This window comes from Pygocentrus nattereri, chromosome 5 (genome assembly GCF_015220715.1).
Source record: "Pygocentrus nattereri isolate fPygNat1 chromosome 5, fPygNat1.pri, whole genome shotgun sequence".
Taxonomy (NCBI): Eukaryota; Metazoa; Chordata; class Actinopteri; order Characiformes; family Serrasalmidae; genus Pygocentrus; species Pygocentrus nattereri.
This window is the reverse complement of record NC_051215.1, coordinates 23,065,355-23,209,533: the sequence shown is the minus strand read 5'-3', so window position 1 is coordinate 23,209,533 and position 144,179 is coordinate 23,065,355. Positions and strand designations below refer to the sequence as shown.

Genomic DNA, 144,179 nt, shown 5'->3' with positions numbered 1-144,179 from the left:
CATGCTGGGGACTGTAGTGCAACTCAGGGTGAAACTGGCTAATAAGAATAGAGAATTAAAATCATTTCGTGGGCCGAATTGGACCATGTACAGGCCTGACTTGGCCCGTGGGTTGTGTGCTTGACACATGGGGCACAACTCATCTTACAAGCTGTGTTTTTATTTTTTCCCCACTTAACCCTTGTTAAGACGTTGATGACGTATTATGTAATAAAAACTGCACTCTTTCAAATTGTAATTCAATACAAAAAAAAAAACAATGAACTTTTCAGCTCTAACTGAAGATCAATCACCATTCAATACTTAATTGATATTAATATTAATTAATAAGGAACCTTATTAATGTTTTTAACCTTATTCTTGTTTTCAGTTTATATAAAGTTTCAGACTTTATAAAGCTTGTTTATTGGGGGGGTTGTGTCACTACAGCGACAATACAGTGTGTGCAGAATTATTAGGCAAGTTGTATTTGAGAGGATTCTGTTTATTATTGAACAACAACCATGTTCTCAATCAACCCAAAAGACTCATAAATATCAAAGCTTAATATTACTGGAAGTTGGAGTGGGGTTCTTTTAGATTTGGCTATCTTAGGAGGATATCTGTTTGTGCAGGTAACTATTACTGTGCAGAATTATTAGGAAACTTAATAAAAACCAAATATATACCCATCTCACTTGTTTATTTTCACCAGATAAACCAATATAACAACACAAAATTTAGAAATAAACATTTCTGACATTCAAAAACAAAACCAAAAACAAATCAGTGACCAATATAGCCACCTTTCTTTACGATGACACTCAAAAGCCTTCCATCCATAGATTCTGTCAAGTGCTTGATCTGTTTACGATCAACATTGTGCGCAGCAGCCACCACAGCCTCCCAGACACTGTTCAGAGAGGTGTACTGTTTTCCCTCCCTGTAAATCTCACATTTTATGAGGGACCACAGGTTCTCTATGGGGTACAGATCAGGTGAACAAGGAGGGCCATGTCATTATTTTGTCTTCTTTTAGACCTTTACTGGCCAGCCACGCTGTGGAGGATTTGGATCCATGTGATGGAGCATTGTCCTGCATGACAATCGTGTTTTTCTTGAACGATACCGACTTCTTCCTGTACCACTGCTTGAAACTGGCAGTAGGTCTGGGAGTTGAGCTTCACTCCATCCTCAACCCGAAAAGGTCCCACAAGTTCATCTTTGAACGGAGTGGAGCTCTCTGCCCTTTACTGATCCAGCCTCGGGCCCATCCATAAAACCTTAGAAAAATCAGTCTTAAGATATTTCTTGACCCAGTCTTGACGTTTTATCTTATGTTTCTTGTTTAAAGGTGGTCGTTTTTCAGCCTTCCTTACCTTGGCCATGTCCCTGAGTATCGCGCACCTTGTGCTTTTTGATACTCCAGTAACGTTGCAGCTCTGAAATATGGCAAAACTGTGGCAAATGGCATCTTGGCAGCTTCACGCTTGATTTTCCTCAATTCAATTCAATTCAATATTTTGCGCCTTTTTTTGTCCAACACGCTTCTTGCGACCCTGTTGGCTATTTGCCATGAAACGCTTGATTGTTCGGTGATCACGCTTCAAAAGTTTGCCAATTTCAAGATTGCTGCATCCCTCTGCAAGACTTTTCAGAGTCCGTCAAATCTCTCTTCTGACCCATTTTGCCAAAGGAAAGGAAGTTGCCTAATAATTAAGCACACCTTATATTTTGTGTTGATGTCATTAGACCACACCCCTTCTCATTACAGAGATGCACATCACCTGATTTACTTAATTGGTAGTTGGCTTTCAAGCCTATACAGCTTGGAGTAGGACAACTTGTATAAAAAGGATGTGATCAAAATACTCATTTGCCTAATAATTCTGCACACAGTGTAATTAGCATTAAACGATTGGTCAAGTGTACATAACTCCATTACTACAAAAATGAAAGATATGCTCAAGAATTTTGGAATTAAAAAGGCGATGAAATGCAGCCAAAACTGAAGGGTAAGCACACAACACGTACCTTGTCAAAGGGTTTCCACTAAAATCTGCTACTTGTAGAGCTTTACAAAAGGAAATGCTTTCTGGAATCTCTATAATGTCTGTAAAAAAAACAGAGGAAAACAAGCAATCACTGAGACAGAAAGCTGCACAGTCACAGCAGCAGGTTAACACGTTCTTTTAAAATATCTCACGTTATTGTATTATCAGGAATGCAGAGCATCTGACTATGAAGGAGGTGCAATGATTCAGAAGGAGGTCAAAGTTCAATTTCAATTCACTGTAAATGTTTAACAAAAGGACTTAGCAAGTCAGCCTCAGTGTAAACAGTCACGAGACATGAAACAGCCTCAGGAGGGAAACCGCTGTTTAAGACCATTTGAGCCTCCGCAAATTATGACGGCCCATGGCAGACGTGCAGGCCTGCTTGTGAAATTGCCATTTGAAGTTCGAAAATAGCGGCAGAAAGAAGATAATTATCATCCTGGCCATGTTCGTGCAGGGGATGCTCTGTGATCCCAGCTGGGAAATATTTTTGAGTGAAGTTGAGGCCACGACTAAGCTCGGAGTGCTCAAAAAACCCAGAGAAGATGCAAAAATATGCTGGGCGTGTGCAGCACAGTGTGTGGGAAGGGCCACAGGCTACAGCTCAGACGTACCAGACCTACTCTTCCAAATACTTTATATATATATATAATATATATATACACAATTGCTGAGCAATTACACCAAAGTAGAGTGTGTGGTTGTGTGTGTACGTACATACATACATGCTCTATTTTACATACACACACACATATATAAATATATACACATACACACAGATGCACTCAATATATAGCTTAACCAATCAGTGACAAGTTCTGCACTATCTGAACCACATTAGACCAACAAGACCTTACAGCCAGCTTAAAGAGGAACAGAAAACCATCATTACCATTGCGTGAGACGTCGAGCTCCACAAGCTGCATGAAGTTGGCTATCTCTGGGGGAAGCCTCTGGATCTCATTGTCACTCAGTCCAAGCTTTCTTAACTTCACCAGTTGGAAAAATTGCTGAAAAGAACAGGGGAACATTTGTGACAGACTGTCCATCTTCACTTTTGGGCATAGCAAACCTTTCTAGTTTTTTAAGTCATAAAAAGTCACCAGCCACACAGATACACGTATACGGTGTAGCAGCATGCATTTCAGCATCTACAACTGTGCAATGGTATCAGCGCTTTCATTTTGCAAACAATAATCGAAATAAACCGATTTCATAGGCTCGACTAAGACTAAATGAGCAATTGAACAGTACATTTACATTTATTTATCAATCCAATAGATTTTTTATTCAAAACAACTAAACAGTAAACATAAAATAGAGTATAGTGTAGCCTCATCACTACACCTAGTGGTAGCGGTAGCCTCATTGTGGTCTTTGTGAGCTTAAGGTATTTCCTCAATTAACTGATAAAAGAGACAACAGTCAAATGCATCACACACAGAGAACATATGAGATTCTGAGCTTTCTGAGTGAGGTTTCTTTTTTGTTCCGTTCTGATTCTCTCTCACTCCTGGAGGCCCACAGCGCTGCTCAATTTTCACTGCTCTAGCACATCTGCCTCAACTCGTCAGCAGGTTCTCTGACCTGCATAAGCTGAATCAGGCAGTGTCGAAGGTAAAGCGTGCAGTGCTGCAGAGGACATGGAGCTGTCGCTATCATGTACATTAATAACGGAGTTGAAAAAAATAAAATAATTCAAGTTCCCAGAAATAAAAATAAAAAAACTCAACTTTTAAACTTTTAAACTGGACAATAGCACACATAACTTTAACATTTTCATCGTGCAAACAGTGAGCTTCTCACTGCCAAGTCATCAGGAAGGTAAACTGAGTTATTGTGGTGAAGAACAGTATTCACAGTCAGGAGAAAAGGATGCTTTCTAGGTAAATTTTACTGCCCCAATGAACAAACAATATAAATAAGACTACCCTTTGTTTACTTAATTCCCAGTTAGTGCAGCCATTAAGCACGTTATTGTTTTCTCTGCATATATTGGTGTTGTTGGAAGAAAACTGTGCATCTCCAAAACGATTTACAGGAGGAGTAAAAACATGCACACTTTCAATGTAAGTCAATGGAACCAGACTTTTCCCCAATTCTGGGTCAATTCTTTTAGTCCATTTCCACACAATCTAAAGGGCAACAGGCGTTTTCCAATAGGTCGAAAACCAAAAAACATCAAAAATGAAGACACAAGGTTTTCTTCTGACAACAGCAACACACTTATCACAGCACTGCTGGGTCTGATACACTCGTAACAGCACAACACACACTAACACACCACCACATCAGTGTTACTGCAGTGCTGAGAGTGTTTCACCACCCAAACAGTACCTGCTCTGTGACGGTGTATGGACTACAATCTGAAACTGTAGAACTACAAAGTGCAGCTATAGAGTAAGTGGAGCTGATAAAATGGACAATGAGCATAGAAACAAGGAGGTGGTCAGAATGTTATGGTGATTAAGGATAATAAAGGTTATGGATCATGCTGTGTGATGTTGGAGGTGGTCATACTGCTATGTCTGGTCGGTGTGTCTCACATAAAATCTCCTCAGAAAGATCTCCTGAAACATGAAGAACTTGTACTTAATGGCTGTTTGGATTAGAAAAACAAATGACTGACTTTTTCACAGGACTATACTTTAAGGTGTTTTTTTTTTTAGCTACACTGCAGTCACTTTACCAAGAGAGATGTGCACATTATACCTTTCCATAACTTTTTTCTTAATTTTAGAACAATTCAAATAAAAAGCCTGGAGTAAGAAAGGGCATCTTAAAAAAATATAACCGCAAATGAGCATGATATATGGTCTAACTAGAAGCACTGAAGATGTATCCTTGAGGAAACCACCACAGTGACAGCGTTTGCATCCTGAAAAGTACATTTTTCTGAAAGTTGCACCTGACACAGCAGAACCCAGAGGACAAACTGTCTTGGCAGTTTGTCTACTGAGGTTAAAACAATACAAAATTCCTGCAGACTGACAATCAATTCCCTTTCCAAAAACAGTTAGGCAATTACGAATGTCCAGTGGCCTGGCAAAAACAGCTAAGCATATCCCCTACCTCTGATGTAATCAACCATTCATCTCTCTCGGCCTGCCCTACTTGTATGATTCCTCTCAGCACTGACCAGCACAGGATCACAGACTGAATGACTGAACTATCGCCTTCAATCCAACACACAACCAGCCAGGAGAGAGAGACATATGACATCTACATCTACGGCATTTGGCTGACGCTCTTATCCAGAGTGACTTACAATTTGATCATTTTACACAGGTAGGCCAAGGTGGTGTTAGGAGTCTTGCCCAAGGACCCTTATTGGTATAGTGTAGGGTGCTTGCCCTGGTCGGGGATTGAACCCCCGTCTACAGTGTAGAAGGCAAAGGTGTTAACCACTACACTAGCCAACCACCACAACGATCTAACTTTACTTACGACTTAACTTAACTTACTAACATTACTGACAGAAATCAAATATTCATGCTTCATTTACATTTTACATCCAATCTACAGTGAGTCAATGGCTTAACCCAAAGAAGACAGCAGTTCACCTAGTGTTGTACCTGTGGGGGCAGACATAAAATTGCCAAAAATAAAAGCATTTTTGCTTAATTAGGACTGAAACTTAGAAAAAAAGTAAAGTCAGGAAGTAGTAAAAGCATAAAAGTGTCATAAAATCCTAAAACAATCAAAAACTTTAGTTCATAATAATTGCTAAATGGGTCGTTCTACAGAAAGGTCCACTTTTCTGTCTCTCCATAGGAGTCACTGGTGTTACACATAAGAAAGGTAACACCAGTGACTTTTTAAAATAAAAAATGCATTTTGCAAAACAGCTGCTACAGAGCATCAAACTACGTTATCAATCATGAAATACCCACTAAAATATGGAATTGAATCCATTTGTGTTCTATTTTTTCACAGTTACCTCAGAACAAAGTCGGACACACCAGTGATGTCAGCTAAAAGCTTCATATGAAACCATGAGCTGAATGAGAAAATCTCTGATAACTGAAAGACACAGTGGACTCACCATGTGCTTTTCTTCATAGATCCTCAGAAAACAGGTCAAAGGAAGTAGAGTGATGTCATCAATGTGACTTTTATTTCAAAGTAAGAGATTTTTTGTTATGCAGTAACACCAGTGACACGACTCCTGGGGAACTTACATTATATATTTTATAATATTTACTTGGCATTTGTTTTCTTTATATCATTTAATTTATATATTCCATAGTCCTGTATAGATTGCTGTACATAAAATTGTAGAAAAACATGTTTTCCTCAGAATATGGCCTCACCCTTCACACTTGACTGGGAGGACGAGCACTTCTGTGGTGTTTGGAATTCTAACCTAAGAGCACGGTATTCTGTACACTTGCAGCTTTTCCGGTTTGTGTAATAAAAACAACTTTCTTGACATTTGTCAATGATACATCTGAGACATTGTCACATATCCTTTTTTCCATCAAATCGGTTGGCAAGACCATCAGGGCTGGGTGTGGACATCAAATCTGTGCAAATAGTGACCAGACCCCCGGCACGACCCTAACATGGCAGGTGGGGAAGCCCAGGGATGTGAATGTGAATAGGCGGGGAAAACGTTCACGTTCAGTTAAAATGCATTTTCGCATGTATAAACATCATATTTAACCCTTAAATGAATACTTAACAGTGGATTATAACCATGAAACACAGTATGTTTAATACTGAGCCGTTAATCCAAGTTACACTGTCAGTTAAGTTAGCTAGGTAACCTTAACAGAACCCTTCAGCTTTTTTGCATGGTAGCCTCATTCATTGCACATATTGTTTATATTAATTCACTTTTACAATCAGTATAATCAGTTAATGTATATTTGTATGCAATTAGATTTCATAAAACTTCAAATAAAATGCAGGGAAAACACCTTACGGAAAACTGCTCCTTCTGTGGGAGCTGGTGTACAGAATACTGATGGTACAAACCGGTGATGCAGATGACTTATTTTTATACTTATAATGGAATATAAATAAATTGTAACCCTAACATGTTTTTTTTATATAAAAAAAATATATATATATCTGTAAATAATATATATCTGTAAACGCTAGGGACACAAAAATGACATTTCTGTAGAATGATCCAGATGTTAAACGGTGCTGCTAACTAACTAACTAACGTGGTTTGGACAGTGTAGTGGGTAACCTCTGCCATCTATGCTGTAGACAGGGGTTCAATCCCCGGCTTGTACAAGCACCCTACGCAATGCCAATAAGTCCTTGGGCAAGACTCCTAACACTGCCTTCGCCTACCTGTGTCAAATGATCAGATTGTAAGTCACTCTGGATAAGAGCATCAACCAAATGCCATAAATCTAAATGTAATTAACTCCTCTCTCCTAGTTAGCATTAGCTTAACAGAACACATTGGATTCTGGTTAACTAAAGTGCTGACACGGGTTTAGGTAATAGTGGTTCAAATCTGAGGGAGTGAAGTCAAGCAGCTGGCGCTAAAGAGACATGAAGCAGGATTTAAACCTGTTACGTGGTGTAACATGATCTGTAGCTTTAACATTAGCTTAGCAAGCAGGCTACAGACACAAACAGTGCCACAAGTACAGGTTGTTGCTGAAACAAGTGTAGGTGATAGAAACCAATGTCTGAGAGAGCGAGTTGGAGTGACATAACCTGTTCTGTGACGTTTGGTACTGTAGGGTTTTGGCTAAGCTAACAAGAGCTTATCAAGTGCGTTCTATAGTCTGTGTCACTCGGTGTGTCACTGCCACTGAGCTGCTGTCATGCTCGGTTTTTCTAAAATTTTCTTTCTATCTGCAGGTCAGTGAGTTTCCACACCATTAATCAGAGAGTCTTCCAAAATCTAGAATAGAAATCAGATGCACAAAACTTTAGTTCATAACAATTGCTAAATGTTAAATGGTACTGCTAGGAGAGTGGTGCTAGCTTGCATCAGCTTAGCTAGCAAGACAGCTCCGCTCACCAAAGAACACATTTGATTCTTTTACATTTACGGCATTTGGCAGACACTCTTATCCAGAGAGACTTACAATTTCATCATTTTTACACAGGTAGGTGAAGGTGGTGTTAGGAGTCTTGCCCAAGGACTCTTATTGGTATAGTGTACGGTGCTTGCCCAGGCAAGGCATTGAACCCCAGTCTATAGCGTAGAAGGCAGAGGTGTTACCCACTACACCAACCACATTTCTGATTCTGGGCAATTAAAGCACCGCCGTGAGTTTAGATAACAATGATCCAAATCTGAGGGAGTGAAGCCGATCCGCTGACAGATCTGATTAAACATGGAACAGAAATCGAACACGTCAAATTTCTGAAACACAATCACAATTTTAAGTGCCTCTATCATTTTTTAAATACCTCGATTAACCATATTACCTTTGCCAGAGGAAAGAAATATTCAAAATGAGATCTCCTCTTGATTTCAGGTACTTCCCTTAGACACAGTTAAGTCCAGTTTGAAATAAGAGTTAATCCACTTTTTAATCCATTTTCTCCCATTTCTGAAATTTGGCTCCTGTATAATAACCCTCAGATTTTCTCACTGTGATCAAAATGTTGTCACGTATGTGGCCAGGGCTGAACATTTTGGGAAAAATATCTAATTACGATTCTTCTGATCAATTTTGCAATTTAAATTGTGGAATTACTTTCAAGGAAGGTCTGCTACTTTGGGCAAGAAGATCAGAACATCTACTTTGCCAAGTACATGCAAATAATAATTAGTATAAAATCTAACTCATTTTGTAAAAATAGTTTTTAATGTGAAAACAAACAAAAAAAATGCTCTCCACTTGTCATGGACTTCACACAGAGTTTATTTATTGAACCAGCACGTTCAAATGTTAAATCAGTTATTTTCAAGAGCTGTAACGTTAACTTATATATTTATTACCAGTTAATTTTAGCTGCTGCTTCCTACTGTAGCTCAACATTATGCACAGCCTTAAGCAAAGGCTTTGGCACTTTTTTCACTACAATTAAGCTAACAAATTTATCATTAGTCAATTTATTCACCTGAATAATCGGCCATTAAAATATTCACTTTTTGCTGTTCTACCTAAAATACTGAGTTTTCTGAGGTTGGACGAGTTGGAACAGCTGAAAAAATGAACCAGCAGTACCACATTGAAAAAACTCAAAAATGACAAAAACATGCATTTCACTTAACATATTTCACAAACTCTCTCTACACTCTCAGAAATAAAGGTCTTAATTTCATGCAGTTACTGAATAATTTGCTTACGATTTGGTCATGAAAATTCAGATGGAAAAAAAACACAAAATATACTCCCAGAGAATAAGAGGTTAAGGTTCACAACTGACCTTAGAACCACTGCTGTACCTTTGAGGGAACATTTATATTGTTTGTACCTCGCTGAACGAAAAACGTACCTGAACAGAACCTTTATTTCTAACAGAGTAATTAAACATGCCGTTTAACATGCAGAGCAGTGATCTTTATGTACTGACAATAAGGAAAAAAGCCTGCTGTGATGTGTCATACTGCTCAGCCAGCCTTTAATATGAATGGAAATGAATAGTAGCCTTGAGGGAAAGATGTGCTGGTTTATCATCAAGCCGTTCTGGTATAGACTTGTTTATAAAAGCATGAAACACAGCCTTCATTTCACTTAACTGGCAAACAGGTCTCCAGGGGGCACTTTTAACCGTAACCAAATGCATGGGTTAGAGCCCTTGTGTCATTTATATTCAGAAGTAATAAATGTTAATGAGCCACTTTATAATCAAGCTCACAAACAAATTACCTTCGAACATGGATGTCCAGAGACCCTCTTCAATATCAAGCCACAAAACTGCTCAACTTGTTCAGAATTTGCCTTTTGTTCTCAATTAGTCTTTCGTACTAGACGAACAAGCCTGAATCAAAATGTCGACGCAGCTGAAGTGAGTCATTCACTGTAATTTAGTGCGCCCTACTGTTTCCTGACATCTCTTGGGGAAAACTGCTGCAAGGAGCGGTTTGAGGGGATCAAACTCACACCTCCAGCAAACTGAATCCCATCCAACATTAAATCTCATTAAACTCTTATTCTCATGAGTATATTTTGGTTTATCTAAATTTTCATAACCAAACCGTAAGGCAAATTATTCAGTAACTGCATGAAATAAATGCACTTTTTTTTTTTTAATTCCCCTCAAACTAACAGAACGGGTGTTTTATGATCTACACTATATGCTTACAATTTACTGCTGAAAGCCAAAAATCTTAAGATGCAAAGCGTCAACAAAGCGTCAACAAAGCGTCAACAAAGCGTCAACAAAGCGTCAACAAAGCGTCAACAAAGCGCCAAAATCTAGGACTTCACAAATGATTTGAACGGTAATGTGAAAATGAGAAATAGTGATTGAAAATTATCTTTGCTTTGCTCTTATCTGATGGTCGGCAGTGACATGTTCAGATAAACACTGAAAATGTGAACACAAAAAACTATTTCACAGATTCAGTCAAGAACATCAGACATGGAATTTATAATCTCTGTTAATACAAAATATTAGGAGGGACAAACCCCAAGAACTTCTCCACTACAAGTTTCATGGCATGTAAAACAGGGCTTGCTGGATACGCAGAATACAGAACGATAAAAGAAACAGAAAGGAAAGTCTGCAGTCTCAGTTAATATAAAAATGACATAAGAATAACTGAGAAATTTAGATATCACAGCCAAAGCGTAAAGTACAATAAAATATGGAATTAATTGCAATTAATTTTTAGTTTCAGTTTTCAGCTCAATGTGGCCCAAATTTTGATTTCAGTGCATCAATCGGTGCAACAACCAGAGCAATAACTTTGACAAAAATCACAGTAACCACAGCAGCAACAACCAGAACTACAACCACAACAGCAACAACCAGAACTACAGCCACCACAGCAACAACCAGAACTACAACAAAAATCACAGTAACCACAGCAACAACCAGACCTACAACAACCACCACAGCAACAAGCAGAACTAGTCACCACAGCAACAACCAGAACTACAACAACCAGAACTACAACCACCACAGGAACAACCAGAACTACAAAAAAAAAAAAAAAAAATCACAGTAACCACAGCAACAACCAGAACTACAACAACCACAGCAACAACCAGAACTACAACAAAAATCACAGTAACCACAGCAAACAACCACAGCAACAACCAGAACTACAACCACCACAGGAACAACCAGAACTACAACAAAAAAAAAAAATCACAGTAACCACAGCAACAACCAGAACTACAGCCACCACAGCAACAACCAGATTTACAACAAAAATCACAGTAACCACAACAACCAGACCTACAGCCACCACTGCAACAACCAGACCTACAGCCACCACAGCAAAAACCAGAACTACAACAAAAATCAAAATAACCACAGCAACAAGCGGAACTACAACAACCAGAACTACAACAATGAGCTACAGCAAAAATCACAGGAACAATGACAACAAAAAATCACAACAATGACAATAAAAATCACAGCAATAACCACAGCCACAGCAATAACAACCAAAACAGCAGTAACAACAACTAGACCAAAAAACAAAACAATAACCACAGCAACAACTACAACAACCACAACTACAACAATAACCACAGCAATAGCTACAATAACCACAACAATAACAACAACCACAACTCCAACAACCACAACAATAACCACAGTAACAACTACAGACAATTTTCAGAAGGTTCCTAGCCCTGAAACAGACGCAGAAGCGAACACAATTACTGGCGCGTTGAGAGAGTTGAAGCTTCATCTTTGTCAAATTAAAAGAACCTGATAAAAGTTCAGATCAGCAAAGTCTGTGGTTGTGGTTTGCTATCATCTTCAATTTGGCCTCTAAACTGTGATTAATCCAGTAATAAATAACAGAACTGTGAATCTCACACTAACGTTACTGTCCAAGAGACTGAAACTACAAAACTATTAAATTTGTTTTTAATTCTCGATTAACTTGTTTAAATCAAGTGAGTCATCGCTGTAATTTAGTTTGCCTTCCTGTTTCCTGAAGGCCTCCTGGGGAAAATGGCTGCAAGGAGCTGTTCAAGGGAACATGTGCAGCTCACAGCTCCAGCAGTGACCTGAACCCTGTCAAACATTAAAGCCCATATGATCTGGAAGATTCAAGACAGCAGTTACTCCTTTAGTCCACTGACTACATGACAGTAACATCCAAACAACTCTACAGCTGCACAGATTACACTGTTAGACTGTTCTGTACTCACTGTACTTTGTTGTATTCCAATTACTGTTCTAAGTTTTCTTCTTACCATTACTCTATGGTCAGAAATTTACAATATTTGGTACAGGTGTGTAGAGGCTATGCCTGAATAGATGGCATGTGCTTTTTAAACAGATTCAACAAAACAACAGAACAAACTTCATACACCTTGTGAAACTACAGCAACAGCCTAATAACTTAGCAACTAACTACTATACCAATAGCAACATTAAAGCAGAACCTTAGCAACCACATGTGAAACCACAACAAAGGCAGAGCAACACTTTAGTAACTACCTGGCAAACCACAGCAACAGAAAAGTAACACCTTAGCAACCACCTGGGATGCCATAGCAACAGCCTAACAACTACTTAGCAACTAACTAGCATACCATAGCAACATTCCAGCTAAACCTAAGCAATCACAACAGCGGTCTAGCAACACCTTAGCAACTACCTGAGAAACCACAGAAACGGCCGTGTAACTCCTTAGAAACCACCTGGGATGCCATGGTAAAAGCTTAACAATTTAGCAACTAACTAGTATACCATAGCAACATTCCAGCTAAATCTTAGCAACCATATGTGAAACCACAACAATGGCCTAGCAACACCTAAGCAACCACATGGAAAGCCACAGCAATGGCCAAGTAACACCTCAGCAACCACCTGGGATGCCACTGCAACAGCCTAACAACTACTTAGCAACTAACTAGTATACCATAGTGACATTCCTGCTAAACTTTAGCAACTACCTGGGAAACCACAACAATGTAAGAGTAACACCTTATCAACCACCTGGGATGCCAGACCAACAGCCTAACAACACCTTAACAACCACCTGGGATGCCATAGCAACAGCCTAACAACAACTTAGCAACTCAAATATACATCACTGCGCTGCTGCAAGCGTGGCTAGCGCAGCCCAGTATGGAAGCCAGAAGTCCGATGACTTCAGAAGTCATGCTTTGCCACCATCATCACAGGCAGCAATGCTCAGCAACTCTTCTGCTTAAGAGATTAATGCTAATTTATGTTAACCGAAAGCATTTCAGTTTCAGAGAAAAACATTAAAATCTGTAAAAACATCAGATTTAAACAAACTGAGTGCAGTTTTTTGTAATCTTTCTTATCACCTTTTAGCTGTAAAAAATACCTAAAACTGAAACTAAAGCAATCCACATGGTCCTTTAAGATGACTATGGCCCAAATATACTGTGACGTATTAAATATGTGCATATCGTAGATAACAAGGTTAAGGGAAAATTTTATTCATTTTTCAAAATCTCTGCATAATTAAATGGTGAGGACGTAAACAGAGTCATTCAGTGTGGTTTGGTGCGAAACGCTCTGTTCTAGAGAAACTTATCGATTCAAGAATTGCTCACAGTGGTGGTGATGGGAATCAGATGTCCACCTCCCTTTCAGAAATTTCCAACATGAAATGGTTATGAATTCACTGCCTGACGCCATTCAGGCCCTGTACAAACACAGCAGGAGCTTGGTTCGTATAGCCGGCAGTAAGTCAGATTGGTTTCCAGTTGGGTTAGACTCCACCAGGGCTGTCTGTTGTCACCGATCCTGTTCATAACTTTTATGGACAGAATTTCTCGCAACAGCCAAGTGGCGAAGGGTGTCCGGTATGGTGGCCTCAGGATTTCACATCTGCTTTTTGCAGATGATGTGGTCCTGTTAGCGTCGTCAGGCCAGGACCTCCAGCTTTCTCTGGACCAGTTTGCAGCCAAGTGTGAAGCAGCTGGGATGAAAATCAGTACCTCTAAAACTGAGACCATGGTCCTCAATCAGAAAAGGGTGGAATGCTCTGTCCAGGTCAGGAGTGAATTCTTGCCCCAAGTGGAGGAGTTTAAATATCTCAGGATTTTGTTCACGAGTGAAGGAAGGATGGAGCGAGAGGTTGACAGGCAGATTGGTGCAGCATCTGCAGTAATGCGGACCCTACACCGGTCCATCATGGTGAAGAGAGAGCTCAGCCAGAAAGTGAAGCTGTCAATTTACCGGTCAATCTACGTTCTGACTCTCACCTATGGTCACAAGCTTTGGGTAGTGACCGAAAGAACAAGATCGCGGATACAAGCGGCCAAAATTAGCTTTCTCTGCATGGGTGCCAGGCTCTCCCATAGAGATAGGGTGAGAAGCTTGGCAATTCGGGAGAGGCTCGGAGTAGAGCCGCTACCCCTCCATGTTGAGAGAAGCCAGCTGAGGTGGTTCAGGCATCTGGTAAGGATGCCCTCTGGACGCCTCCCTACGGAGGTGTTCCAGACATGTCCGACAGGGAGGAGACCCCGGGGAAGACCCAGGACATGTTGGAGGGATTATATCTCTCGACTGTCTTGGGAACGCCTTGGTATCCCTCCGGAAGAGCTGAAGGAGGTGGCAGGGGAGAGGGAGGCCTGGGCCTCTCTGCATAGGCTGCTGCCCCTGTGACCCAGATCCGGATAACTGGATGGATGCCTGATGCCCAAGGCACTGTTTTACGACAGTTTTGTGAAAAAGTTTGTGATTCAAAATGTATTGTAACCCACACATAGTGGAGGGATACAAATATGGCGCTGTAAGACAAAATAGTCCCCAGAGAAAACGTATTATTTCAGACTTATCACTATTTTCCATTATCAACATTCCATATAAACTCAGAAGACACGTGGAGGTTCACTGGTGGTTCTGGATGGTAAATAAAATGTCTGTATTTGTGTAGTCATGGCGACCCCTGGTTTCTATCACCACCACTGTAAAGAGTCTCTACAATCAACTATTTCACACCAAATCGATCTGAATGAGGTGTAAACAGAGTCCAACACTGAATTCTGCAGGAATTTTGAAAATTTGGTTCCACTTCAACAGACAAAGAGAACTGGGCCTAAACACAAAGCCTGAGGTCAAAAATATTTCTGTAAAGCTGCTTCAAAAGCAGGTATCTAGCATGTATCAAGCATGTATCACAGATCTGTGCACAAAAATTCACACTAGAGCCATGACACAGCATTTACAGCTGTATGCAAAAGTTTGGGCACCCTAGTCAAATTATGTGTCAATATATGTTGATTTTTAGGTGAAAATAATAAACACATTCTCTACAGAGGACACACTTCTGTGCATTAAAATGCACAGCTCCTGTTTATTTGCTAAATGTAACATATTGGGGGAAACAAATGAAACATAAAATGAGGCCTGTGCAAAAATTATGGCATGCTATATTTTATATTTCCACTAATATGTTCAAGCTGCACTATATACTACACTATATACTGTTAGCACTGAAAGAATATCACTACTGAGCCAAGAGAATAAAAACAGGCTCAAATATAGTTTGTGGTGTGAGTCGCCTGTAAAGCCTGATATAGTCACTTAAAGTCAGAGGCATCAGATCAGGAGTTTAATATGACAGAAAATTAAATCGTCCAACTAGTTGTCTAGCTGTGTTTGTACTGTGTTTGTTTTATTTTTGATTAGTGTGTATTCCTAAAAATGTATATCACCACTCTATTGTTATATTGCCTGCCTGCCTCTTTTCCCCACCCTTCTTGTAAAAAGTAATGCAAAATGTAATAAAAAGTTGATCACAAAAGACCAAGCAACAAAACGCATTCAAACATTTGTATACGGCTGGGCTGAAAGAGCAACATCTAGTTTCCAGAGTGTCTGTCTGCCTGTCTGTCTATCTATCTATGTCTATCTATCTGTCTATCTGTCTATCTATCTGCCTGCCTGTCTGCCTATCAATCAATCTATCAATCAATCTGTTTGCCTGCTTGTCTGCCTACCTGCCTGCCTGCCTGCCTATCAATCAATCTGTCTGCCTGTCTGTCTGCCTGTCTGTCTACCTATCAATCAATCTGTCTGCCTGTCTGCCTATCAATCTGTCTGTCAATCTATCTGTCTGTCTGCCTGCCTACCTGCCTGCCTAACTGTCTGCCTGTCTATTTATCTGTCTGTCTATTTATCTGTCTGTCTCTCTGCCTGCCTGTCTATCTGTCCGTCTGTCCATCTGTCCATCTATCAATCTGTCTGTCTGCCTGTCTGTCTACCTATCAATCAATCTGTCTGCCTGCCTATCAATCTGTCTGTCAATCTATCTATCTGTCTGTCTGCCTGCCTACCTGCCTGCCTAGCTGTCTGCCTGTCTATTTATCTGTCTGTCTCTCTGCCTGCCTGTCTATCTGTCCGTCTGTCCATCTATCAATCTGTCTGCCTGCCTGCCTATCAATCTGTCTATCTATTTATCAATCTATCAACCTGTCTGTCTATCTATCTATCTATCTATCCATCTACCTGCCTGCTTGTCTATCTATCTGACTGTCTGCCTATCAATCTGTCTATCTATTTATCAATCTATCAACCTGTCTGTCTATTTAAATATCTATCTATCTGTCTATCTGCCTGCCTGCTTGCCTGCCTGCCTGTCTATCTATCTGCCTGTCTGCCTAGCAATCTGTCTGCCTGTCTGACTGTCTGCCTGCCTGCCTACCTATCTGTCTGTCTTTCAATCCATCTAGCTAGCCATCTAGCTATCTGTCTTTCAATCTATGTATCTAGCTATCTATCTATCCATCTATCTATCTATCCGTCGTTCAATCTATCTATCCGTCTTTCAATCTATCTATCTATTTATCAATCTATCAACCTGTCTGTCTATTTAAATATCTATCTGTCTAACTGCCTGCCTGCTTGCCTGCCTGTCTATCTATCGGACTGTCTGCCTATCAATCGGTCTCTCTGTTTGTCTGTCAATCAATCTGTCTATCAATCTGCTTGCCTGCCTGCCTGTCTGTCTGCCTGTCTATCTGCCTGTCTGCCTAGCAATCTGTCTGCCTGCCTGACTGTCTGTCTGCCTGTCTATCTGCCTGTCTGCCTAGCAATCTGTCTGCCTGCCTGACTGTCTGCCTATCTATCTATCTATCTATCTATCTATCTATCTATCTGTCTCTCTGTTTGTCTGTCAATCAATCTGTCTATCAATCTGCTTGCCTGCCTGCCTGTCTGTCTGCCTGTCTATCTGCCTGTCTGCCTAGCAATCTGTCTGCCTGCCTGACTGTCTGCCTGCCTATCCATCTATCTATCTATCCGTCTATCTTTCAATCAATCTATCCGTCTATCTTTCAATCAATCTATCCGTCTATCTTTCAATCAATCTATCCGTCTATCTTTCAATCTATCCGTCTATCTTTCAATCTATCAAGCAACTTCCAATTTCCAGACATGAAGGCTCCTCGCTCCAGCGCCTAATAAAGCCTTTATAGTTGCAGCTTCTAGCTGAGAGCATTCTCAACTGCTCATATTGTGAAATCCTGCTCTGTCAGATGTACAGACCCTGCGCCTCTGCACTAAAACAGAATAAATAACTGCTTTACTTTTCATATTACATATCAAACCTGCTCCAAAACATCCGCACAGCTTAAGCCTACATGTAGCTAAATCTTACATGGCACCGCAGCCATCTGCACTTAAACAACAGCGTGAAGAGTGTTGGGCAAAAAATGCTACCCCTCCTGTTCTTCATGTTCTCCAAGCAAACTGCTAACCCTCTCCAGACAACAGAGATACAAACAGCAACATGTGGGCTGCATGACATTGACTGCAGGGTCTTGTCCCCACAGTCTTAAAACCTGTATGCAAATTCATGAATCCGGGTTGTTCGTAGAATACACTGGGAAGTAGAAAATGGTAAAAGCATGCAACTGGAATGATCTCAGGAGCCCGTGCTAGAAAACACATAACCTGTTCGCTCTGTTACTTCCTCCCGTTTCGGTGCCAGGCCTCTATCACCCCTCCTCCACCCTGACAAGCATACATTAACCTTTTAACCTCCTCTGTCAATATTTGGAGCTTGATTGGGATCCGCTCGGTTTGAAATAGGCCAACAGCACAGCAAACAGAACTGTCCGCAGCTGACCTGATAGCCAGTCAGCAGTTCTATGGGAGCAAAACAAGCTCCCCTTCAGACCTAGAGAAGTTACAGCATACTTAGAAAAGAAATATTGCCAATGAGATCTCCACTTAATCTCATGCACTTCTCCTAGATGTGCTTCAGTCCAGTTTGAAATCAGAGTAAGACCGTGGAACCACCGGTGATTCCAAAACACACTTCATCATATTCTTTACTTCATAACTTTATTTCATAAGCCTTTGACTTTGTGTTTATGCTCATGTAACACATTCTCTGTTAATCGGAGGGAAACTTCTACAGAAAACTAATTACATGTATTTCATGTAGTTACTGAATAATTTGCCTCTGTTTGAACATTAAATATCTTGTCTTTGTAGTGTATTCAATTGAGTATAGGTTGAAAAGGATTTGCAAATCATCGTATCCTGTTTTTATTTATGTTTTACACACCGTCCCAACTTCACTGGAACTGGGGTTGTACATTATCTTTTAAATGTGATCTGTATGCGACATTAATCTGAACAGATCAGCTCCTAAACCGACCCGAATGCAGAAAAGAACAGAGCGTCACGCTGCTTCATGCACCTCATGCAGAGGTAAACAATCACAACCGCCAATGAACACCAGTCACTCCCAGAGGATCAACTTCATCTTCACCAGCATCACAGGAGCGATTAGCTGGGCTCATCTCTCACAGCGTATTCGAGATTGCTGTAAGAAGTGCACGTTATTGGGACACTTTTTTTTCTTTGATGCTGCAGCCTCAGGCACCTCCAGCCACGTTCGGTGGTATCATTCAAAACCTCTTCAAACATGGAGGGTTTTGGAGGAGTTTCTTCTAATTTTGTGGTACAGACACATTTGCCTAAATGTTTACGAGCCTCAGCAGTGCAAAATTCTGATGAATGTCTAGTTGAACTGACATAAAAGTCGCATGAATTCTGACATGACTGCTCAGACGGAGTCGCATTGCCACAGATCGGATACGGATCGGATTTCAGTTCCACATATGAAAGCGTCTCAAATCGGAATTGAAAATGTCCGATTCAGTGTGTTTATCTGTTCACACTGTCCTAGATGTGACAACAATATGCTCAGTAAAGCATGTTGTGACATAATGTGACACTTTAACTTCCATCTATTTTGTATTTCTATTTTTTTTTCTACATAGTTTATATAAGTTTATGTGCAATTGCATGTCTTGCTATTGTGCAATTTTCCTTCAGGATCAATAAAGTTTGTTCTATCTATCTATATCTCCATCCATCCATCCATCCAATTTATCATGTTAACAATATTGTCATATAGACCAGTTCTAGTCATTACACTACAATGTTTTAATGCAAAAAGCCTATAAATCACTTCATATGCCTGATTACCCGCATAATGCTAATTTCCACTGGCACTCTATTGGAATTTGAGGTGCTGTTAGTGTGAAGCTGGCGGACTTATAATCTCATTTTATGCCAATTCTAGCTTAAACACAGGTGTGCGAATCTTGTAGCAGACATTCTCTATTCTATATGTGCATAATGTGAATCTTCTGAATTTGAAGCTTTTTTCTCAGCGTTTTTTAAGCCTTTTAGCTAACAGGTTAGAGGAAACACAGTGATGGGGGCCCCCTTCACTACATTACAGCACAGCGTTGGGCAGTAAATGGTTAAAAGCAGGAACTGTTCGAGCCCTGACACAGAGCTCGATACGTGGCCAGATGACTTTCGTTTTCATGTTTCCACATGTAGATAATAAGCCACAGGAGCTGCCTGAGTTCAGTCATCTGAGCCCAGAGTCTTAAAGGACAAACAACAATCATTAGCAGCAGTGTATAAATACAAAAACCACGCAGCCTACTTGGGCAGCTTTCTAAACTGGGCTACTCGTCGGCGTCCCACTGCATACAGGCGCTAAGGCGGGTGATGCATTCCAGGCTGAAGCTGTCTTGAGGCTAAAATGTGCACCAAGGACAAAATAACTAGCGCTGTTGCTACTTGCTCCAACACAGAGAGCAGCTGTATTCCACTGACAAGCTGCCCGGGGGAGGTGTGGGTGTGTGGGTTCCCACTCGATGCCTATATATCTTTAAAATGATCTATATACTTATGTGCAAAGATTTTGGCCCCTGTGGTCAAACAATAGGTTCTGTGGATTTTCTAACTGAAAACAAGTTCCTCTACATCCTCTACAGAGAACTCACTTCTGCACACAATTACTGTTTATTTCATGAATTGAACATGAGTGTGTTGCATAGTCTGAGTAGATCAGACGCAGCAGTGCTGCTGGAGTTTTTAAAAACCTCAGTGTCATTGCTGGACTGAGAACAGTCCCCCAAACAAAAATATCCTCCCACTGCAGAACTACAAATTGCACCTATATAGTAAGTAAAACAATTTGATGTGGCATGTAGATACTGATGGTGTTATAAAGCATCATTCACTCCCCAGTCCATACAGTCCATACATTGAACATAGCCTGCAAAACCAGCCTGTTTTGAGTTCCATGCTTTTGAGATGTCACAAACACCATCTCCAATCCACATATGTAGCCTACAGCAGCTTGGCTCCACCCACTCACCCTGAAGTTATAAGGAGTGTTTCAGCCCAGACTGCTTTTTTTTTTAATGAGGCACATTACAGGGCAGCCAATCAGAACGGAGCTCATTTACATGCATACAGTAACAAAAACAGCCTGTTTAATTCTAAGGGGTGAAAAGTGGTTGAGACAATAAATTATGACTCTTATAACCATACATAACAGTATATGAACTTTATAAGTGTACGCCAGGGAAAATGAATGAAGAAAGTGGTGGCAAATGAACCCCTTAAACGTCACAGTGAGAACTGCTGCGCTGACACATTCACACCTTCACTGACATCAGTAAGCTCTGAACGAAGCTTCTGAACCCTGAAGATCAGTGCAGCTATTGATTAAAGGTGACGAAATAAGGGAGATCCCTTCCTCTTGTCGAAAGCTGGGGTGAGTGAACGTCTGATCAGATCCTCCACTGCCATTCTGATCAGAGGCCTCCAACCTTCCACTGATCTGGAAGACTCCTCCTATTTGTTATCGGCTCACTGAGCCAGGCTTGGGATTGGATTATTTACATGCCAGGGAACACTGCAAGCAGCGCCCGTGGTCAATTTAACTGCACTGCACGCCAGAGTTAGCATCTCCACCGCAACTCACAGACAAAGCTTTATGGGCAAAGCTATTTGCAAAAAAAGCCCTATGGTGTATTTTGTCACGTCAAATGAGAATTCTCAAATATCTGAAGCTCAGTGTCCTTAACTTAAAGGGCACTTCCACCAAGCTTTTTAATTTTCTGCATAATTCAGTGGTTGAGATGTAAATAAAGTCATTCAGAGTGATTTCGTGTGAAATGCTGCATTGTAGAGATACCAGCTCGAATACTATCACAATGTTCATCACCACTGTGAACAACTCTGACTTGGTGAGTTTCTCCAGAATTAATAATTTCACACTAAACCACTCTTAACCATTTAATTACGCAGAAATGCTGAAAAGTTCCCTACACACCCAGCAACAATTTAAGATGAGAAACGGGGAAAACTCAATTCTATGTAGCACAAATATTTCTAAAAATATTTTGAAAAATTCGAAATATCACTGCCGTCAAACCAAAACCAAAATCTCCATTTTTGCCTTTTTTTTTTTGTTTTTGCAATAATGTGATAATGTCTGTTGCCCTTTAAATTGGGAATAAATGATTCATTTTATGATGAATGGACCAAATTAACTGACCCAAAATGACATAAAAAGTCAGGTTCCACTGACATATAGTCAGACAAAAAAACAAAGTATGTTGTTTTTTTTTCCTTCTCCTAGATAGTTATCATTTTGGAGATACGAGGTTTTCTCCTGAGAACAGTGATTTACTATATATGAGCGCTATAAATGAATCTACATTACATCTCAAGCTAAACAGAATATGCCAGGGATGGACAATGATATCAGAATCATATAGGTATTGGCAGATATTTGTTCAAAACTACCAGCACTGGACAGATGTTTTGATTATTTCAGACTGAAACTCGATGACATATTTATTTGTGTTACTGCACCAATTCATTCCTGACAGTTATATACAGCTGTATGCAAAAGCTTTAACTCCCCGGTCAAATAACACGTTCTGTTGATTTCCTAAGTGAAAATAAGTTTGCACATCTTCTACAGAGAGCACACTTAAATCTGACATTTTACTGCTCATTTTAGGGCACAGTTTTTATGCATTTTCTGAGTTAAACATATTGGAAAACCTAAGTCATCAAATATATGTGCCAATCGTTTTGCAGTGGCCACATTTTGTGTTTTATTTTTACTCCAATGTGTTAAATTCAGTAAATAAAGAGTAACTGTGGTGTTAAATATGCATCCATCTGTAGAGGATGTGTTAACGTATATGAACTTAAGTTGCTTAATGTAAACAGGGGCGGCCAAACTTTTGCATACGACTGCATGTACATGAAAAACACTGGATGACAGGATCAACCCCAGAATTCTCAGATCAGTGCTTCAATCTGAAACACAGGCCTAAACGAACCTGACAAAAGCTGTGTACTCTCAGCCTTTGATGCGACAGTTCATTATATTGACCCAAATCCTATCAGTGCCCCACAGTCAGAGATAATGCCTCCTAGGCATCAGTAGAAACTAAAAATAAAAGATTAACCAAAACACTTCAGTTTCACCCCAGAAAAACACCCAAACACGCCAGTTCCTCAGAGCTCTGCACAGTCAGTATCGTCCTCAGTGCATACAGTCCACCCTGATAAAAACGGTTAGCATCAAAACAGCCTGTGTGTCTGTAGACTTATTAGGCCACAGCAGCCTCACCTAGAAAATCTCCCACGAGGTTTCAAACCATGTCAGGGTTAATATCCTTCACTCTCGGTGATGCAGATTGAACACAAAGCAACAACGTTCCCTTTAAAGGGCCCATATCCCACATTTTCCTTGCATTTCTTTTTCTCTGAAATCCACTTATGTCCGTGTACTGTTATGTACCAAATACAGCCACAATTCATTTTCAATCATGTGACTTCAGCCCTTAGAATTAAACAGCCTGTTTCTGTTGCTGCACCTTCAAGATTGATATGCAAATGAGCTCCAACCTGTATTGTGTCTCAACAGATCTATGACAACATTTTAGGGCCGCTGTTAATAAAAATAAAATAGTAGACTTCAAAAATAAAATCATAATATTTGGGAAAAAGCAGCTGTAATATTTGAGGGACAGAGTGGGCTAACTGCAGGGGGGCTGCAATAACGTGTTGGGGTCTCGGTTGCTGTACTGGCGCCGAAGCTTCACTCACTCCTGTCTGTCTGTGGATCATTTTGATCTTCATTCTCACTGTCTGTGAAACTTCATGCCCTCTTTGAATGGGGGGAGATGTAGCCCCAGATAGCCGTGTAGACGACCCTGCATGCAATTCTCCTCCAACAACACAGACAGACGGTTTCCTCTGAGTCCATCTGGCACTTTATTCTAGATAAACACAGTTTCCTGCTCAGCCGTTTCTACTAACTAATAACAGGCTTGTGCTGATGTGCAGGCGAGACAGGGAGACTGAGTGTTTCTTTATGGGTGAACTTTTTTTCTCTAAATATTAAGACTTTATTCTCAAAGTAAAACTTTTTTCTACAATTTATTTATTTATTGATTTTTTTTTTTTAACAGAGGGCCTAAAACACCGTCAAACAGATCAAGCTGAAACATCATGGGGAATGGATGGGGCTAAACTGCTGGAGGTGAATATATGTAAATGCTCTGGTTTTTGTGACATCACAAAAACAGTAAATGGGCTGGTAGCTTAGGCTACGTTCACATTACCAGGCTGAAGTGGCACAAATCAGATTTTTTGCCCTAACGTGACTCAGATCTGATGTTTTCAGGGCTGTGTGGACACAAATCTGATCTTTTCAAATCCGATCTAAGCCACTTTCATATGTAGTCCTAGATCTGATACGTATCCGGCTCGTGGCCAAGTGACCTTAATGTGACGTTCAGATCGGAATTCGTGTGCTTTTTTTCCCCCACTGCACCTTCGGCATCATTCAGCGTTACCACGGCAACAGCGCCGAACACACGTTAAAGCCTGCAAACCGTGGAAAAGCAGCTCATCTCACCTTTTTCTCCTTCGTCTGGCTCTAATAACGAAGCTGAGAGCTGATCAGGGTTAATGATCTTCTCAGCGAAGCTCGTTCTGCTCGTTAGTTTGCGCTGATGATGCAGTGATTCAGCCGTGTGACGTTACTGAGTAGGATGTGATCATGAGGGTCAGTTCAAGATGCCCGTTTGAATCACTTACCTAAACGAGTGTGAACCATCGTGCCAGAGAGATCGGATCCGAGCAAAAAATCTGATTTGAGCAATGAGGCTTATAATGTGAATGTAGCTTTGGTTTCCATATATGGGCTTTATGGAGTGAACAGTATGTAGACCTGTCATAATGATTACATTATCACCTGATTGCAATTATTTGAGATGATCGCAATGATCATTTTCCACAATAGACTGGACAATAATATTAAGCCACTACAGACGAAATGTGAATTAGGTGCATCATTAGATTGAAAACAAAGTTTTAACATCTAACTTGGTGCTCTGACATGTTTAGAGGGCAGCAGTGAGTTTGTTAACTACATAGCTATCTACTATTTTCATGCTAGGAGGGAAAAAAAAAAGATGTTTTTGCTTTATTTTCACAACAAAAGAAACCATAAGCTTTGCTTGGGCAAGACACACTTGTGTGAAAGTTTGAGTTCAAAGGGACCCAACAGCGCAGCGTCCCAATTCGGCAGTATTATCAGTGTTACCTACCCAGAAAACAGAGCTAGGAAAACTGGCTAATAAGCCAATTTGGACACCGTTGGCTTGTACCTTAGTAGATGCATATATTCAACAAGAAAAAAAACAGTTAAAATTTCAGTTTTCATTGAAACTGACCCTCTAAACTCAAATTCAACTGTTAGTGACTGAAGCCTAACGAGCAAGGCTTAAGTTGAAGGGGGTGCCATCACCTTCAGATTAAATTGGTTATGTAATAACACCTAGGATGTCTATTAAGTCATTATTTTGCATGCAAGAATAAAAGAATGATAAAGAATCCACATTTGATGATTTTCTAAAAATATCTATACCAGGGGTGCCCAAACGTTTTGCCAAAATGTGATGTTTGTGGTGGGCCGAGGGGCCAAAAGACAAAACAATAGATCAATAAAGAATCAAGCCATTATAAAAATGTACTTTTTAATATTAGGCCATATTTTGTTGCTAAAATACTCCACAAATATACTTTCAGAAGGAAAATAAGAAGAACGTTTGTTCTCTCACTGGTAGAGGGGGTGCGGTTAAGGTAACTTTCTGGTGGGCTATCAAATCTCACCAAGGTCTGTGGGCCTCACTTTGGGCGGCCATGCAAATAACGTTAATAAGACAAGTAAATAATAAACACACACACACACACACACACACACACACACACACTGTCTAAGCTGCTTATCCTCCTGGGTTCCAGCACTCATTGGGAATAAAGCAGGAAACACCCTGGACAGGTCACTTTTTCACAGCCCTAGTGATCTAAGAGACCCTACGTGACTCCTTATACCACTTAAAAAGCCCTGCATAGTATTTTACAAAGCAGGATTTCAGAGATGGCCAGATCACATGAGCCCAAAGTTGAAGATTATTCCAATAGGATCGTCCCTCAGCACAATTGCTACTGGCCATACACCACTCAGGCATAACACTATGACCAGCTCCTTGTTTCTACACTCACTGTCCATTTTATCAGCTCCACTTACTCTATAGCTGCACTTTGTAGTTCTACAGTTACAGACTGTAGTCCATTTGTTTCTCTGATACTTTGTTACCCCCTTTTACCCTGTTCTTCAGTGGTCAGGACCCCCATGGACCCTCACAGAGCAGGTACTATATGGTTCGTGGATCACTCTCAGCACTGCAGTAACACTGACGTGGTGGTCGTGTGATGGTGTGTGTTGCGCTGGTCTGAGTGGATCAGACCCAGCAGTGCTGCTGGAGTTTTTAAACACCTCAGTGTCGCTGCTGGACTGAGAATAGTCCACCAACCAAAAATATCCAGTCAACAGCGTCCTGTGGGCAGCCTATATAGTAAGCGGAGCTGAGAAAATGGACAATGAGCGTAGAAACAAGGAGGTGGTCATAATACTGTGTTTGAATGTACATATATACTTTCTAAGTCATTTGGGCCATTTCTTTTGGCCCATTCATCATGAAATTCACAGAGAATGTAAAGGGCAACAGGCATTGTATGTATACAAACATATCACGTTTGTCGGAACAAAACCTCATATCTCCAAAATGGTAAATTTACAGGAGGAGGGGAAAAAAACAAGTGTACTTCTAATGTAAGTCAAAGGAACCAGAGTTTTTCTGTCATTTTAGGCCGTTTCTTTTGGTCAATTTATCATGAAATCTACAAACAATGTAAAGAACAACAGGCGTTTCCAAATTATGCCAAAAACTGAAAACCGACAAAAATGGAGATACAAGGTTTTGCTCCGACAGCAGCAATATCTATACCAGCCTTAAAAGCATGGTAATAAAACCAGCCTGCTTACTTCTAAGAGATAAAAAGAGGTCAAATGGTAATTACAAATTATCTTATGGATTATGACCCACACAAATGTTACATCTGGTGGAAAAAAATATATACAAGACAAAAATGCAGGGTATGGGCCCTTCAGGTTTTCTGGCTGAACTGAGAATTCCCCCCTGGCCTGGAGAATAATAACTCCAGGTGTCATATAAAAAGCAGCAAAGCGCGAGAGTCTCCTGATCTGCTCTTGCGTAACACATTCACAGACCGTACCTGCCCGAAATCCCTGCAGGTGAGCTGTGGCACTTTCTGGTGCTACACAACAGCCCCTGAATGGGCCATTCACTGCCAGCAGTAGTTGTTTTGGAGTGAACAATGCGTCCATTGGCAGCTGAACGGGCTGGCATTCTCTGACCACCACCACCACCCCCCCCACCCCTCATCTAGAGCTGGGTAATATGACGGTTGTTGTTCTTTGTTTATCGTTACCATGATAAATTATGTCACAATACACTTCTCTTAGCACATTGTGGATGCTGTCAGTATTTAAAGAGCACTGACCAACCAGATGTTTCATTAGAGTGAACATAACTGCGCCTGTTTACCTGGACTAAGGACAGTTTGTGAAACACTGAATAAAAATCACTGCAGAGGTAGGTTTATTATTAATATATTAGTTCTATATGTGGCACTACACATTCTGTTTTGTCAGCTCCAGCTTATTAAAACCTCAGAAAAACTCAATACTGTGACGCATAATGTGTATCGAGAAAACATGGAAGCCCGTTTCCCCCACAGGAAAAATACATAGCCAACGTTTTGCGTAATTATGACTTGGTATCTCATAATAATGACTTACTGTCCCATACACTGTTAGAAATAAAGGTACAGTGGAGGTAAATTTTCCATTCATCGAGGTCCAAGCAGTGTAAATGTTCCCTCAAAGGCACAGCACACATTTCAAGTCTGATTGTGAACTTTAAATCAGTTTTTCCAGGTGAAAAGTTTGTATTTGTACCTTTTCATAACCGAATGTTTTAAAACAGAACAGTAGAATAAAAGCCTGGAGGCGAGACGGGGTGTGTGGAGTCAGTACAGCTTAAAACATATCACTTCAGTGGATTATGGGTCAGTTATGTTCCCTGACTAAAGAGACTGAGATGAAGCCTTGAGGATCCCACCCCAGTGACAAGAGAGGGACTGTCCTAGTGACGGTTTAGTACCTAGAGTGTAATCATGAGAAAAGTATCTCAGAATTCTGAGAAAGTCAGAATTATGAGATATGAAGTTATAATTATGAGATAGTGTCTCACAATAATGAGGTTCAAACAGTAAGTCATTATCATGAGATTCTAAGTCATAATTATGACATACAATCTCATGATAGCGACTTACTAGGTCATGCTTAGTATCTCATTACAATGACTATCACAGGTGTCACTTAGTATCACATAATAATGACGTCAAATCAGAAGTCAAAGCTTCTCGGTATTATTACTCAGGAAAAGTCTGTATATTTTTGTCCAGTGACGCAAACGGGCTTCGTATGAGAAAGTATTGAAGTATCGTGATATCCTATTCCTGCCATATCGCCCACCCCTACCCCTCACCTCACCTCACCTCCCCCTCCCGCCTGCTTACCTTGGGCAGGTCTCGGAGCTGGTTGGCGTCGAGCAGCAGCTCCTCCAGGCTGCGGCTGTAGCGGTAGATCTCGTCGGGCACGTAAAGCAGCGAGCAGTGGCGCTTATCGATCGTTTCGACGTGACGGTTGCACCGCCACAGCGGAATGCAGTGAAACATCCCACCGGCGGAGAAAGCGCCGCACGGGGAGAGCAGGACACACACACACACACACACACACACACCAAACTCGGAGAGGAGAGGAGAGAAGCTCCACTGGCCGCTCAGCGCGGAGTAACTGACACAGTAACCAGTAAACACGCAGCAGCAGCAGCAACAGTGTTCCTCTGTTATCCGCGGTTACTCTCCGCTCTTTCTCTCCGGGCCGCTCGCTCTCCCAGCGCGGACAGACATGGGCTTCAGTCCCACTCCTTCCTCTTCTCCTCCTCCGTTACACTTTTTCAAATCTCTCCCCCCTTCCTCCTCTCCTCCTGCTCATTCCCGCCACGTCTTCACTGGAATGTCGAGAAATGTGCCATACCTTCTTCCCCCGGGACGCTTACATGTCTATTCGGGTGGGACTGTCCTTCGCCTCTGCAGTTTCTAGCTTTGTTTAGCTTTTTTGCGCGACTTTATTTCCTCTTAGTCCAGTTTTCTGACCCGGAACACTCACTCACTCACTCCCTCATTCCAAAGCCGACGTCACCGCTCCTCCCTCTCCCGTCTCTCCGCCCCTTTCCCAGGAATAGGGTTAAAAGGGCAAGTCCACCGGTCTTTTGAAAATTTCTGCTATTAAAATGAAGTGATTTTTAAAGTTTTTTTTTCATTATTATTATTATTATTATTAGGGGTGGGTAATATGACAATATATATCATTATCAGGATAAATTGTGTCACAATGCAATATGCTTTACTGAGTCTAGTTTGGATATTGTCAGCACTCGTAGGCAAAGTGCAAAATACAGGGATCGTGAGGGGTCTCGGACCTCCAGATTAAAACTTATAATGACGTTATGGCATCATTGTTTAGCCTATTTCGCCCACAATCAGCTTCTGTCTTTGGTAATAACTAGCTAACTTGTGTGTCTGGTGGTAGTAACTGGTGAGCCTTTGGGTGGCACTGTGGCAAATTGGTTTACGTAGGCCTAATCGCATTCCTTCTTTTTACCCCTACCCCTTGTTTTCGATACAATACAATAACCCAATGGTTATTGTACACTTTTAACGGAGAAAATTCTCACATTTGTGAGAATTTGGGACATCCTAGCCTTAAAAGTGAATGTGCAAACAGAGGGCTAAGGGTTCAGCGGTAGGACCATCTACAACACATTCTCCATCCATCTGAAGAACTCATTTACTTACACCAATCAGGCATAACACTATGACTATCTCATTGTTTCTACGCTCATTGTCCCATTTTATCAGCTCCACTTACTCTATAGCTGCACTTTGTAGTTCTACAGTTACAGACTGTAGTCCATCTGTTTCTCTAATACTTTGTTACCCCCTTTTACCCTGTTCTTCAGTGGTCAGGACCCCCATGATAAATAGACAAAAAGAAACTGCCCAAAATGACTTGGTAAAAAGTCTGGTTCTGTTGACTTTTATTAAAAGTAAAGTAGTTTTTTTTCCTTCTCCTGTAAAGTTACCGTTACAGAAAGAGGTTTTCTTCTACCAACAGTGATATATTTATTAAATATAATATATTTAAATATAATTCAGTAGAATGTTCCATATAAGAGTAACTCTGCTTGCTGGCTTGGTTAGGGAGGTATTTCATAAAAACTTTCTCAGTTTATCAGGATAACTTAAGCCAGACGTGAAACCCATCCAGTAAAAACATCCTTTACCCATCATAGTACTGAACTTCACTGGCTTTGTTTCCTGGCTGACCAAAAATCTGGTTTTGTCCAACTGTCCTTTGGAGAGGTTCACTAAATATCATGACTGACCTGCTTTAAAGGGCCAAATCATGGAAACCAGATTTTTCTTAGTTTTTTTAGTATGTAAACCCAGTTTTATTAAGTCACATTCACTCTCCAGTCCATTTATGTGAACTACAGAAGCTACAGAAACAGCCTGGTTTGATTTAGATTTTTGTTGTGGAAAACCAACACATTTTCACAGCTCCACCTTTTCAGCCTACAGCAGTTTTAGCCCCAGCAGAGAACTTGTACAGAGGAGAATTACACTCTGTACAGTCTCTGTACAGGCAGTCTCCCAGGTTTCTCAAACACTAGATGGCGCTCCAGAATGAGTCCAAAATGAGTGGGTTGATATGGAGGATTTGAGGAAAAGCATAATTTGTAAATACTTAACCATTTTTAATGTAAAAGAATCCTGAATATAAAACATTTTAACACTGCTGTTACATGTTTAAAAGCTTTTAAACTTGAGTTATTGGAGTTTAAAACAACACCTCATGTACATTCATGACGTCTGTGAGCACAAACAGCCAATAAGCTGTTCTGCTAACCAACAAATCAGCTCTCAGCAGCAGTCATATTAGCGCCCTGCTGTGCAAAACTGTTTGCTGTTTACTGTTTGAATAAAGGAAACATACTGGTGAGATTTCTTTTCTTTTTTAGTGAAATACATCTTTCTACTGTCTAAAATTAAATGAAAGCTCTGGCCGAGTGATTAGAAACTATTTTAACATTTCGTTTTTAGCCATTGAGCTCCATTCACTCCTATTCATTGAGGACTTGCTCAACCTTCACGGTCATGTTTTTGATATAACGGTGGAAATAGGAAGAGGCCAGGCTCCCCGTATACCGGTTCTGACTCCGTCCATTCTCACAGAAGTTTTAAGCTGTGTTTCGTTCCGGATTGCTTTTTGAAGAACGTGAACTACAGGACAGCCAATCAGAACAGAGCTCATTTACATATATACACACAGTAACAGTAAACAGCCTGTTTATTTCAAAGGGATAAAGAAAAGGTTAAAAAATATGAATGAATGGTTTTGATACTAAAAGTGCACAAATCTAAAAGGCATAAAAAATTAAACGTGACACAAATGCAGGAAATGGGCCTTTGAGAAGTTCCTCCGAGTTTCCACACAACGATTACGAAAGAATATTTGGATAACTACTTCCTGAGAGTCTGAGATGGGCCTGTTGGATCTGTGTAAACAGATGATAATTGTGTTTTGTCAAGGGGGTCTCAGAACAACGCAGAGCACAAACACAAGCAGGGCTGCAGGGGCGGGGGGGGGGGGGGGGGGGGTATAGGGGGGTTGGTTTCGCTTGTTTTGGTTTGTTGGGGCAATTTAAGTTTTCAGGAATTTGCTAGTGGTAGAATGTGGCTGAAGCTCTTCAGCTGATCCATCCAAACTGTGAAAACAAGACTGACCAGAGCTGAATTTCACAGATCACGATTCTGGTCGGCCACAAACAGGACGTCCTGAGGGCGGCTGAGAGTTTCACGAGGACTGATCACCAGGCACTGATGACCTCACTGTGACCTGAACCGCTCCAGGCCTAATCATGTGAAAATCCATCCAGAATGTTCTGTAGATGGCTCTATAAAAATCCTTTTAGAAAGGGTTCTACTATAAAGCACCAAAAAAGATTCCCACTATCATTCCAACCTTTACATCGTAAATCACATTACCCTCTACAGCACATTCTCCATCAATCTGAGGAACCCTTTCGTGACGCCAAGAACCCTTTAATCATGCAAAGGGTTCTTTGAGTGTTCATAGTTCTATATAGAACCACTTTCTTTACTAATGAACCCTTAAAAGAACCATTTTTAGGTGTGTACTATTGTCATATCTTCATCAGTATAATAAACGCTTGAAGAATCATCTTTTTTAATCACGTGAAAACCCATTTTGGGCGTTATGGTTATGGTTCTGATCATTTAACTGCTAAAGTGTGAAGATCTTTAAACTAAGAGTGGCAAAAATCTAACATCACAATACCTGAAGACATTTTCTCAATACATTATACTGACCATGATATTAAGATTTGACAAGCTGGAACAGACCAGAAAGGAACCAGCAGTGCTAGATTTAAAATACCATCAAAAATATGAATATAACAATTTTTATTTAATAATTCACTCACTGTGCTGCACTATATTTAATCAAACAGGCCTAATTCCAATGAAACATGCACATGGTCCGTGCTCTTTAAGCACCGACATCCTCAGAAAAGCATGTTGTGACACAGTTTATCAGAATCAAATCAAGGTTTTAGTTAATTAACAAAGTTAATTAAAATAAGGAGTCAATTGAACAGCATAAGAATCTGTGTCTTAAACTTCGTCAACATATTAATTGAAGCTTACTTAACTCAAAATGATAAGGCAGCCTGGCGACAAAATTCTTTTTACAACATACAGTGGTGGACAGTAACTGAGTAACTGTAATTAGTTTCTGTACTTAAATAGTTTTTTCGTGTATCTGTACTGAAGTTTTTCCATTTTGGGCGACTTTTTAACTTTCACTCCACTACATTTCAAAGTCAAATCTCTTACTTTTTCCTCCACTACATTTTGAGAAATCTGTTGTTCTTTTTTCATTTAAATTTATTTACATTTACGGCATATGGCTGACACTCTTATCCAGAGCGACTTACAATTTGATTATTTTTACACAGGTAGGCGGAGGTAGTGTTAGGAGTCTTGCCCAAGGACTCTTATTGTTATAGTGTAAAGTGTTTTGCCAAGGAGGAGACTGAACCCCAGTCTACAGCGTAGAAGGCAGAGATGTTACCCACTACACTATCCCAACCACTTTTGGGTTCTGTGTGTATAAAAATGTAACATGTCAAAACAAAAGAAGCACAAAGCAATCAGGACACAGCGGTCACTTTGTTTAGAGCTTGTTTTGACCTGTTGGTCATACCGACCCAGTGCAGCACACGGTTCAATGTCAGCGCAGCAGCTTTTTGGGAGAGTCTATTCAACATAAATGATGAACTAACCTAACTTTGTGTAAATAGAGCACAATATAGAAATATGTCCACATATGCAGTCGTGACTGATGCGGCTTTTTTCTGAATTTATACAAACACTTTCATTTTATAGTAAATTAGTTTGGGCTGGTTTATGTTTATGAACAGAGACCTACAGATCAATATAGTAAAGGAGCTCATTTGTGATCCTGAGTTTAAAGCCAGTTTTTATTCAACTTAAACTTGGAACTAAGTTGTAAATAAATCTTAAACTGAAACTTTGCTTGTGTGTAAAAAGTGATTTCAGAGCCACTCGGTTCTCCCTGATGGAAACTGTTTGCCTTCAGGGTTTTGTGCTTATGATCATTTTAATAGACGTCAGTGTCTATTCTGTGTGCATTCTGGGCGGCCTGATGGCCGCATAGGAAGACCAGCCAACAGCAATTTGCAGCAGTCAAGCCTTGAGATGACAAGAGAGAGACTGACCGGGCACCTGGGTGGCCTCTTGAGTGGTAGTTACTGGTAGATGTTGCCAGTTAGGCCTTGAATACAATGTCTTTCTGCTGTTTGATGTGTTAGGTGCTATGATAAACTGCTATTATATGTGCCATTTGCTTTAAATTTTGCAGTTTGGGCTCTAATTAAATACATTACATGCAGATGATTTGAAAAAACCGGAGCATCCTGTAAACATTTACCCTGAAACAGAATCCAAGATTTCATGGAATAAGCAATGCAGCAGGTGCATTTACTAGAATCACCACTAGGTGGAGATAAATCATTACACAAAAAGCTCCACAGGCCAAAGTTTGCTTTCAAACAATTTAATGAAAAACAAAATCAGGTTTTTTTTTTCTTTATTGAATTTCATTTATTCATCCAGTGCATTTCATCACCATACAATCTAGTAATGTGATTCAAAAGTGTAGTCTTGTATTATTTCCATACAATAAATTTAAGAGTTGGTCAAAAATGGATCCTCAATGTTGCCAAATATGGAAAAAAAAATGAAGGTACCTCAAATAGTTTGAGTGTGTAAGGACATTTGTAAATGTATACACTGTCATCTTCAACATTCATCTGCGCCCAAGCTGCTTCTTAAAGGCTTTCAAAGACTTTGCCATCATTGGTGCCACTCCTAAAAAAGAAAGACAGACACTGAGAGGGCCCCCATAAAAAGAGAAAAGACTGAGTTTTGGGATTTCAGTGTTATTTCTTTGAATAAAATTGACATTTTCTGACAAAACTGTCAGAAACTGTCAGAATGTCCTCACAGGAGATGACGTCCTCTCTACATTTCCATCGTGTTTAGACAGACAGACAAAGACAAAGATAGATAGATAGATTGATAAGAAAAAGGTAGACAGACAGACAGACAGACAGACAGACAGACGGACAGACGGACGGATTGACAGACGGACAGACAGACAGACAGAAGAATAGGCAGATAGATGGATGAATAGGCAGAAAGACAGGCAGAGATAAATAGATAGACAAACAGATGGATGGATGGACAGACTGATGGAACGATAGACAGACTGACAGGCACATAGACAAACGGACAGACAGACAGAGATAAATAGATGGACAGACAGACAGACGGATAGATGGACAGATTGATGGACTGATAGACTGACTGATGGGCGTACAGACGAACAGACATACAGACAGATGGATGAATAGGCAGGCAGGCAGGCAGACAGAGATAAATAGACAGACAGACGGATAGACGGACAGACGGATAGACAGACAGACTGATGGACCGATAGATGGACTGACAGACAGACCGACCAACAGACCGACCTATACTGTCATTGTTCAAAAACAATGAAAAACCCTTTAACGGCTCAAGAACTCACAGAAAAACAAATTAAAAAAAGAAAACGATAAATAAGCTCAAAACACAAACACAATGTCTGTATATACACACATACCAGTGCAAAATGACATAAGAGTATATGGTAAAATGCACAGATATATAGTGCAAGAAAACCTTTGTATGGCAAACACCACAATTACACTGACTGAACCATGTTGGCACCAGTTTACTGCCTTTTCTAGAGAATCTTGAACCTCACAGCTCAGTCCATTTGAACTGCTCATTAACATTAGGTGCTCAGAATAATGTTTACGTTCTTCTTTGAAGCAGATCTGCAGGCTGCCTTTTAAAGAGATTTATCTTGTTAAAATGTTTAAAAACATATTTAGCAGACACAAAACGTGCGAGTTGCGCTGTGCACTGTTCACGGCCCTGTTCTGTAAAGAAGACAACCCGCTCTCTATGGGCTGCTCAGCTTAGCAGGAAGAAATGGTTTCAATCCTTTCATCTTTTAATTTGTTTTTGTAGGGAGGGCAGCAAATGTAAGGAAAGTAATTCAGTGCTGTTACGGAAGCAGAAGATTAGCATTAATGCTCAGGAATTAAGCCAGGTTTCCTGTGTATAATCCATACTTTTACACCGTGGTGGAGTTGAGTGGATGGTGGGGTCAACCAGCTACTGGGAAAAAAAAAAAAAAAAAAAAACAACCTCTCAACTGGTTAGTTCTCTAATCAGCACTTAATTCACCCCAAACAAAAAACTCCATTATGTCCACCGAACAGGCGTAACATTACAACCACCTCCTTGTTTCTACACTCATTGTCCATTTTATCAGCTCCACTTACTCTATAGGTAACAGGAGATCTTAAGTGAGATCACATTAATCCAAGGGGGACGGAAAGAGGGGATGGCTGGTTCACCTGGAAGGGGTTGCCGTTTTATTTTGACCACCCCCCCTTCAAACTGAGCCCTGCTTATACACTCTTTTACAGCTCCATTTCCAAAAAAAGTTAGGACACTATGCAAGATGTACATAAAAAGAAGGCAATGATGTGCAAATCGTTTAAACCCTACATTTCACTGAAAATGGTGCAAAATCAACATCTAATGCTGAAACAGATTTTTTTTTAATTTGACACCAATAATACATTCCAAAAATGTTGGGACAGGGGCGACAAAAGGCTGGTAAAGTTATGTAAAAAAGTATATATTTATAATAGTAATTTAAAATAATTATTTAAAAACGTGACCAAGTACAAATGAGCATCTCACCACTCCGTTAAAGACTGCACAAGCAAATAGCGCAACAATTCAAGAATAACGTTTCCCAACACAAAATAGCAAAAAAACTTTAGCTTTTCATCGTCTACAGTACATAATAACTTTAAAAGATTCAGAGAATCTGGAGAAATCTCTGTATGCAAGGGACAAGATTAAAACAGTATTAGCTGGCCGTGATCTTTGGGTCTTCAGGCGGCACTGCATTAAAAACAGACGTGATTCTGTAGTGGAAATCACTACATGGGCTCAGAAACACTTCTGAAAACCACCGTCTGTGAAAACAGTTCATCACTGCATCCACAAAACTCAAACACACAAGAAGAAACCAAATATAAACAGGATCCAGAAATGCTGCCACCTTCTCTGGGCCTGAGCTCATTTAAAATGGATTGAGGGGAAGTGGAAAAGAGTCCTGTGGCTCGACGAATCAACATTTGAAATTCTTTTTGAAGATCATGGACACTGTGTCCTCCAGGCTAAAGACCACTCAGCTTGTTATCAGTGCACAGTTCAAAAGCCAGTATTCATGATGGTTTAGGGGGCATTAGTGCACATGGCATGGGTGACAATGGTGCACATCTGTGAAGGCACCATTAATGCCGAATGATATATACAGGTTTCAGCAACATATGCTGCCGTCCAGACGTCTTTTTCGGGGAAGGCCTTGATTATTTCAGAAAGACAATCAAACCACATTCTGCATGTATTACAACAGCTTTGCTCCGTATTAAAAGAGTCCAGGTGCTAAACTGACCTGCCTGCAGTCCAGACCTGTCACCACTGAAAACATTTGACGCATTACGGAATGAAAAATATATCAAAGGAAACCCTGAAATGATGAGCAGTTCAAATCCTGCATCAACAAGAACGTGAAAACATTTCACTTTTAAAATGACAGCAGAGTCTCCTTCGTTCCCAAATACTTAGAGTGCTGTTAAAAGAAGAGGTGATGAAACACAGCGGTAAACAGGCCCCCGTCCCAACTTTTTTGGAACGTGTTGGCATCAAATTCAAAATGGGCAAATGTTTTTCAAAACACAACAAAATTTCTCAGTTTCAACATATGATATGTTGTCCTTGTACTATTTTCCTTTAAAGATATGGTTTACATGATTTGCATATAATTGTATTCTATTTCTATTTACATTCTGCACAGCATCCCAACTTTTTGAGAAATGGGGTTGTACTTTATCGAACCCTCCTTACTAAAACATATATTATTCCACAATAACCAGTAGAGTGAGTAGAAACAGCAGAATAGGATGTGCTCCACTCACTTCTGATCCTTCGTGGGTCTGGACACTGGCTGGGTCCTGAGCTGGTGGGCTCACTGAAGCAGGGTCTTCCTCTACTATCAAGACTCTTCCCACTGAAGAAAAGAGCATGGAGACAGGAACTAATAATAATAATAATAATAATAACAATAATAATAATAAAAATAATAATGTTACATTTATATGGCGCCTTTCATAAACCCAAGGTCGCTTCACATAGCATGGGGTAAAAAAAAAAAAAAACTACAATGACATCACTTTCCCCACTTTATCACCAATATAATGAACTAATGCAGTTTACACAAAGTCACTTGGACAAGGTGTCTCAAACTACCAGAGCTTCAGGTGTTTAAAATTAAACAATAACCTCAACCTGCAACTCTCTTTTCCATTTTTCTGGCCAAATGTTTATATCCGTCAGGCAGAGCTGCACACTCTCAAAGGGGAACCAAAACTTGATGCGGCATAAATGCTGCACACTGACTGCACGTGACCGTAATTTATCTACAGCTAAGGTGGCTATTATTCTAATTCAGCCCAGTAGTTAGTTAAATCTGCCTCTGTGGATTAATTCAAGACAGCAGCAGATACAGAATTTCAAGATTAAAATACAAATAAAATTATTTAACATATTACTCAGCATGCTTTACTTTGCTGGCAATGCAGCCATATTAATATTATTCTGTTACATTTAAATTAACTTGATTTAATAGAACACATATTTAAACACTCTGTACCTACAGTAGTAGTGTTGTCGTTAGAAAAATACTAGTAAGCATTGACCAAGATATGCTTAAATGAGTGTAGCTATAATTAACATCTGGAAAAAAATTAGACTTTTTTCCCCTCCATTTTTTCAACTGGCCCCCTTTGGACTAGACCACCAATTTGATTTTGAAAGTTAATTTGAAACTGAGACTCCTGACTTATGAAGCTCAGTTAATTAATGAATCAGTTAAGCTTAACCCAAGAGGATCTACCCTGGTTTTAGGTTAGTTACACACTAGTGAACGAATACATATACACACACACACACACACACACACACACACACACACACACGGGGGCGGTGAGCACACTTGCCTGGAGGGGTGGGCAGCCCTATCTGCAGTGCCCAGGCAGCAGTTGGGGGTCAGATGCGTTGCTCAAAGGCACCTCAGTCACATACTGTTGACACCTAACCCCCAACTGCTCCCCAGGCGCTGGCCGACAGCCTGAGTTTTGGTCTCATAATGAAAGCTGGTGCATCCTTAATTTGCATCTACAGTAAACTCTATAAATACAGAGGATTCTTTGGAGGGAGGAGCAATGCCACTGAAGAACCTCTTTTGGTGAGTGAGGATTCCTTTATATATTAAAAAAAAAACATTTTCAGGCACCTTTTCTATAAACCTATATAGAATATATTAAACTATATTAGTATATGAACAGTTTTTAGACTCTACCCAAAGGCTGTCAGGCTTCAGAACAAGCTGTGGGTCCTTTTGGGTCAATTTGTTAACATTATTTATTATATCACTGCTACAGACAATAACACCAAGTCACTTTAAAATAGCCTCAGATTATCCCTGGTATATTAACATATTTGTACATAGCAGATGCTACAAATGTAGCAGATTTTACACTGGTAGATTTAAAGGTGCTGTGCAGGGACATTTTTATTCATCAAGGTACAAATAGCGTAAATGTTCCTTCAAAGCTACAGCAGTGGTTTTAAGGTCTGATGGAAAAACTGATTTAAGCTTTACAAAGTGAAAAGTTTGTATTTGAACAGTAAAATAAAAGCCTGGAGGTGAGACAGGGTGTGTGGAGTCAGGACAGCTTAGAACACATCATTTCAGTGGATTATGGTTGTTATTTTCCCTGACTAAAGGTACTGAGATGGACCCTTGCGGGTTCCACCCCAGTGACAAGATGGGAGACTACCCCAGTGACAGTTTAGTACCTTTATTTTTGAGAGTGTATGTAGGTCCCTCCAGTCTCTATATTGTGTGTATAATCTGTCTATCTATGCCTCTTTTTGTATTGGCATTGCTCTGTCTGCACCATTTTTAGTAGGTCTATAACGCTGGCCTGCTGAGTGTTTACCTGAGCCTGACCACAAGCATTTCAATGCACAATTGTCCCGATATGTTGTGCAAATGACAAACTTGAAATTGAAAGTGGAACTATAGAAAACTAGTATAGACTACATACTATTTTCACATTGAACGCATTTAAGCCGTTTAAGTCCTACCATCACTTTTTCTTTCTTTATTTCCAAATGGCACGTGACTGCACTGTGAAATACCCTCAAAAAAACTGGTTTGATTATTAACAAGCACATTGCAGAACTTTGCCCACTCTTCTGACACCTGATTACGTCACACAAGGCAGGTCATCAGGGGCACCAACTGAAGCTTTTGTTCATCTCCGAATGGCAGCATTAAACAGTTTTATTGTGAGCCACGCAAGGCTGACCTTAAGACTCAGACCACTAAACTGAGAGCAGTCTGTGCTCATAGCCGGACAGATCTGGTCAGAACTGACCTGGGTTTGTCTGCGGTGTGCGCGAGCACGGCGCCGGCAGTACCATGGAGTTCCTGCTGGATGCGTACGTTTCTAGGCGGCTTGGCAGCAGAATGAATAAATGCCATCTTCACCTGTCTTCCTGAGGAGGAGCCAAAAAGAACAGCACAGCTGGGAATGTTATAAGGAGACATTTCACATGGTCAGACTAACATAATTCAGTGAGGTAAACCACATTTAAAGGAAAGGCTCTTCTGTTATAACATATAAACAACCTTAAAGGGCCCATTTCATGGAAAAGTTCATTTTCCTCCTCACGTTTCTTAAAAAGCAGAGTTTGATGCTCTATGTCAACTTAAAAGTTTCAAAACATTCCGTCTTCTCACCTGTCCGTACCAGGGATGAATGATTTGGGGAAACTATACCAATCAGGCATAACATTAAGACCACCTCCTTGTTTCTACACTGATTGTCCATTTTATCAGCTCCACTTACTCTATAGGTGCACTTTGTAGTTCTACAGTTACAGACTGTAGTCCATCTGTTTCACAGATACTTTGTTACCCTGTACTTCAGTGGTCAGGACCCCCATGGACCCTCACAGAGCACATACTATTTGGGTGGTGGTGGTGGTGTGTTAGTGTGTGTTGTGCTGGTCTGAGTGGATCAGACACAGCAGTGCAGCTGGAGTTTTTAAACACTGTGTCCACTCACTGTCCACTCTATTAAACACTCCTACCTTGGCAGTCCACCTTGTAGATGTAAAGTCAGAGACGATAGCTCATCTGCTGCTGCACAGTTTGTGTTGGTCATCCTCTAGTCCTTCATCAGTGGTCACAGGACGCTGCCCACAGGACACTGTTGGCTGGATATATTTGGTTGGTGGACTATTCTCAGTCCACAAGTCACATTGAGGTGGACATCATGTCCAGAGGTTCAGATCAGTGAGCAGCAGTTTGGTTTCATGCCCAGAAAGAGTACCACAGATGCAATTTTTGCATTTGCATTGTGTCTTTGTGGATCTAGAGAAGGCATATGATAGGGTGCCAAGAGAGGAACTGTGGTACTGTATGAGGAAGTCAGGTGTAGCTGAAAAGTACGTTAGGGTGGTGCAGGACATGTATGAGGATTGTGAGACAGTGGTGAGGTGTGCAGTTGGAGTGACAAATGGTTTCAAGGTGAAGGTAGGGTTACATCAGGGATCAGCTTTGAGCCCCTTCTTGTTTGCAATGGTGATGGAAAGGTTGACAGATGAGGTCAGGCAGGAGGCTCCATGGACCATGATGTTTGCAGATGACATTCTGTGGTGAGAGTAGAGGGCAGGTGGAAGAGAATCTGGAGAGGTGGGGGTTTGCACTGGAGAGGAGAGGAATGAAGGTCAGTAGAGACAAGAAGGAATACATGTGTGTGAATGAGAGGGAGGCAGGTGGAAATGTGAAGATGCAAGGAGTAGAGGTCATAAAGGTGGATGACTTCAAATATCTTGGGTCAACCATCCAGAGCAATGGACAGTGTAGAAAAAAAGGTGAAGAAGAGGGTGCAGGCAGGATGGAGTGGGTGGAGACGGGTGTATGGGCTGATGTGTGACAGAAGGATAGCAGCAAGAGTGAAAGGGAAGCTTTTACAAGACAGTAGTGCGTCCTGCTATGATGTACGGTTTGGAGACTATGGCTCTGTCTAAAAGACAGGAGGTTGAGCTGGAGGTGGCGGAGATGAAGATGCTGAGATTTTTGTTGGGAGTGACAAGGATGAACGAGATTAGAAATGAGCAGATCAGAGGGAGAGTGAAGGTGGAGCAGTTTGGAGATAAAGCCAGAGAGGCCATGTTGAGATGGTTTGGACATGTGTTGAGGAGGAATAGTGGATATATTGGGCAAAGAATGTTGGAGATGGAGCTGCCAGGTAGAAGGAGAAGAGGTAGACCTCAGAGAAGGTTTATGGATGTAGTGAAGGTGGACATGGAGATGGTTGGTGTAAAAGTAGAGGAGGCAGTAGATAGGGCAAGATGGAGGCAGATGATCCGCTGTGGCGACCCCTAAAGGGAGCAGGCGAAAGAAGAAGAAGAAGTCATGCTGGAAGACCCAGCCACGTTCCATCTTCAATGCTCTCACTGATGGAAGGAGGTTTTGGCTTAAAATCTCACAATACATGGCCCCGTTCATTCTTCCCTTAACACGGATCAGTCGTCCTGTCCCCTTTGCAGAAAAACAGCCCCAAAGCATGATGTTTCCACCTCCATGCTTCACAGTAGGTATGGTGCTCTTGGGATACAACTCAGCATTCTTCTTCCTCCAAAAACGACGAGTTGAGATTTTACCAAAAAGTTCATCTGACTTTCATCTGACCACATGATATTTTCCCAATCCTCTTCTGGATCATCCATATGCTCTCTGGCAAACTTCAGACGGGCCTGGACATGTACTGGCTTAAGCAGGGGGACACGCCTGGCACTGCAGGATTTGAGTCCCTCTCAGTTTTATCAATTCATTGATTTCTTTACAGTGATGATAGGAACCAGGGGTCACAACGTATACGGTGGAATTATAGCCATTTTATTTACCATCCAAAAGGACCAGTGAACCTCCATGTGTCTCAGCGGCTCAGACAGGCCGCATATTCATAGCCTCTTAATGTAAGGTAGATTTAAAGGTTTCTCTGTAATGGAGCGTTTCATTCCAAACCACTCAATAACTGTTTGCGTCTTTACCATTTAATTATGCAGAAAATGTTGAAAAAAATCAGTGGAATAGACCTCCAGACCATGACCTCCGGCATGTACAAGTGAAGAACTAGATTATGTGATGCAGGGTAGTCCAAGACTGGGCATGTAAAGCACAACCCTTTGACAGTTACCTTTGGGCTTCCCAGAGTGAGCCAAAACGATGCTTTTGGTGAGCCGCTGGAGTTTGCGCTCTCGTTCCTCAAACAGCCTAAGGTACAGCTCTCTCCAGGACTCATACTCCTCCAACTGGGCATTCCTGAAATCCCTGTGGCAGTGCCTTTCCCACAAGTGATCTGCCACACCTATGTACACCTGTGAGGCAAAGGTATAAAGGGACAGAAAGTACAAGTCACTGTGGGGCCGATGTGTAGAGTGGTTGAGACTGCAAGGACACGAGTTCACAACTGTTTTACAAGGTCGTCAACAGCCATTCAATATCCATGCACGTCTCCTCTGCTCTAAACACGGTTTAATTTCTGTTGAAAGGGCTAATTAGACTAATTTAAGCCAATTACAAAAAAATACCCTTCGATCTTCGAAAACATCCTCATTCTCATACCTGTTATTTTGTCTATGATCTTTCAACTGTACTCATATTTAGTCTTGAAGAAAGCTCTGCTCAAATTCGCCAAAAGCTCACAGCAAATCACACAGCCAGTTATTTTACCATGTATCTTACAATTATAATCCATATTTCAGTGGTATCAAACTATTGGGCCAAGGCAGTTTCATGCAGTCAGTGACATTTACAAATTTCTTTGATACACATTCACACTTCATACATACATTTGCTTCACTCACCAGACGCTGTGTCTAATTACCCAGAAATAACTCAGATTGAGGACAATGATGTTAAAAGCAGTGCTGCATGGAAGAGGAACAATTCAATCCAACATCTGATGCAGCAGGAACGCTGCAGAGTCTGTGTGAGTAATGTAGCTTTGACTGTCTTGGCTTTTGCCATCATTTAGACTGACAGTTAAATCTGCCTTCATGAATTCAATCAACACACACAAGCAGATACAGCGTTCCGGAATTAAGAAATGAAAGGAATTATAAAACAAATCCACTGAGAACACAGATTTAACTGAAACACTTCACTCACAATAATTCCACCCATGTTCATCAGGAGCACAAGGCTACCACAAGAGATTCCCATATAATTTGGCTGTTAACATATGCCTGCGGAGCTGCATTCGGCTTTAGATTTGTAGGTATAACTAAAATAATCCTCCTTTACAGTAAAATAAAGCTCTACTGATTGTTCAACACAGTTTAACAGTAAATGGTCTTAAACGCTGGAGTTAATATAGAACTGCTGATTCACCCTTTAATCCTGAAGATCAGCGCAGACTGCTGGTCACGATAACAACACAGACAACAGTCTCGGCGAGCTAGTAGCTAGCAAAATAACAGATTTAAGACAGACATCATTGATTTGGAGATAAATGGGCTTATTTGCATTTATAATCACTCCAGCTGGTTTCTTGATACGTTTAATCTGCCACGAAAAACAGTCACAAAGCTAAAGTCAGTTTCTTGTTTGCCAGCTCACCTTAAATGGTGTAGCAGCTACATTCTGGCACCTCAGGCACCATTTAAAGTGGAACAGGAAAATCCGAACAAGAAGCTGGAGAATGAGAAGCGACTTCAGCCTCGTAAAAAGTTGAATGTTTTCAAGAAACTATTCTACTTTTGAGGAAAAGTTTCCTGCCAGAGATGTGAGAAAAGCGGTTATAGCTGACCTGCACCTTAAAGTAGAGCAAAGCAAGTCTATGTTTGTGTTTATATTATGGTTTTTTTAGGCTATACTAGCAGATCAGCACATACTAAGACATATTTACAGCCAAAATGGTAAAATGGACATAAAATGTTGTGGCTACTAAGGACAAAATGGCTCTTCTTCAAAGTTGGGTTGCCAACCACTGGTCTAGGATAAGGCAGGGCAATAACATATGATCTGAATGTGAAGTGTGGCGTCATCAACCCGGAAAGACCAAGACAGAAAGACATGGCCAAGCCTGGGTAAGTAACAATTAGTAATACTAGTAATAGCAATGGTTGACATACTAAAAGAAGCAGTAGTAGTTGTGGTGTATGGTGCCAGAATAGTTGCTGATAAAGGTCGACTAATATTCAGTTAAGTAAGTTTGTTTTAGGCAGCTAAAATTTAAAAAAAAAAAAAGAAAAGAAAAACACAGGACACTCTGCCAACACTTCACTCAGGTCTAGCAGGAATGGCAATAACGTCAGAGTAAAAGCCCCATATAACGTACCTAATTTTACTTGATTTAACTGAGCACTAAAACATTTATTTGAACACCATCTATTCATACTAATAGTACTTTGTGGTTTTGCAGTGAGATAATAAATCACTAATCACAACTAAGATGTGCCTAAATGAGTGTACATACTGTATCATGGAGTTAAATTTCATACAAAAAAGGGAACACATTCAATGAAACCCTCAGAGCTATACTGTAGTGGCTAAAAATGGAGGCCAACAGGGTCCGTGCTTATACCAGAGACCAGACCATTTAAACAAAGCTCACACAGTAAAGACCACACGAATCAATGGGCGCTGAGGCTGCCAACTGCCAAACCTTGTTTTCATACAGTGCCAGTCATATTAGCTTTACTTTATCCCTTTAACTGCTCCATAAGCTCAGTCTAACTGCACTACTGTTTATATTTGCACTATTTATACCCAAATACCTTAATCTGTATGTGCCTTATGTCACTTTAGTGTTCATTTCAGGGCCTTTTATATTCATATCATTTTTTTATTCTTCTATTTTTCTACAATTAGTGTTTATTTTTACGATTAGGGTTTAGTGTTATTCAGTGTCCATTTAAATTCACACTTTTCCTGTTTACCATCTATTTAATGTTGTCGCTACACCACGGGGGTCTAAGAGTAGCACAATTTCAATGCTCTGTATGTCCTGTACATATTGTAGTATTGACAATAAAGCTGACTTGACTTGATTAGTATTATTTGATGCCACTGTTCTTTACAGGGTTGCACTCCTCGATCCGCAGAAGCTGCTCGGGTGTACAGCGCTCCAGCACTGGCTCCAAAATTTCAAACGGCACTCCTCCGATCTCATAGAGCGCTACAGAGTGAAGAGGAGAAAACCTTTGAGATGAATCGCCACTTAAGCCCATTTGATCACAAGACAGACGGTGTGAAACACTCACAGTCAATGTTGTTTTGCAGCGTACGGATGCACTGCTGGTATAAGGTCATCATGGTGGGAAGATACACAACTTTACTCCCAGAGTACACCTGCATCTTCCTGTTCAGCCGCTGGCCAGTAAACACTGGAGCTTCCTCACAAACATCTGCAGGCTTTTCTTCCACTGGAAAAACACATTTTAATTAAATACATTGTTCGCTTTTTAGCGAGGACAGCAAAACATAAAATGTTTAATACATTAAGATTAAGGCCCAATCCCATTTCTTCTTTTTACCCCTACCTCTTGTTTTTGAGTGTCACCCTAACCCATTGGAACTGACTTACAAGGGGTAGTGGTTGAAATCTTCCCTCTGAAATGGGACCCTCAAATAAAAAGAGCATCACTTCATTAAAAGCTACTAGCACTGCTCTGTAGGCAATCCAGCCTGTCTGCAGTGACAGCAGAGGAGGGTAAAGTTCAGCTCCTCACTGCTGGGCTTTAGTTACATTTAGGGCATCATATGCCTTCAAAAAGGGGGGCAATTATTTATTATCACCCACCACTAATTCTTTGGTGATATGAATCTGAACTCAAAATTTTCCCATCCCTCCGTAAATGGAGCAGCAGTTACATTCCGGCGCTTCAGGCGTCAGAACTGCTGGACTATCTAAGGTGGAACGGGAAAGTTAGCTAGCAAGCTACCAAGACATTAGCATACTACTAGCCATTTTTTAATGCTTCTTATGAAGAAAATTACCAGAATACACTGAAACGACATCAAACTAAGATAATACAGCAGTTGTCTTTTTTTTTTTTTTTTTACAGAAAACAAATCTCACATTTGTGGGTTTCTTTGGTCTCTTGTTCAATATCTTGCCGGTTTTTCTTTCTCCCCTCATAACTCCGTTTGGAGTCTCTGAAAAACCTCCGTTTGGAGGGTCATGTAGCCCCAAGACTTCACCCCACCCCCCTATCTCAACAACAATTGGGACACCCTACCTCTAGACGTGAACATGCAAAACATGGGGCTAAGGGCTCAGTGGTAGGGGCGAGGGGTGAAATGGGACTGGGCCTAATTCTGGACAAGATTATGCCACTAACAGAAAATCCACCAGTTGCAGCTCATTAGGTTCAATTTTTCACTCGACTTCCAAGATACATTTGCTATACGTGAGCAAGGTTTAACAATTACTGACAGTAATTGATCAGCGGTCAGCCATCCTTTAGCCCCCTACACTCTTTATAAAAATAAAATTAAAAAAATGGTTATTCAGTGGTTCTTTAGTAAAGATAATCCATTTCATGCAGAAATAGCTCTTTGCATGGTGAAATGGTATTTCAGATTGTTCTATATAGCACCAAAACCTACTTATAGGCGGTACGTAGGACTATACACACACACACACACACGCACACACATTCTGCATCAACCTGAAGAACTTTCACCATGCAAAGAACCATTTAAACATTAAATGGTTCAACATTGAACTCATGGTTCCATTCCTTTTACTAAAGAACCATCTTTTATTAAGAGAGAGCATTTTATTCCACTTGTTGTGGGAACTAATGCTTGATAAAATGCATGCGTCAATGGAATAAGATACTTTCACTAGACTTACAACACTAAAGCATTGTCTAAAACCTTACAACAAACTCAAAATCTGAATTAATGAATGTTGAACTAATTTAACTATACTGTACTTGATTACTTCCTTTATTCAATTTGCATTTAAAACAACCATTAAGTAGCTGTTATTCATTTTTCAGGAGGTATTTCTGAGCAGATAAGGCAAGATAATCCACTTTCACGAAGAAGGAGAAAGTTAAAGAATTTTAAGTTAATGAAAGTTAAACGAGGGAAAACACAAGAGTTTCCAAAGCTAAAGTTCAGAAAATGATTAGAAGCTACAGAGAAAATGTGTCCCCTAACAACCACCTGGAAGACCTGGTAGACACCAAAACTGCCCCCATCAGATAAACAGCACTTAAAGCTTTCATCTCTGAGAGAGAGGAGAAAATCAAGCTGCTTCAGATCTGAAAACATCCACAGGTGTTTCTGTCCATCCTTCCACTGTGAGAAGACCACTCAGTGCTGTGGGTCTGAAAGGATGTGTAGCTGACCAAGAAGAACCTCGCTGAGAAAAGGAGACGGACACATCAAACAAAGAAGCTGAACGATGGACTGACCACCCCAGAGTCCAGACCTCAGCACCACTGAATGGGTTTACTTCAGAAAATCATTAACCAGCTTCTAAGGCTGAACTGTGGAGGTGTGTCTGCAGATTCTTTGAGGAACTGAAAGTGAGTCTCCTGAAAAGAATGGAAGCTGGAATAAAGGTGAAGAGTGAACTCACTGAACACTAAAAAATATATATATATATATATATATATATATTTAATTTCTGATGCTTCTGTGTAATTTCTATTACACTTTTTCTTACTTTACTTGCTTTTACACAGCAAAAATGATATAAAAGCAAGAGAAAACATCTCAAATATAGCAACAAATGTCTCATTATGAGACTGTTTGGAGAATATAAGATTTTTTTGTACACTTTTAGTGGTTTTAAGCAATTTTATTTATCCAGTGGAAGTATCTTATTCCATTGGCAGATCATTGTACATGTATAGAGAAATAATGAAGATAACAGAGATTAATAAATGTGCTTATTTTAAGAAATAATGCTTAAAACAAGTGACATTATCTGCTAATGGTAAGTAAGACACCATACTACAAATAAAAATATATATATAAAATAAAAAAATAAATAGGTTAAATAAACTTACAGTATTCATACAACAACCTCATAATGAGACATTTTATACTGATATGATTTTTTTTCTCCAGCGTTCCTGGTGCTGAAAACATTTTGACTGTAAATTAAATGCATGAAGCATTATAAGTATTTCCAATCAATAGAAGTCAAGACTCACCTTTATTCTTTGCAAAATACTGATACTGAGAAAGATCCTCACACTCTGTGGAAATTGCAGGCAGTGGAACCTTGAGCAAGTCCAACACAGATCCCTTTGAAGCCTAAACACAATGAAATGCATCCGATCAGAAACTGAAATGGTCTACGAACGAGGCCAATCTCTCAAATAGCTACCGTTGGATCTGATTCCTCCTTTACAGCCTTGCTTGACTTGATGCTGGAGACACACACTCTGGTGTCCTCTTTCAGGTCCGTCTTCCAACGTTTCTGGGGCTTATCGTCACAGGACCTCCTCTTCCGTTTGGGAGCTTCCAGGTCGTAGCTCAGGTAGGCCTCAAAAGACATGGAGGGCATTTCGAAGTCATCGCTCTGAAGGTCCTTCTCAATGTCAGCTGCCCTTGGCTTACATTTCTTCTCTTCACTGTCCTCCTTTTTAATGAGGTCTCTCTTCTTTCTGGCATCTCCTTTCGAGGAGCTTGTCTTGGTGGGAGTCTTGGGTCTATGCTTGTTTGTTATGTCAGAAACTTTTTCCTCTAGTTTTTTTTGCTCATCTTTTTGCTCTGCATGGCAGTCGCCACTTGGTTTCTCTTTGGGCCGGGAGGACTTTTTTGGGGTTTGCGATGTGTGCTCGGAGTCAGAATCTTTCTTTTCACCATCTTTGCCAGCTTTTGATTTATCCACAGCTCGTTTCAATGTACCTTTACCATCATAGTTCTTCGATGGTTTGCATTTAGAGCCAGAGTTTTCATGTTTGGGCTTTCTTTCACAGCTGCTCGTATTCTCTGAAGCTTGTTCGCCTTCTTGAACTTCAGCCTTGGATGGCGCTTTCAGAGGAGGAGGATGAGGCTGCGTAACGCTAGAGTTAAAAAAAACAAAAAACAGAGAGACAAAATTCGCCATACCGAATATTAAATATGATGCAAATACTACTTATAACAAACAATGATGATAAAGAAGGCTAGACAGATACTAGCAATGACCTGGAATACCACAGCAGCACTTTATCAACCACTTGAGATCACAGCAATATTCTAGTAACACCTTAGCAACCACCTGGGATTCCATAGCAATCGCCTAGCAACACCTAAGTAACCACTTAGGATTCCATTCTAACAGCTTAGCAACACCTCAGCAACCACCTAGGATACCATTGCAACAACCTAACAACCACCACAGCAACAGCCTACTAACACCTTAGTGGATGGAATGGAATAAATTAACAGAATAGCAACGCCTGAGCAATTATCAGGGATACCACAGCAGTGGCCTAGCAACACCTTAGCAACCACCTAGGATACCATACCAACAGCCTACCAACACTTTAGCAATCAAATGGGATACCATAGAAATGGCATAGCAAAACCTAAGGAACTACCTGGGATACCATAGCAAAACCTAAGCAACCACTTGGGATACCATAGCAACAGCCTAGCAACAACTTGGTAATCAAATTGGATAGCATAAAAACAGCCTAGCAACACCTTAGCAACAACCTAGGATACGATAGCAACAACCCATAAACACCTTAGTAACCAAACTGGATAACATAACGTCATAGCAACACATGAGCAATTATCTGGGATACCATGGCAATGGCCTAGCACCACCTTAGCAATCAATTGGGATAGCATAGCAACAGCACAGCAATACCTAAGCAACCACCTGGGATACCAGAGCAACAGCCTAGCAACACCTTAGCAACAACCTAGGATACCATAGCAACAGCCCAGAAACACCTTGGCAACCACCTAGGAAAGAGCAGCAATGGCCTACCAACACATTAGCCACCACCTGGGATAGGACAGCAAAAACTTAGCAACAAGTTAACAGCCACAAAGCAACGCCACAGGAACTACCTGGAACTACTGTAATAGATTTACTATATGAACCCGACTGTTTTTTGTTAACTTAAATCAATAGTGTCTGCAACCTCTTTAGTTTTTTTTTTAAGCATTATTGAATGGCTTTACCAAGACAACTAAACTTATTCATGAACATCTCCTTTCTAGTCAAATTTTTATATTTCCTTGTAGTGAAATAGTCAAATAGAAATTTCACAAAAAACCTGGTATCTCCATTTTTGACGTTTTTGACAAAATTTTAAAAATGCCTGTTACCCTTTACATTTTGTGTAAATTTCATGTTGAATTGACTAAAAGAAATGACCCAAAATGATTTTTTTTTCTGATTCTGGTTCCATTGACCTACATTAAAAATAAAGTGGGTTTTTTCCTTCTCCTGTAACGTTACCATTTTGGAGATACAAGGTTTTCTTCTGACAATAGCGATTTAAAACATCACTGCAAGATTTGGTGCTTTAGTACCTTGTAGAATCTCTCGGGACCAGCTTTTTCCATCGATTAACTAATGTTTTGGCCACTTCCCCCGCGTCACTGTGCTTGCGAAAAGAGTTCACCACTTTACCAATTCCAGTCTCCTACATAAATAACAACAGAAAATTTTAATTTATGAAGAACAGAGTTTGATTTATAAAGAAAAGAGTTTTTCAAAAAAGATAATCTCTTACAGCAAGAATATCAAGTGTTATGTCCAGTTGTTGAAGCTTCTTCAAGGTTTTCAGCAGCTGCAGCAAAAAAAAAAAAAAAATCATTATGTACAGATATGGGAGCTGTGGGCAGACAGCAATATCAGCATGTTTAATGCAGTGGTGGACAATAGCCAAGTAAAATGTAATTGGCTTCAGTACTTAAGTAGTTTTTTCGTGTATCTGTACTGAAGTTTTTCCATTTTGGGCGACTTTTTACTTTCACTCCTCTACATTTCAAAATCAAATCTCTTGTATTTTCCTCCACTACATTTTGAGAAATCTGTCGTTCCTTTTGGTTTCTGTGTGTAGAAAAACGTAACATGACAAACCAAAAGAAGCGCAAAGCAAGAACACCAATCAGGGCACAGCGGTCACTTTGTTTTGAGCTTGTTTTGACCTGTTGGTCATACCGACCCAGTGCAGCACACGGTTCAACATCAGCGCAGCAGCGTAAAGTTTTGGGAGAGTTTATTCAACATAAATGATGAACTAACCTAACTTTGTGTAAATAGAGCACAATATAGAAATATGTCCACATATGCAGTCGTGACTGACGCGGCTTTTTTCTCAATTTATACAAACACTTTCATTTTATAGTAAATTAGTTTGGGCTGGTTTATGTTTATGAACAGAGACCTACAGATCAACATAGTAAAGGAGCTCATTTGTGATCCTGAGTTTAAAGCCAGTTTTTATTAAACTTAAACTTGGAACTAAGTTGTAAATAAATCTTAAACTGAAACTTTGCAAAAAGTTATACTTTAGTACTTTTACTCAAGTGGAGGTCTAAAGGGAGGAACTTCTACTTATACTGGAGTAATATTTTACCTTGGGTGTCTCTACTTTAACTCAAGTACCTGGTTTGCGTACTTCATCCACCACTGGTTTAATGTATACAATGTAGAAATTTGGACTAAATCCACCTAATGCGTATTTTTAAAATATAACAATTACGTTAGATACAGTAAAATGAATAGAAATCTGTCAAATGGGTCCAATGCTGATTTCTGTGATCAATAATCAGCCAGATATACACTTATAAATGCTATAATCACACATCCCTGATACAAAGACATAACGTCATTGTCATATTTATTCAGTAAATCGCTGAATAAAACATGTATATTCAGTGTTTTGGTACACATCAAATCAGTGCACACCATTTAAGGACAAAACACAGCCAGCCCACTAGAAAGCCTGATTTGCTGAGCAAACAAGAACGCCAGTCTCTATGTATGGAAAAAACCTCATATGCAGCGACTCCATTGGCAAAGCGCTATAAATGGGTAGTGCAACACCCACACAGGTTGTAAAAGACCAGCCAGCACACCCGCATGAAAAAAGCCACACGTACTAAAGAACTTCAGCACATATGAAATGCTTCCAGTACAGATTTAAAGGGGGACACAATCACTCAGTCCATTATGGTCATTCATCAGAGCACATAGACCATCTAATCACGTCACGCCTGCCTGATTCTTTCCCCTCAGACTGACAGACGGGCAACAGGAGAGACAACTGCAGCAGTATTTTTAGCCTAGAACCACTCAAACCCCAACCCCCTCTATCATGTCCCCACTCAGCAGTAGCAAAAGGCAGGCCACCTGCATGACAGCAGGCTACAGATCCAAAAGCAGGCCCTGCAAGAACATCAGCGAAAAGAAGCCACTGAATAATCCACAGCAAAGCCGAGAAAGCGTCAGAATTATAATCCAGCTTAAGCAGACCTGAGAAAAAGTAAGATGGTCTTAAATTAAATTGAGCCAATACATCTAATATTTCAAACTTGTAATATTATAAGATTATGTAACTTATTTCAAGACATTTTTTTTACTTGCTTTAAGAAAGCTGGCAGATAACTTTGCCTATTTCAAGCACATTTCTCAAAACAAGCTAAATTAATTACACCCATATAATTAGATAACTTTCCTCAATAAAATCACTTAAACCAAGTAATATATCTTGAAATATGTTAAATAATCTTCTATAAAGATTACAACACTCAAGTCCTATGGCATGAGATTGAGATAACTGCACTGGAAAAGAATGGTACATCAGGTAAATGGTCTTTAATTGAGTCAAAGTATCAGATACTTCAAACTTTGAGATGCACTGGGAAAAAAAACAAAACAAAAAAATTTATCTTGTCAAGTAAAATGGAGCCAACATATCCAATATTGCAAACTTCGAAGTGGCCGTTATAATAAGATTTTATAACTTCTAGAGATTTTTTACTTGCTTTAAAAATGCTAGCAGCTACTTTTGCTTATTTCAAACACATTTCTTAAAGCAAGCCAAATTATCTACCCTTATAATGAGATACCTTCCGCTATAAAATAGGTTAACTAATCTTAACGTAAGCTTACAGTTATCCCACCATAGGTAGTATTAAATATATCTCTGCACATATTAAAGGGTCCAAAGGTAATTTCACTTGACAAGACACCATTTTTTGCTGTGTGGCTCTGTGCTGTATTTACATTACTCCTAATAAACACATCAGAATGAAACAAACGCTGACTCCTGTTTTTAGAACGATTACCTTGTAAGGAGTCTGTTATAGTGACATAAGCTAGTTAGGAAGCAAATTAGACACTGGATAATATAACCAACTATACATCACTTAAATTGTGGTTATCCTGTCTCAAGCAAGTGGGAAACAAACTAGAACTAGAACCTTAAAGGTTAATTATCCAATTATTTCTCCATAACTCAATCACTGAGAGGTAAACTGTTGCATTCAGAGACACTGATCAGCCATAACACTATGACCGTCTCCTTGTTTCTACGCTCAGTGTCCATTTTATCAGCTCCACTTACTCTATAGGTGCACTTTGTAGTTCTACAGTTACAGACTGTAGTCCATCTGTTTCTCTGATACTTTATTAGCCCCCTTTTACCCTGTTCTTCAGTAGTCAGGACCCCCCCCCCCCCCCCCCCCTCTCCTGCTGGAGTTTATTTGGGTGGTGGATCATTCTCAGCACTGCAGTAACACTGACGTGGTGGTGGTGTGTTAGAGTGTGTTGTGCTGGTCTGAGTGGATCAGACACAGCACTGCAGCTGGAGTTTTTAAACACCGTGTCCACTCAATGTCCACTCTATTAGACACTCCTACCTTCTCAGCCCACCTTGTAGATGTAAAGTCAGAGACGATAGCTCATCTGATGAGGCAATTTCTGTTGGTCATCCTGTAGTCCTTCATTAGTGGTCACAGGACGCTGCTGGCTGGACTATTCTCAGTCCAGCAGCGACACTGGGGTGTTTAAAAACTCCAGCAGCACTGCTGTGCTTGATCCACTCAGACCAGCACAACACACACTAACATACCACCACCATGTCAGTGTTACTGCAGTGCTGAGAATGATCCACCACCCAAACAGTACCTGCTCTGTGAGGGTCCATGGGGGTCCTGACCACTGAAGAACAGGGCAAAAGGGGGCTAACAGTTAAAACAGGGCTTAACAAGTATCAGAGAAACAGATGGACTACAGTCTGTAACTGTAGAACTACAAAGTGCAGCTATAGAGTAAGTGGAGCTGATAAAGTGGACACTGAGCGCAGAAACAAGGAGGTGGTCAGAAAGTTATGGCTGATCAGTTTATGGTTCACTGTAGAGAATTCTTTAAAGTGGTGGTGGCGATAAAAACCAGGAATTGCAATATTTAAAACACAAAACAGTCACGTTTTTTCAAGTTACAAGTTTTTACATGTTGATGATGATGATGATAATAATAATAATAATAATAATAATAATAATAAATTTGAAAAATACCAATTGAGGACTTTTTTGCCTTACAATGCCTTGTATCTTTCCACTGTGAAGTGTAAACCATTTACGACCAAAATCAATGTCGCTGACATCAGACATCGTGATTTTATGTAATAGATTTCTGTGAAGGAGCTTTTGGAGGCATTAAAACACTTGATATATCTAGTTCCTGTCACCACCACTGTACAATTCTGACTCAGAAGGTTTCTCTGGAACAAAGCATTTCAGACCAGACCACTCTGAATGACTACGTTTATATCTTATTCATTTCATTGCTGAGACTGATGTTTGTAATTCGTGGGGTTCCCCTTTAAATCCCACAGCACTCGTTTTAAACGACTTCTGCAACCCAGCCGACAGACACGGGGCCTTTGGTCGTGCTGGCTTATTGCTTTAAACAAAGACACACTGCCAACAGCCCCAAAAATCTATGTAGAGCAATCTGATGAGCACCCTGCGGCCTTAAAATGCCATTTTTGTGGTGTATAATGAGAGAAAAACAATACCGTGTGCCCTTCGGTGCTTTCTTTAAGCTGAAGTTTCAGCTGTAATACTTTGTCCACGTCTGTCGGGGCCATGACGGACGCGCTGCCTTTAACACAAGAAAACCTCTCCAAACCCAGCCGTCATCTTTATATGGGGCGGAGACGTGGACCAACAAATAAATGGTCAAAAAGGCCAAGAAATCACAAATAAACGTGTATTTTAATCCTGTTGCAGCAGACTATCCTGAGTTATGACTCGGGTTAACTTAAATTAGTTAAGCAAGATGCCGATGGATTTGAAGGCCTCAGTATCCTAAAATGTCAGCAGCCAGTTTTATTTATCTACGAATTTACTCATTTTTGCTTTGCTCAGTTTCATGCAGAATTGGCCGCTCATCGTGATGTTTGTGTGTGAATTGATTAGTTCAGCACTTTCACTGTTTTGTCGGTGCTCCTCTCGTCACTTGGCTAACTAGCTAGTTAGCTTAGCATAGCTCACGTAGCATAACCATTGTATTCCCGACCAAAGGTTCCAGAAAATGAGAAGAACTGTTGAAGGTGGAACAGCGAAGGAGTAGGTCTGGGGGTTGTTGAGGTTTTGATTGTTGTATTTTGAAGGATTGTTTCGGTCGAAGTGGTTATTTGGGTTGAACGAAACCAGTTAACGCGCGTCAATAGCGTCCTCTGCTAACAGCTAAAGTGTAGGGCTGCACCCGGGTTGAAACAAACGCGCGTAGTCTTAATTTCCTGGTCTTTCTATTGATTTGAAGTGGTTTTTGTTGTTAATATGTGTTTTGACTGAATTGTTTGATTTAAAGTGTTTGTTTTGGGTTGAATAAAATAATTTAACTAGCTACATCGCCACCTACCACGGTAAAACATCTTCACACTCCACCTTAAACGGTGCAGAAGTTACATTCTGACGCCTCACCCATTAAGGTGGAACGGGAAACCTCGCACAACAAGCTGACCTCAGCTCCAGTTCATGTGCTAATAGATGATGGATTTGCTCATATTATGCTTCAGTTGAGTGCTTTAGAGAACTTATTCGTGCTTGTGGAGTTTCTGGACTTGACCGAGTCCTTATTTCAGTTATGTAACTACTGTTATTTTTACTCTAGTTGAGCTTTAGCTGCCATAGCTACACCCAGAGTGAGCTGTAAGCTCATTACAAGATCATTTAGCGTATTTCTACGCATGTTTTACTTACTTCATTGCCATGTTTCTTAAAATAAGCAAAACTATCTTCCAATACAGTAAGATACTTTTTTATGTGATAAAACAACTGAAAACAGGTAGAAAGCGCTATAATATAAGCTAAACTTATAATAAGCTTATTCCCCAGCAATATTGTTCTGACAAATGGTCATATGAGCAAAGTTAAGAAAGGTATAAGTAAAATTATTTATATATATATATATATATAATATATATATATATATATATACACACACATACATACACACACATATATATATATATATATATATATATATATATATATATTGTGTGTGTGTGTGTGTGTGTACAACCCCAATTCCAATGAAGTTGGGACGTTGTGTAAAACAAAACAAAACAAAAAACAGAATATGATGATTTGCAAATCCTTTTCAAACTATATTCAGTTGAATACACTACAAAGACAAGATATTTAATGTTCAAACGGATAAACTTTATTGCTTTTTGCAAATAATCGTTCATTTTGAATTTGATGCCTGCAACACGTTCCAAAGAAGTTGGGACAGAGGCAACAAAAGACTGGGAAAGTTGAGGAATGCTCAAAAAACACCTGTTTGGAACATTCCACAGGTGAACAGGTTAAGTGTGAACAGAGTGTCATGATTGGGTATAAAGGGAGCATCCCTGAAACTCATTCATAAGCAAGGATGAGGCGAGGTTCACCACTTTGTGAACAACTGCGTGAGCAAATAGACCAACAGTTTAAAAACGTTTCTCAACTTGCAATTGCAAGGAATTCAGGGATTTCATCATCTACAGTCCATAATATCATCAAAAGATTCAGAGAATCTGGAGGAATCTCTGCAAGTAAGCAGCAAAGCAGAAAACCAACATTGAATGCCCGTGACCTTCGATCCCTCAGGCGGCACTGCATTAAAAACCGACATCATTCTGTAATGGATATTACCACATGGGCTCAGGAACACTTCAGAAAACCACTGTCAGTGAACACAGTTCGTTGCTCCATCTACAAGTGCAAGTTAAAACTCTGCCATGCAAAGTGAAAGCCATATATCAACAACACCAAGAAACGCCGCCAGCTTCTCTGGGCCCGAGCTCATCTGAGATGGACTGACGCAAAGTGGAAAAGTGTCCTGTGGTCTGACGAGTCCACATTTCAAATTGTTTTTGGAAATCATGGCCGTCGTGTCCTCTGGGCAAAAGAGGAAAAGGACTGTCCGGGTTGTTATCAGCACAAAGTTCAAAAGCCAGCATCTCTGATGGTGTGGGGGTGTGTTAGCCAAATGCCATAAATGTAAATGATGAAGCACAAAATATGACAACGGAGACCCCGGACTGTTGAGCAGCTGAAGTTGTATATCAAGTGAGAATGAGAAAGAATTCCACCTACAAAGCTTCAACAATTAGTGTCCTCAGTTCCCAAACGCTTATTGAGTGTTGTTAAAAGGAAAGATGATGTAACACAGTGGTAAACATGCCCCTGTCCCAACTTCTTTGGAACGTGTTGCAGGCATCAAATTCAAAATGAGTGAATATTTGCAAAAAACAATAAAGTTTATCAGTTTGAACATTAAATATCTTGTCTTTGTAGTGTGTTCAATTGAATATTGGTTGAAAAGGATTTGCAAATCATCGTATTCTGTTTTTATTTATGGTTTACACAACATCCCAACTTCATTGGAATTGGGGTTGTGTGTGTATGTGTATAAACCTTTTTCTCAAGTAAGTCATTAAGACAAATGGCACATTTAAGAAGATTTTCTCTAAGACACTGTTGTGAGTCCGGCCCACAGAGTGAATGAAAGGAGCAGGTCTCCCATGCTGTGTTTATTGGCTCTTAGAATAGGGGGGGTCTTGCTTCATGTCGTAATTGCGCAATGGTCTCTCTTCCCACAGGGGCAGAGGAGGAGTTAGCTGGCTGGCAGTCTTTACTGACCACTGGAACAGCGTCTCCCTCTCTCCCTCTCTCCAGCACACCAACTTGGAGGTGCAAGTCCTTCCCTTACCAGCACCCACTTCATCTCAGCACAGGTAGGCCAGATTTACACTACTACAAACTGCTGGACCTATGAGAAGGAGCTATGTCTACACTAATTAAACTTGTTCATTTATTTCAAACATTCCTGGGAAAGAACAGATGGGTACCTATTGGGAAAACAGATAGGCACTGGATTAGTAAGCATGTAGGCTGTACATTTCAACTAAAGGCAGACGTTCCAGTAATGATTTAATGGTCATTTAATGTTTATTTCTTAAACTAAGTCATCTGAAGCTAGCTGATAACGTGACTTTTTAGTGAACGCCTCTCCTGGATGTAGTTCAAACACAGGTTATAGGCTAATTAATCAATAAATGATTAAAATGATAATCATTTCTGTTATTACAATTACACATAATGGTAAACATTACTAATGAACACAAAATATAGCGAGTATCCATGTGGCTGTAGGCCATGACACAAACTCTATAAAAGGAACTTAAGGCCAGAGCTATCCGGCGTTGCTATTCCTGGGTATGGTTGTGATAAATCGTGACAGATGGAGAGAAAGGAATGTGACACTCTGCCATGTGATAACGGCTCTTAAGAGTAAATTCTGCTATTTGCAGAATAAACAGCATTGGTGCACTTATAAGATAGACCACCCATTTGCATGTTGAATTATGTTGTTTTCAGTTAGTTTCTTAAAGGGTCCATATCATGTGAAAACAAATTGTCCTAATTGTCCTCACTTTGAAAAGATAAGCATGCGTTATAAATGCAGTACAGCATCCAGACCAAATGGTGCATAGGTGGAAAAACAAAAGAGCTGCAAAACAGACTGTTTTGAATTCACTATTTTTGTGATGTCACAATGCATTTACATATCAGTCTATTCAGCCTACAGCAGATCTGTCGCTCCTATTCACGCTGAAGTAATGAAGAACATACTGCGTTTTGAATGAGGCACAAGAGCTAATTTATATATCAGGCTTAAAGGCACGGTAACAAAATTGGCCCATTTAATTAAAGGGGATTCAGAAAGGTGGGAAAATGGTCATGTAAAAGTGAGTATTTTTTGGCATATGATAGCACATACATATCACAAGTGTACTTTAGACGAAAGAGGAAAATGTGGAGGAGAGTGTAGGATGTGGGCCCTTTAATGCTGCTTCTTGGGACACATTGCACTGCACACTGTCCAGTCTTTCCACCGGATCCAGCTCATCATCCGATTATGAAGCGCCTCATGAGCTGGTTGAGCTGTGATGGCGCATGGAATAGCTCGTACTGTTGCTGTGGGTTAGCACATGGTTAGAAAGAAAGGGTACTGTCCAGGTAAATTGTAGTATAAACAATGTAAATGTACTTTCAAAGGAACAACATAGTCCATAAGGTACAACTGTGTATTTAAATGAGCTTTAAAGGTTGTATTTCTTTTTAATAGAAAAACATAATAAAAGCATTGAGTCAAGACAGGGTCTTTAAAATATATAACTATATTATGGTACGCACTAATATGTATGCACTATAACATATGTTCCTTAACTGGAGACACTGAGCCTTGAAGCAACCACCACAGTGGTTTGTGTTGCACTAAATTGTACTAAATAGTACTAATCATGTGTCTTTGTAATCAAACGTGCAGTTTGTCAGTATGCTAGATATTCATCAATCATCAAATCTCCCAGCCTTGCCTGAGATAGTATTTTTTTTTACTGATTGCAGAAGCTGAATTGAACAGCACTGATTTAAAGGGCCCATGTCTTACTTTTTTTTTGGGGTTATTTTTCTCCGCTGGGGTCCACACAGCTCTAGCTTCCCCCACGACCCAGAAAGAGAAGCGGCTTAGAAGATTTATGTAGTTTTATGTGTCAAAAACCACTGTAATTCATTTTTACATTATCATTTCATACCGTAGAACTAAACAGGCCGTTTATGTTCCTTTAAGGTGGATATATGTAGATGAGCTCTGTTCTGACTGGCTGTCATGTATTGTGCTTCATTAGAGCGCTTGAAAAAGCACTCTATTGTTATCTCAAATACTTCTTATACTTCTTCTTCCACACTTAATATCACATATTCTTCCACACAAAATATCTCATCATTTTATCAATTAGCTTTAGAGTTATGAGCTTTTGTTTGGCACTAGGCACAGAAAACTGCCCCATTCACTCCCATGTAAATTTCTCAAAATCAGAATCTGCTTATTTCAAGATTTTCTCTGTGCTTAACTTGTCATAACTCAGACATTTTCTTCTCAGTACATCCTGCTCAATACACACTGTTCAGAGGGTGCAAATCAGACTCAAACAAGGCTTCTCCACTAAGAGCTGCATAATAACAGAGTGACAGTTCATTTGAATGACCCCCCCCTCCCCCCTCAAACACACACACACACACACACACAGACAGACACTTTCAGCTCTTTTCAAGCACCTTTGCAGTTCCTTGAATGAATTCAAAGTTAGCAGCTAAATTTCTGTTAATGGATTGTGAGTCTGTGGAGGGACGGCACATTTTTGAAAGTTGTACCATGATTACATACCTCATCAAACGTTTTTATTTTAAAAATGTTAATGAGGTTTTTTTTCATTTTCATTTTTCCATGATCCCTTTAAGCCATAGAATACAGAGAGATGTAGTTTGAAAGTCAATCTGATCTTTAACCCCAATTTAGCGCGAAAAACCCAGATCTTGAGACGCTGAAGGACTCAAGTCTCTGTCCTGAGAAGGTTCTTTGTGATGTCATAGCCTTTTTTCTGTAACATGACCTCCTTATATTTATTCACTCAGGTCTTGGCTGTGACCAGCTTCAACAGTCATGGCACCCAAGAAGAACAAGGCCGCTAAGAAGAGCAAAGCAGACATCAATGAGATGACGATCATGGTGGAAGACAGCCCAATCAACAAAATCAACGGGCTGAACACCCTTCTGGAAGGAGGCAATGGTTTTAGCTGCATCTCGACAGAGGTCACCGACCCTGTCTATGCTCCTAACCTCCTGGAAGGCCTCAGCAACATGAGACAAGAGAGTTTCCTGTGTGATCTGACGGTAGCAACCAAGTCCAAGTCCTTCGATGTGCACAAAGTTGTGATGGCCTCCTGCAGCGAGTACATCCACAACATCCTCAAGAAGGACCCAGCCATCCAGAAGATCGACCTCAGCGACCTGTCCCCGGTCGGTCTGGCCACAGCCATCACGTATGCCTACTCCGGAAAGCTGACCCTGTCACTGTACACCATCGGCAGCACAATTTCTGCAGCTATGCTCTTGCAGATCAACACGCTGGTGAAGATGTGCAGCGACTTTCTGCTGCAGGAGATTAGCGTGGAAAACTGCATGTACGTGGTCAACATTGCCGATACGTACAACCTGAAAGAAACGAAGGAAGCGGCTCAGAAGTTCATGCGCGAGAACTTCATTGAATTCTCAGAAATGGAGCAGTTCCTCAAGCTCACCTATGAGCAGATCAGCGATTTCCTGACAGACGACTCCCTGCAGCTGCCCTCTGAGCTCACAGCCTTCCAGATCGCCATCAAGTGGTTGGACTTTGATGAGAAGAGACTGAAATATGCCCCTGACTTGCTGACACACATTCGCTTTGGAACCATCTCACCCCAGGACCTGGTCAGCCATGTGCAGACCGTCCCCAGGATGATGCAAGACCCTGAGTGTCACCGCCTGTTGGTGGATGCCATGAATTACCACCTGCTGCCTTACCAGCAGAACATCCTGCAGTCCCGAAGAACCAAGGTCCGCGGTGGCCGAAGAGTGCTGCTTACCGTGGGTGGACGACCTGCCTTGACTGAAAAGTCCCTCAGCAGGGACGTTCTCTATAGAGATGAGGACAGCATTTGGAACAGATTGACCGAGATGCCTGCGAAGAGCTTCAACCAGTGTGTGGCTGTGCTAGATGGCTTCCTCTATGTGGCTGGTGGTGAAGACCAGAATGATGCCAGGAACCAAGCAAAACATGCTGTCAGCAATTTCTGCAGGTAAGTGTCCTTCTCTGAGTTTCAGCTACCAAATGGCACAGCCTTCTAAGTGCTTTGCATGGTTCATCATGAAAAAGTTTCTGAAAAGTTTCTTCACTTTATTAAATAAGAGTTCAATCAAGCAAGTTTATTTCTATAACGCTTTTTACAACAGGTGTTGTCGCAAAGCAGCTTTACAGAAGAATCAGCAGTACAGAATGCACAATTGTTCTGTAATTGCATGATCACAGTTATTTGAGCTGATCAGTTATTTTCTACAGTTGTTAGCTTTGACAATCATATGATTACACCAACCACAACTGGGTGAACTGGGTGCTTATTTGTCAGTCGGGTTGAAGCAAATGCATATGAGTAAAAGAAAGCAGAAAGCACATTTAGGGACGCATCTGGAGAACAACAAAATTGGAAACTCCTTGCTGCTTATTGGTGCTAAAACACCTTTAGAGGGCAGCAGTGAGTAATTTTTGTTTATGTGAACTTGAGCTGTTGAGAGCTGGGACGCAAAAGCCGATCTGGTTTGCACGTTAGAAATTTTCTACAAAGATGAACGACGGTTAAATTGTTATATTTATTTATTTGGCACTCAACAAAGTTTAGAATGAATTGTTCTGTGATGTATGAAAATGAGTCAGTGTTTTTAAGGCCTCTTCTCATCAAGTCTAAAGCAGTTTCTGTCTAAACCCACAGGATTTATTAAGTACTGCAACTAAACAGTGTGTATACTGGGTACATCCCATTATATGGAAAGAAAACAACACAGGGAGTCCCACCACCTCTTACTAGAGCTAGCTGAAGGGGGTGGGTGGGGGTGGGGGTTTAAGTCTCTGCTTCTGTTTGTTGCTCTTGAAGCAAATGAACTCCGGTTAAGCCACTATAATGTACTCACCATCATTCATAATCATTTAGCTCTTGTCTGCCACATATTAAAAACAGGTCTTTAACCTGTTTTTTCAGTCAGTGTTTGTTTGTCATAATAGCTTTGATGCTGTCCTACAGGTTGTGCCACCATCCTGACGCACGTTGTTTGGGCTGCAGCTATGACAACAGAGCCTAATTTTAACACGTCAAAATAGAGCAGGCTGTGATTAAAATGTATGCAGTGTTGCAGTCCGTCAGTTTCTGAGTCAGTTTAAAAGACGGCATTAGTATACATGTGGTCGATTTCAAAACTTAACGCACATTTTTTTTCGTCCATAAAAATGACTTTAGCCTTTAGTTCTGTAGTCAAAAATCAAAAGTGTATTTCTATCTCACATTTGAACAAGGAACTGAACAGTCCTGTGACCAAGCAGCGTCACACATGGCTGCAGCAGGCGCGGAATATGGCTCATGTTTCACGTCACTAATAAAAGTCGGCTAAGTTAGAAAAAAAATATCGCAGATTGCACATTTGGGCTGAAAATCGGCCGATACCAATACATAACCAATGGATCGTTCCATGTTTAATTTTCAGATGTCTTCCAATTCAGCCTACGGCAGTTTAGCCTTGGATTCTGTCTTCAGCTGTTTTTCTCCATTTTAGTGGACGATGTGCCAGCATGTTAGTTTGTCAGAGAAGTGTATATTAACTATTCTAGGACCTTGCTAACGTCAGCCTATTTAGCAATAAAAATTACAATATAAAAGCAATAGAAATTATGCAGTCTCTGCCTTCTCAGGTATTAACAACACATCCTTGAATTTCTGCATAAACCCACATGAGCAATTATGAGTGGGAAATAAACCATGTACACTATGGGCTGTTTTTTAAAATGACTTTGAAATAAACTTCGTTTTTTCTGTGCAGGTATGACCCCCGATTCAACGCATGGATCCACCTCACCAGCATGATTCAGAAGCGTACACATTTCAGCCTGAACACCTTCAACGGTCTCCTGTTTGCTGTGGGTGGACGTAACTCCGATGGCTGCCAGGCTTCTATCGAGTGCTACGTTCCATCCTCCAACCAGTGGCAGATGAAGACCCCAATGGAAGTTCCAAGATGCTGCCATGCCAGCACAATCATAGATGGCAAGATCCTGGTAACCGGCGGTTACATTAACAACGCCTATTCCAGGGCCGTGTGCTCTTATGACCCATCGACGGATAGCTGGCAGGATAAAAACAGCCTGAGCACCCCAAGAGGCTGGCATTGTTCCACCACTGTGGGCGATCGAGCTTACGTTCTCGGAGGCAGCCAGCTTGGCGGTCGCGGCGAGAGGGTAGATGTCTTGGCGGTGGAAAGCTTCAACCCTCATTCTGGCCAGTGGAGCTACGTTGCCCCCTTGCATACAGGAGTGAGCACAGCTGGCGTTGCCACCCTGAATAGCAAGATTTACCTCCTGGGCGGCTGGAACGAAGTTGAGAAGAAGTATAAGAAATGCGTTCAGGTGTACAACCCCGACCTCAACGAATGGACTGAGGACGACGAGCTGCCCGAGGCGACGGTGGGCATCTCTTGCTGTGTCATCACCATCCCCACCCGTAAAACGCGAGAGTCCAGGGCCAGCTCGGTATCGTCTGCTCCAGTCAGCATATAGCTGATGATACAGGGTGGTTCGATATGCTCAATGATGCCGAAATAGGTGATCTCAAACTTTTCCTGTCAGATGTCCACACTGAACTTCAAATTTAAAATAATCCCACAAACTTCCCTTTTCACATCGACAAGCTTAATATGCTTTAATACATTTTTATTACAGTGAACATCACCTGTTATTTATGGGCGACATCTTTTATAATTCGCTTTTAATAAATTGCTGATTGCCTTTTAATGTTTTTAATTTTTTCGATGAATTTGGAAGTGTAAAAATGGTTCAAAGCTTGTGTACACAGTAATTAGAAATCTGCAGTTGGGTTAGGAATAACAACTCCGCAGCTTTCAGACACACCTCCTTTAATAGTTACACTGGGGCCAATTCTTCTGTAATTATCGGTCCTTCTCAATAACAAGGCAGATGTAGGACACGGTACGGTGCCAATATGCCAAACCTGGTCTTTTAAAAGTCACAAAATAATGATATTTAGGTCTGTAGACAATTATATATGATATACTTTACATATCATATATATTTATTTATACACAAATTACTTTGTGATGCAAAATGATGTCTGTATCAGCAGATATTTGGCAAAAAATTGCAGAGATATTTAAACTTGACCAATATTTCCAACCAGTATTAAAATATCAACATTTTATTAATGTTTGTGTGTCAGCATCCGCTGATACATACATAATATCCCATCATATTCCCATAGTGGAGCATCCCTAAGATTAACAGTCTATTTAAAGAGTAATTTACTAGAGAAAGAACAATAAGCAGAACTTTTTCAGAGCTCTGATAGTAGAGCTCCTTAGACATGTCACACATGCTGCAGCAAGCTCAACATGATTTAATACAAACTGACATGTAATGATTACACTTCAGTTCACCCGGGCGTACCTACCAGGTGTAGGCGTGTTAGAAGCAGTTCAGTTTTACTTTCCCGTCCAGCGCTTGAACAGAAAATCTAAACAGCGCTCCTCAAAATACTACAGAGGAACCACCTTCACCACCCAAAGACAGGAAACCTGACGTGAGTCATAATAAAAGTTTGAGAGTTCATTGTGTGGAGGCTTGTGTTGTAAAATGGTTGAATGAGGTGAAGCAATGTTCCTGATCTCTCTGGGTGAATTCCTGACAGTTCACGACTTGAATTGTTCTTGGAAACTGAATAATGTGATGACCGCACACAGTGATGTGTTGTATTTGGGGGGAGATGGCTACTCGAGAGAAGAAGCGTTTGTAATTATGCTGATTCATCATGTCCACGTTCTACATATTTATTAAAGGTTCCTATAAAATGTTGTTGATCTCCTTATTTTTTCTTTTAAGTGGCTTTAATGTCTTTTATTACACCTCTTAGATTTGCTGACTTGACTTGTACACATAAGTGTGTGTGTGTGTGTGTGTGTGTGTGTGTGTGTGCGTGCAACATAACATTATGACCACCTCCTTGTTTCTACACTCATTGTCCACTTTATCAGCTCCACTTACTCTATAGCTGCACTTTGTAGTTCTACAGTTACAGACTGTAGTCCATTTGTTTCTCTGATACTTTGTTAGCCCCTTTTACCCTGTTCTTCAGTGGTCAGGACCCCCATAGACCCGCACAGAGCAGGTACTATTTGGGTGGTGGATCATTCTCAGCACTGCAGTAACACTGATGTGGTGGTGGTGTGTTAGTGGGTGTTGCGCTGGCCTGAGTGGATCAGACACAGCAGTACCGGAGTTTTTAAACACCTCAGTGTCACTGCTGGACTGAGAATAGTCCACCAACCAAAAATATCCAACCAACAGCGTTCTGTGTTCAGCGTCCTGTGACCACTGATGAAGGACTAGAGGATGACCTACACAAACTGTGCAGCAGCAGATGAGCTATCATCTCTGACTTTACATCTACAAGGTGGACCAACAAGGTGGGAGTGTCTAATAGAGTGGAAAGTGAGTGGACACAGTGTTCAAAACTCCAGCAGCACCGCTGTGTCTGATCCACTCAGACCAGCACAACACACACTAACACACCGGTGTTACTGTAGTGCTGAGAATGATCGACCACCCAAATAGTACCTGCTCTCGGGATGGCCTGACTATTGAAGAACAGGGTAACAAAGTATCAGAGAAACAGATGGACTACAGTCTGTAACTGTAGAACTACAAAGTGCACCTATATGGTCAGTGCAGTTGTAAATATATGTGAAAGTGGGGGAAAAAAAAAAAAAAAAAAATATATATATATATATATATATATATATATATATATATATATATTTATATGGGCCCTTTTCTTCATGACCCAGCATAATGGCAAATTTTGTCCTGTCACTCTACAGATGCAGTTTTAAGCATGTGTCTTTTGCCTGCTTGATGCCTGAGGGCTGCTAAAGATGCAAATAAAGGGAAAAAGCCATTCTGAATACCTAGCTAATCCCTCAGCCAATCAGAAAGGCAGTTCAAGTTGTGGGAGCGGCCACTGTCTGTTCTACTATTATTAGAGAATATTTGTTATTAAGAACATGATGGGATAGACTTCCTCTGATTCTGCAACGTCATACCACAGTGTATATTATGGCCTGTTACCCTTTTTAATGCAGCTGCCAAAACCCTTATAGACAATACCTTATCTTAAGCCAGCAGGCAGGTCTCAGATCAAGGTGAAAGGCCAAGTGACACCACATGGAGTGGCAAGCAGACATGCTTTACAATGCTGATTCTGAAATGAATTTGCAATGTCATATAAAATTAAACTAAATAAAGCAAATAATAGTAATAATCATTGACTTTGACTTTTCAACCCAGAACATCCAGAAACAAGCAGTGATCTGTGTTACACCCTTAAAAATGCTTCTTTAAGAGTTCTTTAGTAAAGGCAAATGCTTGCATGTATAGATTGTATAAATGGTTCTTTACACGGTTAAATGTTTCCTTAATGTGACATAAAACCTGTTCTTTAAAGAACCTATTTAAAATTGGTTCAGTAGAGCACCAACAGGGACGAATGTATTCCGAGAGATGCTTACTTGGATCAGCATGTACAGGCGTACTCCTATCTGAAATTAATGGACTACTTAAAATAAAACTAATAAGAATTACATGATTATCATTATTACTATTATTATTATTATTATTAGCTAGGTGTGTTAGCATTACTGAAAGGACAGGTTTCCCAGTGGTTTGCCCTAAATCACTGTTGGTGTTATTTGTTGTTGATGATGATGTTAATAATCCATCCATCCATCCAGATACACCCTGGACAGGTCGCCAGTCCATCGCAGGGCAGACAGACATACTAATAATAATAATAATAGCATATATTATTATTATTAACATCATCAACAACATCAAATAACACCACCAACAACTACTATTATTATTATTATTATTGATAATTAATTTTCTGAACTCCATACAATATTAATACTGATATTAATGCTACTAAAAATAATGGTAAATCCAATATTACTAATGCTGCTACTGCTATTACTACGACTGTCGCTCCAAAACATCTAATGCTGTTTTTTCCTTAGCTCCATCTACAATAAGAGTCCTTTCGAAAACAAACCCAGAAAATAACACTGGGGAAAAAACAGCTCGAACAACATGCACACAAGAACACGCCACAGTGATAATACTAATACTTATGCAACTAATAATAATAAATAAATAATAACTACTATTACTAATGCTACTTCTACTAGGACTACTACTGTTACTAGACTTAGACAGAGGTGTCAAATTCAGGTCCAGAAAGTAAAAGTCCTTCCCAGGATTTTGTTCCAACAGGCTGGACAGCTCTGCTGGTGGTGTGATCTAACTAGAGAAGCCAGCCTGTTGGAACAAAATCCTGGGAAGGACTTTTACTTTCTGGACCTGAATTTGACACCTCTGCTACTACTACAACTGTTGGTAATAATAATAATAATAATAATAACTAATATTACTAATACTACTTCTACTAGGACTACTGCTGTTACTAGACTTAGACTACTACCACTGTTAGTAATAGTAATAGTAATAATAACTACTATTACTAATACTACTTCTACTAGGACTACTACTGTTACTATACTAGACTTAGACTACTACCACTGTTATTAATAGTAGTAATAATAATATTATTAATGAGTATCTAAGCTGCGCTACTTTTTTCAGTGCGCTGCTCTACCAGTGCATTTTTGCAGTGTCATGATTACAAGCGTCTCGAGCGAAGTCGCCGTGGCAACGGCACTCGAGCGCGTTCGTTCGCCAACCCGTGGTGACCCGCGAGGGGTCGGGAGCGCGCGCGCCTCTCTGAGCGACTGGCTGCTGAGTCACAAGATGACGCGCCTTCGCCTGCGCGCGTCACGTGAGGCGCCATCAGGGCTGAGGGCGAGAGAGAGAGAGAGAGAGAGAGAGAGAGAGAGAGAGAGAGAGAGTCAGAGACAGAGAGAGAGAGAGAGAGAGAGAGAGAGAGAGAGAGAGAGAGTCAGAGACAGAGAGAGAGAGAGAGAGAGAGAGAGAGAGTCAGAGACAGAGAGAGAGAGCGAGAGAGAGAGAGAGAGAGAGAGAGAGAGAGAGTCAGAGTCAGAGAGAGAGAGAGAGAGAGAGCGAGAGAGAGAGAGAGAGAGATAGAGAGAGAGTCAGAGTCAGAGAGAGAGAGAGCGAGAGAGAGAGGGGGCGGGACCGCCGGGCTGCACTCGATTCAATCCGCGCTCCGGCAACAGAGCGAGGGTTTTTATTGGGGACTCGGCGCAGCTCTTCGGTTCAGTGTCCGGTCTCGAGCCTCTGCGTTCGCCGGTGTTGTTGTCGCCCCGGTCTGCTGCTGCATCTCCGTGCGTGGTCTCGTGCGCGAGCGCCGACCGTTACAAGGTGCCGGATTAGAGCCCATTTAAAGGCCTCGCTTTAGCTCGGTTAGCTAGCAGGTAACGTTAACCTTACGGAAGCGTTGCTGAGACGATTTTAGCGCCGGTTTATCCCTCATTTTGTCATCGTTTATTCCCCGGATTCAGCTCAGTGTAAGCCGAGGCCGTTAATTCAGGGGAAAATAGCGTTAAGTGGCCCTGAGTTAGTTAGCTAGCCGATAAGTGAACGAGCGGCGCGGTCAGTTTGTGCTAGCTGTTATGGGCTTGCTCTCTCAAGGGTCGCCGCTGAACTGGGCAGAGACCAAGAAGTATGCAGACCACGTCAGGAAACACGGCATCCTGCAGTTCCTCAACATCTACAACAAAGTGAAGGACCGGCAGAAGGACGTGCTGAAATGGGGCGATGAGGTGAGAGCGTTTGACCTAACTTTCATCTGCTTCTTGGTTAAATTTCGCCGTTCCACCTTAAAATGGTGCAGCAGTTCCGTTCTGACGACGGAGGCGCCTGAATGTAACCGCTGCACCATTTAAGGTGGAACGGAAAAATTCGAAGAGGAAGCCAACTACGAGCCTCGCACTTGACCTAACTTAATCCCATCCCCGTTACTCGTGCTCCTTAAAAGGCAATTCCACCAATTAATTTTTTTTGTATACGTCATTGAGGAGTAAACAGCCATTTAGAGTGGTGAAGTTGTGATTGTAGACTCAGATTTCTTTACAGTGGTGGTGATGGGAACCAGGAGGTCGACATGACTACAGCACACATATAGGCATTTTATTTACTGTCCAAAACCACAAGTGAACCTACACACGAGTGTGTAGTCTTTATATATGATGATGATGATGATGATGACGTCAAAAAACCTGAAATAATAGGTTACGGGTTTTGGGCCCACAACACCCTTCGTCTAATATACCCCTCCGGATTAAATACACTTTAAGCCAAACTTTAGCATAAAACAACGACTCCGACATTAAGCAGTGAGAATTCATAACATTTCATGGAATTTAACTTTCTGTGAGGGAGCTTTTAGAGGTGGACGTCTGGTTCCTATCACCGCCACTGTGAACGGTTTTGACTCGGCAAGTTTCTCTAGAACAGAGCGTTTCACACCAAAACACCCCGAACGACTCCGTTTACGTCTCAGCAGCTTTATTATTTAGAATTTTCGGAAAAGCGGTGAAGTCCCCCTGCAAGTTGCACCGTGATGCAATTCTGAAATGAAGTTGTGTGTTGTTCTTTCAGAAGAGGGGAGAGAAGAATAAAGGGAAGCATGGTTAGCTTTGCGGCTAACCTCTCGGTCAGGAGCTGTGAGCAGGTGCATGGCTCAGCCCAGCGCTGTTAAACAAGCCTTTTACAACACTGTAACAGTTTAGACTTACTGTATATCGTGACTTATTAACATTAACGCTTTTGTTCTCAATTTGCCACTTAAGCAAACTCGATCAGGCCGAGCTGATGCTGGGCTCAGACCAGCGCAGTGTATTTTTAGCGCTGTTGTAAAGCTACTGTACAACTGTTTACTCGTCTTGGTCACATTTTAATAGTTATGCCCCGCAGGCAGGCTTGTATGTAATATTGCTGTTAACACCATGCACTGTTAAAGGGCTACATCATGGAAAACCTGAAATTTCATTCAACTGTCTGCCCGCCTGCCTGCCTTTCTGTCTAGCTACACACTCAGAAAAGATGGTTCTTCAAAAGTTCTTCAAAAGAATTTATATATATATATATATATATATATATATTTATAAAGTGTTTATATATACTTTATATATATATATATATGTATGACCATGTTATGCTTAAAGTTTTTTGCATGGTGAAATAAGTTATTCTCATTTATGTGAGAAGGTGTTGTCTTTTTTTAAATGGTTCTGTATAGCACCAAAAAGGGTTCTGCTGCTGTAAAAGAACCCTTTTTGGCGCTAAAGAGAACTTCTTCTTCTTTCGGCTGCTCCCTTTAGGGGTCGCCACAGCAGATCATCTGCCTCCATCTTGCCCTATCCATTGCCTCCTCTACTTTCGCACCAACCATCTCCATGTCCACCTTCACTACATCCATAAACCTTCTCTGAGGTCTACCTCTTCTCCTTCTACCTGGCAGCTATATCTCCAACATTCTTTGACCAATATATCCACTATTCCTCAACACATGTCCAAACCATCTCAACCTGGCCTCTCTGCCTTTATCTCCAAACTGCTCCACCTTCACTGTCCCTCTGATCTGCTCATTTCTAATCTTGTCCATCCTGGTCACTCCCAACGAAAATCTCAGCATCTTCATCTCCGCCACCTCCAGCTCAGCCTCCTGTCTTTTAGACAGAGCCACAGTCTCCAAACCATACATCATAGCAGGACGCACTACTGTCTTGTAAAAGCTTCCCTTTCACTCTTGCTGCTATCTTGTCACACATCAGCCCTGACATCCGTCTCCACCCACTCCATCCTGCCTGCACCCTCTTCTTCACCTTTTTTTCTACACTGTCCATTGCTCTGGATGGTTGACCCAAGATATTTGAAGTCATCCACCCTTATGACCTCTACTCCTTGCATCTTGACCTTTCCATCTGCCTCCCTCTCATTCACACACATGTATTCCGTCTTGTCTCTACTGACCTTCATTCCTCTCCTCTCCAGTGCAAACCTCCACCTCTCCAGATTCTCTTCCACGTGCTCTCCACTCTCACCACATATTACAATGTCATCTGCAAACATCATGGTCCATGGAGCCTCCTGCCTGACCTCATCTGTCAACCTGTCCATCACCATTGCAAACAAGAAGGGGCTCAAAGCTGATCCCTGATGTAACCCTACCTTCACCTTGAAACCATTTGTCACTCCTGCACACCTCACCACTGTCTCACTATCCTCATACATGTCCTGCACCACCCTAACGTACTTTTCAGCTACACCTGACTTCCTCATACAGTACCACAGTTCCTCTCTTGGCACCCTATCATATGCCTTCTCTAGATCCACAAAGACACAATGTAGCTCCTTCTGACCTTCTTTGTACTTCTCTACCAACACTCTCAACGCAAAAAATTGCATCTGTGGTACTTTTTCTGGGCATGAAACCAAACTGCTGCTCACTGATCTGAACCTCTCACCTTAGCCTTGCTTCAACAACTCTTTCCCATACCTTCATGGTGTGGCTCATCAACTTTATACCTCTGATTAGTGCTAAAGAGAACCATTTTCAAATAAGATTCTGTATAGAACCATATGCAACACATTCTCCATCAGTCAAGAACCGTTTCACCATGCAAAGAACCATTTAAGCATGGTTCTAAATACCAAACTCATCTATCTGTCTAGTTTGATGATGTATGTAAACATTGGTACATGTTTTTAATATTTTCCATTGATATAAATATATATATAAATAATGAAAATTGTGTGTGTGTGTTTATATGTATGTGTGTATAATATATGTATAATATATGTCTAATAAATATATATATGTATATATATACACACACACACAAAATGTCCTTAAGATCTTGCAGAGTGGTTTGGTGTGAAAAGATCCGTTCCAGAGTAACTCAACAAGAGTTGTTTGCAGTGGTGGTGATGGGAACCAGACGTCTGAATTGGTTAATGTGTCTAAAAGCGCCCTCACAGAAAGTTATTACATAAAATGGCTACAGATACACTGCATGCAGGGCAACGTAGTACACAAAGAAAACACACTTTGTCAGATGTAGCACCGTTTTGTCATCATCATCGCCACATATATAACTCTGAAGACTACATGTAGGTTCTCTGGTGTATGTATAAATAGCTGTATTTGTGTCATCACAACCACTGTTTCCTGTTACCTTGGAGAAATCTGAGTCAATAAGTTTCTCTGGAACAGCGTATTCATATCAAACCATTAGGCTGTATTGTAACGTTATAAGGAGCTCTTTTGGACGCTTAGCTGTGGACGAGATGGCGTTACAGCTGCTCTTTTGCATTGTCTACACTTCGCTGTGCAACTTCAGTCTCTTAACAGCTCTGGCCGATTTTCAGCGGGCCGGAATGCTGTTTGTTTTGGAGTAATCCCTCGGTCAGACAGCGGACTCAGTGTTGTTAGGATCAAAGATGAGGACTGGCGAATGAAAGGGGCTGTGATGGTGTCACGTTTTGTCATGGAAAGACTGAATCTCAGAATGGCGGCGAGCTGCATGAAGTGAAAGATTTTTTGGCAGCGAGTTTGTTAACAGAGCGACTGAGGTGCACTGATTACACAGGCTAGAAAAACAGATGTTAATGCTTTAAAGTGGTTTTAGTTTGAGGCCTGTAGTTACTGTTACATTGTCCTGTATAGGATTAAATTAAATTGTTGCTAAATGAGATTAAGAGACTCCAGTGATATACAGGTTGTAATCATGACAGTGTTAGTGTATTATTAACCCAGTCAATCTGCAGTCCACGTTCACCATTTACCTCAATGAATCTTAAAGGGCTATTCCACATTTTTAAGTTTCTGCATAATTGAGACATTGAGATGTAAACAACTGCCATTCAGAGTGGTTTGGTGTGAAGTGATTCAGATGTGTTTACAGTGGTGGTGGTGGGAAATAGGGGTCGCCATGACTGCAACACAAATATATGCCTTCTGGGTTTTTATGTGATAGTGGTAACACAGTAGTAAACAAAGTTTTCTTTTGGAACTATTTTGCCCAGAAATTAAATGTTGGATCCAAAACTTCTCAAAATGATCGTAAAACAATGTCTCAGCCATCAGGCAGCATATTAAAAACAGTTAAATGTTTGGAGCTTGTAGAGGCTGTAAACTCTTCAGATGTCTGGTTCCTGTCACCACCACTGTGAACAGTTCTGGCTCTGTTCTAGTTTCTCTACAAAGAAGCATTTCAAATTAAACCACTCTAAATGACTGTGTTTATATTTTAGTCGTTAGAAGTTAAAGGTCTGTGGGACCCATTTTCAATCTTTACCAAAAGAAAAAAAATGCTGTGATTTTTTTTAGTATTATTATTAACCTCAGATTCTTGGTCTTTTTGATTTTCTGTGAAGAACATATAAAGGAACCCAATTTCAGTGCCTTCACTCTATTCACCCCCCACACACTTATATTACACATGGTGTTGGGCTGAACCCACGGGGAGTAAAAGTGTGGAGGTGCTGTGTCCTTCGCTCTGTTCTCCTATGTGTCTGTGTACAACATAGACAGGCTGCTGACTGGCTACAGCTGCTAAATCCTACGCTGGACACTTGTGATATTTTAAACATCTGGTATTTTTACATAAATTGTTTTGGCTGTATTGATTTAAAAAAAACATTAAAAACTAGACCACTGAGAAACAAAAACATCAACTCCACCCAAGGGTTAAAAAAACAAGTCTAATTACCCTTTTAATACTTTTGCAGGTGGAGTACATGCTGGTGGAACTGGATGACAAGCATGAAAAAGTGCACCTGGTTCTGAATGGAAAAGAGGTTTTGGAGACGCTTCAGGAAAAAGGTGAAAAGATCAACCCCAAGTGAGTAGCTACAGTGTGTTGTCATGGAGGCATGTTTATAAAACGTTAATTACGATTTATCCAAGTACTGGAAGTATTTGCCACAGTTCAACACAATGAGGAAGGTGATATGCTCTTCACTCAGCGGTAGACGATAACACTGGGCCTCATTTACCAACCCCTCTTCATTTCTTCCTAAAATCCTTTTATGCAGTTTTACAAAGATTCTGACATCCAGTAGTGTTTTTCTTTTTTCTTTTTTTTTTTTTTTTTTTAGTTTGGGATTTATTTATGGGTAAGAAGAGAATCTACCCTCAAGAGCATATATGGCTTTTCTTGGGGCCTTTCTCAATAACACATTTAAGCAAAACCTTAGGAAGGTGTTGGTGAATGAGACCCACTGACTTGTCCTGCCTTGTAAATGCATCCAACCTTTACTGAGAATAATCAGGTGCCTTTTATATTTCATAATGGCATAAACTCCTACAGTTACAAGCTTTGTTTCTTGCCATTTGTCAAAGAAACATGTGCATTTATGTAATCGTTGTTTGGAATATGACACTATAAAACTGAGTGAGGAAAGCGGGACTGTGTTTGTACAAGGCTGTTCTGAATGGCCTTCACACGTGTAGCTGTCCCTGGTTCAAGGGAAACAGCACTGCATACTGGGAGAATGGGAAAGCAATAGCATTCCTCATTACTGCCTCACTGCTGCACATACTGAAGAGCACGCAACAAACGCACTGTTCCTCCCCTACACTCCCACACACCGGCGGTGTAGGTGGGCATACATATGCCGTATACTCACTTTCCTCACCAGCCTGTTTGTGTGTACTGACTTGAAATGATGAGCTTATATCCGTACTGATGTGTTTTTATTCCAAGATCAATTTCGAAAGCAGGTGATAGGAAAAGAAACATGGCTAGCGAGTTTTATGAAACCCTACTTCAGAGGTCACTAATAGATGGACCGCGGTCCAAATCTGGACCCAGACCCTGTCCTATGCGGACTTGGACCTATAACAAATAAACTATTTAGAATTATTTAATTTTGTTGGGGGTTAGGTGCCTTGCTTAAGAACACCTCAGTCATGTACTGTCTGCTCTGGGGATCGAACCATTGACATTTCGGTCACAAGGCTGGTTCCCTAACCTCCAGCCCATGACTGCCCCACAAACAACTTCCCATACCCGGAGTAAAAGCCGGTCTGCCTGGGTGAAAACCAAGAATCCTAGACCATATGTTGATATACAGTTAGGTCCATATATATTTGGACACTGACACAAATTGTTTTTTTACCTGTTTACTGAAACATTCAAGTTATAGTTATATAATGGACATGGGGATAAAGTCCAGACTTTCAGCTTTCATTTGAGGGTATCCACATTATAATTGGATGAAGCGTTTAGGAGTTTCAGCTCCTTAACATGTGCCACCCTGTTTTTAAAGGGACCGAAAGTAATTGGACAGTTGACTCAAAGGCTATTTCATGGGCAGGTGTGGGCAATTCCTTCGTTATGTCATTCTCAATTAAGCAGATAAAAGGCCTGGAGTTGATTTGAGGTGTTCAGGTGAAACAAGCCATCCTTAAGCTGAGAAAACAGAAAAAAACCCTTCCGAGAAATTGCTACAATATTAGGAGTGGCAAAATCTACAGTTTGGTACATCCTGAGAAAGAAAGCAAGCACTGGTGAACTCATCAATGCAAAAAGACCTGGACACCCACAGAAGACAACAGTGGTGGATGGTCGCAGAATAATTTCCATGGTGAAGAGAAGCCCCTTCACAACAGCCATCCAAGTGAACAACACTCTCCAGGAGGCAGGCATATCAATATCCAAATCTACCATAAAGAGAAGACTGCATGAAAGTAAATATAGAGGGTTCATTGCACGGTGCAAGCCACTCATAAGCCTCAAGAGTAAAAATGCTAGATTCGACTTTGCTAAAAAAACATCTAAAAAAGCCAGCACACTTCTGAAAGAACATTCTTTGGACAGATGAAACCAAGATCAACCTCTACCAGAGTGATGGAAAGAAAAAAGTATGGCGAGGGCGTGGTACAGCTCATGATCCAAAGCATACCACATCATCTGTAAAACACGGCGGAGGCAGTGTGATGGCTTGGGCATGCATGGCTGCCAGTGGCACTGGGTCACTAGTGTTTATTGATGATGTGACACAGGACAGAAGCAGCTGGATGAATTCTGAGGTATTCGTAGATATACTGTATCCAGCCAAATGCAGCCAAACTGATTGGTCGGCATTTCATAATATAGATGGACAATGACCCAAAACATAAAGCCAAAGCAACCCAGGAGTTTATTAAAGCAAAGAAGTGGAATATTCTTGAATGGCCAAGTCAGTCACCTGATCTCAACCCAATTGAGCATGCATTTCATTTGTTAAAGACTAAACCTCAGACAGAGGCCCACAAACAAACAGCAACTGAAAATCACTGCAGTAAAGGCCTGGCAGAGCATTAAAAAGGAGGAAACACAGCGTCTGGTGATGTCCATGAGTTCAAGACTTCAGGCAGTCATTGCCAACAAAGGGTTTTCAACCAAGTATTAGAAATGAACATTTTATTTACAATTATTTAATTTGTCCACTTACTTTTGAGCCCCTGAAATGAAGGGATTGTGTTTTTTAAAAAATGCTTTAGTTCCTCAGATTTTATACAGTCATTTTCTTCAGCCCACTGAATTAAAGCTGAAAGTTTGAACTTCAACTGCATCTGAATCGTTTTGTTCAAAATTAATTGTGGTATAGTACAGAACCAAAATTAGAAAAATGTTGTCTCTGTCCAAATATTTATGGACTTAACTGTAACTACTAGGCCACTTCAGTGAACAGTATAGATCACTGAATCAATCATAATGCAAGTTAGGCATTATGTTCTGGACCTTTGCATGAGGGTATTTTCTTTAGCTGGACCTTATTGAATTTCAATTAAATACCCCTGCCCTACTTGATTGATCAGTTTCATATAATCATTAATCAGCTTTAATTCAGCATACCTTTGTCTGTTTTTAATGCACAAACACAGCATGTCCCTCCCTGCCCACATGATACCTTGGCTGATCTGAGTGCTTTCACATTTGGTACTTGATTTTGTTTTGTCTCGTTTCTTATTTGGTTTGTTCCACCTGAGTGGAGGCAAGCGTGTGGCAGGCTTCCAAATTCAAATAAGCCCAAGCTGATTTGCATTCTTTCATGCTTGTCGTTTGCCAAAAATGTTTTCCTTATCTGTCTTGTAGCCATCCGACACTGTGGAGGCCAGAGTATGGAAGCTACATGATTGAGGGCACTCCAGGCCAGCCCTACGGGGGGACAATGTCCGAGTTTAACACGGTGGAGGACAACATGGGCAAGCGGAGGAGGGAGGCCTCCTCAGTACTTAATGAGAACGAAACACTCTGCACCATTACGTCATTCCCCAGGTAACATAGAGCCTTTTGCCTTCATGGTGGCACATGTGCAAGCCAAAAGTTTGGGGACACTTTATTTACTCATTTATTTATTTGCTCATTTTTGTTGGTTTGGAACTTAATAGGTTAAGTAAGGTTGGTCAAAAATGGTATTATTTTAGGTTTTTGGCCAAAAGACAAAAACGGCTAAATGTTGTGACAGAAGAATAAATGCCTCCAACAAAATGTCAAACTTAAAGACTCTTCTTTACTATTATTTTACTGATAATGAAAATTAGAAATGGTGATTAAAAATGCAGTTTGTTCCCTTCGTTCTGAAGCACTAACACCATCTCAGTTTTTCAAATGACAACTGTTTTTGTTTAGGTTGTTATCTGGGGAAAAACTCATTGTCCTCCTTTTTATTTATTTTATTTATTTATTTATTTATTTAAATTAAAAATACGAGTTTGGTGTAATGTATGTAAATTAAGTTGGTTTTAAAACATACCAGTCACTCTCAGCCCATATATATGAAAAAGTAGCTGCAAAAACACCTCAGTAAAATTCACTATTTTTATGATGTGGAAAACACACTTACATATTTCTGACTATTCCGCCTCCAGTATTGCCATTTTGCTTTGCAGAATAGTCTTACTCTGAGAATGATGCCGTTCCCCACACATTTTGTCCTCTTGTTGTGATGCCATCACTCAGCAGATCCCAAATCTTTCAGATGTTTAAAAACCACTGCTTTGTCAAAAAAATGTCACATATAGGCTTCTCAAAGCGTCTGATCTGCTGCTGCCCTTTAGGTGCTGCAGTATTAATCCTGAGTTAATATTCACCCTTGCATCCTGATGGCCTTGTTTGAGTGATATGCAACAATAGATATACATGAAACTTGACATGTGCTAAGAAAGTAACTTTGGTGTGAACAGCCTATGTTTCTGTTGACTTTTGCAAACTGCAAGCGTCAAAATGAAAATGCATTAAAGCTTTTTTTTTTTTTTTTTTTTTTTTTGCTACCCAGCAGCCCCTTTCTATCAAACTGACTTTTACACCTGGCATTGACATGCATTTTTAGTAATTGGATCATGCTTGGATTTCAATTGACCACCTTGCTATTGGTTTATAATCGGTGCACTCAAACCACATTTGGAGGGTCAGAGATGGATTCTACCTACATCTGCATTTTTCAGTTTTTGACAGAATGTGAAAATACCTGTTTTCCTTTATATTGCTTATAAATTTCATGATTAATTGACCGAAAAAAAGAGAAAAAAGTCTGGCTCCATTGGCTTACATTAGAAGTAATGTATATTTTGGAGAGGAGAGGTTTTCTTCCAACAGCAGTGGTATAAAATTACTTGATTGGAAATGTCTGCTGGGCGCTGACCAGCAAGTGAGAAGATGAACTTTTTTGATGGAGCTTTTTCTGTTCAGAAAGGCTGAAGTCTTTTATGGTCATCTTTCCCTGTAAGAGCAAAAGTGATAACATTCATTTTAAAAAAGCTTTTGTTTCCTCCACAGTCCAGCCGTACTTCACCATGCTGTTTGGGTTTGTTTGTGTTTGCACTTGAGGGAAATCTGTCACATGACACTGCATTTACACATACATTTAATATTTTTCCACTGTAGGTTTTTGCAGCATTAGATATCAATAAACATTGTTGCTGAAGTTTCATGGAAAGAAGCTTGGTCAGCATTTGTAAAATATTACTATCAGTTTCCGTTTCCAAAGCCTACATCAACAATTTTTGAAGGGTTAAACTATTTTTTACAAAAAGAAAAATCCTTTGGATGGAAACTTGTTCAAACTGACTTCTGTGCAAATAACCATTTTTAAAACGTGTGTTTCAGATTGGGCTGCCCAGGCTTCACGAAGCCGGAATTCAAGCCGACTCCTGTTGAAAAAGGAGTGTCCAAGTCCCTCTTCTTCCCTGACGAGGCCATCAACAGGCACCCCCGTTTCAGGTGTGAATTTGACTACACGGCTGTGTTTTCAGCTCTGTCTGCTGTGGATTCAGAGGAGTTCTCTGCAGGTTTACTGTGAGCAGCAGTTTTATGGAGTGGCTGATAGGAAGGGAGTGGCCTTTGAGACAGCGCTGTGAGGTTGTTTGTGTAAGGGTGAGCTCTGTGAGGCATTTAAAATGAAAGGGGATTAAGAGGAGCCCAGTCGCATCCCCACAGACTTTACTGCACAAAGCTCTGAAGGATGGGCGCGGGCGTATCCCAGCAGCCACCAACATTTTTCAGCAAGCAACACGTTGAAATGTCAGTGTAACTAATGCACTGTGTCCTCAAAAGAGGTCATGTGATATTATAATTGAACTTGATGAGGATGGCAAATATAATTCCTGACCAAAATGGACATTTTGAGTTCTGTGTTTAGCTCAGATGCACCAATCTCACTTTTTTGCATTCCTGATACAAATTCTGATATTTGACCTCAAACATAAAAATATGTACTACTTATATAATGCTCTATTAGAGTTAATTCCAAAACATGATGCATGTATTCTAAGAAAAATTAGTATTTAAGTATTTAAGTCACTTTGTCTCAGTCATCTAAAAGTTTGATATAAATGTAATAAATGTGTCCACTCACTGTCCACTCTATTAGACATTCCTACCTTGTCAGTCCACCTTGATGATGTAAAGTTGGACACGATAGCTCATCTGCTGCTGCAGTTTGTGTTGGTCATTCTGTAGTCCTTCATCATTGCTCACATTACACTGTAAGCTGGATATTTTTGGTTGGTGGACTATTCTCAGTCAAGCAGTGACACTGAGGTGTTACTGAGAATGATCCACTGCCCAAATGTGGCCTGTGAGGGTCCATGGGGGTCCTGACCACTGAAGAACAGGGTAAAAGGGGGTAACAAAGTATCAGAGAAACAGATGGACTACAGTCTGTAACTGTAGAACTACAAAGTGACCCTATAGAGTAAGTGGAGCTGATAAAGTGGACAATGAGCGTAGAAACAACGCTCTTTTCATATCAGTTCAACATGGCAACGTTATAAATTGTGTAGATAAAGCAGCCGATATAGCCACTTGTTTTTGCGTCCGCTTCCAATGAGTTAATTTTTCCATGTCTTTCAGCACTTTGACGAGAAATATTCGTCACAGAAGGGGAGAAAAGGTGGCAATCAATGTACCAAGTAAGTAACCCCTCCCTTTGAAACACATTCCATTGCATGAATTCCTGTTAAAAGTGGCAGGACTGAGTAGCAAATGGTCTTTGTTTGATAAAGTCTGTCATCTGTTTTTACATGAGAAGATGGAACATAGTTCTTTGAAAGCTGAGACGAATGTAATGCGTACTCTGTTCATTTGAGATGCTGATGACGCTGAGGCAGCTCAAATTACTGTTTGAGTAGCAACTCCATGGCACTTTAAATGCAGTGCATGAAGCAAAGTGACCGTCATTTGTGTTTCTGTCTGCCAGAAGGCCTGTACTGGCTGATAAGTCGCTTAGACTTCCAGCACTACCAGTTCCCGTGTCATTTTTTTTAGCTTTCTGTAGTTTCAGTAGTTCATAGAAACTAATGTCACTTGTAAATCATTACAGATCAATGCAGTAAACTGTAAATGTTTTAAATGAGCATAATGTTTCTGTACTTTTACAAGTGCTCAGTATGAACCTCCAGCTGTATGGACAACATCAACGCCATAGTCAAATTCATCCCATAACGGATTGTGCATGTCTGTGTCGCTGCACTCACGGCTCTTTCAGTGCGATTTCGGAGATCATCCAGTGCTGTGGAGCCAACAAAGAGCACTCTGAGGTGTTGGAGCTTCACTGCACAGTTATGATGGATTCACTGGAGAACGCAGAATGCTTTCTGCTCAGGGGTCGCATCTCCTCACAGACTGAAGGGCCATCTTCCAGCCAGACAGCCAGAAACTCTATGACCCCCTATTTCAGTTGGCTTGTGATTGGTTCCTCGGTGCCTCACAGTTGTTAAAATACGGCGCTTTGAAATCAGATGAATCTTTTTGAATCGTCCTGTATGTTGCTCTGTACCACATTATTTTTCTTTCTGTACTTTAGCTCACTTCAGCACATTAGCAGAATTTACTGGAGAAACCATAGAATCGTATGTGGTCAAAAACGAGAATAAAACGGCTGACATCCAGATTTCTGCAGAACCTGGTGTTATGTAAACCAAAGTGAATGCGTGATCCAGTGGATGAATGGAATTCCCTTCACTCATGCGCAAAAGTGAAAGTAGACTCTAGAAAAAGTGGCAAAGTGGGAGGGCCTGCATTTTTCTATCTGCTCCTTCAGAATTTTGGTTAATTACAGGTGGTAAATATTGTTTTAAAGGCCAGCTAGAACAAGTATTCAGGTATTCTTTCAATATTCTTTCAACAAGTATGTGAAATGCTGCTTGAGCCATTGTACTGCATCTTCACTTAGTATCTTTCTTTTATAGTCTTTAAAGACAAGAACACTCCGTCTCCGTTTGTGGAGGTGTTTCCTGAAGACGATGGAGAGGCGGCACGTGCGGCTCTCCCTGACCACATCTACATGGACGCCATGGGCTTTGGAATGGGCAACTGTTGTCTGCAGGTAGGGATGTGGGATGTCTCTGCTGCTGTTTCTCCAAGGAAGCATCATAGATCTGTTTTCATATTAAAGAGAAATTTCAATGATTTTTCTCTCTCTATCCTTCTGTCTGTCTCTCTCTCTCTATATCGCTATCTGTGTGTGTGTATTTTATATATATATATATATATATATATATATATATATATATATATATATATATATATATATATATATATATAATACACACACACACACACACACATACAATATATGTCTATATAAAATAGCTGTATTTGCATTGTATACATTGAAACCCCTGCTTCCTGTCACCACCACTGTAAAGAAATTAGAGTTGTTCATTTTCTCAAACCACTCTAAATGACTGTTTACAATGCAACTATTGAATATTGCAGCAGTCTTGATAAGAAAATTGATGAAATTCCCCTTTAAAGTTTACTCTTTTGCGGTGTGAATGATTGCGCACTGCTCTGCTGTTATCATAGGTCACATTCCAGGCTTGCAGCATCAGCGAGGCACGATACCTCTACGACCAGTTAGCCACGTTCTGTCCCATTGTGGTGAGTAAGACTGTCGATGTTGATCGATTTGTTTGTAACAGTCAAAGCGGTTTGTTTTCCCAGCATTTCTTCTCTTCTAGCACATGTACTAAAAAGTAGGGATGTACATGATTTTTTTTGTGACATCACTGAAACAATACATTCAAAACAGGCTGTTTTTGGAGCTTATTTTCCACATATGGGCTGTTCTTTTAATAACTGTAGCCTTTACAGCTTCAATAACAGGCTTTATGTACAACATTAAACTCCACAATGGGCACTTTAGAACATCTAAGAGTGTATTTGATGAATGTTAGTGTAGAGATCTCCTCCATCTAGTTTATAATTTGGGCTTACCTGGAAAAGATTTTGACATTTGACTCCAGTTTTATTCAGTTTACGCCGACTTCCTGTTAAGTTCTGTCTCAATACAATAAGGTCTTGCTTGTGACCTTTAAAGCTCTTAAGATGCACCTGAGCTCTGACAATGTCTTACTGATCTGTCGAAGCGTTGTAGCCGCTCCAGACCACTTCAGTCAGTATTACTGCAAAATCCTAAGATCTCTTACAGCTTATGGTAACCATACACTAGAAGACTTTGAAAAGACTTTTAAAAGACTAAGCTCTGACACTCACGCCTAAAGACAGTCACAGTTTTTAGTCACAGACTATGATTTTGCAAAGACTTGGATGGAACTTGCAGGGTCACTATTTGCAAGACTGCAACTGCATTTTTGAGATTATTTCCTGTCATGCACCTGGTGGAAATTTGCAAGCAGCGAAACCTTTTCCTTCTACTCTATAGTGGCACAAATAGAAAGACCCTTGACTAGGTGTGTAAAGATTTGGGGCTCAGCCCAGTTCACTGTAGAACTGAATGTTCTGGCAGATCATCACTCAGAATCTTATCTTTAGGCTTTAATTAACCTGCAAAATGTGCAGAAACTTTTTTTTTATTATTCAATATAAAGATTTACACATCAACAAAACATGCAGTGATTCAGTGTTGTTAATTGGGCGTTATGTACTAAACCATTAAAAACCAAACCAAAAAAAATTCCAAAAAGTACACACTAGAAATATTATAACTTACATTTTTAGTGGAGATTTGCCTCTTTTTATAGAGATAACTAAACGATCAAGATGACATGAGCACAATGCAACTCTAGCAAGACTTTGATTTTATGCCAACTTTGGAAATTTGTCTGCAACTGTAAAATCGCTTGAAAAGTTGTTTGGTGTAAGGCCGGCATTAGTTGTAATGGATTGTTTTCTTTTACAGCTCCTAAACTCTGAGATAGCATTTCAGTGAATATTAGGAATAGAAGCTTCATAAGTGTGCTTAAATCCAGATTAAAAACATGCTTATTTGTTTTGCATTTGCCTAGAAATATTTGTAATTGAGCTGTTATTTTCTCAGTTTCAAGTGTTTTACTGATATTCATTTGTAAAGCACTTTGAATGAAAATTAATTTTTTAAAATGATATTATTATCTCAATAAATAAACTATATAAAAAAATAAACTACACAACGACAAAAAAGTATGCAAGTATATTATGACTGTTACAGATTTAGCTCATCATTGGGTAACATTAGCTTTATTAGGCTGATCTGTTCCATTAAAATGTGTTTAAATATGTGCAGATGGCCCTCAGCGCTGCCTCACCCTTTTATCGTGGCTACGTATCGGATATCGACTGTCGTTGGGGTGTGATCTCGGCCTCTGTGGACGACAGGACTCGCGAGGAGAGGGGCCTGGAGGTGAGCAGCCTTTAAGAGCTGTGTAGAAACGCGAGGCATGCCTTTACAAGTTGTGCCTGGCCGATGTTTTCTCTGTGCATTAAAAACAGTCAGTAAAGTATTCTCGCTGCCTGTTTGCTTTTCAGCCACTGAAAAACAACAAATTCAGGATCCACAAGTCCAGATATGACTCAATTGACAGCTACCTCTCTTGTTGTGGCGAGAAGTACAACGATATAGAGCTGACGAAAGATGAGGAGATCTACAAGCAGCTCCTTGATGCAGGTGAAGGGTTGATGGTATTATAGCTTTACAGTTGATGTTTCCATCCACTTTCTGTGCAGACTTGCTGGTGTTACAATTAAAATGCCAGATATTTGCGAGTTAAGCTGCCCAGCAGTTTTGTTGCGTCAAACTCACTTTAAGCAATAAATTAGTTTGTTTAATTGTCATTTCTTGAAAAAACTTGTGTAACAAGTTTTGGTTTATTGATTTAAAAAAATACTTTTATAAAAATACCTTTGCATCTCTAATTCTGTGTTTGTTGCAATTTGTTTGCCTGTAGCTTCCCTGACTTGCTCATATCCTACTGATTTAGGACATTTTGGTTATTTTCTTTTCTTTTTTTAATTACTAATTGAATCGTTACAAGGTAAATTACATTTCTCTGCCACATGGAGCAGTTTGAGCTCTTGGCTCTGGTCATCTCTCTGAGAAATGGCAGCATTCCTTTTGAAAATGCTCTCATATAATACTCAGTCCAGCTCTCTCTCCACTGCATTGTTTTTATAATTAAACCCAAGAGGAAAATCTGTCACATGCCACTAAATTTATGTATAAAAGCAATCATTTTCTCGAAGGGTGTAAAAATGTTTCCAGTGTAGGTTGTCCTAGCATTCTAGGTATCCAAAATGGTTAAGTGGAAACGTTTTGTCGACATTTACAAAATATTACTAAGAATTTCCATTTCAATAACCTACACCTAAAAGCTTATTGAACTGTGTTCCACAGAAAATGCTTTGGATGGAAAGGTAGCTAGTGATGAATCAAAATCTGACAAGCCCTGATTGTTAGTCAGAAGTAAACTGTGGTCATACTAATGAAGTCATATTACTCATTTTGCTCATATTCCTGCAGGGATTGACAATTTGCTTGCCCAGCACATTGCGCACCTGTTCATTCGGGACCCACTGTCGCTCTTTGAGGAGAAGATTCATTTGGACGATGAGAATGAGTCTGACCACTTTGAGGTATTTAAAGTATAATTGGTCATAATTTTAATGTTATTTTCCTTCCTAATGCACTTTTACCACATTGCAGTTCATTCATGATGGTGTTCATTATTGCATTTGATTTGATTTAATTTTCCGATGTTGCTCTTATGGACAGAATATACAGTCAACCAACTGGCAGACCATGCGGTTCAAGCCACCTCCTCCGAACTCCGACATAGGATGGAGAGTGGAGTTCCGTCCAATGGAGGTGAGTGTAACTACAGTTGATGGCATTATTCCATTGTCCAGTCAGAACCTCCAGAATATGGTCTTAGTCTCTTGATATGGAATATTTCATTATAGAGAAACTTTCCGACTCATAAACACTGTTTATTACAGTGGTCGTGATGGAAACCAGGGGTCACCATCGTTGTCTCCCAATTCAGGGCCTGGTTCCTGCTTAGACCCGCAAAGCCTGAACCAAAATGAGATGGTCTGGTCTATGGCGGATTTTCTGTTTGCGTCACAGCACTGCCGTTTCCAGTGTCACCACTGCATCACAAAACGCTGCTCCTGTTAAGTTCTTTAAAGACGGAGCCAGAAACTTTGATTTTAGTTGTTCTTTTTTTTTCCTTTATTAGAGCTGGAGATGCTTCCCCACTGGCTAACGATGAGATTGTGGATTTTGTTTGTTTGTTTTGTTTTAATTTGTATCATTAGCCATTCGCATCAGTTTAAACCCAATACTTATATTTTAAAGCGTCTCTTCAGCCGCTGTTCGCTTCTCTGTTAATGCCGCCATGTTCTCGAATCCTCCCCGTGAACCTCGGGATATGTTGGCTGACGAAGGATACACCCGAGAAATCCTTCGTTGCCATGGAAAAGAACACATTTCTCAGGCACATATGAAAGAGCCTTTGAAAAGGGACAGCCTAGTCACACCACTGTGATGTAATCGCCCTTTAAATGCAGCCTCCGAAGGGCGCAGCCCCTGAAATGGGACACGCTGCATGACTACAACACAAATATAACCGTTTTATTTACTGTCCGAAACCACCAGTAAACTTGCACGTGTCTTTGAGTTTTTATATAAAATGCTGGTAATGGTAAATCTGGGGGAAAGATATTTTATTTGGTGGACTGTTTTCTCCTTGGATTGGCCTGCTTGTATCTGTCTCCCATGATTGTTTTAAGTGTGTTGTAAAACAAAAGCATATCACACAGCTGTCAGTGTTGCAGGTATCAGGCATTGTATTCATAACTATTGTGAGGGAGCTTTTGGAGACTTCTCAGTCTCTAAAACTCAACAGATGTCGGGTTCCTCCTCACCAACAATTCTCTACAATGGAGCATTTTACCCCAAACCACTCAATGACTGACCTCTTAACCACATCTGATCTCTTAATCACACAGAAATGTTGAAAAGTCAGAGAAATTGACCTCCAAAATAGGCATGTATGATTGAAGGAGAACAAGAATTATGCAATGCAGGATGGTCTGAGACTGGGCATTCGTTTACAGCAAACTGCTCTGAATGACTCTGCGTACATCTGAACCAGTTAATTATACCTCTATTAATTGTCCTTTAAATTATATTAGGTAAGTGAGTGACGCCTTGGTTTGACTGAACTCGCTGCCGCCTACTTCTCATGTGTCAAACTGACTTGTTCAGTGCATGTCAGCAGGGTGGGAACTTTGGTTTGCGTTTTGTGATGCTGGTCTGTAGGCCAGTACTGACATGCACCATGCGTGCCTGAGGGGGCGCTGCAGAGGCTGAACGGGCCACAGTAGTGACGTTACTTTGATGGTTTGAAAAGAAGTGTTGAATTTTTAACACGCCTGATGTCAGCTTATCATTACTAAGCAATATATTTCGGTTTTTAATTAACAAAAGTTGCCTTAGGGTGTAATTACTCTTTGGGGATCTGCATATAAAAAGCGCTAGTTCACATGCCTAAAATGGAATTTTAAAAAATCAATCACTTTCTGAAAATAAGGACATAATCATGGCAAATTAATTGTGTATTACTAGATGACCTTAGTTGCGCTATAAATTTAGACCCAGTGCAGTTGCAAAAGCCAGTAGTTCTGAGTTCTGGTCTTAATGAATCCACTGTCTGGTTCAGTGTAGCGTTTCCTTGTTCCCAGGACACCTAAACCAACCAAAGAACCAGTTAAAAAGCCCTTTCTGAGGTGTACTAGTGTGTTAGAGCCTGGAATGCTATGGTGCTCCAGGACCAGCACTGAGAACCAGAGGTTTAAGCACAACCAGTGCTGCCCTCTGTTGGATGCTACATGGTGCAGCCACTGCAGATGGTGTTGAGTTAATGCGTTCTCAAGTGAATGTCTATTTCTGTGCATTTTTAACTTTAAACTTGGATTATATATTAGTTTGTGATGCACAATAGAAGAATCATATCATTATTGGCAGATGTTCCGAGGGCTAAGCATTATTATGGTATTTTATTGTCATTGTGATAAAATATGGCAAAATATTTTTTTCTGGGCATATTGTAGATATTCTTAGTACTTAAAGAACACTGACTAACTACATGCCTCATTACAAAGTGAGCATAATCAAGCCTGTTTAATTTAGCCCATACAGTTTGTAGAACACTGAATGGACATCTTTGTAATTGTAGGGATAATAATAATAATTATTATTATTAGTAGTAGTAATAATAAAGTAGTAGTACTTTAATAAAGTAGCAGTAGTACTTATGTGGCACTACAGGGTTTATTTTGTCCATTTGAACTTATCATAGTTAACCTAAGTTTTGTGATTCATATAAAGTATCCTGAAAATGCCTTGAAGTATTGTGATAATATTTTTGCCAAATGGCCCACTCCTAATTTGACAGATATTTTAAACTTGTATTTATTGAAGAGCAGAATGTCCAGGTGACGCTGAGTTACTACTCTTAAAATATATGCATTTTATTCATTTTGCAAATATTATTTCTTTGTAATACCAATCTAGGTAGATGTAGTTTGTGTGTGTGTGTGTATATATATATATATATATATATATATATATATATATATATATATATATATGTATGTATACATATATATATGTATGTATGTATGTATGTATGTATGTATTTTATATGTTAATGTTGACATATCAGCATTGGCATCTGCTCTTCTATAAATTCCAGATAGAATAACATAAACATGATTACTATGAACTCATGGTGAATTGTAAAATAATTGGAAGCCGTGTGTGTGTGTGTGTGTGTGTGTGTGTGTGTGTGTGTGTGTGTGTGTGTGTGTGTAATGTATACATTCTGTCACGCAGGTTCAACTAACCGATTTCGAGAACTCTGCGTATGTTGTGTTTATCGTCCTCCTTACCAGAGTGATCCTGTCCTACAAGTTGGACTTCCTTATTCCCCTGTCAAAGGTTTGTTTAATTCATAGTTTGTTTTTTATTGCAAAAATTGCCTTTTAAATTTGTGCTACCTTTCCAAGTCTCTCTCAATGAGAAGCTGAATTAAGTCATGTGCTTGAATAATTATTGACTTAGGTTGATGACAACATGAAGGTTGCCCAGAAGCGAAATGCTGTGCAAGAAGGAATGTTTTATTTCCGGAAGGACATCTTCAAAGGTAAAGGAAGATTCTCACCCGCTCACGTTTAATTGTTATTCACTTCATTCAACTTTTCGTTCTACCCAGTTAGTCATTAATATAAATTGTTGTTGGTAAAACATTAAAACCTCACAAACAAGCAAGAATGGCACAGCTTGCCTGCCTCGTAAATCTGATGTCCTCTGTATTTGCGTAAATTTCTTCCAAGGCTGCAATCTGGTCTTTGACTCGGCCTCCACAGCAGCACAAAACGGAGTGGAATGTGATGGAGACGGTGAAGAGTACACTCTGATGAGCATCGACACAATCATCAATGGCAAGGTGCGCCTCTTTTTCACAGGTCGCTGTGAAGAGCTAGTTCAGTAGCTAAATAAGGCAGGAAAGCAGTGAACAGGAGAATATTCACTGTTCAAAAATGTTGCCTGTTTACATAAAAATACTAATTATATCTTCAGGAGGGAGTTTTCCAGGGTCTCATTCCAATCCTGAACTGCTACCTGGACAACATAGAAGTGGACGTAGACACACGGTGCACCATCTTGAACTACCTGAAACTCATAAAGAGGCGAGCTTCTGGTATGCAAATAGTCACAAACTCAGGATAGGTTTTGTTCACTGTCATGGTAGTCACTAATGTCACGGGGCTACATATGATTTTGTAACAAGAACACACAGCTGGGACTTTGTTAAACATTTAGTGTTGAATTGGGGTAAAAAAAAAATCTTACAGCTTTTCTAAAATCCACCCTCAAATTCAAGTCAAGTCAAAGTTTATTTTTATAGACTGCTGTTGTCACAAAGCAGCATTACAGAAAAATCAGGATTCGAGCCCCCATGAGTGTCACCGATGGCGACAGTGGCAAGGCAAAACTCTCTAAGAGCGAGAGGAAGAAACACACTGAGAGGGACCAAGACTCAAAACTCATCATCCTCTGAAACACACTGGATAGCAAACAGCGTTAATATAAAATATTAAAATACAGAAACAGAAGGTGGAGGTTTGCACTGGAGAGGAGAGGAATGAAGGTCAGTAGAGACAAGAAGGAATACATGTGTGTGAATGAGAGGGAGGCAGGTGGAAAGGTGAAGATGCAAGGAGTAGAGGTCATAATGGTGGATGACTTCAAATATCTTGGGTCAACCATCCAGAGCAATGGACAGTGTAGAAAAGAGGTGAAGAAGAGGGTGCAGGCAGGATGGAGCGGGTGGAGATGGATATCAGGGCTGATGTGTGACAGAAGGATAGCAGCAAGAGTGAAAGGGAAGGTTTACAAGACAGTAGTGCTTCCTGCTATGATGTATGGTTTGGAGACTGTGGCTCTGTCTAAAAGACAGGAGGCTGAGCTGGAGGTGGCGGAGATGAAGATGCTGAGATTTTCGTTGGGAGTGACCAGGATGGACAAGATTAGAAATGAGCAGATCAGAGGGACAGTGAAGGTGGAGCAGTTTGGAGATAAAGGCAGAGAGGCCAGGTTGAGATGGTTTGAACATGTGTTGAGGAGGAATAGTGGATATATTGGTCAAAGAATGTTGGAGATATAGCTGCCAGGTAGAAGGAGAAGAGGTAGACCTCAGAGAAGGTTTATGGATGTAGTGAAGGTGGACATGGAGATGGTTGGTGTAAAAGTAGAGGAGGCAATGGATAGGGCAAGATGGAGGCAGATGATCCGCTGTGGTGACCTCTAAAGGGAGCAGCCGAAAGAAGATTAAAATACAGAAACCGGGGGGGGAAATCAGGTGGACCAATGGTTAATAAGATGGCTCGAGTTTGTGCAGCATCATCAGGAGGGTCAGTTCATGAGGGTGAGGTTTGCACAGCGTTGTAAAACGTGAAGCTCCACGTTGTTCGAAACTGTGCAGATCAGCCAATGGAGATGGAGTTCTGTTAACTCTAGCAGCTATAGTAGCTTCCATGTGGCGACTCATGTCACCATGTCGCTCAGGAGCCCAAATAAAGGGGGAGAGAGACGGAGACAGAAATTTATTAACAGGACAGGAATGACTAGACTATTCGGATTGAGCTATTACTCAGATTATTAACAGATATTAGGCTGCATGCAAAAGGATGAGCCATTGTAATCTCGCAGTACCGAGACATTGCAGTTTTCAAGAGCTGCTAGCTCACGTGGGGTGCTGTTGATAAAACTGTCTGCTTTGATCTCGGCTCCTCCCCCCAACTGCAACTAGTTAATCTAGTCAGTGTGAGGTGCGGTTCATCTCAAGCAAGCCCAGTTTCTTATGGTTGTCCCCAAACGTTCTCATTACAAGATTACATTTGGCCCTGTAAGATTAGACACTGTCTTAGTACACCACTAGAATTTATACACAAAATAATGGGTTATTGTCTTTCATTGAGAGCTAGTTTGAGATTCCCAAACTAACTCCCCCCTTTTTTGAATGATGATTATCTCCAGGTGAGCTGATGACCATGGCCAAATGGATGAGGGAGTTCGTCGCCAAGCATCCACACTACAAGCAAGACAGCATCATCACCAACAAAATAAACTATGACCTGCTTCGGAAGTGTGACCGCATCGCTAAGGGTCAGGAGGGCTGCCCTGAACTGATTGGTGACCCGGTCAACAGAGGCAAATGAGGGATTTGCTTGTCGTTACTCAAGTTCCTTCTATTCCCTTTGCATGAAAATCGAAGACCAAAATGTTTCATTTAAAGAAGAGAGCGGTCCAGAATAGAATTAAGCGTTGGAGAGGATATTTAAAAAAGAAATGAATAGACCAGTCAGTAACATGTGCGGATTGCAGTTGTTCTGCCAAATGTCTATTGAATTTGTATATATCAGATTTTTATGTAATCTGGAAATTATTTTAATATCTTGCAAGATCAAATATGTAATTGAGATCAGACGTGTACATATTTCCCTCGTTTCTGGCTTCAGATCCAGCACAGACTTGGTGTGAGATTTATGTAAATGTAGCAAACACTAAATCTGTACATTTTAGTGAGGGTTTTTTTTTCTTTTCACCCCTTCATTTTATGTGCTGTAAATACTGTTCTTTTCATTATATTAACAAGTGTACTTGCTTTTCTCCATGGACAAAAACGGCTCGTTAGCTTGACCTGCAGTGTCTTGAGTAACCTTTTAACACATTTTACTCTGTTGATTTTCTTGGCTTGAGTTGTGTAAAAACTGATCATACGCACATGAATTGAGGTTCTATTCAAATGTAAAGAAAAAGATGTAAACTGCACTGCAATGCTGTACAAGTCCATGTGGAGCATTATGTGGTGTGTTGCATTGTGCTTTAACACTTAGTAATAATTCTGGAAGTGCATTTTCCGAGACGGTCCTCATCGTCATCAGCCTTTTAAACCGTTAAAAACATCCAGTTGTTTGATTTTTAGATGCTCAGTTGATTCTGTTTGGAGGCCTTACCTCCAAGATGGGGAAGGTTAATACTTTAGAGCATTCAGTCATCCAGCAGAGGGTGCATGGCTCTCAGACACTGTCTGAGCTTTTTTTTTTTGCTGGGGAATTAAGGTCATTGTGTCAGGGAAAGCATCTGCCTCTCATTGGTGTCTGTATATGGCCTCAAATAAAGCAGTTTCTGTACATATACACTTTACATTCCTTTATCACCATATTATAATGATGTGTCTCAAATTTTAACACCTTGATAAAAACAAACAAAACTGGGCAGAATATTTCTACACTACTTTACATTATTGTGTGCTTAATGTACAGATGCTCCTCTAACACCATTTTGTGGATCATTCAGTAGCCACGTTTACATGCAGCCTAATAATCTGAATAATAGCTCAACTGGAATAGAAAACGTCCATGTAAACACCTCAATTGAAATAGTCTAGCCTGATTGATGCGATTCGGAATACAATTTCTATCCAATTGATTGAGGTGGGTAAACCTGTAAATAATCCGTTAAGTAGTAGAATAATATCTGTGTAAACGCCTGCATCTGATTAAATTCCCTATCGGAAAGTTTAAGTCCGTTCTGCATGTGCGTCGCGTCATAGTGAAAGTTTATACCATTCAACATGGCAGAGCAGAAACTGGTCTGCAGAGGAGACGAAGTTTATGCTCTGATATTTAAAAGATGGCGGTGGGACGAATGTCCAGCTTATGTGCCTCAGAACGCAACGTCCTCCTCTCAGCCTTCTTTAATAAGGACGTGTGAAAGATGTTTTCCTGAGTCTGACATCATTTTAAAGCAGTTAAAAACACAAGCACTGCTCACTGCTACTCATCTCACTCTGGATTCACGTGATGCTGGTTGTCATGGTAACATTTACTCTAAGTAGTTCTCCATGTGGCGGCACGGTGGCGTGGTGGGTAGCGCTGTCGCCTCACAGCGAGGAGGGCCTGGGTTTGATTCCCTGGCCGGGCGACCGGGGTCCTCTCTGCGTGGAGTTTGCATGTTCTCCCCGTGTCTGCGTGGGTTTCCTCCGGGTTCTCCCCGCAGTCAGGCCAATTGGACATGCTAAATTGCCCCTGAGTGTGTGAGTGACTGTGTCTGTCTGTCTGCCCTGCGATGGACTGGCGACCTGTCCAGGGTGTATCCTGCCTTCCGCCCGAAGACTGCTGGGATAGGCTCCAGCGCGACCCTGATGGAGAAGCGGCTTAGAGAATGGATGGATGGATAGTTCTCCATGTGTACTTGTCATTTTGGATCGGATTACTTCAGAGAACTTTTTTAGAGACTATTTTAACTTCGTTTTTAGCCGTTGGGCTCCATTCACTCTCATTCATTGAGGACTCGCTCGCAGGCGCCCTCTGATGTTTAGCAGCCCTGGTTTTGATATAATGGGGGAAATAGGAAGTGGCCAGGCTCCTCATAAACCGCCTCTGGAATTACTTTTAGTGAGCATGTAAACAAAGATTTTCATCAGATTGTTGAGTAGAGTGAAAATAAACACCTCAGTCTTGATCTGTAATCAGAATGTATTTAATCAGATTGATAATCTTTGCATGTAAACACAGCCAGTGAGAGGTGGGCTACTCGTCATTTCCAGAGCTGTCCTGCTTTTTTAACCCTTCTATCCCGTTCCAGGTCAAAAGTGACCCTTTTCAGGTTTGAGTGCCACTTGATCATTTTTCATGATGCTTGACTTCCTCAACAGTGATGATCTGGACTAATTTGATGTTTTATGAAGATGCTGTTCAGGGTCAAATTGGAACCTGTAGCTCAGAGCAGCAGTGCACAGTTCAGCGGGTTAAAATAAGATAATCCTTTATTAGTCCCACAAATGGGGAAATTCTCTGTGCTACAGCAGCAAAGGGAGAGCAAGGCACTCAAAAAAAGAGAATTTACCAAACAAGATAATTAACTTTGTTACTTAACAGGGTTTTACAGTTTACTGGTCACTATGTAGACAATATATATATATATATATATATATATATATATATATATATATATATATATATATATATATATATACATATACATATATATATATATATATATATATATATATAATACTTAAAGTAAAAAGCAAGATAGAAGTACATTATCCTACACAAACACAAACAATATAAACAGTTATAAATAAATAAAAGCAAAAATATTTACACTGTAAGGGTAATTTTACCTGTATTTTACCTGAACTTCACAGTTTTACACATGGGGTACTGATTTATGTTACCCAGGGATGGTGAGGAGTTAAAACACACACACACACATCTTCTAAGCCGCTTCTCCTTCTGGGTCGCTGGAGCCTATCCCAGCTGTCATTGAGCGAAAGGTAGGATACACCCTGGTCAGGTCGCCAGTCCATCACAGGGCAGACAGACAGACAGACAGACACATGAACTCGCTCATACCTAGGGGCAACTTAGCACGTCCAAACAGCCTGACTGCACGTCTTTGGACTGTCGGGGGGAACCAAAGAACCCAGAGGAAACCCACGCAGACATGGGGAGAACATGCAAACTCCACACAAAAAGGACCCTGGTCACCCGGTCGGGGACTCGAACCCAGCCCCTCCTTGCTACCCACGACGCCACTGTGCCACCCGAGTTATATAAACATTATAAATAGAAAAGCAAATCCTACACTATAAAGATATTAGAGTGTTCCACATTCAGGCCGGATAGGATTACGCTAAGGGCCTGACTTGGCCTGCGGGGCTCGTGTTTGCCGCATGGGTTTTACACACGCAGTCGATGTATTGCTCTGTCACACACACAGTCAGAAGGAATGGAAAGCATGATCCAGACCAATCGGCGAAGGGGCAGATCAAGTTCATGACAATAAACTTAAATATTTTGTGCGAGCACATTCGGTCGCTCTCCTTCTCACAGACACACTCAACTCATGTTTGTACATGATTTACAAGACGCTGGTAGTGAAATGGAAGAGGTGTCTGAAACTGAGGACGGTGCTGAACACATGAGAGTTTCATTCATATGTGCAGAGAAATGCTGAAAAGGGGAGACAGGGTCAAAACTGATGCCCAGAACCCAGTGATTTAAATTACAGTTTTGCATAGAACCTTTTAGAACAGGGTACTGCTGTTTCAGTGTTTAGCTTTTATACAACAGAACCGTTTTTTACTGCTACTGAGAGCTGATTGGTTGGCATTACTGCTACTGAGTGCTGATTGGTTAGAATTACTGCTACTGAGTGCTGATTGGTTAGCATTACTGCTACTGAGTGGTTATTAGTTAGCATTACAGCTATTGAGGGCTGATTAGATAACATTACTGCTGCTGAGGGCTGATTGGTTAGAATTACTGCTACTGAGTGCTGATTGGTTAGAATTACTGCTACTGAGTGCTGATTGGTTGGCATTACTGCTACTGAGTGCTGATTGGTTAGAATTACTGCTACTGAGTGCTGATTGGTTAGCAGTACTGCTACTGAGTGGTTATTAATTAGCATTACAGCTATTGAGGGCTGATTAGATAACATTACTGCTGCTGAGGGCTGATTGGTTAGAATTACTGCTACTGAGTGCTGATTGGTTAGAATTACTGCTACTGAGTGCTGATTGGTTGGCATTACTGCTACTGAGTGCTGATTGGTTAGAATTACTGCTACTGAGTGCTGATTGGTTAGCAGTACTGCTACTGAGTGGTTATTAATTAGCATTACTGCTACTGAGGGCTGATTAGATAACATTACTGCTGCTGAGGGCTGATTGGTTAGAATTACTGCTACTGAGAGCTGATTGGTTAGTGTTACTGCTACTGAGAGCTGATTGGTTGGCATTACTGCTACTGAGTGCTGATTGGTTAGAATTACTGCTACTGAGTGCTGATTGGTTAGAATTACTGCTACTGAGTGCTGATTGGTTAGCAGTACTGCTACTGAGTGGTTATTAATTAGCATTACTGCTACTGAGTGCTGATTAGATAACATTACTGCTGCTGAGGGCTGATTGGTTGGCATTACTGCTACTGAGAGCTGATTGGTTAGTGTTACTGCTACTGAGAGCTGATTGGTTGGCATTACTGCTACTGAGGGCTGATTGGTTAGTGTTACTGCTACTGAGTGCTGATTGGTTAGCATTACTGCTATTGAGCGCTGATTGGTTAGTGTTACTGCTACTGAGAGCTGATTGGTTAGTGTTACTGCTACTGAGAGCTGATTGGTTGGCATTACTGCTACTGAGGGCTGATTGGTTAACATTACTGCTACTGAGCACTGATTGGTTAGCGTTACTGCTACTGAGTGCTGATTGGTTGGCATTACTGCTACTGAGCACTGATTGGTTAGTGTTACTGCTACTGAGAGCTGATTGGTTGGCATTACTGCTACTGAGGGTTGATTGGTTAACATTACTGCTACTGAGCACTGATTGGTTAGCGTTACTGCTACTGAGTGCTGATTGGTTGGCATTACTGCTACTGAGCACTGATTGGTTAGCGTTACTGCTACTGAGTGCTGATGGGTGAGCATTACTGCTACTAAGAGCTGAGTGGTCAGCATTACTGCTAGTGAGTCCTGATTGGTTGGCATTACTGCTGCTGAGTGCTGATTGGTTAACATGACGGCTACTGAGAGCTGATTGGCTGGCATTACTGCTACTGAGAGCTGGTTCGTGGGCATTACTGCTACTGAGTGCTGATTGGTTGGCAATACTGCTACTGAAGGCTGATTGGTGAGCATTACTGCTACTGAGTGCTGATTGGTTAGCATTACTGCTTTTGAGCGCTGATTGGTTAGTGTTACTGCTACTGAGAGCTGATTGGTTGGCATTACTGCTACTGAGCACTGATTGGTTAGCATTACTGCTACTGAGTGCTGATTGGTTGGCATTACTGCTACTGAGCACTGATTGATGAGCATTACTGCTACTGAGAGCTCATTGGTTAGCATTACTGCTACTGAGAGCTGATTGGTTGGCATTACTGCTAGTGAGTCCTGATTGGTTGGCATTACTGCTGCTGAGTGCTGATTGGTTACCATTACTTCTACTCAGGGCTAATTGGTAGGCCTTACTGCTACTAAGAGCTGATTGGTCAGCATTACTGCTAGTCAGTCCTGATTGGTTGGCATTACTGCTGCTGAGTGCTGATTGGTTAGCGTCACTGCTACTGAGTGCTGATTGGTTAGCATTACTGCTACTGAGAGCTGATTGGCTGGCATTACTGCTACTGAGAGCTGATTGGTTGGCATTACTGCTACTGCGAGCTGATTGATTAGCATTACTGCTACTGAGTGCTGATTGGTTAGCATTACTGCTACTGAGCGCTGATTAGTTAGCAGTACTGCTACTGAGAGCTGATTGATTAGCATTACTGCTACTGAGGGCTGATTGGTTAGCATTACTGCTACTGAGCGCTGATTGGTTAGTGTTACTGCTACTGAGGGCTGATTGGTTAGCATTACTGCTACTGAGCACTGATTGGTTAGCGTTACTGCTACTGAGTGCTGATTGGTTGGCATTACTGCTACTGAAGGCTGATTGGTGAGCATTACTGCTACTGAGTGCTGATTAGTTGGCATTACTGCTACAGAGTGCTGATTGGTTAGCGTTACTGCTACTGAGTGCTGATTGGTTGGCATTACTGCTACTGAGTGCTGATTGGTTAGCGTTACTGCTACTGAGTGCTGATTGGTTGGCATTACTGCTACTGAGCACTGATTGGTGAGCATTACTGCTACTGAGAGCTCATTGGTTAGCATTACTGCTACTGAGAGCTGATTGGTTGGCATTACTGCTAGTGAGTCCTGATTGGTTGGCATTACTGCTGCTGAGTGCTGATTGGTTACCATTACTTCTACTCAGGGCTAATTGGTAGGCCTTACTGCTACTAAGAGCTGATTGGTCAGCATTACTGCTTGTCAGTCCTGATTGGTTGGCATTACTGCTGCTGAGTGCTGATTGGTTACCATTACTTCTACTCAGGGCTAATTGGTAGGCCTTACTGCTACTAAGAGCTGATTGGTCAGCATTACTGCTAGTCAGTCCTGATTGGTTGGCATTACTGCTGCTGAGTGCTGATTGGTTAGCGTCACTGCTACTGAGTGCTGATTGGTTAGCATTACTGCTACTGAGAGCTGATTGGCTGGCATTACTGCTACTGAGAGCTGATTGGTTGGCATTACTGCTACTGCGAGCTGATTGATTAGCATTACTGCTACTGAGTGCTGATTGGTTAGCATTACTGCTACTGAGTGCTGATTGGTTGGCATTACTGCTACTGAAGGCTGACTGGTGAGCATTACTGCTACTGAGAGCTGATTGGTTAGCATTACTGCTACTGAGTGCTGATTAGTTGGCATTACTGCTACAGAGTGCTGATTGGTTAGCGTTACTGCTACTGAGTGCTGATTGGTTGGCATTACTGCTACTGAGTGCTGATTGGTTAGCGTTACTGCTACTGAGTGCTGATTGGTTGGCATTACTGCTACTGAGCACTGATTGGTGAGCATTACTGCTACTGAGAGCTCATTGGTTAGCATTACTGCTACTGAGAGCTGATTGGTTGGCATTACTGCTAGTGAGTCCTGATCGGTTGGCATTACTGCTGCTGAGTGCTGATTGGTTACCATTACTTCTACTCAGGGCTAATTGGTAGGCCTTACTGCTACTAAGAGCTGATTGGTCAGCATTACTGCTAGTCAGTCCTGATTGGTTGGCATTACTGCTACTGAGAGCTGATTGGTTGGCATTACTGCTACTGCGAGCTGATTGATTAGCATTACTGCTACTGAGTGCTGATTGGTTAGCATTACTGCTACTGAGTGCTGATTGGTTAGCATTACTGCTACTGAGCGCTGATTAGTTAGCAGTACTGCTACTGAGGGCTGATTGGTTAGCATTACTGCTACTCAGCACTGATTGGTTAGCGTTACTGCTACTGAGTGCTGATTGGTTAGTGTTACTGCTACTGAGTGCTAATTGGTTGGCATTACTGCTACTGAAGGCTGATTGGTGAGCATTACTGCTACTGAGAGCTGATTGATTAGCATTACTTCTACTCAGGGCTGACTGGTAGGCCTTACTGCCTCTGAGTCCTGATTGGTTGGCATTACTGCTGCTGAGTGCTGATTGGTTAACATGACGGCTACTGAGCGCTGATTGGTTAGCATTACTGCTATTGAGAGCTGACTGGCTGGCATTACTGCTACTGAGAGCTGGTTCATTGGCATTACTGCTACTGCGAGCTGATTGATTAGCATTACTGCTACTGAGTGCTGATTGGTTAGCATTACTGCTACTGAGCACTGATTGGTTAGCGTTACTGCTACTGAGTGCTGATTGGTTGGCATTACTGCTACTGAAGGCTGATTGGTGAGCATTACTGCTACTGAGAGCTGATTGGTTAGCATTACTGCTATTGAGAGCTGATTGGCTGGCATTACTGCTACTGAGAGCTGGTTCATTGGCATTACTGCTACTGCGAGCTGATTGATTAGCATTACTGCTACTGAGTGCTGATTGGTTAGCATTACTGCTACTGAGCACTGATTGGTTAGCGTTACTGCTACTGAGTGCTGATTGGTTGGCATTACTGCTACTGAAGGCTGATTGGTGAGCATTACTGCTACTGAGAGCTGATTGGTTAGCATTACTGCTATTGAGAGCTGATTGGCTGGCATTACTGCTACTGAGAGCTGATTCGTTGGCATTACTGCTACTGAGCGCTGATTGGTTAGCTTTACTGCTACTGAGTGCTGATTGGTTAGCATTACTGCTACTGAGCACTGATTAGTTAGCAGTACTGCTACTGAGAGCTGATTGATTAGCATTACTGCTACTGAGAGCTGATTGGTTAGCATTACTGCTACTGAGAGCTGATTGGTTAGCATTACTGCTACTGAGAGCTGATTATTTAGCAGTACTGCTACTGAGAGCTGATTGGTTAGTGTTACTGCTACTGAGTGCTGATTGGTTAGCATTACTGCTACTGAGAGCTGATTGGTTGGCATTACTGCTACTGAGAGCTGATTGGTTAGCATTACTGCTACTGAGAGCTGATTGGTTGGCATTACTGCTACTGAGAGCTGATTGGTTAGCATTACTTCTATTCAGGGCTAATTCGTAGGCTTTACTGCTACTAAGAGCTGATTGGTCAGCATTACTGCTAGTGAGTCCTGATTGGTTAGCATGACTGCTACTGAGCGCTTATTGGTTTCCATTACTGCTACTGAGAGCTGATTGGTTACAATTACTGCTACTGAGTGCTGATTGGTTAGCATTACTGCTACTGAGAGTTGATTGGCTGGCATTACTGCTACTGAGCGCTGATTGGTTTTCATTACTTCTACTTCTACTTCTATATTGAACGTTTTTTGCCACCTATGATTCAACGGAAACTTTATAGCGCCCCATGCATTTTGGGCTCGCTCGGCCTCGCCGTCTATCGGACAATCTCAGAAGGCAATACTGAGTGGCAGCTCTCCTTTGCACATATTCTCTGTTCCTTCCTCCTCGCGGCCCCATTGGGCCCCTCTCGTGCCTGTGTGTCATGCGCAGTCCGCCCTCTCTGCTCTTCGCAGCTGTGTGAGAGGCGTGCTGTGATTGGTCCGCTTAGCCTCCACATGGATCGGGTGACTTTGGGCGAGAGACGGTCAACGCCTATAGAGAGTTATGATTATCAGCACGGTTAATAATTAAACTCGGACCCCGTGTGCGTTCAGCTCATCTTTTACTGGTCATACAGTCCTGTTTCCTGTCCATACAAATAATAAAAACACACAAAATCTAAGCAGTGATTGGTGCTGCTACTGCGAGCTGATTGATTAGCATTACTGCTACTGAGTGCTGATTGGTTAGCATTACTGCTACTGAGCACTGATTGGTTAGCGTTACTGCTACTGAGTGCTGATTGGTTGGCATTACTGCTACTGAAGGCTGATTGGTGAGCATTACTGCTACTGAGAGCTGATTGGTTAGCATTACTGCTATTGAGAGCTGATTGGCTGGCATTACTGCTACTGAGAGCTGGTTCGTTGGCATTACTGCTACTGAGCGCTGATTGGTTAGCTTTACTGCTACTGAGTGCTGATTGGTTAGCATTACTGCTACTGAGCACTGATTAGTTAGCAGTACTGCTACTGAGAGCTGATTGATTAGCATTACTGCTACTGAGAGCTGATTGGTTAGCATTACTGCTACTGAGAGCTGATTGGTTAGCATTACTGCTACTGAGAGCTGATTGGTTAGCATTACTGCTACTGAGAGCTGATTATTTAGCAGTACTGCTACTGAGAGCTGATTGGTTAGTGTTACTGCTACTGAGTGCTGATTGGTTAGCATTACTGCTACTGAGAGCTGATTGGTTGGCATTACTGCTACTGAGAGCTGATTGGTTAGCATTACTTCTATTCAGGGCTAATTCGTAGGCTTTACTGCTACTAAGAGCTGATTGGTCAGCATTACTGCTAGTGAGTCCTGATTGGTTAGCATGACTGCTACTGAGCGCTTATTGGTTTCCATTACTGCTACTGAGAGCTGATTGGTTACAATTACTGCTACTGAGTGCTGATTGGTTAGCATTACTGCTACTGAGAGTTGATTGGCTGGCATTACTGCTACTGAGCGCTGATTGGTTTTCATTACTTCTACTTCTACTTCTATATTGAACGTTTTTTGCCACCTATGATTCAACGGAAACTTTATAGCGCCCCATGCATTTTGGGCTCGCTCGGCCTCGCCGTCTATCGGACAATCTCAGAAGGCAATACTGAGTGGCAGCTCTCCTTTGCACATATTCTCTGTTCCTTCCTCCTCGCGGCCCCATTGGGCCCCTCTCGTGCCTGTGTGTCATGCGCAGTCCGCCCTCTCTGCTCTTCGCAGCTGTGTGAGAGGCGTGCTGTGATTGGTCCGCTTAGCCTCCACATGGATCGGGTGACTTTGGGCGAGAGACGGTCAACGCCTATAGAGAGTTATGATTATCAGCACGGTTAATAATTAAACTCGGACCCCGTGTGCGTTCAGCTCATCTTTTACTGGTCATACAGTCCTGTTTCCTGTCCATACAAATAATAAAAACACACAAAATCTAAGCCCGGGCTCTATACAAACTTTAAAGGGGAAGTCCACCGAGTTTTTTTTTTTTTAATCTACATAATAAAACGATTGCGATGTAAAAGAGTGGTTTGGTGTGAATTGCCCCAAAAACCAGACGTCCACCTCTAAAAGCTCCCTTACATAAAGGTACCACATGAAATGGTTGTGAATTATACTTGAAACACTGTTTTATGATAGTTTTGAGATGCTTAAAATGTATTTAAATCTATTTATTTGAATCCCTTCATGATGGAGGGACACATGCAGGACGTTGTGACCCAAAATAGTTTCTAAAGAAAGCTTATTTCTTCCCGATTCATGGCTGTTTTAGCATCATCAGCATTCTATATTGAAACTATATAGTAACTAAAATAGCTATATTTGTCTTGTAGTCATGGTGACTCCTAGTTCCTATCACCACCACTGCGTCTCTGATTAAAATGAACCATTTCACACCAACCCGTTCTGAATGGCTTAATGACGTAGATGGAATTATACAGAAATTTGAAACTTTGGTGGAATTGCCCTTTAACCTCCTAAAGCCTCCTCACTGGTCCACCGCCTACAGCCAAACTAATCAAAGTCAGTAGAGACGGTTTCCATTCAGAACAGCCCATGTTAACGTCGTTGGCTTAGATGAGGTTCACACAATTCATATTCATAGTCAATCAATCAATCATTTAATCAATCAATTAATCAATCAATCAATAAACATGAATGTGTCTGTTGGTTCCGGATGGTTTTGTAACGTGTTTTTTTTTTTTTTTTTTAATGAGTTCATTAAAAATGTGCTGTGGCTGTAAAAGTAGATCCCGCTGTCCTGCTGCCGCACGCCCCACGGTCAGCTCTGAAAGGGCAACTCCACTGATTTTCCAAAATTTCTGTATAGTTCAGTTTGTTAAGTCTAAGCAAAGTCACTCGTGGTTTGGTGTGAAATGGTTCAGATGTCTTTGCAGCGGTGGTGATAGGAACCAGGCGTCGCCAGGGCTACAACACAGATATAGACGTTTTATTTCCCATCCAGAACCACCAGGTAAAACTATGATTTGCCAGATGATGTAAAATCACCGTGTTAGGGATCCTAATAATGTACTAAATGACCAGTGGCTGATTCCAAATGCATTTCCTACTGGGAAACTAGTGATGTCTTTTGGGAAATATACTAATGCACAACAGATAGACTCTCGTTCTTGGGGTTTCTAATAGTCATATTCCAGCAAGAAAGGGGAAAAAACTTTCTCGGCTCACTGTAACTCGAGGCTGAGAAGGGCAGGCAGTAGACTTTGTCCTATCAGGCCACTGTGAGACATTTCACCCATCCCGCTAGATGCTGCTTTAGCTCCGTCCCTCATGACGCGCTCTCACTTCACCAGCTTTTTCCACTCATTCGCCAGAGTTGAGCAGACAGAGAGACGCAGGCAGCGCCGTCTCCACAAGGACAGCAGACGAGGGGAAACAGAGGTATGTTTGGGGGGGTTTCGGGGGGAAAGGCTCTATCTGGAGCTCTCACAGTTCAATCTGTTGAAATAGCCTCCATTCTGGCTACGTTTGAGTCTCGAAAACAGCAGCTGCCTCATGAGGCAGCCTGGATGCTGCCCGTTTCTGTGACCTGTATTGCAGGGGATGGAGTTCCTGCGAAGGCATATTACGCACTTTTAGCATGAAGCTGCGCCCTTTTCAGCCCCGTAGGAGCCAAAAGAGGCTCTTTTCTTTAGCATAGCCCCCATTTGAGGCGTCCACAGGGTCACTCTGGCCAAGAAATGCTCTCTTCAGAAAGTCATGAGTTGTGGCTGTAAAAGTAGATCCTGCTGTCCTGCTGCTGCACGCCCAACGGTCAGCTCTGAAGGGCAACTTCACCGCCTTTTCACAATTCAGTGGTTGAAACGTGAGCAAGGTCAGTCAGAGTGGTTTGGTGTGATGGTTCGTTGTAATCAGAGACCTAGATTTGTTTACAGTGGTGGTGATAGGAACCAGGGCTCGTCATGACTACAACACAGATACAGACGTTTCATTTAACCAGAAGTGAACCTACACGAGTCCTCTGAGCATTTTTTTTTAAATTTGGTGATAGTAAAATACGTATAAATCTGAAATAATCAGTTCCTTGGGGGACTATTTTGTCATAAAATGCTCTTCATGTATCCCTCCACCATGAATGGATTGAAATAAATGAAATGGATTAAATGGTGTCTCAGGTATCAGGCAGTGTATTCATAACTGCTCAAGGTAATATACTGCTGTGAGGGAGCTTTTAGAGGTGGACGTCTGGTTCCTATCACCGCCACTGTGAGCAGTTCTGACTCGGCAAGTTTCTCTAGAACAGAGCGTTTCACACCAAACCACCAAACACCAAACAAAGAGTTCCACTGTAAGAACTGATTAACTCTTTTCCAGAGTGAAACTAGAAATGTCAGTTACAGAATTACAGTTAGTTATGGTTATATGGTTATATGGTTTGCTATTACAGACAATAGGAAAGTGTGTGAAAATGCTATAATAGGGGATCATATGACATGAGATGACAAACCTTTTGTGAACTAACACATTTTGTTAATCATTTTCCAACTTTGAAACGTTTAACCATTCATGCTAACCCTTCTCAGGAACTAAGCTGGCAGTGTCTTAAAGGGGAACTCCACTGATTTTTCAAAATTTCTGCATAGCTAAATGGTTACCATGACAACAAATTCTTTCAGAGGGGCTTGGTGTGAAACGCTCCGTTCTAGAGAAGCTTACAGAGTCACAACTGTTCACAGTGGTGGTGATGGGAACCAGACGTCCACCTCTAAAAGCTCCCTCACAGAAAGTTATTACATGAGATGGTTGTAAATTCACCGCCTGATGACTGAGACACTGTTTTAGGATAGTTTTGAGAAGATTTTGCCATTTAAAAATGTTCGTGGTGGAGGGATACATGCAGGGTGTTGTGAGGCAAAATAGTCCCCAAAGAAAACACATTATTTCTGATTGTCTACTATTGTACCGTCATCGACATTCCCTATAAACTCAGGAGACTCGTGTAGGCTCACTGCTGGGTTTGGATGGGAAATAAAACGTCTATATCTGTGTTGTAGTCATGGCGACACCTGGTTCCTATCACCACAACTGTAAAGACATCTGAATCATTTGACACCAAACCCCTTTGAATCTCTCTGTTTACATCTCACACACTGAATTATGCAGAGATTATGAAAAACTGATTCAAACAACAGCCAATCAGAGAGCTGGAAGAAGGAGAGTGGAGGAAAAGTTGAAGAGATGCACATGAACACCACCTGAACAGCAGAGCAGAGCGGTGTGTAAAACACAGGCAGATAAGAGCCGATATCATGATTATAATGTTGGTCCAGATCAGGTCACTCTCTACAGTTTCAGCTCAGCTGCCAGTTTGTAGTAAAATATTTCTCCAGCTCTCACTGTAATATCAGTGCTTATCACCAAATATCAACCCCCACTTTGAGCTTTCGTTGCCCATAAAAGTCCAGTAAGTTTAGCTTTACATGTGCTATGTGATCTGAGGAATTCTGGGAGTTTGAGTTCTTATTCGTTGCCCAGGCTTGTTCTATTAAGTGACACTTTTTAATCCCACAAACGGGGAAATTTCATCTCTGCATTTAACCCATCTGTGAAGAGAAACACCACATATACACAGCACTATCCACAATGCCTGGGGAGCATTCGGGTGTTAGGTGTCTTCCTCAGTCATGGACTGTCTGTGCTGGATTGAACCAGCCACCTTCCGGTCACGGGGCCAGTTCTCTAATCTCCAGCCCACAACTGCTGTACTTTCTCTTGTGTTGTACTTTCTCTTTGCCTTGTCGGCTAGTCTGAGCAACCTCATGACAAAGAGACAAGAAATTCTGTGAAATTCTATGACAAACTGATGTGTAGAGTCATGCAATGAAACCCTTTTCACCTCCACCTTCACCTGTTAACCGCTAGAAAGTATGAAGGAAAACAGAAAAACAACAAAAATGTTTTTGCTAAAAAATAAATCTACAATACATTTTTGAAAAATTCAGCACAGCAAATTTTTGGGTGACACATCATGCAATATGCATCACTGAACAATGAATATCAACAGATTAGGTGAATTTAAGCCTGTTTTATACCTCAAATCAAGCCGATTGGTGAGAATTGAAGCTAGATTTTCCACTTGGAAGTGAACAATTGAAACTTTTGGGACAGTGTGTTTTGTTTCTAGAGACGAGTGGCAAAAATAGATGAAGCTGCTTTGTGCACCATTTTTGGTGTCTTGTATAAATATAAATAAATATAAATTTTTATTACCATCACTAGCCTACTATGGACCACTGGCTCCTCCTCAGTATTGACCAGAGGACCACCAGAGGGTGGTCCATGGCCCAGTGGTCAACATCATCACACCACATCACACAGTGGGATTGAGAGCTGTTTCAGGACAGATTTGTTACAGGATTGGATCAGATTTATTCTGCTGTCTCCTCCGAAATCCCATCCAGCATTTTCACCTGCCATCCACACAATACCTATATGGCATCTGTACCTTAAATACAGTGCTGGGTAAGTCAGAGACCACCTGCCCTTAATTCCATTCCCCAAAATGGCCAGTAAGTTCAAAATATTCATTTTCCAGCTGAAAAACGCAGAAAATTACATGAAATCCTCAATAACTAAATCTACTGTCAGACATCTGAGTGTCAGTGAGTCGCTCTTTTCCTTTATTCCAGCTTCCATCCTTTTCTGCAGACTCACTTTCAGCTCCTCAAAGAATCTGCAGACACGCCTCCAAAGCTCAGTCTTAGAAGCTGGTTGATGATTTTCTGAATTGATCAAACCCATTCAGTGGTGTTGAGGTCTGGACTCTGGGGTGGTCAGGAGTCCTGCTTTATTTTGCATTATCATATCTGATCGCCTCAGAAAATATCTCCTGAAAAATAAATAATGTGTACACTCTTAAAAAGATGGTTCTTTAAGGGTTCTTTAGCCAAGAAAATGGTTGAAGAAACTGATAAAAAACGTTCTTAGAACCTTTTGTATGATTAAAATGTACATTGCATCATGAAAGCGTTCTTCAGAATGTGCTGTAGATGGTTCTATATAGAACCTTTTTGAAACAAGTCCTATATAGCACCCAAAAGGGTTCTTCTATGTTTATAAGCATTAACATTGTAATGATAGAAGAACCCTTTTGAGTGCTATATAGAACCATTTCAAACAGGTTCTATATAGAACCATCTACAGCACATTCTAAAGATGGCTCTACATAGAACCTTTTTGAAAAGGGTTCCGTAAAGCACCCAAAAGGGTTTTTCTGTTGTTACAAGCTTAACATCATAGAAGAACCGTTTTGAGTGCTATATAGAACCCATTTTCAAAAATGTTCTATATAGAACCATCTACAGCACATTCTGACGAACACTTTCATGATGCAAAGAGCGCTTTAATCATGCAAAGGGTTCTTTGAGTGCTCGTGGTTCTTTACAGAACCATTTTTTTTACTAAAGAACCCTTAGAGAACCATCTTTTTAAGAGAGTACTTAATGGTACTTAATGGTTTGAATGGTAATTAAATCAGTACAGGGTGGTCTCTGACTCCCACTCAGCTCTGTATGGGCTGTTGTTGTGAGTGAACTGATTCAGTGCTGTGCTCTAATAACATACAGCACTGAGAAGCTGGCAAGTCACATTTCACAGTTTAGGTCCGGTGATAACATGAAGCGAAACAGCTTCTTATGAAGTTAACAGCTTTCAGCAGCTGTTTAGAACTAAATGGATGTGTCTGCTGCTGCAAAGACCCATAGTTTGTCTTCCCAACACAGTCTAAACTGGAACTGCATGGAGCTTCAGCTGAGAAATTCAGCTGGGATTCACCTTGAGGGAAGCTACAATGGTACGTGCTACTAATTCAGCTCTGCATTTATGGCATTTGGTAGACGCTCTTATCCAGAGCAACTTACAATTTGATCATTTTACACAGGTAGGTGAAGGTAGTGTTAGGAGTCTTGCCCAAGGACTCTTATTGATATAGCGTAGGGTGCTTACCCAGGCAGGGACCGAACCCCAGTGTACAGCGTAGAAGGCAGAGGTGTTACCCACTACACCAACCAACCTCCTCTATTTTATCACTTAAAATGATTCAGGTGGCATCCGCTGCCTCCGTAAGCAATTCTGTGTTTTGTCCTTGTCTGTTCGAGCTGTTTAAGCCCTCACTTCAGTGGGGGAGAGTGAGGAGGTGAGCTAATCTCACTATCCTTTTCTACAGGCTGAAGATGGAGGCCTTTAATCACAGACTGAACACATATATTGACTCATGGATGGGTCCCAGAGGTGAGTTCAGCCTGTCTCCTTTAATTTATGCACAGTGCCTTCACTGAGGACGAAGAAGGCCTCTAAACTTTCTGTTGCACTTCAAACCCCATTATATTGACCTGTATTTTGAACGCTGACAGTCACATGTTGACACGGAAGATGCTGCTAATGCTTTTACTGAAATATTGCTTTATGCTTTAGTTACAGTCCTACCAGGCCTTCACGTTGCAGGTCTTGCAGGAGTTATTTAAAACCTGTAAATAAATACATTCAAATTTAAGTGTACTAATAAGTGTCAGATGCTAATTCTGACTGTGGCTCATTGAGGCTTATTGAGGCTTATGATATGCACTAGTAAAAGCACCTTTAATTGTCTATTAAGAAGCAAATCCATGTTACTCATTGTTAATCCTTGTCATATAATGGCTGGCCAAATAGGATTTAGTGGGAAATTAACTATAATATCATATTAAGTCTGTCTTTGTGTGTAAATCATCAAATAATATTTACAGAGATTTTTTTTCTAAGCATATACACGAATCAGGCATAAGCAAGCTATGTTAGTATAAAGTATTATAGTACAAAGCGGGAGAAACAGGTGGGCAGTGGTTAATAGTTGATTAGTGGTTAATTATGATTAGCAGTGGCAGCAGCAGCATCTGAGGGTGAGGATTACACAGTGTTGTACAGCAAGAAGCCAAGAAGCTCAATGGTGGTCAAGTTGGTCCAGAAGGCTGGCGTGCAGTTGCACCTGATCAAGGTAGAAGAGGCAGCAGCATCAGACAGTCAGGATGGGCAGCTATTCAACTCGGCAAAGAAAGTAAAGACACAGTTCTGTAAAGAGTGACTGATCACAGATTACAGTGTTAACAGAGCAGCACAGACTCCAGCAGGTCTAGATCTGACAGGGAAGACTAATCAGCAAAGGCTTGACTATACAAGTACGTTTTTAGTCCCAAACATTAACAGGAAGATTATTCCAAAGCTGGGGGGCTGGGGTTGTATGAGAAGGCTCTTCCTCGTGTTGTAGCTTTATTAGTTCTATTGAGCAGCACCTTGTGATCTAAGTAGGTGTGATGGTTCATAGTAGGAGAGAAGGTCACTCAGGTACTGAGGGGCGAGTCCATTTAGAGCTTTATAGGTCAGTAATAGAATTTTATAATCAATGTGAAATTTAACTGGTAACCAGTGTAGGGTTGATAAAACTGGGCTGATATGGTCAAACTTAACTCATAACATTCTGACCACCTCCTTGTTTCTGAGCTCATTGACCATTATATCAGTTCCACTTACTCTATAGCTGCACTTTGTAGTTCTACAGTTACAGACTATAGTCCATCTGTTTCTCTGATACTTTGTTACCCCCTTTTACCGCGTTCTTCAGTGGTCAGGACCCCCATGGACCCTCACAGAGCAGGTACTATTTGGGTGGTAGATCATTCTCAGCACTGCAGTGGCACTGACGTGGTGGTGGTGTGTTAGTGGGTGTTGCGCTGGCCTGAGTGGATCAGACACAGCAGTGCAAAAATAACTAGTTAAGAACAGTAGAATGTAATAGTAATGATAACTGATTTCTGAGATCTGATTCATTTTAAATGGTCCATATCCTATATTTTTCCTCACTTGTGACGTTTATATAGTGACTAAGTCTTTATTTATTAAGCACATTTTATCCAAAAGTGCAGTGCAAAATGGACATTTTAAAATCCCATGTAAAAGACAACATAAGGTATGTAACAAAACAAGACAAGACAAAACAACTTAAAGGCATCAGTAGGGGATGCAGACCTACACTGTAAAAAGTGTCTCATCAGATCTACTTCAAAAAATCACTTCATGTGGTAACAACTAAATGAACTAGTTTCATTTAACCTAAATAAATGCTTTGAATGAACAATTCCTTCCGTCAAAGAAATTTTTTGAGTTGACTGAAACTGCTTATTACCACAAAGAAGTAGATCTGACTTTTTACAGTGTGATGTCCAGACATAGACCGTTCTACAGTCTCGGCCCTGCAACAAGCACATGCCCGGTCACCTTTGAGTTTCAGCTGAGACCGTGGCACAGCTAGTAACCACTGATCTGATGACCTCAAGGATTAGAGCAGATCTCCTGGTGCAGATCCATTTAGTGACTTGAAAACAAGTAAAATAACTTTGAATTGGATCCTGCAATAAACAAGGAGGCAGTGTAGGGTTTTCATAACAGGGCTGATGTGGTCCCTCTGTTTTCTTGTTTCATAAATTAATTCATGACCATTTTCCAACCTCTCTTTACCCCTTAGAAAGAAACAGGCTGTTTGTATTACTGTGCCTTTAAGACTGATGTATGTAAATGAGCTCTGTTCTGATAGGCTGTCCTGTGTTGTGGGGTGAAACACTGTCTTATAACACTCCTTATGATGTCAGGGTAAGGGGCGGAGCTAAACTGATCTAGGCTGGAGAGGAGGGTATATGTAAATGTGTTTGTGGCAACCTCACAAAATCACTGAATTCAGAATTGCTTTTTATATTAGTTTATGGGACCTGATGGGCGGCGGGGTGAACTGTACGTCTTGAAACCTTAACAGTGTTTACACACTACATCAAAATATTTCAAAAATGAGGAAAATATGTTTTTTTTGTGTGATATTGTTACCCATGTTACCCTTGTTACCCATTTCACTCCTCTGCCCTATTACTTAGCCCTAACCCTCCATTATGTTCACATCTAGAGGTAGGGTGTCCTGATTCTTTTTGAGATAGAGGGGTAGAACGAAGTCTTAGTGCTACATTACCCTTCAAAAAGAGGTTTTTCAGAGACTCCAAACAGAGAGTTGAGAGAACAAAAGAAAAACAGACAAGATGCTGAATAAGAGACCAAAGAAACCCAGAAATGTGAGAATTTTCTTTGTAAAAAATGTTTAATAACCACTGTATTATATTAGTTTAATGTTTTTCTTCAAAACAAGCATAAAAATTGCCTCAGTATGTCTCGGTAGCTAGCTAAGTTTCTCGTTCCACCTTAAATGGTGCTACATTTACATTCTGGCAGATCTGCTGCTCCATTTTAGGTGGAACGGGAAAATTCGAACAAGAAACTGGTGAATATCTGACTTCAGCTTTGTCTCAGTGAAGTGGGTGGTAATACATAATTGCCCCCCTCGTTGAAGGCGTATGATGCCCTAAATGTAACTGAAGCCCAGCAGTGAGGAGTTGAACTTTACACTCCTCTGCTGACGGGCAGGGTCGCCTACAGAGCAGTGCTAGTAGCTGTTAATGAAGTAAATGTCTTTTCATTTGAGGGTCCCATCTCATAGGGAAGATTTCAACCACTACCCCAAGGAGACACTAGAAAACAAGGGGTAGGGGTAAAAATAAGAAATGGGATTGGGCCTACGTTGACACTGAATTTTTTCTGCCATTCTGGATGTTCTCAGATGTTATTTTTCATTGTTAGATTATAGTGGGTTAAAGTCAGGCTTGCAAATGAGTCCGATTGATTCCGATGTCCGATGATTAATTTGATTTCAGTATGAACAATTTGATCCCTGCCTAGTTTTTAACCAGCTTTTATACTGAGGAGGGCAGAGAGAGAGCACTGACTGCCCTGAAATACAACACGCTAAATTAGGCTATATTTCAGGGCTGTATTGCACACAGTGATGTGTCTTCTTTCCTATCTGTTCCATTTAATACCGCTCTTTGCCTGAAGGCACCCATTTCCGACATTCTTCTCTCTCTTTCTTCATTTCAGTGCTTTGAGCTTCTTTCATTGCATTATTTGACTGACCTGATTTACACGGCTGAGCAGTGTGATCAGTTTAAGCGGCGCCGCTGAGGGGGAGATAAAGATGTAGATGTTTTTGCTCTTATTTTTCAGATCCTCGTGTGAGAGGATGGTTTCTGCTGGACGACTACCCCCCCACTTTCGTCTTCACCATCCTATACCTCCTGATTGTATGGCTGGGGCCAAAGTACATGAAGGACAGGCAGCCGTACTCCTGCAGGAGGATCTTAGTGGTGTATAACCTGGCTCTCACTCTACTGTCCCTCTACATGTTTTATGAGGTGAGTCGACTGTACTGTTTTTTAACAGCGGGAATTTCTTTGCGACACTGTTTTTAAAGACCCCCTCCACTGAAATTTAATTTTAGAATATTCTGTTGAATGTTCTGTAAGAATAAGGCTGCGTGCTCTGGTGTGAGGAACACACTGTTTTACAGCTTGGATTGAGTTTAAGCTCTGCTCTTCATGTGTCACTTTTCATAAGATAACCAATCAAAAAAAGGGAGGATAAGGAATGAACTGGAGAGCAATGCGTGGCTGAACAGTAGAACAGTTTAGCACTGCAGCTTAGAGAGTAATTTACTTTAACCTCCTGTAGTCTGAGGTCATTTTCTTGATTTGTTCATCTCTTCTTAAACTCTACTTTAAAGGCTCTTCATAAAACATGATCCTCATATGTTTCATATCAAAATGCTCTGTTATCTTCATCACTATTTTCCAAACCCGCTGCAGCAGCTTCAGTAGCTTTAAACTCTCTGACAGTGTTTCACACGAGTCTCCAAGACTGAATGAAGAATGAAGGGTTGTCGGTGTGACGGTCAGTCCTTAGTGATTTCCTGAGTGTCCGTTGGTCAGTTTCACACAAAACGTAGACATACACACTAATCCACCAGCTACACGGTGAGAGGCAGCTGACGTGTATCTCAGCCCCTCTCCATAGGCTCATAACTCCGGATGTGAGTCTCCTATGATCTCATGATGAGATGGAATGGAAAGGGCGGCTCTACAGATTCAGGAAGGGGTTGAACTGGATTTCTGAGCTGGATCATCACAAAGATACACAAACAGATACAGAAAGATTGAATTTGACATGTTCCAGGCACCTGCTAACATTATTAACGTTGACATGGGCCGATTCGTAAGAATTAAAACCTTCTTCCATAAAAGCACAATAAGTGCCAGTTTCTTGCGTCTGTCCATTTAGTGCAATGAACTGTTGAACTTCCTGCCCACAAAACCGCCCATAAACATCCACTCTGCTCTTTTTCTACTTTGCAGAAGTTGCCACAGGCTGACTACTTGCAGTTCATGCTTATTTTTTGCAGAGTACACACACTTTGGTTATTAAATGAAAATATAAATCCAGAGATAATACAGTACTAAGGTCATCGAAAAAAATCACTAATTAATAATTATTGTTACAGTTACTAGCATAAAATGCTATTCTGGGGAAATCTGTCCAATCTGGCAACAATGATCAGGTTGCGGAGACTGATCAGAAAGACTGAATCTGTGTTCGGTCATGTTAAACTAAGCTGTTAGTCTGTTAATATAGCGCCAGCCTGTCCAGCTCCTCTAGCACTCTTCAGCATTTAGCAGTATTGATTATGGTTAAACACACAAAAATCTCTCTAGTTAATTTTCTCATTAATAATGTTACAGTGAGAGCTTTCAGTTTTTTGCCCTGTCAGTATAAAGCGGATCCTTTGCTCAGTGCAGCTTTAGTGGGTAGAAGAGGCCAGGTTTAGAAATGGGGTAACTTTCAGAACCACTTCCATTATTTTCAGGAGACTCACTTTCAGTTCCTCAAAGAATCTGCAGACACACCATTTTCTCTGTAGCTTTTAATCCGTTTTTGAAATCCAGCTGATTATCTTATATCAAATATCTCCTGAAAATGAATGACCTGTACTTCATGGTGGTTTGAATGGAAATTAAATAAATGAAACATCTCAGACGTTTATGCTGTAGCATCTTTGCAACTGATCAGCTAAAAAAAGTATGTAATAGATTCATAATTATATTCATAAGCGTAGCCAAGTGCACTGAAGTGCTGAAAAGCCCGTTGGTGCAGGGCGAGTCCAGAACACAGCTGGCCTTTCACAGACTCTTTGTCTCTGCATGCGCATCTGCTGCAGTTCTCCTCAACTAGCACAAGTTTGCTTTGTTGTTTTTGGAATGACTTCAACTGGTCGCATCTCTTCAAAAAAGCTGTTTTGTGTTGCAGCACATGTGATGCTCCCGTTTTATCCCTACAGATTTTTGATCGACCTTCATAAAAATGAGAGACAATAGCAGTTCTCTTTGAGTTAGCTAATCAGTTCAGCCGTCATACCTGTGATATTAAAGTCTTCTCTGGCTTGATTAATTCTCATTAATCTGTCTGTGTTGTAAAACTCACTTATTGGCTGGTGACCATTTGATTCAAGAACACATGCAGAATATGCAAGTCATCTTTTAATCTCAGCATGGACAGAGCAAGGTCTAAAGCAGGAAAAGGGCACGGAGGTGAAAACCTTGGCCTTCTATTGTATAATAGCTTGACTTTGGTGTTATATAGAGATTTTTTTATGCAGAGAACCAGTACGCAGAGAACCATTTCAGTATGCAAATTGTTTCTTTAAGAGTTTATGGTTCTATAAATATCATTGTCTTTATGAAAGAACCCTTGAAGAACCATCTTTTTAGTGGTGTACCCAAAAGTGTAACGTTTAAGCTGAGACAGCCAATCAGAACAGCTTCCATTTACATATATCAGTCTTAAAGGCACAGTAGCAAAACAACATGTTTAGATCTTAGGGATGAAGAGAGACTGGAAAATGGTCATGTAAAAATGAATAATGACTGTTATTATACATTAAAAATATGGAATATGGGTCCTTTAATGTGCACCTATTGCTGACACAGTCGCTCACAGTTGTATAATCGCCATAGAAAAGCAGTGCCGATATAATGGGGCGCATTGGTGCAGCCACACATGAGCCTAATGTCACCATGTGCAGTTGGACAAGCGGGGTATAAAGACCCCCAGCACTGTCTTTACTAAAGTTCCCTTGAAGGGATCTTTTTTAAGGGTGAACCCCAAAAGTGGGTCACAGACTGATCTCTTTACTTGATAGAAGCAGGTATGAGTGTGATGACACTGTATTAGTGTCCAGTAGTTTATGGGTAGATCTCCAGCTAGGCGAGAGTTCACCTTAATGTCAGGCCAACCTTCTGACCGTCCACAAGCTGAAGTAATCAGATTTTATGGGGACGCTCTAATTGTTCTCTGAATGCTCTTCTGAAGAGGCTGTTTAAACCACAGTGTCTTCTGAATACAGCAGGATGTGTAGGAAATAAGTAAGAAAGGTTAAGTTCACACACATCAATCTGTATAATCGATCTTTCAATTCCGTCTCATCACGAGATCATACGAGACTCACATCGGAGTTATGAGCCTATGAAGATGGGATGAGATACATGTCATACATGGATGTTTATGGGCGGTTTTGTGGGCAGGAAGTTCAACACTTCATCTCACTAAATGGACAGATGCAAGAAACTGGCACTTCTTGCACTTTTTTGGAAGGTTTAATTCTTATCTTTAATTCCATATCTGTTTGTGTACCTTTGTGATGATCCTGCTCAGAAATCCAGTTCAAACCCTTCCTAAATCTGTAGAGGGGCCCTTTCAATTCCATCTCATCACAAGATCATACATCCGAAGTTATGAGCCTGTGAAGAGGGGCTGAGATACACGTCAGCTGCCTCTCGCTGTGTAGCTGGTGGATTAGTGTGTCTGTCTCCATTCTGTGTGAAACATATGTCGATAAATTTCCTTTTTTTTGTTAAATGTTGTTTTCTTTTTATAATACATCATTTAAAAGCAAATTTTCATGAGCGGTCTCTATTTATTTGCTGAATTCAACATATTAGAAAAAAGTCAAATATAAAATATGCTACAACATTAAATAGTAATTAAATAATAAAGTTTGGACAGCCTACTAAGTCATTATTTGGCGACCCCACAGACTTGGTCAGATATCACAGCTTGCAGATGCTTTGTCTTTTTGCTCTTGTTTAAGCCTAGACTGCTTTTCAAATGAGACAGCCAATCAGAAAAGACACCATTTATATATGTCAGTCATAAAGGCACAGTAACAAAACAACCTGTTTACATCTAAAGGATGACGAGAGACTGGAAAATGGTTGTGTAAAAATGTTTTAGGTACATAAAACCACACAAATGTCAATAACTGACCCCAGGGAGAAAAATAAAATACATAAAAAATATAGGATATGGGTCCTTTAAAGTGCACCCATTGCTGACACATCAGCTCACAGTTAATCTCCATATAATCTCCATAGAAAAGCAGTGCTAATATAATGGGATGCTCTGAAACCTGAGGTGATCATGCCCAGTGCCAAGCGTGGGCTGGAGGGGTATAAAGCCCCCCCAGCATTGGGCTGTGGAGCAGTGGAACTGTGTTCTCTGGAGTGATTGAGTTCCATCTCCATCCGGTACCTTTGGGGTGAGTTGGAGTGATCCAGAGCTGACCATCCAACCTGACCTCACTAATACTCAATCAAACCCTTACAGCAATGTTCCAACTTCTACTGTAAAGCCTTCCCAAAAGAGTAGAGGCTGTTAACCACAACAAAGGGGGACAAACTCTCTATTAAAGGGACCCACATCATATATTTTTATTGTATTTTACTTTTCTCCCTGGGGTCAATTATTCAGATTTGAGCGGTTCTATGTACAAAAAACAAGCATGATTCTTTTTTTTTACATGATCAGTTTCCATCCACTGTTTATCCCTTAGAATTAGACAGGCTGTGCCTTTCAGACTGATATATGTAAATGCTAAAACTGGCTCTCCCGTATTGTGTGTCAAATAAAAATGCAGGATGAAACGAAATGGTGATTCACAAAGATTCATCTGATTTCAAAGCGCTATGTTTTTATGACTGTGAGGCGCAGAGGAACCAATCACAATCAGATTGTAAGAGGAGGTCATAGAGTGTCTGACTGCCACCAGAAGATGACTCGGCGTTGGTTCCACAGCACTGGACGATCTCCAAAATCGCACTGAAAGAGCCGTGAATGCAGCGACACCCGAAACGCTCAATCGAGTATGGGGTTCATTTGACTATGGTGTTTATGTCGTCCGTACAGCTGGAGGAGGTTCAGACTGATCATAAAGTTTATGATGTACAATTACATCATAAACTTTATGCTCATTTAAACCATTTACAGTTTACTGCATTGTTCTGTAACGATTTACAAGGGAAATAAATCATTTTGAAATCAGATCAATCTTTTTGAATCAACCTGTGTAATAATGCCTGATGCCATGCATGCTTGGAAATTGTATCTACCAAGTTGGCCTACACAAGTTTTTCACTGCCTTACCCAGGAATTTGCCTTTGCCTACGCCACAGATTTAGACACAGCAGCCTGCGTCCTAAATTTGAAAAATATGGTGAAACAAAGACTTTATTGAGAAGGTAAAAAAAAGCGCAGAGCAGAGAGACAGTAAACAATGGCAGGTCACAAGCTTCGAGGAGACTTTGGCAGAGAAGAGCCTGGATCACTGATAAGAAAGAAAAGAAAAGAAAGTTTGATATAGAACATAAACACTGTTAAAGCTTAAAACCTGCCTAGTCCGTACTGTCCGTACATGGAAGTTGCAAAAAAAAACAGCATGGTTTGAATTTTGTGATGTCACATAAAACATTCAAGTTTTTTAATTTTCACAATTTTTTAAATTATTATTTCATTTTTCTTTTTGGTTTTTAAATTCTGTTACTCATAAGTTGCATTAAATGATAGTGTAATATTTTCGATAGTTTAATAGTTTTGTTCTTATTTTCTGAAAAGTAAAAGCTTTAATTTAGTTTTTGTTTAGTTTCAGTTTTACTTTTTGTTATTGAACACTGATAGGGTACAATAAAATTAGCAAAACAATAGATTCTGATTAATGCACTGAAAGAACAACCTAATGCTTTTTTTTGTAACACTTACTATGATTGTCACCTTTGTAAGCATCTATAAACACATTCATAACATGTTATAATGCATTCATAAGACATCATAAACATGGCTATAAATATTTATAAAAAATGCATTACACATTATAGCCATGCTTATTATGCATTATGAATTGTTAACATAATGCATTATAAGTACTGTTAATAATAAATTATAAGAGCTCATAAGCTGTGTTTGTCCACTCTAAGTAAAGTGATGCGTACTGTACTAAAGCCTCCTCCAGTGTTAAGAGTGAGGCTTCAAGTTTAAGTGTTTCCTGAATGATTTACTGAAACACTAAAATACACACAATAAAGCTCATTACAGGCTTCAAATGTCAGAGTTTAAACTAGTGCTCACATTAGCATTGTTTTTGTCCTTGATTTGCTGTGATGTAATATAACATTTAAAGTGAGAGCATTGAGTAAGAAAAGTACAGTGCATTCTTGGCTGGACGACCTGTTTGGAGCATCTGAATATTCAGGACTGAAGCCCTGAAGATGCAGCTCTAACATCACCAGCACTGAGAAATAAAATACTGAAAATCTCAGGATGTAAATAAACTTTGCATTTGTTTTTACTTTACACTCTCCAAGCTGGCACTGACTTCTTTGGCCCTGACAGTATAACATGTAATTAACACTACGTATAATGCATTATACTAACAATTCATAATGTATCATAAACATGGCTATAAAATGTAATTCAGTGTAATTCATTTTATAAAGATTTATAATATTTATCATGTTTATAATGCCATATGAATGCATTATAACATGTTATAAATGTGTTTATAGATGCTAACACACGTGACATTCATAGAAAGTGTTAACGTTTTTTCTCTGTAATTCTGTTTCATTTCAGTCCGTCTTGCCGTGGACTTTACAGCTTTGGTTTAGCTTATTAGAACAGTCATTTTCATTTTTATTTCAATTAATTAGCATGTTTTTTTCACCGCTAGTTTAGCAATAATTTTAGTTTTAATAAAAGATTTATTTAACTATAATAACCCTGAAAACCAGTGAACTGTTCAAGCAGGGTCGATAAAGAGACAGAGGGCTGTTCACTGTGGCAAGTTTAGTTGCCAGTCATCTTAAAGAGTTAGATGCTCTTCTCTTAAGTGACGGTTCCTCTATGAATGAATAAAGTGGACTGGTGTGTGGACACTGAGCGAGCTGGTTTGAGAAACTTGGGTCTTAATGATGATGTCTGTGAGTTGTGGTTCTAATTATTGCAGTAATGGATTTGAACTTGTGCATGCAAAATTCATTATATCACTCTGGATGGATGGATGGATGGATGGATGGATGGATAGATAGATAGATAGATAGATAGATAGATAGATAGATAGATAGATAGATAGATAGATAGAGACAGACAGACAGACAGACAGATAGACACAGACAGACAGATAGATAAATAGATACAGACAGACAGATAGATAAATAGATACAGACAGACAGATAGATAGATAGAAAGACAGACAGGTAGATAGATAGATAGATAGATGGATGGATAGATGATATTCTACTTAAATCTGTTTGACTGCATAAAAAGTTTGTGCTACATTCCACCCCATGTTAGTCGTGAGCCTCTTTAAGATTCTTAATGCTCTCAAATCCCTGCTGTGTCTCCGCAGCTTGTGACTGCTGTGTGGCAAGGTGGATATAATTTCTTCTGCCAGGGCACTCGCAGCGCGGGAGCGGCCGATGACAAGGTAAAACAAGTGCATGCATGCAATTCGTTCACATCCTGTACAAATCCAACCTGGAAAATGGCATCGGATTGAGGTTCTTGCACAATATGCCTCAGCATTGCTCACATCCTACCTACATGTTGTATTGCGTACCTGAATCACTTTGCACTGATTTTGGTACGCACGAGTGCTTGCCAAATTCATTGTGTCACCCGTTATCTTGTCTCAACAAAGCCCACGGTATGTTCAGCCAGTGTAATTAAGCTGTTCCCTCCTCTTACAGAGAAATGTGACCAGTATTTCCCCCTTTCTGTACATCCTAAAGATGAATCTCTTTCCCTTCAGTTCACACACAGGCAAATGGGGATATAAAGTGTTTCCATGTTCATAAGGAACATCTCCTATGCTGGTGTAGTTTAGTCATGAAACACAAAGTAATTTTAGTTAAGAGTAAATAACAACAGCTACTTTTTTTATACCAATGAACTATAAAGTTGTAATTATTACTGCCAACTCATATGCTGCCAGCCAGCAATCCGGGAGCTATCAGATTTTGGATTATAATATGCAGCTCTATTTGACATCAGACATCTAACAATAGGCAGTGACCAGTTACCGTCACTTATACCATCTAACATCATTTGCTGTTATTGTCATGGTTTCAGAAGTAGAATGATCTGTACCTAAAGCTTGTACAGAGGTATTAAACCTTGGGATTACATGACAAACAAAACAACCACCCAAAATCTTATGGTATGATTTTGTGCTCACAGAATGGCCTGAGCACAGACCATGTTGCGGTCACAAACATCCTACATCATGCCTGCAAGAGGTATTGTCAGAATGTTTATGAAAACTACAGGTTTATTCTCTTTCTGTTATTAAAAGTCCTTTATGAAGCAGCTTGTTGCAGTGGTAGCTGTCTTCCAGAATAGAGGGAGCACGCATTGTTGTGTCCAAACAGCTTGCAGGGCAGAGTCAGGGGGCCTAGATAGAATACAATAGAATTAGAATAGAATTCAACTTTATTGTCATTGCGTATGTCACAGGTACAAAGCAACGAAATGCAGTTTGCATCCATCCAGAAGTGCTTAGCAGCAATATAAATATATATCTTACAATGTACAGTAAGTATAGTATATACAGGTTAAAAAAAATATGAGGGGGTATGAACATGAAGGGGGTTATACAGGTTATAAACAAGAATGTACAGGTTATAAATATGAGGGGTATAAGTACTATGAACAGGTTATAAATAAGAGGGGGTATAAAGTACTATGAACAGGTTATAAATATGAAGGGGTATAAAGTACTATGAACAGGTTATAAATATGAAGGGGAATAAGTATGTACTTATGAACAGGTAGAGTATTTACACAGTATATACAATAATGGGCAGTATATACAGCAGATGTAAGTGCCGGTAAGTGGTGTTGAGTGGTGTGTAAGTCTGTGTGTTATTGGTGTGTGTTAGGGTACAGTCCATTGTTATTTGTTTAGATGTCAGGAGGCAGAGTTCAGGAGTGTGACAGCTGTTGGAAAGAAGCTGTTCCGGTACCTGGTGGTCTTAGTCCGGAGGCTCCTGTAGCGCCTCCCAGAGGGCAGGGGGGTGAAGAGTCTGTGTGCTGGGTGACTGGGATCTTTGATGATTTTCCCAGCCCTCTTCAGACACCGCTTCTTGTAGATGTCCTCTATGGCAGGAAGTGGTGCACCGATGATGCAGCTTTCACCACCCTTTGCAGCGCCTTCCGGTCTGAGGCAGAGCAGCACCCGTACCATACTGGTCAGGATGCTCTCAATGGTGCAGCGATAGAAGTTCACCAGGATGTCTGAGGACAGGTGGTTCATCCTCAGCCTCCTCAGAAAGAAGAGGCGCTGGTGAGCCTTCTTTACCAGCTTGGAGCAGCTGGTCGTCCGGGTGAGATCCTTGGAGATGTGGACACCAAGGAACTTGAAGCTGTTCACACGCTCCACTGCCGTCCCCTTGATGTGGATGGGTGGATGTGGGTCAGCATTCCTTCTGAAGTCCACAATGAGCTCCTTAGTTTTCTCAGCGTTGAGCAGAAGGTTGTTTGTGTCGCACCACTCAGCCAGACGATCCACCTCCTCCCTATAGGCTGTCTCATCGTTGTTTTTGATGAGGCCAAGCACCGTGATGTCATCTGCAAACTTAATGATGGTATTGGAACCATCGACAGGCTTGCAGTCATGGGTGAAGAGGGAGTAGAGGAAGGGACTCATCACACAGTTTATGTTTATGGTGATGGTGGATGAGCAGTGGTTGTACCACCGGACATGTTGGGGTCGGTTGGTCAGGAAGTCCAGTAACCAGTTGCACATGAGGGAACTAATACCCAAGTCTGTGAGTTTTGTGATGAGTTTTGAGGGGATGACTGTGTTGAATGCTGAACTGAAGTCTACGAACAGCATCCTGATGGAGGTATTTTTATTGTCCAGGTGTGAGAGGACAGAGTGCAGTGCTATGGAGACTGCATCTTCTGTGCTCCTGTTCTGGCGGTATGCAAATTGGTGGGCGTCCAGGGAGGGGGGGGGGGCAGGATTTGAGCTGTGCTAGGACCAGCCGCTCAAAGCACTTTGTGATGATGGGGGTGAGGGCTACCGGGCGGTAGTCATTCAGTCGTGATGGTTTGGAATTTTTGGGTATCGGGACGATGGAGGTGGTTTTGAAGCAGCTTGGTACCACAGCACGGGCCAAGGACATGTTGAATATGTCCGTCAGCACTCTTGCAAGCTCACCAGAACATGTTCTGAGAACACGTCCAGGGATGCCATCAGGACCCGCAGCCTTGTGGGCTTTAATCTTGCCCAGCGCCACTCCTACGTCGGTGGGAGAAAGAGTCAGTGGTTGGTGGTCTGCAGACACATCTGCCTTGGTTGCAGTTGTTGGGTTCCCTTTCTCAAAACGAGCATAGAAATTGTTGAGCTCATTGAGGAAGGAAACATCAGAGGAGGCGGTTGATGGTCTTGTAATCTGTCATAATCTGGAGTCCTTGCCACATACGCCGGGGATCGGAGTTGGAGAAGTGTTCTTCTACCTTCCCTTTGTGTCAGGTTGGAGTGGTTGAAGTCACCAGCAACAATAAAAGCAGCCTCAGGGTGTTTGGTCTGTTGTTTGCTAATGGCTGCATGAAGTTCTTTCATAGCCATCTTAGCATTAGCGTCCGGGGGTACATACGCTACAGTGATTATGATGCAGTTTATTTCTCTTGGGAGATAATGAGGTCTGCATTTGACCATTATAAACTCCACATTAGGTGAGCATTGTCTCTCGGTAGTAGCAGAGTTTGTGCACCAAGCTTTGTTAATATAAATGCACAAACCTCCACCTCTGGTCTTGCCGGAGTCTTCTGCTATCCTATCAGCTCGGTGTATGTGTCGTCCTGCTAACTCAATAGACTTTGATGTCAGTTCTTCAACCACCAATTAGGAACCTGTCTCATGTCCTGTTTCATCGACACTGTTTTAGGTCTGCTTTGGCATGTTTTAAAAATAAAAAACACATAGACACAGCAGCAGTATCATGTTCTTCTTACACAAACCATGTTGTTTTGTGTAAAGGTTTGGTTTAGCACTTGTAATGGATACCTTCTTTCCCTACCTAACCTGGGTCCTGGTCTCTGGTGGGAGTAAGGGACTGCTATCTGCAAAGGGGATTAGGAAAATCTTCACTCTGAGGTTGACCCCCATGATCTAGACATCACAGTTCCTCCTCAGAGCATCTCCCAAGCAGAGTCACCCATGCTATCCCTATGCTAGCCATCACCATCAGGTGGTGGTACCCATGTATCCATATATTTTCTTCCTGACATTTTAGAGCAGAAAATGTGGTTAGGAGGACTTGATATGGACCTTCTCATTTTGGCTCTAATGGCCGAGTCTTATACACCTCAACCTTTTGTCCTTAGACAATAGGGTGATCCCCCTGACTAAGTTCTTACACATCCAACACCAGTTTCTGGGCAACATCTTCAGATAAAGTCTGACAGTATTGCAGTAGAACTATCGGACATAACGTATGTCTGCAGCTTTCATAACAAGCCGTAATCGTGGTATTTACCATGACAAGACATTCCCTTTTAAAGTCTTTAGTAAGAATGCAGGTGATCCGGCAATCTACCTATAGCTATTCCTACATACTGCTTTGTGACTGCCCAACCTGTGTCGTCATACTGGACGATCAGCGTTTACCACAACATTAGCATTTGGCGAAGGCGTTTTTCATACAGACTTTGCACAGAATTAGAAAAAACCTTTAAGACCTTGCCCCATGAGCTGACTGATGACACCTAATTCCACCATGAAAACACAGGACAACCATAAAACTTGCACAGACCCCAGTACAGGGCAGAGGTCAGTGCTACTTTGGGCTTCTAAACACAGCTTCAGTTGCATCTGAAACTCAACCCTGAGCTTTTCAGGAAGGTAGTCCCAGTCACTGTATGAGACAAGATTGTTCTAGACTTATTTTAAAGCATCAAACTCACATTTTCTTACGATTATACTTCCACAGGCCTGTTTTGCCTTGGAGGCAGCATGCATTAAGACATGCTCTGTGAGTTTGTACTTGTTTGCCAGAATGCCGTATTTAGCTTCTCATCTAGGGACTATATTTTATCTGAATGAACAGACACTTTCTTGTGGTTGTATTTGTCCAAATGAGTCTGTATGTTCATATAACTGTTCATCCACTCTGACAATGAAAACATTATCAGACCAATCAGGTGCCACACTACCCCCATGGTGGTCCCTGTTCCACCCCTGTCCTGCAGTCAGCAGACAAACCCTTCTCTCCTGAGCAGCTGTAAACTCCGCTGTGGCGGACTAGATATGTCTCTAACTGTGAGCTGTAGTCTAAGCAGTTGTTAGGTATGGAAGGCAGCGGCAGCAGCTCTAGGTCAGGAGTCTCTACTAAAAGAAAAACTGTAAAACTGACTGGGTTTGTTTGAGTGGGGAAACTACCAAACTGTGCTGGACACTGGACCTCCAGGACTCAGATTAGATCAGGAGTCACGCACTCCTGATCTAAAAAATTGTCCCAAAAATGTTCATGTAATTAGCTTAGTGCTAACATACGACTAGAAACATATAGAAATTAGCTTTATTGTAGAGGTTTCTTTTTTGTTTTCTTGTTTTTGACCAGTTTTTATCACTGAAGGCCCAAACTGAGTGCCCAGCTCTCGTAGTTCATCGCAGTTTATCACTGGATTGTATTCATTTATTTATATTATATCTATAACAATTTGCATGATGAGAATGCATACTCTGATTTTTAAATTTAATATACCTTACAGTAAGAAACAGCATGATGAAAGCTCCAATTTGCATGCATTGTTTGCCATTTTTGTATTTTCTTTAAAAGGCTTCCTTCCCTGACGTTGAACTGAGTGCTGCACTGGGTCAGTATGACCAACAAGCTCAAAACAAAGTGACCGCTGTGCCCTGATTGGTGTTCTTGCTTTGCGCTTCTTTCGTTTTGACATGTTACGTTTATATACACACAAAAACCAAAAGGAACGACAGATTTCTAAAAATGTAGTGGAGGAAAAGTAAAAAGTCGCCCAAAATGGAAAAACTTCAGTACAGATACACAAAAAAACTACATAAGTACAGTAACCAATTACATTTACTTGCCCACCACTGAATGTCACAGTATAATTGCGTCAATCTGGTGCTGCATATGTCTAATGTAACGAATGTCTAAATTGAATAACATCAAAAGCCCTGACATCTGCTTATGGAGGCTGCGTGGGTAAGATTTGGTAACTTTAGGTTGAACATACTAACAGAACCAAGCCTCTGGAGGTATAGTCCATATAAGCTTGTAATTATATTATTGTAAAAAATAGTGTAAAAATAACTTTAAGTTTAGTCAGATCTTCTTGTTAAAAAGGGTTAGGTCAAAAAATCAGTTTAAGTTGAGCATACTCCAAAAACACAGTGAATACAATTGCCTCCTCATAAGCTGAAATTGCTTACATTTTCAGAGGATATTTATTCAGTTCCCCCTCAGTTTAGTCATCGCTACATCCCACCCACAAGCTGTGACTCCAACCAAGGCTTGGTGGGCTTTCTAACTACAGAGGGCTGAGTCATGGCTGGGATATGAACTCATAATCTCTTGATGATGATGCAGTCAGGAGCCAAAAAGTTACTTGAATTTCTGTGTTCAAGAAAGACTGAAAGGCAAGACAAGGCAAGTTTACTTATGTAGCACATTTTATACACAGAGAAAATTAAGAGTGATTCACATGAACCAAAGCAAAGCTGAAAATGAAAAAACAGGGGTTAGGTATAATTAAAACGAAAATAAAGTGAGATAAAATTAGGTATACGTTTAAACAGACAGTCACAGTGAATCAATAGTAAAATATGTAAAGCACAAACGATCAGACCTTTTCAGTCTGATTTTGAAACTGGGTCTTAAAGTGTCTCGTCTCTATGTGTTTATTCCAGCTGAATGCAGCGTAGTGGGTGAAGGCTGCCTCACCATGTTTAGTTCTGGTTCTAAGCGCTGTTAGCTGTTAGCTTTACTGGGATGCACATGTTTGGGCATGCCAGGAAAAATCCCAGTAAACAGGAGGCGGCATCTTCGTCATAAATAAGCAACAACTTTTTAATTTCTCATAAAACTCGATTGTAGAAACACAAACATGTCACATAGTCATTTTGCTCTGCTGGCCATGTATGAGCAAAGAGTTTGGGTTTGGGCCATTTTCTCTAGAATCATGTACGAAATTCTCTCCAGTGATGTTTTCACTCGCAAAACTAAAGTAAAAAACTACAGCTTCACAGAAACGTTCAGCTTTATTGGCTGTAATCTAGACATCACTGTATTTTCCAATGTTTTATCAGCATCTGTTCACACAAACCCTTCACACCCTTCCTGTTTAATGAGTGGTAACTACTAGGGCTAAAGTGCATGTGGGAACAGGGCTTATGATGGAGGAAGTAAAATACAAAAAAACTGCTTATGAGGAGTTTTTCCAGATTGAGGTCAAATTAAACTGCTTTGTAGACGGGATAAAGATGCAGTGAAACATATGTAAGTTTGAACAACCTTAGACTAAACTACGTTGAGAGAACTAAAACTAAGACTTTCAGCTTTCAATAATTTCAAGTGGACTTTTTACAATGCACAGTGATGAGCCATAGCTATTAGGGCTAGGCCTTCAATTTGGGCCATAAATGTCAACACATTCCATTAAAACACCTCTATGCAAGGCTAATTTCTAAATTAACCTTTTGTTAAAGCACATATTGAACCCTCCCCCACACCGAAGGTGGTTTAGACAGCTTAAAGGTTTATGTGGTAACAGCAGTGGGATAAAAAACCTGAGCATGTCATTTCGTAAGATAGCACTGTCACCAATACTGTCATTGACACATGTGATATTGACTCAGAATAAATCTAGTTAGTCTTTAATATTTGAAGTTGTTGCAAATTGACAAACATGCAAATTTGTAATTAAAACATAAACCAAAGGTGGTTTAGACAGTTTGTGTGCCAAAATCAGCAGGACAAAATACCAGAGTATGTCACTTCCTAAGATTGCACTGTCACTTATACTGTCATTGACATGCGTGATACTGACACGCGGGATATCGTCTCAAAATAAATCTATTCAGTCTTTAATATATTAAGTTATTGCAAACTAACATGTATTTAAAACATTTTGGGGATGCCAGGAGTCCTCCTTTAAATGTACTTTTAGCAGTGACATCTCCTTATGACACAACACATCTGTTATAAACAGAGGCCATTCAAAAACCTTGCCAATCATTTATGTTCTACTGGCTCTAAAAGGTACAAAGTACTTGGACCACAAAGATCGCCACTTGTAGTGTAATTTATGGATGGTTGTTTAGCTCTTGTAGATGTTACCATCCACAGAAATTAAGAAACTAATGATAGCTGACCATCTTGGTTGCTAACGAGGATAATTTAGAATTTAGAACCATTTGCCAACTGTGTTTGCACATAGAGGAATTAGACCTCCGCATTTAACCCATCCGTGCAGTGAAACACCCACATGCATGCACACTAGTGAACACACACACTAGGGGGCAGTGAGCACACTCACCCGGAGCGGTGGGCAGCCCTGTCCACGGCGCTTGGAGAGCAGTTGGGGGTTAGCTGCCTTGCTCAAGGGCACTTCAGTCATGGACCATCAGCTGAGGGGATCGACCCGGTAACCTTCTGGTCACAGGGCTGGTTCCCTAACCTCCAGTCCACGACTGCCCCAATTTATAAACAGACAGTCCCCAAATTTACTCAATTTAACTGTTTTACACCCATCACTCAAAAGTTGAAGAAGAAAGTAATTTGAATATGTGAAAATGAAACTACTGTTATTACTCAAACTGGCTGTATAGTTATAGAGTTTACACAACAAAAACCATGAATTGAGTACTTTTTAAATAGGTTCTGTAAGTAATATAGTATTTCTTTAAGTATATTCTGCTGTGTCTTTATCAGAGTGTCTTCCCTCATATGAAAAACAGGTTTTTCTTTTCCAAACCTTTGTTAAATGCACATATTAAAACTCTCTCCTGTCCCCCAAAGGTGGTTTAGACAGTTTGTGTGCTAACATCAGCAGGATAAAATACCAGAGTATGTCACTTCCTAAGATTGCACTGTCACTAATACTGTCACAGAAATTGACACGTGTGATATCGTCTCAAAATAAATCTATATAGTCTTTAATATATTAAGTTATTGCAAACTAATATGCATTTAAAACATTTTGGGGATGCCAGGTGTCCCCAGACTTTTGAAGAGCAATATAAGTTATAGGTACAGGCAAATAAAAGAATAGGTGGTCAGTGACCTCGGCTTGACTGGCATGATGTGAAATGACGTGATGTTTTAGTTATTTGTCAACTTCACTCTCGCCACTGTCCCTGCAGATCATTCACGTCCTGTGGTGGTATTACTTCTCCAAGCTCATCGAGTTCATGGACACATTCTTCTTCATCCTGCGGAAGAACAACCACCAGATCACCTTCCTGCATGTCTATCACCACGCCACTATGCTCAACATCTGGTGGTTCGTCATGAACTGGGTGCCGTGTGGCCACTGTGAGTTCACCAGACAGAAGCTGCCCTTGTCTCGCTGTTTTAAGCACTCCATAAAGAGCTGAGGCCACAATTTATGTGCTGAATAATTCAGAAACAGAAAAGCAAATGTGAACGAGACAAAAACGCTCCATTTCCAGATGCTTCTGTAACAAATGCAGCGTTACATAGTTCTTGAGACAGATTTTTCCTTGTTCAGGCAGATAATAGGTCATTTGCACCACATCCTGATAAAGATTGTGGATATTGATCAGTGGGAGCTATAAGGGGAACAGTGCATGGCAGAAGAAAGACGGGTTCATCTGTTGGCAGCTGTGATTGCTTTTATTATTATTTCATTTGCATAGCCAGGACACTCTGTCCTGTAATTCGCTGGGCACACTGTTATCAGTATGGCTTTATGCTTGCCAACTAGAACACAACTGCCAACTAAATACTGTGCACAATATAAACACCAGAGCTGGACTGTAAACGTTTGGGCACCATGGATTGTTAAACTTAACCCATATTAATTGTGTTGTATTGTGTAGTGTTACTGTATTTGATACTCAGTGGTCTGGTGAATTCACTGCATTATTGGCTTTTAAATCAATACAGCCATAACAATTTATATAAAAATACCAGATGTTTAAAATATTACAAGTGTCCAGCTTAGGGTTCTCCTTTAGCAGCTGTAGCCAGTCAGCAGCGTGTCCATGTTGTCCACCCTAACACACACAGATATACAAACACACACACACACACACACACTAACAGCAGGCCATGTAGGAGGAGAACAGAGTGAAGGACATAGAACCTCCACACTTTTACTCCCCACGGGTTCAGCCCAGCACCACATGTGTAATATAAGTGTGTGTGGGGTGAACAGAGTGAAAGCACTGAAAATGGGTTATTTTATATGTTCTATATTTATTATCTATTGAAATAATAATAAATCACAGCATTTTTTGGGGTGAATATTGAAAATGGGTCAACACACAAGGGTTAGCTTTTTGTTCCACTGAAACATATTTCTTGTTTTTATAGAGTCTTATAAGAACTAGTACTAGGTTTTATTGTATAATAGTGGTATAGAAATAGCAAAGACTTGCCCTCAGGAGATTAACTGTGTCATGTTCCTTTTTTTCACCAGCCTACTTCGGTGCCACCTTCAACAGCTTCATCCACGTGCTTATGTACTCCTATTATGGGCTCTCAGCCGTTCCTGCCATGCGACCGTACCTTTGGTGGAAGAAGTATATAACTCAAGGACAGCTGGTGAGCTGCTGCCATTGCTGACATTCTTATGATTAATATGATTGCTGCACAACATGGGCAAGATATACTGCCTATTATTATGATTATTATTAGCATTATTATAATAATTATTATAATTTAGTGTCATGATATATTGTCACATATTGAGATTTCAGTATTCCTTACAATACATAAACACATTTATAAACATAAAGACTCTTCAGGAGTGAAAAAGATGACAAGTTCAGAAACCAATCCCCTAAAGCAGGGTCTGGTGGAATTGTTCCTAGCAGAGCATTTCAGTGATTTGACCTTTTTAAAATAAAAATAAAATTCTGGTTTCTGGTTGAAAAGTGATTGGACCCCGATGATTGCCACTTGTATCTGAATGACTGTGAATTGCGGTTCTGCTGTGTTTAGGGGTAGAGGAGCGACTGTCTCTTAGATCAGTCTGCTGGTAGGAAACCTCCCCCATGTCCTAAAATTAAAAACTCATCAAATCTACACCATTTACATGAGCGTTCGTTGTTCCGAACAGCGAGATTGTCCAAATTTTGTTTCCATGTATGCATTTAACTCTTAATTTGACGGGGTTGATGGGGCCCTGCATTATTTTAAACAAAATGAATTACATTTGCTGGATCAGATGAATGCTTTAGTTCATCTTTAGTTCATGCTTTAGTGACTCTCTCAGAAACACATCTGGACCATATGTAATTGGTGAGTTTGCTCGCAACACCCAGTAAAACATTCAGTGATTGATTAGAGACCCAATAACATAATATGCACTTATGTGATATGTTGTGATGCTGATTAACTATTCAATCAAACATCCTTTCTGAGAATTTGTCATTCTGTGAGCGACCGTGTTTCCTTTTACTGTGTAAAAGATACAGGAGGCTTCATTTGTAGTGCAGTGTGATTATTTTCTGAGCATGCTCATGAGATTGTTAAGCATGTTTATTAAGCATTTGTTTAATCAGAATAATAATGAAATGGGACATAGTGGTGACTCATAATGCCATTCATCTATTTTCTTGTTTGAAAAGGCAGTTTGTGAAAAACTAAATAAACAACTCAGCTTTTCTTTTGATCTGTTCATTATCAAATTTACACACAATCTAAAGGGCATTTTCAAATTATGTCAAAAACTGAAAAACGACAAAAATGGAGATTCAAGGTTTTCTTCCGACAGCAGCGAATTGCCAAATTACTACAGTTGGTTTTAAAGGCTGGTTTCTCTTCTGCTTTTACAGGTCCAGTTTGTGTTGACCATGTTCCAGACGTCCTGTGCTGTAGTCTGGCCGTGCGGTTTTCCGATGGGCTGGCTGTATTTCCAGATCAGTTATATGATTAGTCTCATCATTCTCTTTATGAACTTCTACATAAAGGTAGGAATTTGGTTTCGGGTCATGTTTGTTTCCCATTAAAACGCACTCAGAACCACAGAGTTATTCTGCGAATCGCTGGAGGAAGCACTTAGGGTCATATTTCACACTGAGTCATAGGTTGTTCTCTGACTGCATGACCAGAAATAAAGATATAAAGAACAATATTCTATTCTTCTAAACGTTTTAGTGGTTCAATAGTAAACCTTTGGGTTCGAACTCCTACGCAGCAGGGTGTGTAAATAAACACATGAGGCATCTAAAAGCCTGAATCAGTGGAAACATAACCACTGTATTGCTTTTAGATGTATGTAGTATCTCCAAATTTGCACCTTTACAGGAGAAAGCAAACATGTTCTTTACTATTATTGTAAGTTAATGTAAAGAGATTTTTTGTTTAAGTTATTTTGAAGAATTTATATTGGTCCATTTATCAAGAAATGTACATTTTACATGATGTAAAAGGCAGCCGCTGTGCTTAAATGATGCAGAAAAATATACATAGTAAATTCCAAATATACAGTGATAGAGAAAATGTTTTTTTTGTACCCACACATCAAAAAAAAAAGCCAGGTCCACAAATAATCTTATTGTATATATTGTAAATATCACTACTTTACACAAATCTTCATTTCACAAGTTGTCATATTACACAAGTCACAGTCAGAGTTATACATTGCTTCAAAAACAAATTTAAATGTGAGTTATTGTAAATTTTTCTAATTTATTGGTGAGATGTCTGCACTGCAAAATGCAATACCTAAGCAAAAACATCCTAAATGTAGTTTAAATTTAATATAACTCATATTTTTTACTATGAAATTATATTGTATGATTATTTAACTGATTTCTAGGTTTTTACTAGTTTTAATATAATTTTATCTAGTGAAATTCTAATCTGAAGCTGAAGGCAAACACTTTCTTTACCATTAATGCAAGTTAATGTAAAGAGATTTTATTATTTTAGAGCATTTCTGTTGGTCCATTTATCAAGAAATTTAGAATTTATATGGTGTAAGAGGCAGCTGTTGTGCTAAAATGATGTAGAAATTATTTTTTTAAATACTAAAATTCCTTAACAATATATGCACATAGTAAATTCCGAATATACACAGTGATACAGAAAATCATGTTCTTTGTACCATGTTATCCCTCACACACACACACACACACACACATATATATATATATATATATATATATATATATATATATATATATATATAAAATCTCACATTACAGATTTCCACAGTCAGAATTATAGTTTTTAAAAAAGTGGAAAATTTATTTTATATTCACAGCATGATGAATAAAAAATATGAATACGATGTCTAAGTGAAAACATCTTAAATGTAATGTAAATGTAATATAGCTAATATTTTTCATTATGCATTTCCTTTAATATGCATTATGCATTTACAACCAAGTGGTGTTCAGTTTTTGGACTTCTGCGCAAACCACAGTTTGTCCATCACGAACACCATGTTTGAACACAAGGATGTCCATAAGTGCACATGGCACCAGGACACCCTAGGCCGCAGTTCAATGATTGACTTTGTAGTCGTGTCATCGGACTTGCGGCCATGTGTTTTGGACACTCGGGTAAAAAGAGGAGCTGAGCTGTCAACTGATCACCACCTGGTGGTGAGTTGGATCAGGTGGTGGGGGAAGATGCCAGTCAGACCAGGCAAGCCCAAACGCATAGTGAGGGTTTGCTGGGAACGTCTAGCAGAAGAACCTGTCAGATTGATCTTCAACTCACACCTCCGTCAGAACTTTGACCAGATATCGGGGGGGGGTGGGGGACATTGACTCAGAATGGGCCATGTTCCGTTCCTCCATTGCTGAAGCGGCTGACTGTAGCTGTGACCGTAAGGTAGTTGGTGCCTGTCGGGGCAGTAATCCTCGAACCCGGTGGTGGACACCCCAGGTGAGAGATGCCGTCAAGCTGAAGAAGGAGTCCTACCGGGCATGGTTGGCCTGTGGGACACCAGAGGCAGCTGGCAGGTATCGACAGGCCAAGCGTTCTGCGGCTTCAGTTGTTGCCAAGGCAAAAACCCGTGTATGGGAGGAGTTTGGTGAGGCCTTGGAAACTGACTTTAAGTCGGCTCCGAAAAGATTCTGGCAAACCATCAGGCGACTCAGAAGGGGAAAGCAGTGTGCCACTAGCACTGTATATAGTGGAGATGGTGTGCTGCTGACTTCGACTGAAGACGTCATTGGGCGGTGGAAGGAATACTTTGAGGACCTTCTCAATCCCACCAACACGTTCTCCAGTGAGGAGGCTGAGTCTGGGGACATGGGAATAGGCTTGTCCATTACTGAGGCCGAAGTCGCTAAGGTAGTTAAGAAGCTCCTTGGTGGCAAGGCTCCAGGGGTGGATGAGATCCGCCCTGAGTTCCTCAAGGCTCTGGATGTTGTGGGGCTGTCTTGGCTGACATGCCTTTTCAACATTGCGTGGACATCGGGGGCGGTGCCACTGGATTGGCAGACTGGGGTGGTGGTGCCTCTTTTTAAAAAAGGGGACCGGAGGGTGTGTTCCAACTACAGGGGAATCACACTCCTCAGCCTCCCTGGCAAGGTCTATGCAGGGGTACTGGAGAAGAGAGTCTGGCTTATAGTCGGACCTCGGATCCAGGAGGAACAGTGCGGGTTCCGCCCTGGTCGTGGAACACTGGACCAACTCTTCACCCTCTCCAGGATTCTGGAGGGTTCATGGGAGTTTGCCCAACCAGTCCACATGTGCTTTGTGGATCTGGAGAAGGCATTCGACTGTGTTCCCCGGGGTATTCTGTGGGAGGTGCTTCGGGAGTACGGGGTACATGGCTCTTTGCTACGAGCCATTCAGGCCCTGTACAAACAAAGCTGGAGTTTGGTTCGCATAGCCGGCAGTAAGTCAGACTCGTTCCCAGTGAGAGTTGGACTCTGTCAGGGCTGCCCTTTGTCACCAATTCTATTCATAATTTTTATGGATAGAATTTCTAGGCGCAGTCAAGGGATGGAGGGTGTCCGGTTTGGTGACCTCAGGGTCACATCACTGCTGTTTGCAGATGATGTGGTCCTATTGGGGACATCAGGCCGCGAACTTCAGCTTTCGCTGGATCGGTTTGCAGTCGAGTGTGAAGCGACTGGGATGAGAATCAGTACCTCTAAATCCGAGACCATGGTTCTCAGGCGGAAAAGGGTGGAGAGCCCTCTCTGGGTCGGGGATAGGCTCTTGCCTCAAGTGGAGGAGTTCAAGTATCTCGGGGTCTTGTTCACGAGTGATGGTACAAGGGAGCGGGAGATTGACAGGCGGATTGGTGCTGGGTCAGCAGTGATGCGGGCTCTTTACCGGTCTGTTGTGGTAAAGAAAGAGCTGAGCCATAAGGCAAGGCTCTCGATTTGCTGGTCGATCTACGTTCCCACCCTCACCTATGGTCATGAGCTTTGGGTAATGACCGAAAGAATAAGATCGCGAATACAAGCGGCCGAAATGAGTTTCCTCCGCAGGGTGTCTGGACTCTCCCTTAGAGATAGGGTGAGAAGTTCAGTCATCCGGGAGGGACTCGGAGTAGAGCCGCTGCTTCTTCACGTCGAGAGGAGCCAGCTGAGGTGGTTCGGGCATCTGGTTAGGATGCCTCCTGGACGCCTCCCTTGGGAGGTGTCACAGGCGAGTCCACCTGGGAGGAGACCCCGGGGAAGACCCAGGACACGCTGGAGCGACTATATCGCCCAGCTGGCCTGGGAGCGCCTCGGAATCCCCCTTGGAGAGCTGGTGGAAGTGGCTGGGGAAAGGGAGGTCTGGGCTTCATTGCTTAGGATGCTGCCCCCGCGACCCGAACCCCGGACAAGCGGAAGATGATGGATGGATGGATGGATGACATTTACAACCCCAATTCCAATGAAGTTTGGGACGTTGTGTAAAACATAAATAAAAACAAAATACGATGATTTGCAAATCTTTTTCAATGTATATTCAATTGAATACACTACAAAGACAAGATATTTAATGTTCACACTGATAAACTTTATTGTTTTTTGCAAATATTCACTCATTTTGAATCACTCCATCTACAAGTGCAAGTTAAAAAACATGCAAAGCGAAAGCCACATATCAACAACTTCCAGAAACGCCCGGCTTCTCTGGGCCCAAGCTCATCTGAGATAGACTGATGCTAAGTGGAAAAGTGTCCTGTGGTCTGACGAGTCCACATTTCAAATTGTTTTTGGAAATCATGGACTAGAGACCTCCAGGCCAAAGAGGAAAAGGACTGTCCGGATTGTTACCAGCGCAAAGTTCAAAAGCCAGCATCTCTGATAGTGTGGGGGTGTGTTAGTGCCCATGGCATGGGTAACTTGCATATCTGTGAAGGCACCATTAATGCTGAAAGGTACATACAGGTTTTGGAGCAACATCTGCTGCCATCCAAGCAACGTCTTTTTCAGGGACGTCCTGCTTATTTCAGCAAGACAATGACAAACCACATTCTGCACGTGTTACAACAGCGTGGCTTCGTAGTAAAAGAGTGCAGGTACTAGACTGGCCTGCCTGCAGTCCAGACCTGTCTCCCATTGAAAATGTGTGGCGCATTATGAAGCACAAAATACGACAACGGAGACCCCGGACTGTTGAACAACTGAAGATGTACATCAAGCAAGAATGGGAAAGAATTCCACCTACAAAGCTTCAACAATTAGTGTCCTCAGTTCTCAAACGCTTATTGAGTGTTGTTAAAAGGAAAGGTGATGTAACACAGTGGTAAACATGCCCCTGTCCCAACTCCTTTGGAACGTGTTGCAGGCATCAAATTAAAAATGAGTGAATATTTGCAAAAAACAATAAAGTTTATCCATTTGAACATTAAATATCTTGTCTTTGTAGTGTATTCAATTGAATATAGGTTGGAAAGGATTTGCAAATCATTGTATTCTGTTTTTATTTATGTTTTACACAACGTCCCAACTTCATTGGAATTGGGGTTGTATTTCATAAAACAAGCATAATTATCTTCATTATCTCTTGAAAACACGTAAAATGATCTGCCAATGGAATAAGATGCTTTTACTACATAAAATCACTTAAAACAAGTAAAATTGTCTAGAAACACTGAATTAAGTTATAATATTCATACAAAATACCATAATTAGAAATATTAGATATATATGACTCCATTCAAAATGTTTTCACTTTCAGAGATATTTTTTGCTGTGCAGGATTTTCTCAGGGTTTTTTTTTTTGGACAGCATCCTTTAATACACTCTAATGTCCAGTGTTTCCTCCAGCTGTAGTGTCTCCTCCCACCATTCTTTCAGATCTGACATGAATAAAAACAATGAATTTGTCAGAAAGTGGTGCTGAAATGTGATCTGAGTTGCCTGTTGCTCTCTGTCCATCAGACATACAAGAAGCACGGAGCATCCCGGAAAAAGGATTACCGGAACGGTGTTGTTGCATCTGTGAACGGCCACACAAACGGGATGACCCCAGCAGAGACGGTCAAGCACAGGAAGCCACGGGCAGATTGATGACTTCACCAAGTCGACCCTCCGAATCCTCACAGCTCATCCATGTCTGTGTAACATTACTAAGAAAGTGATGTAGGACTTCATAATGCACCAGAGGAGCCCAGTAGACCCACCGTAGACACAAACAAACAGCTAAAGCCATTTAATCTTTAGGAGATTCCTAACATTACAAACCTCAACCTGTTATTGTTCATACTGAATTAAGGACCAGAGGACAGAGCGGACAGAGACAGGCTGTAGACTAAAAGGAAACAGGGTCCAACTTATATAGAAAGACTTTTTCAGTTAATTTACTTTCAATTCTTGTTTAATTGAATGAGATTTCATGACCATTTGTGTCACCACCAAGTCTTAAATGTGTCTTATGAATGTCCAGTACAGTGCGAAGGTCAGAGACTACCATTTTATTTATTTAATTCCCAGCCAAAATGGCCAATAAATGCAAGTAATTTGTTTTTCAGTTTCAGGGAAAAAGCAGAAACATATTTAACAGAAAAATTCCAACATCTGAATGTAATTAATATCAAATTAGGCTTGTTTTATTTACGCCTTATATTTTTTGAAATTCAGGTTTGGAGACTCACGTTTTTCCCCCCAGTTATTTGTATCTGACTTTGCCCTTAATTATGCCTAAAAGTTTTGGCACCCCATCATGCCATGTAACCCAACCGGCACAGGGAGACTTGACTTGGACTCTCCCTGGCTCCGCCCACTTACCTCCTCTCTCACACACTTGCAGATCATTCCATAGACATTAAGTCTCCCATATATATTCCTTTGCTTTTTCCAGTTGTTGTGAAGTCTCTGTTTCCTACCTGAGGTCCAAGCCCATTTTTATTTGTATTGTTTTCTTGTTCAGACCCTTTCTTATCTCTGTTTTTTTAAGTATGGTTCCACCTTTTCTATTGCCTTCTTGTGTGTTGACCCCTGCCTGTTATATATAAATAAGTGTTGGGCTGCCCCTAATAAAACCATTTCGCATTAGCTACATGCTTCAGCCCCTACATTACAACCCCTACTCAGATGACGTTTTTTTGATGATTCCTGAGTTTAACATATTGGCAAAAATCAAATAGAAATTTGGATATAATATTTAAGATTGGAAGTTGAATAAATGAAGGGTGGTCTCTGACTTCTACACAGTACTGTATAAGAATGCTAAAGCTTATAGGGTATTTTGAACAGTCAAAACAAGCCCCAATTGCAATGTGATGTGCAGATATGTATTTTGCACTGAAAACTATGTACACGTTACGTTGGTGCAGAGAAAAGTGAAGGATATAATGAATTGTCAGCGTCAGATCAGTGGCAGGTATTTATAGCACAGTAAATAATAGGCTACTGAATGTAAATGAATAGAAATTGTTTGAAATTATTGTCTCCAGATTGGTGAAACCAGTGTGTCGATTATTAGTGTGATATTTTTAGATTATTCTGTAGGTTTACACATTTCAAAAACATGGCCATGTTCTCCAGTAAGTGTTGTGACTTGGCGAAGGGAACTGACCCTTCAAGGCTTATGCACTGAAAAGGCCTGACTCAGGAGATCGGACGTTTCAACCGAGCACAGCGGCATGAGGTCTGAATATACACCATTGTGTTTTATATATTTGCTACTGAGAAGTAAAAAATGGATTTGACATTTCATATTTCCACTCGAGACATTTACACTCGGCCTTCAGTAGTAGACCATCTTGCAGCTTGTGTTAAGCTTTGCAGCACTATGCATTAAACACTGTGGTTGTTGTTGTGCATTGGTTCTGAGTCCAGATCTGGGAGCACACCTGTTCTGCATATTGTAGTCTTTTGCTGTACTAACACACCCACTCCAAATCAGAAAGGGCTTCCTAGCAAGAGGTAATCCAGCACCAGGGTGAGGAACCACTGCCAGTGTGAATGCTATTCCATGTTCTTCTGCCCCAAGAACTCGTTCAGTTGCAAGCCACTGGTGAGAATCTGAATGTGATTGGCCCTCGAATACACTAACAACATTCCTAGCGTCCTTTGCCAACTGCAATATGAGATTGGCTTTTAGACATGCTGCAGCAGGACTCTGCCCAGGCTCAGTATCTACAAATCTGACTGCACACTGCACTGATCTAAGCACCAGTATTTATTTTCAGCCTGGTTCCGGCTCTCAGATAGCCCAGCAGAAAGGTCCAGAAGACATACGACCTGAAAAAAGCTCAAATTTAACATGCTTAGGCGTGTGCTGATGTATAAATTATCACGATAACTGCACCATAAAAAGTTATGGCACATTTTACCTCATGAATATGTGGCTTGCAGATCTTGTAACAAAAATACACCTCTGGGGACAACTTGTTAAACAAGGCTATGCCACCTTTTAAACCTGCTCCCCAAAATGTCTCTAGTGTTGACTATTTAGACGTCCAGGGTACAATCAGTACCACAACTAAAAATACTTTATTAAGGGACAGTAACTCAGATATAAGATATCTTCTAAAGCTAAAGTACAGTCTGGGTTAACTGAGCTGTTTTGCTCTTGTAAGGCTTATAAGTTTACACAGCAGATAAAAGTGACCCGAATCAGATTTTCTCATCAAATCTTGCTTTTTTTGGTTTGGCTGTTCACATTATGTTTTAAATGTGATCTGTAAGCGACATCAGTCTGAACAGATCAGCTCCTAAACTGACCCTCATGTGCAAAAGAACAGAGTTTCACTTGGCTCGTCCAGAGGTAAACAATCATGACTGCCGAGGATCAGCTTCATCTTCACCAGCATCACCAGAGCCATCATGAAGCTTCACTGACTGACAGTTGGGCACGTCACCCAGAATGTGTTCAAGCCATAAAAAGGGCGCGTCACTTCTTTGGTTTGTGTCCTCGGATTCTTTCAACTTCGCTTTCAGACTTTTAACCATGCTTTGATGCTGCAGCCTCATTCTCCTGCGACCGCGCTCGGACATTTCTTTCAGAATCTCTTTGAACACCGAGGGTTTTGGACGAGTCTCTTCTCGTTTTTTGCACTAAAACATCAGCCTAGATTTTTCTGAGTCTGAACAGCGCAAAATTATGACGAATGGCATAAAATTGCATAAATTCCGGCTGTTCAGACCGAGTCACATTGCTGCAGATCGGATACGTATCGGATTTCAGTTCCACATATGAAAGCGTCTCAAATCGGCATGGAAAATGTCAGATTCAGTGTGTTTATCTGTTCACACAGCCACACATCTTTGTCATATATGAAGAAAGAGATCGGATTTGGGCCACTTTTACATGCTGTGTAAAGGAAAAGCTTATTTTGGGGGACTTATCAGCCATGCTAACTTACATTCCATCCATGAGCTAACGACAGGCTTGTTGTTTGTTGGACAATGTGGACGAGTGGATTCAGGAGTTTCACATTCAGTTTGTTACCATATAATAAGTTCCTTCCAAATTTAGCTCATGGTTGTCCTCAGACGTTCTCCTTATGAGATCACATCTGACCCTGCGAGACTGACCCTCGATGTTCTAGATAGCACATGAACTATAAAAGGTATAGCACTACTCCGCTCCGCATATTTCTTTAAATTCTCTGGCGAAACAGCAACTTGTTTGACTAAAATGCAGTAAGATGTGATTTTTTTTGCATAGGCTGGTATTTTATTACTGAATGTTTAAACATGCTAGTATTTTAGCAAAGTCTGTTGTATTGCAGTTATGTTATGTAACAGAAATCAAATACAAATATAATTTAACGTACGTTAGTAGGTTTAATTACAATTTCTAAATCAATAGTAGTCAATTGTGTCAATGAACAAAGCTGAAGTTATGTCGGAAGCATTAATCAAGAGACAGCAGTGCATAGCAACTCTACTTCTGACACCATGAATTCCTTACCGCCATCAACTTGATAATCCCCCTGCTAATGCTGTTTATAGTGTGGCTCTGTCACTGTTATTTGTGCTGTTAAGTACATACGTCTCACCAAATAATGTTAAACTTGACATTTTTAGGCAAATCTAGGACTGTACAGTATTTTGAAAGCCCTCTCATTTGTGCTAAAATGATGCTGGGCTGTTTGCACACTGTTTGTCTGTGGTTCTTTTCTTTCAGTTCATTCCTAATATTGCCTTAAACAATGTATGTAGCCTTCCTCTCTGAGCGAATCGCTTATGATGTTCTAGGTCACTGTGGTATTCTTTATTGGGATGCTTCAGTATTTCGAGTATGGCCATATTATTTAGTCAATACATGCCTTAAACGTTGGCATAAAGGCCAAAATATCCAAAGTAGCTGATATGAGTTTCTTATTGTCTTACAGCTGTTAAGCGGAGATGTGTTTCCCTATGATGTAACAACACTGTTCAAATCACACCCAGAAAATAGACTAGAAATAGACTCTGTCATAGAAACAGTGATCTGTCATTGCGGTTTGAATAAATAAATCTATTAGTGTCCAGCGTGCCATGTGCTTGATTTCACCTCTAATTAGAACTGACTTTTTCAAACCTATTTCTAATAAAAAACATGGTTTTATTTTATATGAATTGTTTCTGGTGTGTAAATCGTTGAAACATACAGAGACGTTCTATTAAACTATTAATCAAGATCACATTTTTGGGAGATACGTTTTTATTACGATATGGATTTGATTAACTTTTTGTTTTGTCATCTTTGGCGGAACAAAGAACCATTGTTTACATTTTTGCGATATTTTTGTTTTTATTGATATTGATAGACTCAAATCTGATTACGTACAATGTAAATTGTAAATTTAATTAATTACCGTGACAGAACAAACAAACTAGTTTCCCCAGTTAAACTTGGGGGGCCGTCGTCGGCTGGAGGTCAGGG

The 144,179-nt window shown here is 40.8% G+C and overlaps 5 protein-coding genes across 6 annotated transcripts in view; 3 read left to right on the top strand and 2 right to left on the bottom strand.

The window, feature by feature from the left end:
- The window catches only part of lrrc1 (leucine rich repeat containing 1), an 82,979-nt gene extending 53,865 nt beyond the window's left edge, over window positions 1-29,114 (bottom strand). The window contains exons 1-3 of the mRNA XM_017694145.2: window positions 28,440-29,114; window positions 2,929-3,046; window positions 2,014-2,092 (exon numbers count right to left, since the gene is read on the bottom strand). Coding sequence (XP_017549634.1) covers window positions 2,014-2,092; window positions 2,929-3,046; window positions 28,440-28,598 — 356 coding nt within the window. The 5' untranslated portion in view covers window positions 28,599-29,114. The remainder of the gene's footprint in view (window positions 1-2,013; window positions 2,093-2,928; window positions 3,047-28,439) is intronic.
- Window positions 29,115-34,162: 5,048 nt separating this feature from the next.
- Window positions 34,163-56,016, bottom strand: eloal (elongin A, like). Its single transcript, XM_017694050.2, has 11 exons — window positions 55,866-56,016; window positions 51,570-51,626; window positions 51,367-51,479; window positions 49,217-49,898; window positions 49,041-49,143; window positions 46,128-46,289; window positions 45,945-46,042; window positions 43,058-43,238; window positions 40,226-40,346; window positions 37,700-37,791; window positions 34,163-34,460 (listed from the first exon to the last, which is right to left on the bottom strand). Exons 1-11 carry the CDS (start codon window positions 55,935-55,937, stop codon window positions 34,399-34,401), a joined length of 1,743 nt encoding a protein of 580 aa, XP_017549539.1. The 5' UTR covers window positions 55,938-56,016; the 3' UTR covers window positions 34,163-34,398.
- A 2,929-nt stretch (window positions 56,017-58,945) lies between these two features.
- Window positions 58,946-66,848, top strand: klhl31 (kelch-like family member 31). The gene is made up of 3 exons (XM_017694146.2): window positions 58,946-59,075; window positions 61,819-63,021; window positions 64,808-66,848. The coding sequence occupies exons 2-3, from the start codon at window positions 61,847-61,849 to the stop codon at window positions 65,538-65,540; spliced, it is 1,908 nt and encodes a 635-aa protein (XP_017549635.1). The 5' UTR covers window positions 58,946-59,075; window positions 61,819-61,846; the 3' UTR covers window positions 65,541-66,848.
- Window positions 66,849-70,639: 3,791 nt separating this feature from the next.
- gclc (glutamate-cysteine ligase, catalytic subunit) lies at window positions 70,640-94,505 on the top strand. The gene is made up of 16 exons (XM_017694148.2): window positions 70,640-70,789; window positions 75,762-75,874; window positions 79,115-79,297; window positions 81,128-81,241; window positions 82,373-82,431; window positions 83,710-83,846; window positions 84,329-84,403; window positions 86,028-86,144; window positions 86,270-86,408; window positions 87,261-87,373; window positions 87,513-87,605; window positions 90,639-90,743; window positions 90,867-90,948; window positions 91,139-91,251; window positions 91,386-91,506; window positions 93,345-94,505. Exons 1-16 carry the CDS (start codon window positions 70,640-70,642, stop codon window positions 93,524-93,526), a joined length of 1,896 nt encoding a protein of 631 aa, XP_017549637.1. The 3' UTR covers window positions 93,527-94,505.
- Window positions 94,506-105,681: 11,176 nt separating this feature from the next.
- elovl5 (ELOVL fatty acid elongase 5) lies at window positions 105,682-141,124 on the top strand. Of its 2 annotated transcripts, XM_017694149.2 has the most exons (8): window positions 105,682-105,834; window positions 110,618-110,682; window positions 114,526-114,713; window positions 122,087-122,164; window positions 131,072-131,243; window positions 132,373-132,497; window positions 133,733-133,867; window positions 139,244-141,124. In XM_017694149.2, the coding sequence occupies exons 2-8, from the start codon at window positions 110,625-110,627 to the stop codon at window positions 139,370-139,372; spliced, it is 885 nt and encodes a 294-aa protein (XP_017549638.1). In that variant the 5' UTR covers window positions 105,682-105,834; window positions 110,618-110,624; the 3' UTR covers window positions 139,373-141,124. The 2 variants fall into 2 exon arrangements, with proteins under 2 accessions (XP_017549638.1, XP_017549639.1); XM_017694150.2 differs by lacking the exon at window positions 110,618-110,682 and having other exon boundaries at window positions 105,709-105,834; window positions 139,244-139,381.
- Window positions 141,125-144,179: the final 3,055 nt, after the last annotated feature.

Excerpts from the sequence above, each read along its gene's own strand:
- eloal (XM_017694050.2), bottom strand. The coding sequence starts at position 55,937 with ATGGCCCCGACAGACGTGGACAAAGTATTACAGCTGAAACTTCAGCTT. Across the intron at positions 49,144-49,216 it reads AGGAGGAATCAGATCCAACG|GCTTCAAAGGGATCTGTGTT; the intron begins GTAGCTATTTGA and ends CATTGTGTTTAG. Across the intron at positions 37,792-40,225 it reads CACACCGCAGACAAACCCAG|TGGGAAGAGTCTTGATAGTA; the intron begins GTCAGTTCTGAC and ends TCTTTTCTTCAG.
- klhl31 (XM_017694146.2), top strand. The coding sequence starts at position 61,847 with ATGGCACCCAAGAAGAACAAGGCCGCTAAGAAGAGCAAAGCAGACATC. Across the intron at positions 63,022-64,807 it reads GCTGTCAGCAATTTCTGCAG|GTATGACCCCCGATTCAACG; the intron begins GTAAGTGTCCTT and ends TTTTCTGTGCAG.
- gclc (XM_017694148.2), top strand. The coding sequence starts at position 70,640 with ATGGGCTTGCTCTCTCAAGGGTCGCCGCTGAACTGGGCAGAGACCAAG. Across the intron at positions 81,242-82,372 it reads AACAGGCACCCCCGTTTCAG|CACTTTGACGAGAAATATTC; the intron begins GTGTGAATTTGA and ends CATGTCTTTCAG. Across the intron at positions 87,374-87,512 it reads ATGAGTCTGACCACTTTGAG|AATATACAGTCAACCAACTG; the intron begins GTATTTAAAGTA and ends TCTTATGGACAG.
- elovl5 (XM_017694149.2), top strand. The coding sequence starts at position 110,625 with ATGGAGGCCTTTAATCACAGACTGAACACATATATTGACTCATGGATG. Across the intron at positions 131,244-132,372 it reads CTGGGTGCCGTGTGGCCACT|CCTACTTCGGTGCCACCTTC; the intron begins GTGAGTTCACCA and ends TTTTTTCACCAG. Across the intron at positions 133,868-139,243 it reads TTATGAACTTCTACATAAAG|ACATACAAGAAGCACGGAGC; the intron begins GTAGGAATTTGG and ends TCTGTCCATCAG.